At 36.6% G+C, this 142,685-nt stretch overlaps 12 protein-coding genes, 1 long non-coding RNA gene and 1 pseudogene across 23 annotated transcripts in view; 7 read left to right on the top strand and 7 right to left on the bottom strand.

The window, feature by feature from the left end:
- LOC126713404 (SNF1-related protein kinase catalytic subunit alpha KIN10-like) overlaps positions 1–1,908 on the bottom strand; it is a 3,130-nt gene extending 1,222 nt beyond the window's left edge. The window contains exons 1-3 of the mRNA XM_050413159.1: positions 1,835–1,908; positions 439–604; positions 1–58 (exon numbers count right to left, since the gene is read on the bottom strand). The exon at positions 1–58 is cut by the window's left edge and continues 127 nt beyond it. Coding sequence (XP_050269116.1) covers positions 1–58; positions 439–601 — 221 coding nt within the window. The 5' untranslated portion in view covers positions 602–604; positions 1,835–1,908. The remainder of the gene's footprint in view (positions 59–438; positions 605–1,834) is intronic.
- A 15,811-nt stretch (positions 1,909–17,719) lies between these two features.
- LOC126714592 (uncharacterized) lies at positions 17,720–21,538 on the bottom strand. 2 transcript variants are annotated; one of them, XR_007651635.1, is made up of 5 exons: positions 20,750–21,538; positions 19,376–19,473; positions 18,441–18,502; positions 17,805–18,270; positions 17,720–17,747 (listed from the first exon to the last, which is right to left on the bottom strand). XR_007651635.1 is itself a non-coding variant. In XM_050414806.1 (4 exons), the coding sequence occupies exons 1-4, from the start codon at positions 21,519–21,521 to the stop codon at positions 18,147–18,149; spliced, it is 1,056 nt and encodes a 351-aa protein (XP_050270763.1). In that variant the 5' UTR covers positions 21,522–21,538; the 3' UTR covers positions 17,720–18,146. The 2 variants fall into 2 exon arrangements, 1 of the variants encoding a protein (XP_050270763.1); XM_050414806.1 differs by having other exon boundaries at positions 17,720–18,270.
- An 8,320-nt stretch (positions 21,539–29,858) lies between these two features.
- On the bottom strand, positions 29,859–32,357 carry LOC126713414 (uncharacterized). Its single transcript, XR_007651342.1, has 3 exons — positions 32,231–32,357; positions 30,464–30,584; positions 29,859–29,992 (listed from the first exon to the last, which is right to left on the bottom strand). It is a non-coding gene; the product is annotated as an uncharacterized LOC126713414 (long non-coding RNA).
- Positions 32,358–33,634: 1,277 nt separating this feature from the next.
- LOC126714603 (uncharacterized) lies at positions 33,635–35,746 on the top strand. Of its 5 annotated transcripts, none has more exons than XR_007651641.1 (5): positions 33,652–33,732; positions 34,144–34,213; positions 34,341–34,776; positions 35,102–35,141; positions 35,295–35,746. XR_007651641.1 is itself a non-coding variant. In XM_050414821.1 (3 exons), the coding sequence occupies exons 1-3, from the start codon at positions 34,149–34,151 to the stop codon at positions 34,677–34,679; spliced, it is 309 nt and encodes a 102-aa protein (XP_050270778.1). In that variant the 5' UTR covers positions 33,640–34,148; the 3' UTR covers positions 34,680–34,777. The 5 variants fall into 5 exon arrangements, 1 of the variants encoding a protein (XP_050270778.1); XR_007651644.1 differs by having other exon boundaries at positions 33,667–33,683; XR_007651639.1 differs by lacking the exon at positions 34,144–34,213 and having other exon boundaries at positions 33,635–33,732.
- A 3,692-nt stretch (positions 35,747–39,438) lies between these two features.
- Positions 39,439–42,346, bottom strand: LOC126714621 (mitochondrial intermembrane space import and assembly protein 40 homolog). 2 transcript variants are annotated; one of them, XM_050414847.1, is made up of 4 exons: positions 42,024–42,346; positions 40,988–41,018; positions 40,784–40,913; positions 39,439–40,053 (listed from the first exon to the last, which is right to left on the bottom strand). In XM_050414847.1, the coding sequence occupies exons 1-4, from the start codon at positions 42,160–42,162 to the stop codon at positions 39,883–39,885; spliced, it is 471 nt and encodes a 156-aa protein (XP_050270804.1). In that variant the 5' UTR covers positions 42,163–42,346; the 3' UTR covers positions 39,439–39,882. The 2 variants fall into 2 exon arrangements, with proteins under 2 accessions (XP_050270804.1, XP_050270814.1); XM_050414857.1 differs by having other exon boundaries at positions 40,784–40,909; positions 40,987–41,018; positions 42,024–42,341.
- Positions 42,347–43,389: 1,043 nt separating this feature from the next.
- On the bottom strand, positions 43,390–46,997 carry LOC126714635 (uncharacterized). Its single transcript, XM_050414868.1, has 4 exons — positions 46,736–46,997; positions 46,593–46,646; positions 44,947–45,069; positions 43,390–43,741 (listed from the first exon to the last, which is right to left on the bottom strand). The coding sequence occupies exons 1-4, from the start codon at positions 46,814–46,816 to the stop codon at positions 43,610–43,612; spliced, it is 390 nt and encodes a 129-aa protein (XP_050270825.1). The 5' UTR covers positions 46,817–46,997; the 3' UTR covers positions 43,390–43,609.
- Positions 46,998–48,514: 1,517 nt separating this feature from the next.
- On the top strand, positions 48,515–56,624 carry LOC126714677 (phytochrome-associated serine/threonine-protein phosphatase). Its single transcript, XM_050414940.1, has 10 exons — positions 48,515–48,802; positions 50,011–50,157; positions 50,263–50,330; positions 51,321–51,378; positions 52,771–52,881; positions 53,036–53,086; positions 53,775–53,918; positions 53,997–54,092; positions 54,211–54,282; positions 56,062–56,624. Exons 1-10 carry the CDS (start codon positions 48,722–48,724, stop codon positions 56,143–56,145), a joined length of 912 nt encoding a protein of 303 aa, XP_050270897.1. The 5' UTR covers positions 48,515–48,721; the 3' UTR covers positions 56,146–56,624.
- Positions 56,625–58,478: 1,854 nt separating this feature from the next.
- On the top strand, positions 58,479–67,828 carry LOC126714650 (uncharacterized). 3 transcript variants are annotated; one of them, XM_050414897.1, is made up of 10 exons: positions 58,479–58,836; positions 58,930–59,417; positions 59,701–60,047; positions 60,265–60,556; positions 61,998–62,156; positions 62,880–63,245; positions 63,702–63,767; positions 63,914–63,962; positions 64,385–64,508; positions 67,380–67,828. In XM_050414897.1, the coding sequence occupies exons 1-10, from the start codon at positions 58,650–58,652 to the stop codon at positions 67,402–67,404; spliced, it is 2,103 nt and encodes a 700-aa protein (XP_050270854.1). In that variant the 5' UTR covers positions 58,479–58,649; the 3' UTR covers positions 67,405–67,828. The 3 variants fall into 3 exon arrangements, with proteins under 3 accessions (XP_050270854.1, XP_050270847.1, XP_050270859.1); XM_050414890.1 differs by lacking the exon at positions 67,380–67,828 and adding an exon at positions 65,994–66,415; XM_050414902.1 differs by lacking the exon at positions 67,380–67,828 and adding an exon at positions 65,994–66,415 and having other exon boundaries at positions 58,479–58,831.
- Positions 67,829–81,072: 13,244 nt separating this feature from the next.
- On the top strand, positions 81,073–90,937 carry LOC126714643 (uncharacterized). The gene is made up of 10 exons (XM_050414877.1): positions 81,073–82,119; positions 82,203–82,397; positions 82,553–82,899; positions 85,797–86,088; positions 87,505–87,663; positions 88,335–88,700; positions 89,262–89,327; positions 89,503–89,551; positions 90,119–90,242; positions 90,636–90,937. The coding sequence occupies exons 1-10, from the start codon at positions 81,496–81,498 to the stop codon at positions 90,724–90,726; spliced, it is 2,313 nt and encodes a 770-aa protein (XP_050270834.1). The 5' UTR covers positions 81,073–81,495; the 3' UTR covers positions 90,727–90,937.
- A 234-nt stretch (positions 90,938–91,171) lies between these two features.
- On the bottom strand, positions 91,172–101,332 carry LOC126714666 (uncharacterized). 3 transcript variants are annotated; one of them, XM_050414917.1, is made up of 12 exons: positions 101,086–101,328; positions 100,265–100,537; positions 100,104–100,178; positions 99,574–99,632; positions 99,361–99,496; positions 98,426–98,522; positions 98,228–98,294; positions 97,217–97,315; positions 95,895–95,984; positions 94,578–94,732; positions 91,977–92,081; positions 91,172–91,624 (listed from the first exon to the last, which is right to left on the bottom strand). In XM_050414917.1, exons 2-12 carry the CDS (start codon positions 100,506–100,508, stop codon positions 91,483–91,485), a joined length of 1,269 nt encoding a protein of 422 aa, XP_050270874.1. In that variant the 5' UTR covers positions 100,509–100,537; positions 101,086–101,328; the 3' UTR covers positions 91,172–91,482. The 3 variants fall into 3 exon arrangements, 2 of the variants coding, with proteins under 2 accessions (XP_050270874.1, XP_050270883.1); XM_050414926.1 differs by having other exon boundaries at positions 91,482–91,624; positions 91,973–92,081; positions 101,086–101,331; XR_007651660.1 differs by lacking the exons at positions 91,172–91,624; positions 91,977–92,081 and adding an exon at positions 93,370–93,472 and having other exon boundaries at positions 93,565–94,732; positions 101,086–101,332.
- LOC126714687 (uncharacterized) lies at positions 92,225–92,987 on the top strand. Its single transcript, XM_050414952.1, has one exon. The coding sequence runs from the start codon at positions 92,283–92,285 to the stop codon at positions 92,976–92,978; it is 696 nt and encodes a 231-aa protein (XP_050270909.1). The 5' UTR covers positions 92,225–92,282; the 3' UTR covers positions 92,979–92,987.
- An 8,252-nt stretch (positions 101,333–109,584) lies between the features above and the next one.
- On the top strand, positions 109,585–111,192 carry LOC126714696 (uncharacterized). The gene has a single exon (XM_050414964.1). It carries the CDS (start codon positions 109,724–109,726, stop codon positions 110,993–110,995), a length of 1,272 nt encoding a protein of 423 aa, XP_050270921.1. The 5' UTR covers positions 109,585–109,723; the 3' UTR covers positions 110,996–111,192.
- A 4,565-nt stretch (positions 111,193–115,757) lies between these two features.
- Positions 115,758–116,159, bottom strand: LOC126692300 (uncharacterized). Its single transcript, XM_050387863.1, has one exon. It carries the CDS (start codon positions 116,157–116,159, stop codon positions 115,758–115,760), a length of 402 nt encoding a protein of 133 aa, XP_050243820.1.
- A 14,692-nt stretch (positions 116,160–130,851) lies between these two features.
- On the top strand, positions 130,852–132,636 carry LOC126692308 (uncharacterized; annotated as a pseudogene).
- The last annotated feature ends 10,049 nt before the right edge of the window (positions 132,637–142,685 follow it).

Here is a 142,685-nt window from a genome sequence, read left to right on the forward strand (position 1 = left end):
TAAAGTCTAATTATATGAGGATGGCTCAACAATCTCAATATTTCGATTTCTCTATACACTACACCAATTTAAAGGAAACAAAAATGAATAAAAATTTTAAGGTAAAAAGAAAAGAATAAGCAAACATTTTATATCTATAGGCAAGATTAAAGTAACCATAAGCATTGAGAAACAAAGTTAGAAAACCTTTAATTAATTAGTTCCCTTGGAATAAGGATAAAATGTTTGCTTTTTAAATTTCAGAAATACTCTCTAAATCCATTAATTTTCTTATCAGTTGAAATCATCAAGGACAAGCATTGTAAATATGATTGTGATTCAATACAATATTCCAGATTATAAACTAAGTTATTTGAAATAATAAATGATCTGGCCCAATTGTAAATTCATTCAAATAGATCACATAATCATGCAAGAATCCAAACAAGTAATACAAACCTCTTTCTTCCATTTTCTTTATCTTCATCGTCTCATGGACAAGGATCTTTACAGCAACCTCACATGTAGTATGGATATCTGTTGCAATTCTCACCTTACTAAAGGCACCACTGCCAATTATTTTTCCAAGCTTATATTTTTCTCCAATAATTGAGCCCTCCATTTCCTATATAATAAGCACGGGTAAAAAGTAAGACAACATAGAAAATTTAGAAAAATTTACCCACACACAAGATATGAAGTTTTAGGATTAGGACCATTGTTAGTCTAAATTAGTCTAAAGTAATTTATGAGAAGTTTTCGTTTCACTTAGTTTATTGTTACAAACTTACAATCAAGATAGTAATATACACACATCAAAAAAAAAAAAAAAAGATAGTAATATACAAACAATTTGAGGATTTTAATAATAGAGACATTTTATGTTGGCTAAGATAGAATCCAACAAACTCGATGAGAAAGTAGAAAAGTGATAACTACTTAATTATATAATTTATAGGGAGAAAAATTTGTATAGTTGGCTATATGTAAATGGTTTGTGCATAATTATAACATGGATGCTAAAACTATATGCTTACATCACTTAATGTATGTTAAAATAATAAAAATCACCCAAAAAGAAAAACTTTCTCGGTGGAAAATTCACAGCAAGACAAATAAATATATTAGAGGGCCACAAATTGTATATAGTTTCGAGCACATTCCACTTAAAAGTTAAAACATATTTATATTCTTAATTATACCTAACCGGTTAATGAGATTAACAAAACTACATACAAATATAAGTAATAGAAATCACCAAAAAAGAAAAACCTTCTTGGACAGAAAGAGAATAAAATCAATCTACAAATCAGAATTTCAGATACAACCTACTATAATTTTCCACGTAACCAGCTAATTAACAAAAACTTTCCACGTAACCAGCTAATTAACAAAAACTAATTTCAAACCTTGTAGGTAATAATATATATATCATATATGTGTATATATATATATATATATTGTTTAAAATTAATATGAAGACAAATAAATAGAGGGTCGTTCAAACTTATCTGAAAATCACAATTTCAGATACAACCAACCATAAAACTGCACTCACAACTCAAAATAACTAACTAAACTGCATTCAAACATCAATTCTAAGGTAAAGTAAAAACAATAAAATCATCGAAAAAATAAAAGTTTTATTGGTGGAAAATTCAATGAATTCATAGAGGGTGAATCAAAATCAAACAGACCTATAGACCAATTATCTTAAAACACAACGTGAAACAACAGCAGATTATTGAGCTAAGAATCCAATAATAAAAGAGAGAAAGCAAAAAATTATAGAGCTAAGAATCCAATAATAAAAGAGAGAAAGCGAAAAAGGTCTAAGGATTCTGAGAATAGTTACCTGCAATCTCTCTTAGCCTAGTCTTGCTTGCTCGCTCTCTCTCTCTCTCTCTCTGTGACAATGAAATTTTTTTTTTTTTTTTTTTGAGTGTGTATGAATGTGGCACTCTCTGCAGTTTATATAGAGATGGATACGTAAGTGAGGGTAAATTAGGAATTGTGATTAACAAATCGACTATGATTCGAATTAGGATTTCCTATTCCTACTTTCAATTGGATTTTGGCCGATAGTCGGCACAAAAGACTATAGTGATGAGAAAAATATTGATCACCGGCAATGCTGATCTACGTTTGGTTGGTCCCCCTCAATATAAGCCATGGGGACTATTTAATTTTTTCCATAGGTTTACATTTTACACACATCCAGTGTTCTGATATTGTCACGTACGTACGCTTGAAAATAACAGGAGGCCCTAACATCAAAGTCTCTTGGCTTTGGGAGGTGTCAAAAAGCTCTGGAATCTTGAATCCCCCACTCACTAATCCCTATTCCCTAATGGTCATCATCAAATAAAAATTAAAAAGGAAATGGATAAAGACAAGTTTGATTTCCTCTTAGAGTTTGAAAAACCCTTAGGTGTCACAATTTTTATATCACAATGGTAGTAAAACTATATGAAAACACAATGAATTTGTGCATGCAAATCAATAAACTATTGATACGTGTATTTTCATTTTTTTGAACATGTGCTTTATAGCTTATAATTAAATATTTATTATTTTATAACACGTACCTCAAAGGATTCGCTAACAATACCTATTTTTTGTATCACAAGACTATTTGATAAAAATCTCAGAACACAACATTTATCACATCTAAACTTAGCATATTGTAATTGGTGCATATATATATATATATATATAATAAAAGTGATGTTAATAATAAAAAACAAAATATAACTTTCATGCTACTTAATTAAGTCTGGTTAATGTACTTGCTGATTTCCCATGTATCTCATCATCTTACAAGCAGCTCCATAGTACAATTGCAAGCCAGTGACACACGAGCAGAGATCACCAAATTCTATTGTTTCTCACAAATGACGCTATTAAGAGTATCTCTAGCAGTCTTTTCAAATTTTCATATTGTTTGGAGAGTAAACAGTTCCATCTTTTAGCTATCTACTTTTTCAAGTATACTTTCTAACAAACTCTCTAATTTTTTTTTTTTTTTTATCTACCTCATTTAAATATTATTTATTCATTTTTTTTAATCTTTGTTTGTTTGTTTTTTCAATCTTCCTTAATTCATTTCTAATGGCTATATTTTTCAAATACCCAATAACCATATTTTTTAAATCTCCAATGATAATTGTGGGGGAGGATTTGTTCCAAGCCTCAAAAACTGCTCACATCGCTTGCAAAGAACAAAACCGTGCAGGTCCTTCGGCCCCAAAGCAGACGGGCTTGGTACAAATCCTCCCCCACAAAAAGGCGTTTTTGAGGGCAGTGCCCATCAAAGATATTGTCTGCTTTGGGTGGCAATTTTTGAGACTTGCTCCGACCGCACGGGTATGTTACCCCGAAGGGCACACCTCTACCACTACAACATGTGTTGTAGTGGTATACTCTTGCCTTCAGCTAAGGCTTATAAGGCATGAGTTTGGCGCATCTTTCTTCGATGTGAGAGCAAGTCTTAAAAACTACTCACGTCGCTTGAAAAGAACAAAGCTGTACAAGTCCTTCAGCCCCAAAGCGAACAAACTACTTGCGGGCTTGGAACAAATCCTCCCCCACAGTAATATTTTAAAATTTCTCCTAATAATATTTATTTAACAAATTTGTGAAGCACTTATAGTAACGATATAGTGAATTGTAGGTCATCAAGTTTTAATTAGAAATACTACATTCACATTATTTTTCACAATATTTTGATATTAAATCCTATGTGATAAGTTGTTATTGGTTCTAATTTGAACTCACCATTAAAATTATTTGTTTACTCACTAATAATAGGCAATAACAACCTTATTTATTATGAAAATATTATAATACCATTTCTCAATTTTAATTTTTAATTTATTTTTCCACTCCTCTATTTTTTTCATCCATACTATTAATACGCTTTCTCCTTTTCTTTTCTTTTTTCTTTTTTCTTTTTCTTTTTTTTTTTTCATCTCATTTTTTTCTCCTTCACACACAAATTCCCATTCCCCTTTCCCCAATCCCCACACCTCTTCATCTTTCTTTTCTTTTTTTTTCTTTTTTTTTCTACCTCATCTCCTCCAAGACTCCACATTGTCCACTCCTATTTGTTTTTATATTTCTACCTTCATCTCTCGCACTAAGAAAGGGGGAGAAAGACCGCTACACACTCAAGAGAGAAGGCCGGTGGAGATTGGTGTTCACCATGCAGCACCACCTCATCTGCCTCCCCACCACCAGACAGTTAGATCAGCTTGTCTCTTTTTTTCTTATTTTCTTATTTTGATTCAACTTTGTTGTTATAATAAGAACTTGATTTTGTTTTTTGTTTGGATTATGTGAGACGTTTAAGCCTTTGAGAGGGAAGCAAAGAGACTAAAATAAAGAGATGAGAGGAGAGAGAAAGAATTATTTTTTATTCCGTTGTTTATTTTTTTTAAGGAGAAAAATTCATTTGGAGTTGCTACAGTGCTCTCCAGGTCCAAAGAGCTATTGTAGCAACTCTAAAAAGAAAAAGAAAAAAAATCAGAGACTAAAGAGCATCTTCAGCAGTCAGTAACTTCTCCAAATTTTTATACTATTTAAAGAGTAAACAGTTACATTTACCTTTTACCTACCTACTTTTCCAAAAACACCTTCCAATAGACTCTTTATCATTTCTCTATCTCATTAAAGTATTATTTTTTTCATTCTTTCTTTAATCTTTTTTTATTATTTTTTTAATATTTCTTTATTCTTCCTCTATTCATTCCCATTCATTAACTATATTTTTCAAATTTCTTACACAACATGTTAAGACCAATCTTTTTTTTTTTTCTTATTATTCATTAACTTAATTAATTTATTTTAAAAAAATTACCATAGTTATTGTGGGGGTAAAATCTGTCAGTCGACGTTGGGCCCTAGTACATATACTAAGCCCAACCACGACAAGAAGAAAAGGCATGGGCAAAGGATACCCCGGCCCAACCATGGTGGGCCGGGCCTGCTTAGGGGCGTCCGAGGAGGAGTACCTCCTCGGACTCGCCAAGTGTTTGTCCGATTCACACCCTATACATGGCGAAAAGTCATCTAATATGATGGAACAGTGCATGACGTTCAGGGAGGGGGGCAACCACGATTGCCACATTAAATGCCAAGGAGCTACTTTTCCAGCCGCATTAATGTGGAAAGGACAGGAGCACAGAATTATCTTGGCCAGTGCAACTCACAGAAAAGATGGAGGATGTCCTATGGGACAGGCACTCAAGTGGAGGCCCAGATGATTAACAAGTGTAGGGTCGTGATCTTAGGAAGGATGCTATATAAGAGAAGGAGATCCCCATGGCCAGGGGATCGCAAGCGGGAAGAAGAAAAAGATAGAAAAAGAGAAAGGAGTTAGAGACAAAAAGCAGAAGATACAGCCCCAGGGACTGTTATTCCAAAAGCTTGGAGGAATATCCTTACGTCCAACTGGTTGCATGGCTTGTTCATAACTACGTTTCCTCTGTCAAAGACCTAGTTCTGTAACCTACTCTCTACAAATTCATTGTTGAGGGACTTTTGGGCCAGAACCACCCGCCTGTTGGGCCTGAGCCCCAAAAACCGCCCCCCACAATTGGCGCCGTCTGTGGGGAGAACTTGTGTCTCGACAAGTGAAACAGTAAGGGATGGAAGGATCAGGTCCGTGCCAAACCGGACGTGCAGAATCTCAACGACAGGACAACTTTGTAAACCTTGAACGAGCGAAGGGCCAAGATAATCAACGAGAGGGCAGTGTGAACACCTCTCACACGAGTAGAAGTCGCTCGAGAGGGAAAGATCACGCGTCCCACCAGCACAACGAGCGGAAGGCTCTACAGCAAGAGATTGATGATTTGAAGAAGAAGCTGCGACGAGCCCAACAAAAACATCCTTCGCCCATTTCGGATACTAGCAGTGGTGAGGATGATGAATACAGACGAAGGACGAGAACCCCTCCGAGCGAGACGTTCTCCTATGAGGAAGAGCGGCCTCACAAACGCGGTCGCAAAAGCCCACCTTACCAGGGCTTGGTCAATGACGCCATGAGCAAGGCCCTGGATCGAATCTCCCAGTCGCCATTTACCCGTAGAATAGAGAGGGCGGTGCTTCCTCGGCGATTTAATCAGCCAACGTTTACCCTATACAATGGTCGAACTGACCCAGTGGAGCACGTGAGCCAATTCAACCAAAGGATGGCCGTCCACTCCAGGGATGAGGCGTTAATGTGTAAGGTGTTTCCATCCAGTCTGGGACCCCTGGCCATGAGATGGTTTGATGCCCTCCCACCAAATTCCATAGACTCCTTTAAACAGTTGACGCAGGCTTTTGGTTCCCGCTTCATCACCAGCACTAGAGTCCCTCGGCCCCTCGATTCCCTCTTATCCTTATCCATGCGAGAAGGAGAAACGCTGAAGGCCTACTCGGACAGATATTGGGAGATGTACAACGAGGTAGAAGGAAATCATGATGACGTCGCCATCAGTACCTTTAAAAGGGGCCTGCCGACAGAGCATGGATTGAGAAAGTCTCTCACTGGGAAACCAGTCACCAACGTGCGACAACTCATGGACAGGATAGACAAGTATAAAAGGGTCGAAGAGGACCAGCAGACTGGGAAGGGAAAGGCGAAGTTTGTCCCTTAGGAGAGAAGGGACTTCAGGTCGGACCGCTTCAGTAGCAGTAATAAGCCGAGAAGAGATTATACGGAACAATCGGGATCTGCAGGGGCTCAGGTAGTCCACGCTGTGTTCCGAGAGCCATTGCACGAGATCCTAGAAAAGATAAAGCACGAACCCTTCTTTCAATGGCCGAATAGGATGGCAGGCGACCCCTCAAAACGCAATCAGAATCTGTATTGTGCGTATCACCAAGAGCCTAGTCACGTCACTGACGAATGTAGGAACCTGAAAAATTATTTGGATCGACTTGTCCGAGAAGGAAAGCTAAGGCATCTGTTACACCGCTCTGAGCAGTCAAATGTCGATACCAGGCAAAGCGCCTTGAGGCCACCCATAGGCACGATAAATGTCATTCTTGCCGCACCTAGGAGAACCGGTTCCGGCCCGTTCAGAGTAATGTCAGTGGGTAGGTTCCCGACAGAGCCAGGCGAAAGGGAATCCAAGAGAGCCAGAGGGAGGGCCCTGCCATTAATTGGGTTCACGGAGGAGGACAAGGAGGGAACTATTCAACCCCATAAGGATGCCCTAGTCGTGACGCTCAGAATAGGAGGTTATGACGTGAAGAGGGTGTTAGTTGATCAGGGTAGCGCCGTGGAGGTGATGTACCCAGACTTGTATAAGGGGCTGAATTTGAAGCAGGAAGACCTGTCGCCATACGATTCACCCCTGCTTAGCTTTGAGGGAAAAATCGTCATCCCGAAAGGCATGATTAGGTTGCCTGTGCAAACAGACACAGAAGTAGTGGAAGTGGACTTCATCGTGGTGGACGCATACTCACCCTACACAACTATTGTGGCACGGCCATGGCTTCATGCACTAGGGGCTGTGTCGTCTACCCTGCACCAGAAAGTGAAATATCCGTCAGAGGGCCGCATCAAAGAGGTTGTAGGGGACCAAGGAATGGCCAGGCAATGCATGGTATCGGCAATTGCTCGACAATTAAGCAGCGGACCCTCCACTTCAGCCGGGAATAGCTTATAGCAATCAAGGACCCCGGTCCTAGCTACGGGTAATGAAGGACCGGCCATGGAGGTGAGCTGTGAAGAGCTGGAGAAAGTGCTCGTCGGATCAGACCCCGAGAGATTTTTCCAGATTGGCTCGGAATTACCAGCACAAGAGAAGTCGGCGCTAATTAATTTTCTACGGCGAAATGAGGACGTGTTCGTCTGGGATCCTTACGAAGCCCCTGGGGTTGACTCAGACCTAATACGCCATCACCTTAACGTTAATCCGGCTATTACCCCAAAGAAGCAGCCTCCTCGGCGCCTGTCAAAGGAGCATGCGGACGCTGTGAGAGAGGAAGTCGCAAAATTGAAGAGAGCTGGGGCTATCAAGGAAGTATTCTACCCGGAATGGTTGGCGAACATAGTCGTGGTGAAGAAGAAGAGTGGGAAATGGCGAGTCTGTGTGGACTTCACGGACTTAAACAAGGCCTGCCCGAAGGATCCTTTCCCGATGCCGCGGATAGACCGACTGGTGGACGCAACTGTCGGGCATCCTCGAATGAGTTTTTTGGACGCTTTCCAGGGCTACCATCAGATATCCTTGGCCACCGAAGACCAGGAAAAAACTGCTTTTGTCACCCCAATTGGCAACTATCATTACAAGGTAATGCCATTTGGCCTGAAGAATGCCGGGTCAACCTATCAAAGGATGATGACTAGGATGTTTGAGCAACAGATGGGAAAAACTGTCGAGGTGTATATAGACGATATGGTAGTAAAGAGTAAATTGGTGACCGACCACATCAGGGACCTCGACGAAGTGTTTCAAATCCTGAGAAGGTACAAGCTGCGACTGAACGCATCCAAGTGCTCATTTGGAGTGGGATCGGGGAAATTCCTTGGCTACATGGTAACCCACCGGGGAATCGAGGTCAACCCTGACCAAATAAGGGCCATTCATAGTATGCAGCCTCCTCGGAATCCCAAAGATGTCCAGAAGCTTACCGGCATGATAGCAGCTTTAAACCGTTTCATCTCCCGCTCAGCGGACAGATGCAGGCCTTTTTTTCCTCCTATTGCACAAGTGGAAGGGTTTCGAGTGGACTGAAGAGTGTGATTTAGCATTCCAACAGCTCAAGGAATACCTCGCCTGACCACCGATCATGTCCAGTCCCGAGGCCGATGAGGTGTTGTATGCATACATCGCAGTCGCTGATCATGCGGTGAGCCTAGTACTAATCCGAGAGGACAACGGCACGCAGCGGCCCGTGTATTACGTAAGCAAGTCGTTACAGGAGGCGGAGACCCGATACCTCCCACTCGAAAAGGCAATATTGGCCGTCGTGCAAGCTACAAAGAAGCTCCCCCACTATTTTCAGGCACATACAGTGGTTGTGCTAACCCAACTTCCATTGAAGTCAATCCTCCGTAGCGCCGACTACACGGGGAGAATAGCCAAATAGGGAACCATCTTGAGCGCCTTCGACATTAGATACATGCCTCGCACCGCCATAAAAGGCCAAGTCCTCGCCGATCTGGTAGCTGAATTTGCGGAGCCTACCTTGGAAGGGGTGGAAGTGTCGGGATCACCGAGTGACGATAGGAGATTGGTCAGCACGATTTCTCTGCAAGAACACGATAAGTGGAGAGCATACATCGATGGTGCAGCAAACCAAAAGGGCTCCGGAGTGGGGCTCGTTCTAATCTCTCCCGAAGGTATAATCTTGGAAAAGTCGTTGAGACTGGGATTCCCAGCAACGAATAACGAAGCCGAGTATGAGGCACTGCTGGAGGGGATGTCCATGATCCGGAGGTTGGGTGGGAAATGCGCGAGCATATTCTCGGATTCGAGACTCATAGTGGGGCAAGTAAGCGGGGAATTGGAGGCGAAAGATGAAAGAATGCAACGGTACCTTGCCCGAGCTAATCGCCTACAAGCCCACTTCGACGACTTCCGTTTAACGCACATACCCAGAAGCGGGAATACCCACGCCGATTCTCTGGCAATACTGGCCACCTCCTCGGCTCAGCCCCTTCCGCGGGTTATTTTGGTCGAGGACCTCTGCCGCCCCACGGAAGAGGAGGCTAACGGTATTCGGGTACACAACGTCGGTGAGGGACCAAGCTGGATGGACCCTCTTATCCGGTTCTTGAAGTACGACTCCTTACCGGACGACAAAGTCGAGGCTGACAAAATCAGGAGGAGAGCTCCTCAATTCTAGTTGTCCGAGGACTCCAAGCTTTACAGACGTTCATTTTCAGGGCCATACTTGCTGTGTGTGCACCCAGGGGCTACTGAACTCATTCTGGAGGAGTTGCACGAGGGGATTTGCGGAAGCCATACGGGGGGCCGGTCCCTCTCCCACAGGGCTATGACGCTGGGTTACTGGTGGCCGAGCATGCATAAGGAGGCTCTGGAATATGTGAAGAAGTGTGACCAATGCCAAAGGTTTGCTCCAAATATACATCAGCCGGGTGGGGTACTTAACCCATTGACCAGCCCTTGGCCATTCGCACAATGGGGTCTAGACATATTAGGTCCGTTCCCCAAAGCTGCCGGGAACAAGAAGTTTCTTCTCGTCGGCACCGATTACTTCACGAAATGGGTCGAGGCTGAAGCGCTGGCAAACATTAGGGATGTTGATGTCAAGAAGTTTATCTGGAAAAATATCGTCCCCCGGTTCGGTACCCCACACACCCTAATCTCGGACAATGGCCTCCAATTTGATAGCAAAGCCTTTAGGGAATATTGCAGTGAACTGGGGATTGTCAACAGGTACTCTACACCAGCCTACCCGCAGAGTAACGGACAAGCAGAGGCCATCAACAAAACCATAGTGAATGGATTGAAGAGGAGGTTGGACGACACGAAAGGGAGGTGGGTTGAAGAACTCGCCCATGTCTTGTGGACGTACCGCACCACGCCCCGCCGATCCACGGGAGAAACCCCCTTTTCGTTGACCTACGGGGCCGAGGCCGTCATCCCATTAGAGATAAACTTTCCCTCCCAGAGGACTGCTACATTCGACCCCATTGCTAACAACGGGCTTCTAGAAAAAAGCCTGGACCTCCTCGAAGAGAGAAGGGAATGCGCGATGGTGCATCTAGCTCAGTATCAACAAAAGCTCAAGCAGGGCTATGACTCCAAGGTGAAGTCGAGACCCTTGACGCCCGGGGACCTAGTGCTGAGGAAAGTCCTGGGCAACGCGAGGAACCCTGCATGGGGAAAGCTTGGACCAAACTGGGAGGGCCCATACCGATCACATCAGTGGCTGGCATTGGAGCGTACTTTTTGGAAGACTTGGACGAACATGTAGTGCCACGTCCGTGGAATGTAAATAACCTGAAAATGTACTTTTATTAATGAAAAACACTATACTTGATACCGTTTTACTGTACAATTATCTGCAATAAGTGTTAAACAGAACCCAAGTCCTGCATGGCTCCTCGGACCACAAACTTGGGGGAAATTAACCACGCAACGATTCTCATAAGTGTTAAACAGAACCCAAGTCCTGCATGGCTCCTCGGACCACAGACTTGGGGGAAATTAACCACGCACCGATTCTCATAAGTGTTAAACAGAACCCAAGTCCTGCATGGCTCCTCGGACCACAGACTTGGGGGAAATTAACCACGCAGCGATTCTCATTAAGTGTTAAACAGAACCCAAGTCCTGAATGGCTCCTCGGACCACAGACTTGGGGGAAATTAACCATACAACGATTCTCATTACGTGTTAAACAGAACCCAAATTCTGCATGGCTCCTCGGACCACAGACTTGGGGGAAATTAACCATTGTGCGATTCTCAATAAGCGTTAAAGGGAGCCCAAGTCCTGCGCGGATTCTTAGCCACAGACTTGGAAGAAGTCAGCATTGTAATCGTTTTTGCCCGATTATAAAGTATCGACTATTCTAACGTATTCAGTCATTATTGCTTGACTTTCAGCAGTAAAATGGCAAAACCAATATCCATTCATGATGAAAACAAAATAGAATAAAGCAGCGATATATGAAATGAAATAACTTTTGTCATATAATGTTCAAAGTAACTCAGTTCAGAAACATTAGCAAGGATCAAACAAAACGAGGTACAAAAAGCAAAACAGACGAATTCCTATACTACGTCCCTAAGGGCCCTGAGTCGGGGCAGGCTGATCATCCGCTGCTGGGTTCTCTGGGGCGATCTCCTGAGCCTGGGCAAGGATCTCGCTGATGCGAAGACTGTCCTCGGGTGACTGGCCCTGCGTAGCTTGCTCCGTGCCCCCAGTCTCGAGGACGGAGGAATCTGCTGGAAGAGGCTCAGTGGAGGCGACCTCGCCAGGAATCTCACGTATTTCCGCAGGAAAAAAGATGTTCTCAGCTTTCCTGAGATCAGAATCTGCGGGGACGGCTGCCCGATCCATGGCCACTCCCTAGGTCGAGGTGACGTATTCCCTGCAGATGGTGGCGACTTCCTCGGCCAGTCTCTCCTCAGTATCGTGAACTCCACGTTCATACGAAGCCGCCACAGCCTTCTCGGCAACCTCCCTAGACAAGCGAGCTTCCTCCTTGGTCCTTGCAAGCTCAGCTTTAAGCTCTGAAACCGCCTGTTGCTCCGCTGCTAGTCTCTCCTCAGAGTGACGGAGCTGCTTGCGCAGCTCGTCAGCTTGCTTTTCAGCATTTTTCAGGCCAGCCTCTGCACTCGCATTGGCCTTCTTCACCTCCTTTAGCTCATTACCCTGACGATCAAAATCTCGTTTGAGATCGCCAGCGGCTCTCTCAGCTGCAAAACGGGACTGAGCCTCCTTATGCATATCCTCACGGGCCTTCTTGGCCCACTCCTCAGCAATATAAATTTGTTGAGTGACCTGCACTCGGACGGAAATGAAGACGATATCAAAACAAGACGATAAGAGGGTACTCAGCACAAAGACAAGATAGAAGATTCCATTTACCACGGCCATATCCCTCTTCAGTGACATGAAAAGTTATGGCTGACGAATCTTCCTGAGACCCTCCATGTCACGGGGCAAGAGAAGAGGCTGCTGCAGCGCCTCGGCCAAGAACGAAGCCTGCTCTCGCTGGGATTCCCATAGGGTCGCATCCCAGAGGACTGGAGCGCCGTCTAACTCAATCCGAGGAGACCACGTTCGTGGTACCCTCATAATGGCCGCATCATCTCGACTCTCTGTGGACCTGGTCCTTTTCTCTCGGGGCTCTTTCGTTTCCTTGCCCTTCTTTTTAGGCCCGGCCTTCTCGCGGGCAACTTCTCCCTCCTCCGTCTCCTCTACAGGCCTTTTTCGCCTTAAGTTAGGCATAGGCTGCAGCGCCGTATCCGATGAGGGAGGGGGAGGAGGAACGGGAGCTTTGGGGGCGGTCTGTCCTTTCGAGACTTCTTTGGAGGTTTGCCCCTTGGACCTGTTAGATAGAAGACCCCTAAGGCCAGTCCTCGGCTGGAGATCCATTCCTTCTTCTTCTTCTGTGTCTTCGCTGATATCAGGTCGTGCGATGACCAAACCAGTACCAGGAGCCGCTGAGGCGCGGTCTAAATCAGCGTCAGAGTCGGAGAGCTCTACTACCCTGACCGAAGCCTCCGCTTCCTCGGTAAATTGAAACTGGTCTATCTGATCCTCTAAGGATGAATGTGAAGAGCCAGCCTCCTCCTCTGGGATAACTACTGGGGGAAAGGCACGTTGAGGAGGTAACTGAATAGGAGGCAAGTCTGTGGCAACGAGAAACCCTGGTATGGAAACGTCAATGCGTGCCAACCTCGGACTGCCAGCCCTTATAGCTTGTCCAGCTTCCACCTGGGCTCGAGTGAGTGGAGTGAAGTCCAAAATCAAAGGAGCCGACCGTAGTTGTCCGTCCTCGCTAACGAAGATCTCGGACCTTAGGAGATAATTTAGGGCTGGGATATTGACAAAGCTCAGCCGAGGGGATGTTCGCTCCTTGTCTGTGAAGGCCATTAAAAGGTTTATGTTAGTCCGAGGAGACATACAACCAAGCCAACAAGTTTAAAATAAAAGAAGAAAGAGGGGGAGGAGCTTGAAACTAAAGTCCTCCCCACGGAATCTAGTTCTACGACACCCCACCTGGCGTTCCCGCCCTAGTCGGACAGTGAGGGCCGTTATACCATGGTCCGGAGACGATCAAATGGTCGTCCTTCAAGCCTTTGCTGGACTTTGGAAGGCAGGATATCAACCTCACTTCGTCAGTCCTGGACTTTAGATAGTATGAGTCGCCGAGCCTACGGCATTCATATAGATGAACCACATCGTGCCAAGAGAGGCCGAGGTTCATCTGATCGTTCAGGGTTTCGACACACCCCAGGATCCGGAATAGATTAGCGGTGCATTGATGGGGGGCCAATCTATGACCACGTAGGTAATCCCTAGTTATTCTCCCCATTGGAATAGTCATTCCTCCTTCCACGAAGGCTATCATTGGAATTGCGACTTCCCCTGTTCTCCGCTTGAACAAAATTTCTTCCAGATGACAGTACTCTAAACCTACCTCCGGTGGGATACGATACTTCGCCCTGAAGCCCGCCATACCGGCCGGAGAATCTACCATTTTCTGAAGCCTACCCATCCCCTCTAATCCTAAAAACAACTTGAAGGCAGTATGATTAATGAAGAATAACGGAAAAGAAGCGCGCACTTACGAGTAAGAAGCTCGAAGGAGTCTTCAAGAGAATGGCAGCGGAAGCGAGAACGGACTGAATGAGAAAGCTCTGAGACGTTCTGAATATTGGAATGCTTGTTAAAGTTGAGGGGCAAACGCCTTCAAAACCTATTATACTCGGAAGAAACTGAACAGACGCACTTACGTCTAAGGCGAGTGAAACGCTGTCCACCGTAGATCCGGCCTTCAACCGTTGGATTGAACGAGTGTAAAACCTCGAAAGCTGCGGTTACTTTCCCCTGGGTCATTAAATGCCCTCAACATTAATGAGGCACGTGAAGGTGTGCTTCCCCCCCCCTACACGTGTGAAGCAGTGATTCACCACGAACTGTCTAGTGAGTATCAAAATCCCGCCTTTTCTCCTCGGATCCAGAAAAAAGGCAGGAATTTTGAGGGGCTATTATGGGGGTAAAATCTGTCAGTCGACGTTGGGCCCTAGTACATATACTAAGCCCAACCACGACAAGAAGAAAAGGCATGGGCAAAGGAGGAGTACCTCCTCGGACTCGCCAAGTGTTTATCCGATTCACACCCTATACATGGCGAAAAGTCATCTAATATGATGGAACAGTGCATGACGTTCAGGGAGGGGGGCAACCACGATTGCCGCATTAAATGCCAAGGAGCTACTTTTCCAGCCGCATTAATGTAGAAAGGACAGGAGCACAGAATTATCTTGGCCAGTGCAACTCACAGAAAAGATGGAGGATGTCCTATGGAACAGGCACTCAAGTGGAGGCCCAGATGATTAACAAGTGTAGGGTCGTGATCTTAGGAAGGATGCTATATAAGAGAAGGAGATCCCCATGGCCAGGGGATCGCAAGCGGGAAGAAGAAAAAGATAGAAAAAGAGAAAGGAGTTAGAGACAAAAAGCAGAAGATACAGCCCCAGGGACTGTTATTCCAAAAGCTTGGAGGAATATCCTTACGTCCAACTGGTTGCATGGCTTGTTCATAACTACGTTTCCTCTGTCAAAGACCTAGTTCTGTAACCTACTCTCTACAAATTCATTGTTGAGGGACTTTTGGGTCAGAACCACCCGCCTGTTGGGCCTGAGCCCCAAAAACCGCCCCCCACAGTTATCATTAAAAAAAGTCCACTACACACCACATGTTTAGACCAATACTTTTTTTTTCTTTTTATTATTCATTACCACACGTTTAGATCAATTTTTTTTTTCTTATTATTCCTTAAATTATAGTTAATTTCCTTAGAAAAAACTTAACATACTTATTATCATTAAAAAAAAAAAAAAAAAAAAAAAAGAGTCCACCACACCGGCTCACACCACACTTATTATCATTTGCCTAATTTTTTATCTTTTAATCTATATATATATATATATATGTGGGGACGAGGATCCCAAATCAAATTTAAATAGACAATCAAGGTTATTTCCAAGGATGCACCTCAAACCTTAGGGACAAGCACTATGAGGCACATAAAGTTAAAATATCAAAAAGGAAATGAAGCAAACTTGGCACGGAATATAAGAAGGATGAAGAAAGAAGGTTATAAAAGCCATCCCTTCCGCATTAAATACGAGACAACCACTCCTTTGGCCACATTAATGAGGAAATGATCATGAATAGTAGTAGCACAGCTAAGATTATAGGGTAAAGATTGCTAGTATGTTCTGGATGGTAGCAGAGTTCTGGGAGGGCAATCTCAGCCCTCCAAGTGTAAGATCCAGATAAATTGTAGCTGGATATAAAAGTAAGAGGAAGATCCAAATGCAAAGAGAGGAAGAAAAAAAGAAAGAAAAGAATCTATCCATTTGTAAACCCAACCTCAGACTAGACCCAAGGACCAACACTTGTATTTTTTCTTAACCAGCTCTTAAACTATGAATTAATAGAAGAGGCACCCTTTCTTATTCAATTCCATGATATAAACATTCTGAGTTCACGCACAGGAAATCATAATAAGATTTGACTTCCCATCTCTAAACAAATTTATTGTGATTGCAAGCAGTAAAATCTTCATTTATTTCCATTTGTCGACTAACTGTTTTTTCGCCGTTACAATTGGCGCCGTTTGTACTGTTACACTTGCCTCCTCCTTCTTTATTTATTTTTTTTTTTAACTTGCTTATATAATAATAATAATAATAACACAATAAATTGCCATAATATTTTCACAATTGTTAAGATGTTAATTCCTTAAATGTCAAAATAAAATAATAAAATATCATACTGGAACTAACCACAACTAAAAATAAAGATATTGTGAAAGAAAAAAATGTTACATCCACAACATTTTCATAACAAATATTAAGTAGTAAATTATTATTCTAATTTAAACTTACTAATGAAATTATTTTTTTACTCACCAATAACAACCCATAACAATTTACTTATGATTTGTAATGAAAATGTTGTAGATATAGCATTTCTCTCGTGAAAATATTAAGACATCTTGTTGCCGTCATAATATATTCACAACTGCTAAAGTGTCAATTATTTACAAGTTAAAGTAAAATATAACAAAATTATAAAAATATTATGAAAATGTTGTGCCATTCTTTGTGTTTCTAGAAATTTTTTTTTATTAGTCAATTTTTGTTAAACCAAAATTTACTATTTCATATATATATACAGTTTTCTTTAGTTGAATTTTTGTATTTTTTTTCCTTTATGCAAAATTTTAAGTAAAAACACAGTTTTGTGCACGCACACAAAAAAAAAAAAAAAAAAAAAAAACAAAACAAAACAAAACAAACAAAACAAAAACTTAAACTTGGGATTAATGTTTTATTGTTATGCATTTAATAATACAGTCTTGTTCCTGTTTTTGCCTATACTAATACAAACATTCCTACTGATATTTTTCAACGAATTACAAATGAAGCATATGGGGCCGCTTGCAAGAGGTTCAATCGACTAATGGACTTGAGGTAAATGCAAGCCCACTTCACTCCTTAGTAGTAGTAAGAACGGACCGAGCTCTAACACCATGCATGGTTCTCATGGACTCACTAATAATAGTTTGCAATTCTTTCTTATTTCTGTGCATCCTCAAGACTCAAAGTTCGGATTAAGTGGGATGATGATTTGGATTGAGATATTCTAACCAGGACCCAACCCAATAAATAAAGGGCATGTCTCAAAATTTCAACACATTATTAATATACATACACTACTTGCACACACCATCAAGAAAGCTGATCAACCGATCAATACCACAAAGCTCTAATTGATCAAATCAAAGGATTTTAATATCTTTTGCCAAGTCAATGAAGAAAGAGATGAGTTAATGAGACTTGTAGGTGACGCGAGCCCATCTGAAAAAGTAGTACTCTAACCTCCAACTCCAAGCAAAGGATTTTAAATCAAAAACCAGCCAAAAGCTGTTGGTTTTAATCACTTATATTATACCTCCAAGCATCTTGTCATTTGAACAAAGAATATCTGTCACAAGAATCACAATAACAAAAGCCAGTCCTAATGAATAAAAATAATAAATTGCAATTCACCTTTATCTTTTGAAGCCAAAATATTCGGCATGTCAATGGAACCTCACTGAATTTCACCTTTATCTTTTGAAGCCAAAATATTCGGCATGTCAATGGAACCTCACTGAATTTCAGGTACTGAAAATTCCCAACCAAAATTGAAATCATACACACTCCTTAAAAGTGACCTATGATAGAATCTGAACTGATGCACTCATCAAAATTTTCAAGTTTACAGGACTTGTTAAAAACATAGCTCAAACCCATAACCAAGTTTCAATAACGCCATCCCAGTAAGTGAAAAAGCCCCCACAACCTTTCTTAAAAGCATTCTGCGCTAAATAGTAAGTGAATTTGCACATGTGGATCAAGGAGCAGAAGGTGATTCCTCACTAGAATCTTTGAATTTGCACATGTGAATCAAGGAGCAGAAGGTGATTCCTCACTAGAATCTTCTGAATCTGAACCATCAACCATCTTCTCAAGCGAATCCATATCCCCAGCTTCAGAGAGAGTGTGTATCCTAAGTTTGTCTGCATCATCACTGAGGGAGGAAAAAACAAAAAATGAGTGAGCACCACAAACAATGATTTTGAAGTATCACAGAAAGAAAACAGCAGAGTTAAATGTGTCAAAATGACAATTTATAGCACTTTTAACTCCTTTGTTTCTTTATGAGAACCAAAAAGCCCAAAATTAAGGATCGAGGCATACTCTGTAACTCCAAAAATTTCTTTGACAACCAAGGAGCTATCTCTTGAACAGAACTCCGGCAGCTGGCCCAGAAAGTCAAACAAAAGTATGATCAATTTCAATGCATTAAAATCCAGAGCAAGCCACAAATTAAGTTCAAAGTAATCAAGTCAGTTTGAAACTACTTTTTTGACCAAAATTTTAATTAACCAGAACAATCATATGCAAGTTAAGTGCACAACAATATACTGGGAATTCTTACATGCAAATTGGTTTGAACGACCCATCCCCTTTCACCCCCAAAAGAACATAAGCTAAAAGTCAGAATTTAGAAATTCATATTAAAGATATTGAGATCTGTTGCTGATTTTAACGTTCTTCCAGCAAAGGATGGACTTAGCCGGCACAATCATATGCAAGTTAAGTGCACAACAATATACTGGGAATTCTTACATGAATGTCAGATATGTACTATGCTTCATTAGGAATAAAAATTCAGGATCATGGAGCCCAGTGCCAAATCTGACATATACGTGTCTTCCTCATTCAGAAATCAAAAACCATTTCTATTCAAGAATGTTTTGAGGGGCCCGATAATACAGTAAAGCTGGTTATCCATACTTTTAAAGCCATAAACCTTAACATCTACTTATCTACTCAACCATTTGAAGGTATAAACCTTTACTTGATATGCTTGGGTCAGGCAGGCTTAACTCTTGCAAACTTGTTTAAAACTTCAAAGAGGAACAAGGGCCAAAAGAATTCCAAGAAAAACTTTCGGTTTCCCCTTTCTTGAGGCAGTTTTTCAACCAGTCACAGAATTAACTTACATTGAAAAATTAACATAAATGGGTAAAAAAGTGTTCTATACTAACAAGAGTTGGATATATGCATTAATAACAGCAAGCAATGTAGTGGTGTTAAAAAGTCAATGCAACAACTGTTAAGCCACTTACCTCAGACAGATAGAAAACCTTTCCAAAAAGGGCCTGAACAGCTAGTTTTCTTTTGAAACCCTTTTCAGAATAACCTGACATTTCCATGACAACTGGGCCTGAAAATCATAGACAAGCCATAAGTATCCAATAGCATAGCATCAATTGTGAGGTATTTCTCTAACTAAATTCTCATTTTCCAAATGTTCCTTCAAAAGGTTAAGTTGGCAAATTCAATTATATCAAGTGCACAAGGGGATGAGAAAGACGGCAATGTAGACATCCCATCACTAGTAAAGGGTGAGAGAAGAGAAGAAGAAATCAAGAATAAAATGGAAGAGAAAAGAGCATAAGCTTTCATTACAACAAAGGTCTCCTCCCCTTGGTTTGCTTCCAAGTAGCTAGTTTTGTAAAGCATGCCTTGTATTAGGTTGTGAATAGCTTTAACTAGAATAACAAATCCTAGATTTCAGGGCCTAGAGAGAAAAAGAGTCCCAATCAAAACACAATACAGGGTCTACTACCTATGATGCTGCCTACTAGCAATAAAGTTACAAGGAGCCAATGTGCTCTAACTAAAAAAAAAAAAAAAAAATGGCACTTCTTCCTCTCAATAGTGTGGGTGAAGGTAAGGCCATAGGTTCAAGACTCATTGTGTGCATGTGTAAGTTAATAATATAAAAAATAATGTTACAGTGTGACCTTAACAATCCTTATGCCCCAAAGGAAGAGGTTCACGGTTGATCAATTGACCATAATTTGCATAAATAACTACAGCAGTTTCCTACAAAATTAGTGATTAATATGCGTACGCACATTTGTGTACATGTAAAAGTTAGCACATATACAGAAGGGAAACTAACTAGATTAAGGAACTGAAAACAGAAGAAGTCAAAATTAGTCCAAATAAGAGAACAAGCAAGTATTGCAGCTAGATTATATGCAAAGGGAGGAAAAACCAGTGTGAAACTCTATATAGAAAAGGTATGGTTTTTTCCTTAAAGATGTTATAATGGCAATCATATGGTAGTAAATTGCAGTTTCAGATGTCTCAAGAATAAAAAAGCATTACTTGTTGCAAGCCATAATCACAAGAAGGTCTTTTCGTTTGGGAGGAAAAAGTAGGCAGGAATTTCAAGGCGCATGAGGAGAAGTTAATTTTGCCTGTGGTGGTTCAATAAGTCGAGATTGTTTGAATGTGGGATTAATGTATAACAAAAAAACTTGAGGACAAGAGTATGACAGAGAAGAATACATTCCAAACAAATTGTAGTGTCATTGCCTGCCTAGTGATCAAATAGAAAAACTTTTGAGACTCTCATTACTCATTACTACAACTACAAGCAGCAAGTATGAAATAAGAGTCTTGAATCTAGAAAATGAAAATGTAGGTACCCTTATCGCGCACAATCCGAGCAGAAATGTCATTTAAAATGGAAGCAACCTGGGAATCATCCAACATAGAAGCTTTGCGGAGGTGAATCAAATGAGCAACCAAGTCAGGGTTGAAGGGTTTCTCATTCAAAGCATAGCGAATGTACTTTCGCAATATTTCCTGCATCCCAAAACCTGTCTTTTTCTCGAGTGCCTTGAGGGCATCAGGCGTTAAAGAGTGCAGTTGTTGATCTATGGATTTGCAGAGGAAAGCGTTTTTATTGACCAATTTCCTGCGCTTTTCTCTGGGAGAAGACAACTTTTTGACAGTCTTAACGAAGGCGATGACGAAGGTGAGACCCGCATAGGCTAAAGGGAGAGCGAGAATCCAAGGCAAAGAGCTGGTGCCAACTCGGGGACCGGGAATGGCCTGAGTCACGGACCCAGTGAACTCAACCACATCCAAGGCCTTCTCTTGAAGCCAAGGCAACTCCTCTTCCACTTCCTCTTCCTCTTCCACTTCTACTTGTTTCTTCTTCTTCTTGTCGCTGTCTTGGGACTGGATAGCATTGGAATCTTTCTTCGCCGCAGCAAAGGAAATTGACAAACGACGATAACGACTTGGATTAGCAAATGGAATTGGAAAAGGCAGTGTTGAAAACTTAGGGCGGGGAAGCAATTGAGAAGAACAACTACAAGTAGAAGCAGTAGCAGTAGCCAAAGCCATAATCAATTTCTGATTTCTAAAGAGAGGGCTTCCTTTTCCTTCGACTCGATTCGATTCGATTCTCATATAAAATGTGCTTCCCCTTCCATTTTTGGGCGGACTTTTTTTTTCTTTTCCTTTCTTTTCTTTTCTTTTCTTTTTTTTTTTTTTTTTTAATTTCCCTACTACAATTACTTTATTTTAGGATAAAATTTGGAAAATAATAATCAACTTGATTTTCTAATGCATTTCTTTTTCTTTTTTTTCTCCCGAACTTTTTCAATTCTAATCTCTGAATCCCATGCACACCAACACGTTTCAATTAAGAATGAATACAATTACATATTATACATATTAAGTTTTTGTATTTAAGCTTAATAGTTTTTTTTTATTGAATTTTTATCTATTATTGAAAATTAATATTATTCGATAAAGAATGTAAATGGTTCATTCTTTAATATTTCTTATTTTATTTCATGAACAAAAGAAGATTTACCAACCTATTTATATACTTGTTTCTCAAAAACAAAAACAATTTACATTTAATGTAATTAATTTATTCAGTATGTACATTTTACAAATAGGTAAAATTTTGAAAATGATCAACCAGTTTTCATCGAAATTTATACTTCATCTAATAATAAATTTTGACATTCCTTCAGAGTTTTTCAAAATAAATAAATAGAGAGATATGAGTTCAATTGACTATTAGAGCAATTGAACCAATCTTTGTAAAATTTGCTATCTATTTTAGTATAAGAACCCAATTTTTCTATTTTACACTATCGTTTTTCAAAAACACCAACCACATCAAATTATCTATTATACACACTATTTTTATTTAAATAATCATTTTATTCTTTTTTTTAATTATTATTTAACTCTCTCTAAAGATAACTTGCACTTCTCACTTCTCTCTTATCCCAGACCAAACCACACCAATCCTCTCACCCCTCACCTCTCTCTCCTCCAAAACCTCTCTCTCAACCGTCATTGCTGCTCTTTGCTGTCGCTGCTTCTTCTTCTTCTACCCAAAAAACTAACTCAAATCCACATCATCATCATCTTCTTCTTCTTCTATAAACTACCCAACAAAATAACTTAAATCATACCCAACTCAAAACCACAAATCCAACAAATCCAAACACAAGTTACAAAGAAGACAACAGCATCTCAAACTTGACACAATCACACTATCACCAGCATCACAACACTGCCAACAACCAAAGCAATCCCCGTTGTAGCAACCCACTACTGGCACCTCCAATCCCTTCCCACTTGGTGTCACGCCACCATGGTCTTCATTTGATTTCATCTAGGTTTTGATTAATTTTAGGTTTTGATTTCATCTGGTTTTTGCTTGGTTCTATAATGACTTATTGTTAATTTAAGTTTTGGAGTTTTTGTATTTGGGTGATACATTGACTGGTGGTTAAGGCTAGGCCAGGCGGTGGTTTTATTCTTGGGTTGGGGCAGCAATTTTGTACGAAGAGAAGAAGAAGAAGACAAAGGGGAAGAGGAAGACGAAGGGGAAGAGAAAATTGAGGAAGAATGTGAGTAGAATGGGTCAGTAACGAAGTGAGAGAAAAAAAATTAAAAAATCATTTACAAATGAACTGTGATTGTGGATATATGTGCAATTACCGTAACAAGATGATATGTTTACACATCTTTATACCCACTGATGTGGATGCTCTTTGGGCCAAAATGTGTATATATGACCACTTTTTCTATTTTAGACTCTTTGATGTGAGTGCTCGTATGAGTTCTAAAATTTCCATACATCACACTATTGGTCCATTATTAGTCCATAGGATTTCCAAGATATCTTATAGTGTGATGTCACAATTTGATTGATTGTATGATATGTGTGGGTGTGTGATGAGTCCCACATCTAGTATTTACTGGTTGAACTAGGCTTTATTAACAACTGCAATGAACCTCAATTGTGATTAGTCCTTTTAAGGTATAGCGCAGATGTGGCTAGCGCTTTTCCTTGGATCGTTACATATGGTATCAGAGCCGGCCCGGTAATCTCATGTGAGCTCAGAGACACTACCCCACAAAGTAGGCCCTAACGAGGACATTAGGGATTTAAGTGGGGGAGATTGTGATGCCCCAATTTGATTGATTGTGTGATGTGTGTGGGTGTGTGATGTGTCCGACATCGAGTATTTACTGGGTTGAACTAGGCTTTATTAATAACTGTAAGGAACCTTAATTGTGACTAGTCCTTTTGAGATATAGCGCAGATGTGGCTAGCGCTTTTCCTTAGGTCGTTACACATAGACAAGGAGTAGAATGGTTTGTCCAAAAGTTTGAACAACACATTTTTGAAATGACAAAGTTAATTTGGCTGCAAACTTGATTATAACTTAAGACTATAACTATTACTAAAAAAATTAACATTGATATGTATTTTGAAAATCTAATAGTTGGATTGCAAGTTATTTATGTTTGTAACACACATATCAAATTTTGTGCTAAGTAGATGTTATTTATTATTTGATCTATAAATTTATTTTTATGCATAATTTCATACTATAACAACTTAAAATTTAAATATTTTATTGATTTTTAATCTTTTTAAAATTTTGCAAGAATGGAGAATATAAGAAGAATATGTAATCCAATGATGGATTTTATAAAATTCATATCCAATAAAAAGATATTAAGTAAAGTTATAGTTTTAGGCTATAAGCAAGTTTATTGTCAAATTTTATATTTTTCAAAAAGTCAAGGAAGCCATGGCCCTCTCCCCTTTCCTTTCGCCTATGCATACACATATGATAGGCCAAAAATGTATTGATCCCTTTAGTAAATTAATCAATTAATTAGCCAAGTTAATTAATTAGATTCAATTACATGCAATAAGTGTGGTAGCACACGAGTGTTCACCTGATACAACTCAGCAGTAAGAGTACCAAGGCGAGCATCCATGCGCTCAAGTTGCGCCATGATCGCCTCAAGCGTCACACCACCTGTGGAGGAGGAGAGAGTGAAGGGGCGAATGATCCTCGTGATAGTAGAAGGAAAGATAAGTTTGTCACAGGTTGCCATATCCTTATAGACATCTATAAGGGAGAATATGAAATGAGAGGGAAAGTCTATAGAAAGATCCTTAATGAGGGACAACAAAAAGCGAGCACGAGGCTCAGTAATAAAATTATAGTGAGACAAGGGATATAGAACAAATGTCATCACCATATTCAGGAACCTCAAACCTTTTGCAAAGCTCGAGCATGAAGTGTTTTGACGCTCACCCCACGAAGAAGGTGTCTCACAGAAGAGAGACAGAAGTTCGTCATTGGACATAGTCCTTAGACGTGGATATCCGGAGTAATCAGGATGCAATTCTTTTGGAACATGTAGCACTTCATAGATAAGCTTTGGAGTAACTACCAAACGAGTACCTCTAACAAAAGTTACAAACTGAGGTACTAAAGAATCAAAACCGTGCATATTGGAGTAGAACTCCTGTATGATCACGAAGGGACAACTCACGGGTATCTCACATAGAGATTCCCAACCCCGCCTATGTATGACAGTTGGAAAAGTAGTATTGGAGAAGTACGATAAGATAACGTGGCATTCCGAATGAATGCCACGTTTGGACAAGTTCTTTGAGAAGTCCTTACGGGGCCTTATCATCACGAAACTTGACATGAAGAGGAGTAGAATCAGAAGATGATGCCCCGAAACAAAATGGGTTCCGAGACTGAATAGATTTGCGGTTGGGTGACATTGAGCAGACTATCTGGGGGAGAGAGAGAGAGAGAGAGAGAGAGAGAGAGAGAGAGAGAGAGAAAACAGAAAAGCACCAATCAATAGATAGTACCAGAAAGGAAAGAAAAAAAAAGTATGTATGCATGAACATGTGACATGCAAAAAAATAATTGCATCATGGGTTCAACCTAATTCAAACCTATTAGCACGCAATTTTCAACATATAAATACACATCTAAATGCATGAAACATTGTGAAAATGCAAATGGAATGCAATGCATGATCATATAATATCATTTAAGCAAAACCTATCCCAAAAATTTCACAAAAGACTAAACAATTTTCAAAAACCCCAAAAATTTAAAGAAAACCCAAAAACCTATGTCTAAATCGTGAAATGCATGAAGCATGAAGAAAAGCAATGATCAAACCGAAATCCAAGTGAGGAAGGTGAAAGGAGTGAAAGAAAAGTGTTTGGGTCGAGAGAAAAGGAGAGAAATGAAATCTGATATTGTGCTGAAGCTATTTAAACAAAATGTAGCTCAATGGATTGAGGATCTGTCCAGCTCTAAATCTCAATAGATAAAATCTGTCGAGGTGTTGTTGAGAATCTATAGATGACAAAAAGGCCTCGATGGATCGAACAACTATCGAGAAGCTATCAGCGAGACAAAAACTTTCTTGATGGATCGAAAATCTGTCAAGAAGCTATCGAGAGTTCATCATCAACAGATTTTAAAGCCATAGATTTGGATTTGCTAGTTTTGGGTAAGTCAAATTCATAGGATTGAAGATATCCTACAAGTTCATCTATAGGAATAGAGTCCACACCTTTACTTTCAGTTATGGCAGTCACTTTGGGTCTAAAATCCTCAGTTATTGATTTAAGAATTTTCATAACAATTTTAGGTTGATCATAAACTTCACCCAAGTTAAAAGCATAATTAACAATATCATTCAACTTAGCATAGAATTCATCAAAAGACTCATCATCACACATTCTGATGCTTTCAAATCTAGAGGTCAACTGCTGCAATTTATTGATTTTTACAGCCTTAGTGCCTTCATGCACCATTTGTAAGATGTTCCATGATGTGTGAGCAATCTCCACATTAGAGATTCTCTTGAATTCTTCCATAGAAACAACATTGAATATTACATTCATAGCTTTATAGTTAAAGCTTACTGCTTCTTTTTGGACAGTTGTCCATTCACCAATAGCAGTGGTTGGTCTTTCCCAACAGTTTTCAATAGAGAGTCATACTCTCTCATCAATAGATTTCAAAAAGGTTTTCATCATAACCTTCAAATAAGCATAGTTATTCCCATCAAAGTGAGGAGGAATCACTAGGGAGTGACCGTGTTCCATGACAGTAGGGGTCAATAATCAACTCTAAGTATAAAAACCTAAATATAAGAGCTAACCCGCTCTAATACCACTTGTTTGTTTGTTTAAACCCCTTAAAACAGATTGTTTAACCTAACATATTAGCCAAGTGATTACTTAGGTTAATTATTCAGATTTAGGTTAAACAATAATAAATCATATTATGCAAAGTAACAGAAAGTAAATAACACCACGACCTGATGACCTAGGAAAACTAATGAAACGAACTGTTTTAATGTAAAAACCTGGGGAAAATTTGACCTAACAATCCTCAAGGTAAAGTAAATCCACTATAAGAGAATCGAAGTTTTTACAATCAAATTTAACCCTAAATCTCTTGCTACCTCAAGTAGTAACTTACTGACACAACCTTGTGCAAGCTCCGAATTCATGAACTCCTTCTCTTCTTGGAATTACTACAACACAAGCACCCACGCTTATGACTTTGAGATTCCACTTAAAGGTTTTAGATCACCTTCACTTCTTGATCTTTGTAGCAGCAACTAGGTTCTACCAATACTTGATTGTAAATCTTGCTCCGGTAAACACTTGTGTAGTTAGAAGGTACAACACCTCTCAAATCTCACAAGGAGTAGCACACAAGTCTTCTAAAAGTCTTCAAAACGTAACTAGGGTTTCCCTTTTATATGTGGACAAGTTGGATTGAAACCTTAAACATTTTTGCGGGCACGAACCTTGTTTTAAACTTCTGCAAAATCTGATTTTTACGATTCTTGATCGGTCAAATCTAATTTTCAATCTATCGAGATTGACAGATTTTGACTCTTCTTTCTGCAGTTAGCTCGAACTTGAACCTTGAAACACACACATTTGAACAATGCCTAACACGTAGACTAGACATGTTTTGTTCTCAGTTTGTCAACACATACAAAATAGAATTCAAATTTTTAGAACCTAACAATATAGTCTCATCAAATAATTTAAACGTAAAGATCGATGCCCATTTATAATTCAAGCCCATCATGATTTGAAAAAATTTTATTTTCTCGTGAAAAACTTGTTTGAACTTGTATTTAAAATGAGCCATGATATTTAGAAGTCCACATCTTTTTTTGGATTTTTTTTTTGAGGAAAAAAAAAAGAGGTGACCAAGTTTTATCTCAACACATCAAAGTCTTTTATTTGTACCATTACTAAGCCATCTTGAATATTCACTCTCTCCCCTCATGAGGGCCTTGCCCCTAGTTTCGAAAATTTGATCCATTTTTACCTTTCATTCTCAAATAGGCCTTGCCCCTAGTTCAAAGATTTTTGTCAATTGGTTCTAAAATATTTCATCTTTTAATCCTTACTGGGCTCTTGGTGAGCCTACCCATGTCTTTGGGTTTTAGGATTTCAAAATATTCCAAAAACATGGATGGGTCCAACATCTTTTCAATAATGTCTATGACATACTCATGATCTTGGGTCTCTTAGTTTTGAAAGAGATTTTTGAATTTTGATTCAAAATCCAGGATATGTTATGACTTTATGGCCCAATGCCTTCCTCCAAAGTCTACGGTATACTCATGATCTTAGGCTTTCTTGATTTGATTTTTTTTTGAATGGGCTCAAAACTTAGGGTATTTATATGTTTAAATTAGGATTTTCAAACTCATTTAGAGGGTTTAGTGTTTGGTGTTATGTTTATGATTATATGGTTATAAATTTGCTTTTATTTGTGATAGTGTTTTATAATGCTCAATTTAGTAAAAAATAATAGTAATTAAAAAAAAATTGTCCAACCCAACCCACTTGGGTTAGACCCTTATAATGAATTGAGTTGGTTTAAATTTTTTTAAATTTACCCTAGTGGGTTAGGTTGAAAAAATCCCTCAACCCCGCCTATGCTTGATAGGGATTTGTACCAATAGTATCAATGTCTGACTTTTGGTTTGGGCTAAAGCAATTAATATCAGATTTCACTTACAGTTGGAATTAGAATGATTTAATTATATACACAAGGTTTCTGGCCCTGCATTCCAGTTAGATTTCATCTACAAAGCCTAAGTGATACTAATTGAATTATAAAGCTCTTAATCTGTTAAGGTCTAATTAAGTATGTAAATGAGTTTATCAAAAAAAAAAAAAAGTATTGATATCTTAACATGATGATAGTAAAATGTATCCGTATATTTCAAATTCTAATTAATTTGGATTCTTTTTTCTTTGGAAACATGCATTCCAATGAACCTCATGCCTTTTTAATGAATACATGCACGAGTATTGAACATCACTCCAATTTTCTTCCTTACCTTATAAGCATAATTACTTGTCTCTTGCATAAGCTTAAGAAGGAAAGATTGGTGTGCAATTGAAAAATAATCCATTCAAAGTTGTGAGCTTTAGCTAATTTAGGAAGGTGATATTACAATATCTTTGCAAATAAGGAGAACTAGTCGCTAACCCGTGCAATGCACAGGAAAGCTATTAATAACTTAATATGAAAAAAAAAATTATATATATATATATATATAAATTATATACCAAACCAATAAAATCTATCATTTACAAAGTAATAAAATCTATCACATACAATGAGAAATCATGAGATCATATTTAGAAAATATATAACTAATATAAGTACACTCCAATACAATTAATTACACGAATATAGTTAATTCCATACTCATTCAATCAAATATCTTCATAAATTACATTAATCGTTCTTGATGTCCAAGATGTATCTAAATTCTAACATTGCCAGTAAACAAAGATGCTAGACCTCAATGGGATTAAAAAGGCAACATAATACCAATTTACACAATTTCTGAAATCATTATTTCCACTATTGAGAGAGAGAGAGAGAGAGAGAGAGAGGTGACTGTTGTGTTGCATCTCTTAAGAAGAATCTACCCTGTACATTTTTTTTATATGTAATCGACAAATAACAAAATAGATGTACCACATTTAGAGTATGCACATTTCTGAGATTAAAAGTAAAGGAAAATAAGAAAATGAACCCACCTAAAGTTTTTTGCTCTCCCTCTCGATATTGACTTTTCCAACATCTTCCAAAATCAAATTTATGTACTCCTCCCTGTAAGGCATAAAAATTAATATTTGACCAAATTTACATGTATTTTAAAAACAGGTACATGGAAACAAAACACAATTAGTGAAAACAGAAAATGCTCTAAACCACAAACTATATTTTTGAAACCGGTTTGAATTTCAAATGAGTAATTACAAAAGCATCAGTATGTAGCTTTTCAATTTTACCTTCATGACTCTTTTACAATTTTTTGATATATATATAACCAAACTTAGTCATTGATAACATATCATTGATATACGGTTTACTTAATACTCTTCTTAATAGGAATTGTTAGTCATGTCATCTAGCTAAAACTTCCATTTAAATTATCATCTCCAATCACCCTTTGAAATCTCATGGTTGCCTTTGCTTCTTGCCTAGTAGGACAGCACAAATTTATTATCCCACCTGCATCCATATTAAGACACACAGTAAACAAAAGCAAACATACAAAACACATAATCTTTCATGTAGTTGTTTAATTTCTCTAAACAAATGCCAAGTTAATGTTAATGTCTCAAATTCAATTAGTAAACACTATGATACACACCTATTCCAAACTTAAACACGCAACCAATTCTACCAATACATGTAACCTTGCATAACTCAAGTTTGTGTCCATAACTCTCAACTTTCTTGGCCCTAAAACCCATCCCAACAATTTGCATTAAACAATCACCACCCAGAAAAATTATCTATTATTATTAGCAAAATTTTCCCATAATTTCTATCTAAAAAATGCTTCCACCATTACCATGTATTTCCAAATAAGTTCTCACGCAACTTGTAGGCTTATTAATCAGTAATTAGCTATCTGCATATATCATAGAAGACTTTCAACCTAGCAACAATGATAACACAAATCGTAAGAAATCCTACCTAATTATGCTGCTATTTGAGGGAGTACAAATAAACATAGATCTTGTGTGACTTCCATGGAGAACTTCTCTGCTACAGTGCTAGCATTCTTCAAAATGGGCTTCCAAATTCTTAGATGTGTCTGTAACATGAACATTACTCTAAATAGGTGAGTAAACAAAGCATCATAAACAATAAACTATACGCAAAGTACATACGATATAGAAAACTAACCATGGCATCGAGATTGACCTCAATCCTAAATTCAAATCTGCCACAAACATCACTACCAGTTATTTTTCACAACAAAAGTTTCAAATTGAAAGCTTTAAAGGTCCAATGGAAGAACAAATTTTTTCAATTTTTTTATTTATTATAAAAAAGAAGAATGCAGTGCCAATTTAACAGGATATATCACTACTTGTAATTTGGAAAGCAAAAAATAACAAATTATAGTCTAACTCATTTATCCTAAAATTTTCAAACACATGCTAACAAATAGATATTGATATAAAATATTCACCTTGTAACAAAACTTAATAAGTCTCAAGCACACATCTTTAATAGCTTTAAATGAATTTGTCATAATTGTATTTAAGCTATGGCTCAAGCAATAAGAGGCAGCAAATATGATTCCATAAAAAACTATTCTCTTCTTGTCTAATAATGTTTAGGAGGGCTGTCACCTTGAATTCAACTAAATTCTCTCAATTTCATCAGTCACAGCACAAACCATGTTGGCATGAAAAGAAACAAAAAACAATCCAAACAACAATAGAGGACTTTCACAGAACTGACATAAATTTTTTACCAAGCATAAATCAACTGCACTCAAATTTCATAGAGTACGAAATGTAAATATTTTGTACTCTAAATGACACAATGGATTCTGCACAGTGACCTTTCCTAATCATATCAAAATATGCCCCAAGGATCCAAAAGCCAAGACATTATTTAAATTTAAAACTTTCACACTTGACCATAACACTGCTTGCCTTATAAATCAATTTGCTTTATTCAAATGAAAATCCCAAGTTAACATAAAGCACAATCTTGTAGTTGTTTGATTTTAAAAACATTTATTCTATTGCAATGATCATTATAACTTATTCAACATATTTTAACACCTTTAAATTTAAAGCAACAAAATTAAACAACAATTAATTTGCATTTGTCAAATGACTACACTACAACATTCAAGCTTCAACTACAGAACGGTGATCAAGGATAAACCATCTAAATCTAAGAAACAAAGCAAAAACCATTAAAAAAAAAAAACACTAAAACACATAGGTCTGCCACCATACCCTAACCCAAATTCCTTTATCAACACAAAATCCTCCCATCTAAGCATGCTCACCATCAAAGAGTCCCACACATTTGAGGGAGACTATCAAACCAACACCCAGAAACCCTTTCAATTATATTTCCACCTTTTTTGCTTCTAGGTGTTGTAGATGTCTTCTATCATGCTCTGCTTTTCTCATTATTCAACCTTAATTAAAACCAATAACCAAAATAACTAAATTAAAAAAATTAACCCAAAATAACAAAACCTAAATAACATTTAACACAAATTTTTGTTGTTAACATCTTTTGTCAATAGGTCTCCCTGGCGGCCAATAATAGAAATTAATAAAACCCACTACGGGCTCCAAACCCATCAATCTAAGCTAATCATTCAAAACAAACACTCCCAAATGAAACCCTAAATCATATTTAACAACCAAAAACGAAACCCTAAATCATATTTAACATCCCAAATTATAGAACAAAATAAAAACTTACTGGTAATGTTTGCGGAGAGAATCTGGTCAGATGGTAAAGTCTCAAAATCAAAAACTTTCTGCCACTAAACGAGTGGGTGGCTAGCGCCTGCGGACTATAGTTTAGGGGTTTGAAGGTAGAGAAGGGACAAAGATTGGAGGCAGGGGAATGTGTGTGTAGAGAGAGGCATAGAGGAAATTGTGCGTTTGAAGATGGAGATGGGACTGTGTGAAGAAGAAGAGAGGGAGTTTGATGAGTTTGCGTTACTGTGTTTGTGTTTAAGGGGGAGAGAGTTTTTTTTTTTCATTGGGTTTTGGTTTTGGGGAGAATGAAATTTTTGGTTTTAGCCTCTTTTTACGCTTTGAGCTTTGTTTTTTAAGGGCTGAAAATTTTGGGTTTTTTTTTTTTTTCCTTTTTGATAATGCCGGTTTTTTTTTTTAGTCTTAAAAAGTTTTTTTTTTTTTTTTTAATATTGTGCTGACGAAATTTTTGGTTTTAGCCTCTTTTTACGTTTTGAGCTTTGTTTTTTAAGGGCTGAAATTTTTGGGTGTTTTTTTTTTTTCCTTTTTGATAATGCCGGTTTGAAAATTTTGGGTGTTTTTTTTTTTGTTTTTTCCTTTTTGATAATGCCGGTTTGAAATTTTTGGGTGTTTTTTTTTTCCTTTTTGATAATGCCGGTTTGAAATTTTTGGGTGTTTTTTTTTCCTTTTTGATAATGCCGGTTTTTTTTTTAGTCTTAAAAAGTTTTTTTTTTTTTTCCTTTTTGATAATGCTGATTTGAAATTTTTGGGTGTTTTTTTTTTTCCTTTTTGATAATGCCGGTTTGAAATTTTTGGGTGTTTTTTTTTTCCTTTTTGATAATGCCGGTTTTTTTTTTAGTCTTTGTGGGAACTTCAAAGACTTCGGTTTTATATATATATATATATATAGATTAATAGGAACAAAGAACAATATAGTTATAGTTGTTGGGCTGGAATTTTTGAGCATATCATGTCTTGATTATTTTACAACTTAGATGTTGCGAAGCATATGAAAGCATACCTTCAGGCATATATAAATTTAAGTGCAGCACCTATATTAAACATTGCACCTAGTGAGTTCTAGAAAAGGAGTTAAACTAGAAAGTGAAAATCATGGAATACCCTTCTTTTTTTGAAAATTTTCATCTTCATGATGAATGCTCAACTTATTAGAAATATTTTTGGTTATAAGGAGTTTTGTATCAAAGCTGAGCCTACAGCCTACAACAAGTGGGTTGATTGGGTTTTGCCCAATTCGGCTTGCACCAACCCATGACCACTGTCCGTGTTGGACTCCGGCCTCTCTGAGAGAGTTAATTCCGAAAGGACTGGTAATTAACTTAATAGAATGGGCTAATAGACAATTTTACTTTAGAAGCCCAGTTGTATACTATAAATATAAGTTCAGGTTCTCCTATCTCATTGTCAGTGCTTTTAGAAACCCTTAGCCGCTGGTAATCAATCTTTGTCTAGACGCTGCTCCCTCATTTCCTTCGCCTCCTGGTACAATTAAAAAAGACTTAGGGTTTTGTTTGATTATTTGTTTGTTTTATAATTGGCACTAGAGACCTATGATGATATTTAGTATTAAATCAAGGGAAAGGACGATTAGGGTTTTATATTTTGTTGGCTTTGTTTGATCTGTTAGACATTTTGTGTATTTTCGGTTGCTAGGCGTTAATTTGTTTAATATCCTCTGCAACTTGACAAAATTATTCGATTAATTTTAATTGTAACCACGTTTGTCTTCTGTATGTTTACTCAGATTTTCAATCGGATTTGTATAAATCTTTGTTGTATTAGGTTTTGTTGAAGCTTTCAAAGTTAGATGACTTTTGTAATTAATAGCACATTATTTTTTATTTTATTTTTTCTGTTATGATTAACGAACGACACAATGGAGTTTGGTCACAGAACCAATGGAATTGGACGCAGAACCAATAGAGTTGGTCCCAGAACCGGTAGAGGCCGTTTCGAAGTCCATGTAATTGCTAATACTTTGTTCTTAATAATTAAATGCAAATAAACATGAATGATTTTTTTTATTATATATTATTCTTTATTTAGATATTTCGACTTATTATATATGTTTATTTGTTTGTTGTTTCAAGATGCGAGTTGAGCATCCAAGAATCATCATCTGAAGAAGAAGATTCTGATGAATCATCAGAAGGATTATGGTCTGATGAATCATCAGAAGAATTATCGACTGATGAATCAGATAATAAAATACATCCTCCTTTACGGAAAAAGAAAAAGAAAAAGAAAGGTGATGAGTGACAGAAGAAGAAGTTTGAGCCAACTGAATTTTAACTATTTCATTCATCCCTTTTAATTATTTATTATAATAATATGTTTTTGTAGGGTCTCCAGTCCAGCTTAATCTCTTTTATCCTGACTGGATCACCAGTTACACTCTGAAGAAAAAACTTATAATTAGAAGTAGCTAGTGGTCTTGATCTTAAAAAGGTCGATGATGAATTTGGCCAACTGAAGCTGCCACCAAAGTTTGATACTCACTGTATTCTTCAGTTTACCTATTGCCCGGTACACATCGCTTCTTTTTTCAAATTGATATTACCTCTTCTTCTATATTAATATTACGTATGAAAAAAGTTCTGGCTTGTATATAACCCCTTCCCCTCTCTCTCCCTTTCTCCCCTTCCTGGTTTTGATTCACTTTGAGGCATTCATTAATTTATTGACTTCTTTGTTTCCATTTAATAATAATGGTCCTCAAATACATTTGTGTGATATTCCCTACTGTCATGTCATGTTTGAATACATTTGCTTTGCACTGCACAATTCTTTTTAAGATTGCACCGCCATTATATAATAATGAAGTCTGACCCCTTTTTTTTTTTCTGCCCAGGGAAAAAGCTTTACCTTCAATTGGGTTAGACAATGTTTTGGTATGGCCTCTAAGATCAACTTCCAACTTAGCTCATTATTTGGTTGTCCCTCTTTGAATATTTGTTTTCTCCATTGTATTTTTGGGTATATAATATAATCTCACTAACTAACGCTTCTTGACTTCAATTTAATGTGTGTTGGATTAATTGTAGGTGAAGAAGAAGATGATGATGATGATAAGCCTATTATTGTCAGAGATGTTTCTGACCGTTTTGCTCTAAAAATGCATATTCTTAGCAAGGATCTCACTCACTCTGTCCCCCTCAATGTCCCCCCCAATTGGGGAATGCAATCTGATGGGAGTAGACGATTATGAGTGGAATGAAAGCTTTGTTGAGTTTCACAGAGGCTAAACCCAGGCTCATTTCTCAAGTGGTTGAATTTTCAAGTTGACTAGTTTGAGTGGTACGGTCTGTGTCTTGATTCAGCACCATTCATCCAGGTCTTAATAAATTTGGACTTAGGGCTCCATGGAAACATATTATATTCCATTAAATTAGTTGTGTTTGATTGTGTGTTCTTATGAGCATAAATTCATGATAAAATAGATATGGCTAAGAATGCCAATTTTGCAAATAAGATGAAGGGTATACTATTTCAGCTACTTTTTAGTTTTATATACCGTACTTTTTGCAAAAAGTTTTCAGTTTCAATTAAATAAGCTGTTCTCAAACGAACACTAGATAATTTCCAAAGTCAAATAGGGAATAGCTTCATCATCTTTAACCTTATCGCCCCCATTGGAAAATGCAATATTCTTTAATCTTATTAACTTTAATTTTAGATTGAGATGAATGCAAAATTTCCAAGTTGCAGCCTTTGGGGAAAACAGAGGAAATAGAAAAGCTGATAATATTCAATGCAAACTTGCAACCTTCTGCCTATTTAGTTTTGTAAGTGTAAAAATTTCTTTTAAAAAAAATTCCAAAATGAGTCTCCTTTATTCTAGTAAGCATGGACTGATGGACACAGATATAGGTATAGATATTGGGACACAGATAATGGTATGACACTATGATACAAGCGACTTTTAAAAAATTATAACATGATATGGCATGTACGACACCAAGTACAACACAAGTATGGCACTCCAAACGAAATATCTATGGCCAGAAAATTGAAGGAAAAAAAGGGGAAAAGAAATAAAGAGCAAATGTTTGTCCACATTAAATCATCATAGCAACTTAGAGCATTTGCAGCAGTGTAGCTATAATGCTATAATGCTAAAATTTAGCTCCACAAACACAAAAACTTTGCTGCAGCAGTTGAGCTAAATCTAAAAAATTTAGCTCAATTGCTACAGTGCACATCTATAAATAGATGTGCACTGTTCATAACATCTAAAAGAAAAAAATATTATTTTATTAAATTTCTCTATCCTCTTCTATTAAAAAAATATTTTTTTCCTTTTTCTTTCTTTTCTCTTCTTTTATTGTAGTGAGATGGATTATTTTATTGTAGTAGTTATATTATTTTATTGTGATGTTTATATTATTTTATTGTGTTGAAAACTAAAATAGATTTACTGCTATAACATGTGTGTAGGTAAAATAGATAAAGTAACTTTTGGTGGAGCTAAAAAACTAAATTTTTAGCTCCATTGTTGTGGATGCTCTAACTTTGTTTGAAGATCAAATGAGATAGGCAATCAAAAAAAAAAAAAAAAAGTAAAAAAGTGTAGCAAGGTCGACTGTACAATTTAATTTGAAACATTATCATCTAGTACTAGGTTCACGATTCAACTTTCACCAAATGTTAATAAAGAGAGGGTGGATCATTCATAAATTAACTTCCTGTATACATTTCATCTAACAAGACAAAAAGATGTGTATGTGCCTTACTTAGATACTTAGCCATGGAGCCCCCAACGGCCAAATCATTATAAATCTAATTGTGACTTTAGACAATCCACATGAAAAGCTATTTGCTAGGAATTTGAGTTTGCTAGACTCAATTTTTACTTGGAATTCAAGAATCGAGTTGGACAAACTCAAGTTCCAAAAAGGGCTAGATAACAAAATAACTTCGAGCAGAGATTTTTAAGTTTTTTTTTTTTTTTTTTTTTTTTTTTTTGGCAAAAACTGAATATTTGGCCAAAAAAAAAAAAGCCCAAAGATCCCGTATCAAAACTCAAAAGAAAAAAAATAAAATAATAATTACAAGTGATCCCAAAAGTTTGATAAAATTGTGTGGCCAATAGTCATTGGACTTTGGTAGTGGACTAGATTTCTTGCAAAGAGAACAAGATCGAATAACAACAGTGCATAATCTACAATATCAAGATTACACATACTAATTAAAGTTTTTTTTTTGATTGAATCACACCCTAATTATCTCAAACAGTTGTGTTGTATTGAGATCTGTCCAACTTACTTGGAAGGGATAAACATTAAACACTTGTAAAGATTAACTTTTTAATTTTAATTTTACATTTTGGATGATAAGCCTTAAGATTGTATATTAACCCTTGATATAGTTTAGCAAAAATTAAAGAATCCCATGATTTGATGATGCTGATAGTTTTTGGATTTTTTTAGGTACCATCAATTACTTTTGAAAGAATACCTCCTCACCCATCCAAGAGAGGGGAAAAAATTGTGGAGGTGGCTCTTGCAACAAAACATCAGAGTTCACTTACAGTTGGAATTAGAAGGATTTAATTATATACACAAGGTTTCTAGCCCTGCATTCCAGTTAGATTTCATCTACAAAGCCTAAGTGATACTAATTGAATTACAAAGCTCTTAATCGGTCGAGGTCTAATTAAGTATGTAAATGAGTTTATCAAAAAAAAAAAGGTACGGAAATGGGTTCAAGTTATTTTAACCGATAAATTTGTTTGAATAACCTATGGGTGACTAAATCCCACCTACATAAAATAGAAATCAATTGATATCTTAACATGTTGGTAGTAAAATGTATTCGTATATTTCAAATTCTAATTAATTTGGATTCTTTTTTCTTTGGATACATGCATTCCAATGAACCTCATGCCTTTTTAATGAATACATGCACGAGTATTGAACATCACTCCAATTTTCTTTCTTACCTTATAAGCATAATTACTTGTCTCTTGCGTAAGCTTAAGAAGGAAAAATTGGTGTGCAATTGAAAAATAATCCATTCAAAGTTGTGAGCTTTAGCTAATTTAGGAAGTTGATATTACAATATCTTTGCAAATAAGGAGAATTAATTGGAACAAAGAACAATATAGTTATAGTTGTTGGGCTGGAATTTTTGAGCATATCATGTCTTGATTATTTTACAAATTAGATGTTGCGAAGCATATGAAAACATACCTTCAGGCCTATATAAATTTAAGTGCAGCACCTATATTAAACATTGCACCTAGTGAGTTCTAGAAAAGGAGTTAAACTAGAAAGTGAAAATCGTGGAATACCCTTCTTTTTTTGAAAATTTTCATCTTCATGATGAATGCTCAACTTATTAGAAATATTTTTGGTTATAAGGAGTTTTGTATCAAAGCTGATCAAAATCCTAAAAGAAGGTCTTTGTTTATGTTAGAGTATCAAGAGAGCTTTTTCTAACTTGGATCTTCCCTCAGCAACAGGTAACCAATCATGTTTTTATTGTTAGTTGTTATTAAAAATAATTTTGAGTTCTTCTAGTAAAAATGTTAGTTCTTTTGCTTTAAATTTGGTTTAATGTTGTTTCTTTCACTACTGAATATTGTGTTTTCTTGAATGTGGCAGGAAGATTATGAGTGGAATGAAAGCTTGCCAAGAAATATCTCATCGCAATTTTTGTACATTCTGTGGTAGATCATTATTGTAGTTGATATTCTCTCGCACTAGTTGGACAATTCCTTCAAATGCCAAGTTGCTGCGCAACCCTATATTAGAGTCCAATGATTTTATTTAGCATTTTAAGGTTTTTATTTTATTTTGCTATGGCAGCCATGACTTTTTTTTTTTTTTTTTTTTTTTGTGAATTTAAATTCTTATTTGAGTAGGATTTATGTATGAGCTTAGTTTGGGACATCAAAATTTTAAAGTCTAAATGGAGGAAGCTCTTAAATAGTAGTATCGATAATGTCTTTTCTTCTCCCTTCCGCCTCCCAAAATGTGATTTTCTTTTCTTCTTTATTTTTCACAAGATTCTAACATTTTGAAAAGGACATTTCAATTTTAGTAGGGTTCAATCCAAAGACTCCTTTATAATTTAATTTTTATATAAGCAGTAAAGAATCAAAATTTAGCAAATGAAAAGTTTTGTGGGACTAAATTGTGATAGATCATAAAACATAAAACCAAACCACAAGAGGATAGGTTGCAATTGAAAGTAATATGTCGAATCTTCTAATTTATTTTCAAGGGTAAAGAACGATAAAAATAAAAACTTATTATATTGTGAACAATTTAAACCTAAGGCATGTCACGCTAAAGAAATATAGTTAAGTTTTGATATTACAAATCAGAGTTCACATACCCTGGTCATTTCTCATCATACCATCATTTTTGTCATTTAATCCAGTACAAATGCATAATAGTACTGCATTTATCCCCAGCCATATCTTCCTCATCATCTGGTCCTTATGGGTATGCTTCAGTGGATCTCCATTGAGAAAAATTCACATTCTATGTGAAATCACAAATATACGGAACAATGTCGGGCATCTTTTTATCCATGTCAGTATAAATCATTGTTTTGCTTTGTAACAACAAAAGTTACTTTTATTCACAAAGAGTATTCAATCATTTCTGATTCCTAAGCAAAAGCTCAGGTTTTGGACTTCTTCTTGGCCCATAGAGGAGGCCTGATTTTGTACTCTTCCGTTGGCTTTTCCTCTTTCTTGACTTCATCCTCTTCTAGAATGTCCTTGGAGAAGGCATCGGGGTAAGCTTTAATACATTTCTGCAAAGCCACGAATGGGTGCACACAGTCTGAGCCCTTCAAAGAAGAAAAACGTAACAGGTTAGCCGCCTTCAAAAGTTAAGAGATTCTTTTAAAAATAATAAAAAGTTGATAGAATGCTATCAAATTCAGTCTGATCCTACAAACACCATGCTCTGGTGATGGAAGACTCGATGGTCCCTAACTTCCCAAGCATCCAGTTTAAAAATTTCCTGGCCATCAACCTTGTAAAGGCAGATTGACAGCATCAAGTTATGTAAATAAGCAGAAATGCCAACAAACTACAAATATATGAGCCCTCAAATCCAACAATGTGCCATTTGGTAGCTGGGAAGATGAGAGATATGAAAATTCAATCAACATCTTAATTAGTATTTAAAAAATTAAGAAAACACTCCTAAATCCTAATGTGTTCTCCTGTCTCCACAGTAGCCAAATGATCATTGAAGTAACCAAAAAGAAACAGGCTCTAAAGATGTATAATTTACTGCCAGCTTTTAAGAACTGCAGTATTTCCTACCTAAAAGAACATAGTATGTTCTATTTTGACAGCTTCAATTTTGATGCAATACATTTTTTCAGGTGTTGTTTTCCTTCCCCCATACCTAACTTTTGCTTATCACATTTAAAGTGCCATACTAAGTTTTATGTCATAAAGTATAGGGAGTAAAAATATGGAAAAGGTATACAGGAATAATTATTTGCATGTAAGAGATCCAACATCAGCACAAAGTAGAGACAATCAAATGTGTTAGGTCAAAACTACCTTTTCCTCAGCCGTACTCTTGAGGAAGCAAAGGAATGCCTCTGAAAATTGAAATCCACATTGACCATTTCGTAAGTCAGCTATGCAAGGGCATTCTAAAGCTTTCTGAGCCTTTGCCTCGAGAGACTGAAAAATGGAAATTTCAATTGAATTATTCACTTTTGAAATGGAGGAGTAAGTTTAAATCTTTAAAATGAACCAACCTCATTCTCATCATTGCCATATGCAGCAGCTTCTGTAAATGCAAAACAAGACAGGATTGTCAGAAATTGCACCAATTTCTAAATATAATTATCCAACAAGGTATACAGGAATGAGGACACCAGCATTTCAAAAACATATGTAGTATGTGGTACAAATTCTTTTGGATTTTTTTTTCTTTTAGGGGGGTTGGGGGGGAGTTTATATTCGTTTATTAAAATTAATGTGACTTAATTATATTCTGGGACTCGGCATAGCCAAAAAATTGTGTGCTTTGGTCTTTTAAATAAGATACCACCAAAAGTTGTAACATAATGCAAACCTTGGCTTTCTGAAACAAAATAAGTGTCTTGAAAATATAAATTAAAGTTAAAGTTTGTTCGTCTTGGTTTACTGTTTTCTTATTCTCTTCTACATTCATAAATGCCTCTTGTTATTTTTTTTGTTTTCTAGTCTGAATTTTGAAGAGCCCCAATTTAAGTCTTTCATGCTACATGTCAAATGAGAAGGTGGGATTGTAAGTGTTATACATATATCAGTAGAAAATCGGGTTGGCTGATCCTTTTCTGCACTTGTTTAGAAGAAAGAAGCACCAACTTGACATGATTTCATACAGACACTGACACTACACAGGTACAGGCTACAGCTACTTCATTTTGGTAACAAATAAAAGAAGAAAATATGAACAATAGAATAAATCAATGGCATCCCAAAATCCTAATTAACTTTTTGGGGGGTTGGTTTAATGATAACGAGTCTTACAGTTGATTATTTATAGGGTATGCTGATATCTAAATTAAAACACACGTAACATTGTATACCATAAAAATAAAAGCAACTAATGACAACCCTTGTTCACCTCTACAACATTTAAAACTACTGCTATAAAAGATCTACAAGCAATTCCTTAAAAAAAAAAATGACGAAAACAATTAAAAGAAAGGCATGAAAATGAAACCCATAATTGGATTCCCGTGAAATATGAAATGAGAAATAAGGCAGAGGCAGAGGGGTGTTGGGGAAATAGAATAAGAGGTACCAGCAATAAGGGAGTCCAAGTTTATGGAGGAAGTAGCGGCAGCAGCGTGAGAATCCGATTGTGGTGTTACTGCAGGGGATAACTGCTCTCCTTCGCTATCTACTGCTGCCGCCGCCGCCTCGCTCTGCACTTGACCCATCCTATTCCTGCCTTTGTCGCACAAAACCGAAAATATGAAATTTAGTTATTCAGGCGGCAGGCTGCTTCACCTTAATTTCCAAGAAATTTCATGACGGCGCACGCGCAAGTTCAAGTTCCCACACACACCATTAAACAATTGAAAGAGCCATTGGGCCATCATGTTTAGCTGCCCAACTAAATATTACTTTTTCTGTTTCTTTTCCTTTTTCCCCCTTAATATTATTTATTATAAGCTCTTGGGGAGGAGAAGTGAATGAGACCTAATTCTTTTTTTTTTTTTTTTTTTTTTTTGGATAAACAAACACACGGGAGAGGAAAATGAGTTCTAACATAAAAACACACCACAATTTCACTCAAAAGTCATAGTAACTTTTAAGGAAGAGTGAAATAAATTATACTATACACAAAATACTGCCTTAAATAATGTAGAACAATTACTTTTTTTTTTTTTTTTCTTTTTTTAGACCTAATTTTGTTTGTTGTTTGTTTTTGTATGTTTTTAAGAAAATTAGTCATTTAAAAAAAAAATTTCTATAGAACTATCTTATTTTCTTATATTTGGTAGTAACCTTAAATGAATTAAAAAAACAATCTCTTAACTACCCTTATTTAGCTTAAAAGATAGAGTTATTTTCCAAAATAATTTGGTAGAAAACAATTTCTAAAAATAAGTCATACTTTTTCGGTTGACTAGAGATAATTTTCTTTTGACTCATTTTGACTGATGCTATCATTATACAAAGTTTTCTACCAAACAAACATAACCTAATTTTATTTTTAGGTAACTACTACACTCTACACTTATCTCATCCTACAGGACCTACACATTAATAAACTATTGGTGTTAGTTACAATATACGCTCTAAAGCATCTAACCAATCTATATCTTGATTTTAAGGCATCTAACCACACTATAAGCTTTATCTCACCCCTCCTTCGACTCAATTTTTGCATGTTAAATAAATAAATCAATCAAGGAAGAAAAGTTTACAACTGTAACTGACCTGATTTTTTTTGACAACAGTTAATACTAATAGCCAGCATGAATCGAATACAATCTGGAACTCCAATAAATTGCCCAGCAAGAAGAAAAATAAATAAATAAATTCTCCCTCTTTTCATATCCACAACCATCTTCCAACAGCAAGCAATTGTTATTGTCAAATGCAGAGCTTAATGGGGGGTTTTCATTCACTCTACACACTGAATAAGTTAACTGCCGATATTTTGGAAGTTAAAATCATTCAATCAACATCATAAAACCAAAAAATGGCTTCCAAAGTTTAACCAAACATTAATTGGCAACCAAGCATGATGTGTAACAACATACTAATTCTTTGCAATACTACTCTTTCCGAATGAACTATAACTTACAGACTAACAATACAAATTCCTGTCCTGTACAAACTCCAAATCATAAGTGAAAAGCAATGACATATCCTCAGTCAAACGTTATCTGGCCAAAACTCCCTATAAAAAGCCCGCTCAAATTCCTTTTCTTGCAATTGTTTTTCCAACTCTTGCATCTTCCTTATCCTTTTTGAAAGTGTCTTGCATTTCTTGGAAGGCAAATGATCCTGGATTCACAATGATACAAGGATTGTTAGACAGAAGATTTGAGAAAATATGATAGTTTGAGACAATCAGAATAAACACGTATTGAGTGAGGTCAAGAAGTTGGAGTCTGTACAGTTCACTAGTTGATGAATCCAATGAGGCCTTACAATAACCTAACATTCATTCTTGGGCAAACACCACATGTGGTCCTTACAATTTACCAAATTTTCTAATTCCATCCCTATATTTTCATAAGGAACAGTTTGGTCCTTAAATAATGCAAAATGATCCAATTTGATCCATATGCTGATCGAGACATTTATTTATTATCTGATTGGACAAATTTACAATAAATAAAATAAATGGAAAGTCTTTTTTATAAGTAGTAAAAATTTATTAATAAAATAGATTACTTCATAACATTTTTTTTATGTGTCAATAGTTGGAGGTGGGGGATTTGAATCCTGGATGTCTTCGTTGGAAACACTAGGTGGTGCCAGTAGATCTACCAGGCTCTTGGCAATGATGAGCACTCCATAACTTAAAACAATTACAAAAATAAATACAAAATAAAAGTCTTGGTGGCCTAAAAATTATATCTGAGCAGCTCAAGTGAAGTTAAAGTGCCATGTGGCCACCATGATGGCTCACTGTTGCCATGATGCATTGACTTTATCAAAAACAGCTAAAAACAAAGAAAATATATTTTAAGTATATTAAACCCTTTTTTTTTCTTTTTATATCACTGTATTTCCCCACATTTTCTCATTAGCCAAAAAAGGAATATAGACAATATTTCAGCAAATTCAAGTTCAAAAAGTGAAAAATTACAAATTTTAAGGAAGAAATTGGATCATTTTACATAATTTAAGGACCAAATTGCTACTTTTGAAACTCTAGGAATGAAATTTAAAAATTGAGAAATGTGAGAAAACCAAATGTAGTGTTTTCTGCCTTCCATTCTTTGTAAAATCTCTCCTCTACGTAAATCTTCATTATTGATTCAACTAGCAACTGTATCAGCACCATGGCAAATTATACCATGAAAAATCTGCTTTTTCAATAAGTTATTTTTTATTTTGCTACCATTACTCTCCCATGGTTGACAAATAAATCCAACCCCCCCCCCCCCCACCTCCCAAAAAAAGAAAAGAAAAAGATGATGATGAAAAGGAAGAAGAAGGAAAGAAATAGAATTTTAGATTATTCAAATAAAGCAACTCACCTGATCATTTTTCTCATTAGATGCAGCAGTGACATGAGGCTTCTTGGCAGTCTTCTTTACTTTATCTGCTCCAAGGCCTCGTTTATTATTCTTCAAATATGCTTGTACAGGCTCCAACCTACCCTGTTTATACGATAAAACAAAATAATTAGATTTTGCGTCCATATAACTTGCCATTATGGTAAACAGGCTCGGCACTGAAACATTAAAAAGAAAGTGCACACCAGCTAAACAAAAGGGTGTTGAAAGAGAAATAAACAAAATGACAGTTCCAGAGTTTACATATTACTGTGTTCCACATGGCTTTGGGATCACCAACCCAATATATGAAGTAATTTACCCCACCAGCAATTTAAAATATAGTTGACCAGCACTGAATGTGTAGCTATTATATAAGCAAAGTCATACTTGTTATCATTTCATAGCAGCCAAAAATCATAGGGAACCTTCAACATGTCTAAGCCGAGCAACTAACATGTCAACAAGAATACAATATAAGGTTTCTCTTCATGACCTATGGAAAGAACTCCCTGGTGATCCCTAGCTTGCAGCGTGTCTGGTCATTAACACCTTGTGCAACTGTCATCAGTGTTAAATAACCTTTTAACACCAGTAGTAAATAATAAATACTAAAAAAACATTATAACCCACTCAGCCACTCCCACAAGCATATCAAGTATTTCTTGACTGGAATCGGGAAACTACAGGTTAATTTTTTTTTTCTTCATTTGTGAGTTACATGCACACCCAGAAGTATTGAAACCACAACCTACCTTATAAATTAGTCAATTCTTTTCTGATTGACTTTAGACCTACTACGGACTGGGTTTTTAGTTCCAAAAACAAGTGCAATGTTTGCTGTATCTTGTATTCAACCTAAGTCCTCCAACAAAGCAACCTTGTAGAGTCTGCAATCAAACATTTACTTCTCAGCTTTAAAACCCAATGATCCCTTGCTTAAAAACCATAATGCAACCTACCTTATATTAGCTTTCCAGTCCACAAAACCAGATATTCCAATTTTACTATTATCCGTAATTCCTCACCAGCTTGAAGTTTGCCTCTTTCTTGCTTATTTTAAACCCCGAACCAACCCCTACATTTGCACCATAATTAAACCTTAAACCAACTGATTTTCTTGATATCTCCTGCGGCAAAACCCTAACACATGCAACCCCAGTTCCCTACAACTAAACTGCAGCCATGCTGTTGCTTCTAGCAAACTAAAATCTGCTAAAATTCAATGAAATCAATTTGGTCTTACTTAAATCACAAAGAGAGCTGAGTGTTTTGGGTTTGGGGCCTCTTTCATGGTCCAGTATAAAGTTTACAAATCTAAATGTGTATACAGTGCAATAAACCAAATTGGTATGGGTTGGATTAGCAATTTAGCATCTAAAAACATCGATCTAGTTGACTTGCATATTAAAAAACCAAAGCAAGTAAGTATCATCCAATATTATTAATAAACATATTGAAATCCTAGTTTGTGGCAAAAGATTTCAAGAACTGCCAAGAGAAACAATTATATATTATAGTCATTAGATTATTAAAATAAAATTAAAAAAAAAAAATAAGGAAGGAAGGAATGTGCAAAAAAACAAGTAAATAAAAGATTGGGAATTTGATAGGAAAAGAAAAGGAACCTGCTGGGAAACACCAAGACCGGTACCTTCTTTCCAACCGTGCTTCTTCAAAAGCTGAAAGAAAAAAGAAAATCCAGATTTAAAAAAATAAATAAAAAGAAGTAATTAACAGGGAAAGGGACGATAATGAGAGAGGGACGAACCTGAAAACCAATGTTGGAGGAATCTATGGCTACGGCTGAACAATTATTTGAAGAAGAGGAAGACGACACCTCGTCTCCCATGGCTATGGCTTCCTCTTTTCAGTAATCTATCAGTATCAGTATACGAGGAAATCAAATCACCGACGTTGTGGCTTCCTTTTTTTTTTCTTTTTCTTTAATCTCTCTCTCGTTTTCTCCGGAACCCAATCCAATTCTGTTTCTGGCTGTTTGGGAACGGAGACCCAACTAATTTATTAATTAAAACGTTCTCCTATATATTTATGCTTTATTATTTACTGGACTCTGAGCACGCGCTCGCGCCTGTTCAGAGGCTGCTTTTTTTTTTTTTAATATAATTTGAATATTACTATATTTTTCAATCATAAAATATTTAGGGGTGTGATGAGTATTATGTATTTATGAATGAAATATTATTTTCATCACACCCCTAGGTATTTTATGATTGGAAAATGTAATAATTTCAAATTATAATATATTCAAATTATTAATCCCTACCAAAAAATAGAAAAACCTCTAAGCATGCGCATACTCAAAGGCTAATATATATATATATATATATGTGTGTGTGTGTTAATAGGATAAGTGACCCACTGCTCTTGAGAAAATATGACAAAATATAACATACCCTCGCCAAGTCATTCTCTTGTTATGCGAAAATCCCCAAATAGTAATGACAATAATTAATAGTGTAAAACAAATAGATTTCTAAAAGGTTTGTAGCAAAAAAAAAAAAATTAAAATAATTGGATCAAAACACTCACCACCATTGTAGTCTAGTGGCCATTAATCTAATGAGGAGGAAATATGGATGGCCAAATTTCTGTCAAAAGTGAAGATCCATCTTCTTTTTCTTTTTCTTTTTTTTTTAGAAGAAAACTGAAGACCTAAAAAACAAGATCCATCTTGTTTTTTAGCCTGGGTGGGAGTTAGAGATAGAAACAGGTCTCTTGAAATTTGTAATTGCACTTGTTGGCTTATTTTGTAGGCATTTTAATTTCTTTTTTTTTTACTTGTTTTTCTATTTAAAAAAAAAAAAAACATATAATTGCTTTGAAGAAGTGGGTTAGTGGGAGAGTAATCCTATTTTGTAGAAAATGTTTTAGGTGAGAGTTAGAGATATATTTTTACATTGTTACACCAAAAGCTTTGGATTTTTTTTTACCCTTCTTGTCCAATAGGTTGATCTGTTAATGTTATTAATTAACAAAAATGTTTAAATTGTTATGGTTAATGAAGTTTAAGGTTTAATTAGACAAGATTTTTTTTTTCTTTTGGTGAAAAAAAAAAGGTTTAATTGGTTACAAAGGAGAAATTATAAGATCCACATGGTGGACAAGTGATGTGATTCACCATTCCACTAAAAAACTTCTACTTGTTTAAAATTGTTAGTTAATTTTTTTTTAAATAGAAATTAATTACTAACTCAACAATTTTAAACAAGTGGAAATTTTTAGTGAAATGGTGGACGAGTGACGTGGTCCATCAGAGGACTCTATAATTTCTTGTTACAAAGGGGAAAACTTTTTTTTTTTTTTTTTAACTTACCAAACGGCAAACTTTACACAAATGTCCTAATATGTAAATCCATTTTTAAAAAATTATTATTAAAAAAACTCATATTTTTGTTTGTTTGTTTGTTTTTTTTTTTTTTTTTTTTTTGATTGGATGTTTGTTTGTTTTGAATTACTTGTAAAAAAAGAAAAAGCTATTTGTTTGGGAAGAAATAAAAAAGGGGAAAGCCCAAAATATAGGCAGATCTGTTTATAGTTGTAGGCCGTGGGCGTGCCTTTGAATTTTGGTTCTTTCATCTTTGGGCTCTTCTTCACGCTCCACTTCTCTTCTCGCTTTGCTCTGCTCAAACAAACCTAAACCCACCTCCCATCCCAAGAGAGATATTAGAGAGAAAGAGAGAGACAGAAGAAGACGAAGACGAAGAAGAAGAAGAAGAAGTGGAGATAATCGGAGATGGATTTGGACCAGTGGATCTCGAAGGTGAAAGACGGTCAGCATCTCCTCGAAGATGAGCTTCAACTCCTCTGCGAATACGTCTGTATTTCCTCCATTTTTCCCAATTCTAGGGTTTTATTTTATTGACTATTTATATCGATCTCTCTTTCCTTATACGTATATATATATTTTGTTTGTATTTTCGTATTATTAGGGTTTATTTATGTTCTCTGTTACTTCACTTTGGCCTAGGAATCTGTCCGTCTCACAAACTCGTATATGTAATATTGCAAGACCTTGTGTGAAGCATCCAACTTCGTTTGTTTATGGAATCTACTCAATCATTTGTAATTTGTAAACAGTAGGCAATATCGCCCATGCGCTATTCTGTCTTCTTTTTCTTTATTTTATATTCGTAAATTACATAGGCGGCACCCAGTGCATCTTGAAGCCACGACCTCACCCTCTTTCTAGGGATTCAAGTGAGAGTTCATTGGCATTCTAGAGCTCTATCTCAATGATAGGTAGCAGGTAGAATGTGAATCCAAGATTCTAACTATGACCCTCGAATGCTTGACATCCATCCTGCTAATTTACAAGATGTGGCTGCATCTTATGTTATAGATGTGAAAAATATGAAGTATATCTAAATCTTTGTGTTGTTTTTTTGGTTTTATAATGAAACTGTTGATTCCCACATTGTTGATTTCTTGAATGCTGTCTTGCGCAAGTTGACACATATTGGTCCAAAATAATGGTAGACTGACTCCATGGTAAAGAAGGTGGGTAGCAAAGAATTCCTCCTATTAAGCAAATCTGTTGCTTTCCCTACTATTATGTGCAAGAAGACATCCCTGTAAGCAAGCAGCTTGCTTCATTAGTGACAGTTTATGTTGATTTTTTTGTCAAGATCTTTGAATAGTATGAATTTGAATAGGATAGGGTGGTGGAAAAGAATATATGTAGTTCACTCTGATTTGTCTGTTTATGATTCATAGTTGACCCCAAAATTTGAGACTAATGCACAATTGTTGTTGCTTCTTTTGTGGAATTATATTCTACTTGAAATCTATCTAGTGAATGTCAAGCAACAAGATTCTTTCAATTGTGTATGTTTATTTGGCCATAAATATTCTATTTAATGACATTGTAGTTGTCAATGCTTTTTATAAAACGAAGTTGCCATCTTATTAATGAAGACATGCATTCTCTCACAAATGATTTTAGATGTTACCCTTTTTTTTCCTCCTTCTTGAAAGTGGTTTATAGTTGGTGTTTTCTTATTCGCTATTGTGTAATTATCACAGGTAAAAGAGATCCTTATTGAGGAGTCCAATGTGCAGCCCGTCAATAGCCCAGTCACTGTTTGTGGTGATATTCATGGCCAGTTTCATGATCTAATGAAACTTTTCCAGACAGGAGGTCATGTACCAGAAACAAATTATATATTTATGGTATGATTTACACCTTTTGTTAGAAAATGTTCTGACATGTTATTGCACCATCTGATATCATTTGCTAGTTTGATGGGGTGCTTAATGTTTCTGAATTCTTGGCAGGGGGATTTTGTTGATCGAGGTTACAATAGTCTTGAAGTTTTCACTATCCTTTTGCTTCTTAAAGCTAGGTATGTTTCTATAGGCATGCTTGAGTTTGTCAGTGACCTTATTTCCCCCCTATACACTGTGTTATATTATATGCAAACTATATTCTTTAGTCATATCACTTCCCTTAGTCTTGTTCTTTTGTACTTCATGAGGGCAGTTACCCTCTCTGTTGGCCCTCCCAACAAAACTAGAATATATGGTGTACAATTGATTTCAGTTTTGGCTGGTAGTAAATTGGCCAAATACTAAATCATATGCCAGTGAGAAGAAAAGGACTTTGAAGTTCTTGTTCTCCCCCCCGTCCCTTGAAGAAAGAAGTTTGAAGGAGTTAATTAACCAAAAAAGGTTACTATGAGTAGGATGTATGCATACATATGTGTATCTTCTTCTTTCAAATGAAATATTACAACTTTCAAATAATTACCCTTATTGAAGGCTAGTTTGTTAAGTGCATGTTTAGCACAATGATTTATGTTTAATGGATCAATGCACCTATCAATTGTTGTGCTGTTCAGGCTTAAGAGGGATAGGAAGTACTAAATTTGGTTTTTGATAAATTGTAGATTATTTTTTTGCCAATATGCAGGAAGATAGTAAGTACTCATGCAGAAATTTTAATGATGGTTGTTCTATATATATATATACACGCACATTTTACTCTTTAGGTGTTTATTTTTTGTATATCTTTAACTTTATTTGGTGTTGTGGAAAACTTCTCCTGACAAATTGTAGTATGGTTGGGCCTTAAGGATCAGCACTAAATTTGAGAGTGTTATTCTTTTGTTGGTTGCATTTATCTATGTAATGGTGACCTTTTTTGGTTGTGAAATCTCTCATTGATTTATGTCTGGGCTCCCTAAAGGTTCAAACCTGTTAATATTATGAATGGTGTGTGTGCATTTGCTTTTAATACCTTTCTATTTGACCTCATTTGTTATTAGATGTTTATCCATTTATAAAAAAGCTAATTTTGCTGTTGTTCTTTTTGGTGTGCTTCTGTTTGCTCATAGATACCCAGCAAATATTACCCTTTTGCGTGGAAACCATGAAAGCAGGCAACTAACCCAGGTGTGCTCTTCTGTCATATTTTAATTGTCAGTTGTGTCATTTGAGTTGCTGAAGTGAGTCAAAAGTCAATTATTTTTAGACTCTTCAGAGTGATCTGTATAGTTCTGTATTGAAATGGCATTTGTGCATTAGACAAAGATGCTCCTCTAAATTGGGGATAGAGGAAAACAATAAGGTGATTTTATTTTTGCTAACTTAGTCATGTATCCTAACATTTATTTTTATTCCTTCTTCTCTCAGTTTGATGTTATTTTGGGGGTTTGAGGAGTATCCCAGTGGTTCTAGCACCTCTTGTGGTGCCTGGGCACTGGGGTTTGAAGTTTGAACCCACCAGTCTCCTCCCCCTATTTACCTCTATAAATAAAAGTGATTTTGGAATACATTTGATTGGTTTTATGGTTTGTGGCAAGTAAATTTTTTATATTTTCCGTCATAGTAAAAGATTTTGGTGATTAGAGTTTTATAGGATTCTAAATTAAAAGCTATCTTTTTCTTGTTTTGGTTGGAATTCAGATGGCATACAAATTAAATAGATTGATGGTTTCTTTCCTTTTCTTGTATATTTCTTTTAGGGAAAATAATAAGATTGTAAAACTTGTCAGTGATACTTAGGGTATATTGCTGATATACTGATTTTGTACCCTTTGTATATTTCTTTCATATATTGATATAATTTTACATTGTGTACAAAAGACTGTAAAACTAAATGCAGAATCCCTCACCATCTCATTGATACCTTTATATTTATTATTGTTCTATGTGTGGTGTGAACCAATTTGATACATAAGAGATTAATACAATATGCAATTTTTACCTTTTCAGTTTTGTCGACAAGATTGGTTTGGTTTTCAGGGAAATGTTTTTGGTTGGTAATCAATATTGATATCTTGAATAGAAATTTCTAGTTTTGTTCTAAATATTGTAGTTTGTAATATATTCATAGTGGCAATTACTTAAAAAAAATCAGTGGCAATCACAACAGGAAATGTGAAATACATGTAGTTGAGAGATTCATTCACTAGCGGATATTTGGAATTAATAAAAAAATTAAGTGGTGAGTATTTGTTAATAAAATAATTGGATTCACCAAGTATTTTAAGTAGCAGATATTTGTTAATAAAACACTTGGATTCACTACTTATCAAATAAAATAAAGTACTTGTATTCAACAAAGTTTTTAAAATTTTGTTATGATTAAGTTTTGTAAAGCTTAAGCTATCAAAAGTTGCTATATTTAAAATGTTCTTGAATTCCCTTCTCAAGATCGCATTGTTGCAAGAAGGGCATCTTGCATTTGCCACAAGTCAGATTTTTGGTATGATATGCTTGTTAAAAAAGAAGAAAGGATTGTGGTTCTGATATATGTTGATGTGGAATTTCTGACTTTGCTAGGTATATGGTTTTTATGATGAGTGCCAGAGGAAGTATGGAAATGCTAATGCATGGCGGTATTGTACAGATGTTTTTGACTATCTAACGCTCTCAGCAATTATTGATGGAACTGTAAATCTCTCTCTTCTTTTTCTCTGTTTGTCTCTCTATCTATATTTAGGTTACATCTAATGTAATTGATATAAAATGTTAAATCACTTAACAACTTTTATAATTGCATCTCCACTTTTGGAATTTAATGTGTTTGTTTGCTTTTGTTGTCCAGGTGCTTTGTGTCCATGGTGGTCTTTCTCCTGACATTCGAACAATTGATCAGGTTTTTTCCTCTCTTTAGCTGTTGGTCATCTGAATTATATTAAAAAATATCAATATTTATATGCATTTTATGTCGCAAGTAATGCATGGGCTAATTTCTGCTATATAACGTTTTTATGTACTGAATGATTTCTGTGAAAATCAATCAAAGGTATCAATCTCATTTTCCTGAATAGTTTTACTAATAATCAGTCGAAGTAGTTGTGTTTTCTATATATTATTTAAACAAGTCACGTGGATGGTTTTATGAATCACCATGTAGTCGGATGGAGGAATTTTCTTTCAAACCAATTTCAAGGTTAACTTTTTCCTTTGGTGGAGGGGTTCAAGTGATAGTCTAGTGGTACTGCACCCTTTGTGGTGCTTGATGTTTGTGGTTCAAACCCCTCCTCCCCCCCTCCTCACTATTTACCTATATTAAAAAAAAAAAAAAAAAAAAAAAAAAAAAAAAAAAAAAAAAAAAAACCATTTTAAGGAAGTTCTGTTGCTCTGTTTCTCTATATACATATGAAATAAGTATGATCGCTAAAATTCTGCACCTGATGGTTTTTCTTTCTCCTTCTTTGGTGCATGCATGAAGATGGATAAAAATTCTGTTACTTTTGTGGTTCATATATTTGGATTGCTTAGGATGCAGGAATTGTGCAGTTGTATGGATTTAATATTATTCAAACTACTTCCTTTTGCAGATAAGGTTAATAGAACGAAATTGTGAAATTCCACATGAGGGGCCATTTTGTGATCTCATGTGGAGTGATCCTGAAGATATTGAAACATGGGCAGTCAGTCCACGTGGAGCAGGTTGGCTCTTTGGGTCCAGGGTCACTTCAGAGGTAATATGACATGCTCTCAAGACTCAACTTTAACAGGATAGTTTGCTCTCCAACTTAAGAATTTTTGCTCTTGTGCAGTTCAATCACATAAACAATCTGGATCTGGTTTGTCGAGCACACCAACTCGTACAAGAAGGCCTTAAGTACATGTTTCAAGATAAAGGCTTAGTAACTGTGAGACTCTACTTTTTATTTTAGTTTTTCTGCTTAATTATTTATAGGTTGATTGAGTCTTACCTATCAAAAAAAAAAAAAAAGGTTGATTGAGTAGATTGTTTCTGGAAATTTGCAGGTGTGGTCTGCACCAAATTACTGTTATCGTTGTGGGAATGTGGCTTCTATATTGAGCTTCAATGAGAATATGGTGAGATATTATGAACTTACTCTATTCCTTATGTTATGTGTTCATGATAAAGGTGAATGTTCAGATTCAGACTTGCATGATATATCTGATACTATGGTATATGGAATCCTTCTGTCATCATGTTAGGCATAGTTTATTATTTTCTTTAGCCCTGGGTGTGGGGTGGTGATGCAATAGGTGTTTGATTCAAATGTTACCATTACAAAGAGAGGAGGGGGAAAAAGACACTGCATCCATGATTGACCATTTTTCATGACTGAATTAAGGGGAGGGAGGACGGGAGAGAGAGGACACCATTTTTTTTGTGCGGCGTAGACACTGACTTTTACAAGATTGGAGAAGATACATAGGCAATATTATTGACTGCCCTTATTGTTGGTATTGATCTTTTGCCCCTTGTTGCTGCAGTTCCTAACATTGGCATCCATGGTTGCCTGTCTCCTTCCCCAGGATTGTCCAAAATAATCATGAACGAATTTAGTAGTTTTCTGAGAAAGAGAAGCCTCTTAACATTAGTCATTTTTTGAGAAGGGGCATTATGAACTCATTTATCAAAAAAAAAATTTGGGAGAGGGGGGGTGGGTTTTTTGGGGGTGGGGGGGTGGGGGGTGTGAAGAGAATGAGGTTATAGCAGCAGTACAGTTGGTAGAAGTGAAGATTTCAGGTTGGGGTAGGAGTGAAGGCAACGTCAAATTGGGGATTTTTTTACCTCTTAAGTTTTGTTGTTCTCTTGCAGTTTCTCTCTCTTTTTGTTTGATATTTGTGGACTTGATAGCCAGCCAAAATGATGGTTATTATTTTGATGGTTCATCATATTGGATCATGTATCGACTTAGTTTGCATCTTAGGTTCCATATATTTGTCTTCCTTTGGTTTCATTTACTCATGTATAGTATATTCATTCTGGACAATGTGTCTGTAAATACATTTTTTTTATGTGTATAAAATAAAATACTACCCTATTCCTTTTTCTTGTCTTTTTTAGAAAAAATTTAACTTTTTAGGGATATCATTTATTATATTCTCCTTTTTGAGGGCACTTTAGGAATGTTTATAAAAGTGTATCCATTGACTTTTCAAAAATGATTATATTTTGGATGTCCCAAAATGGAATAGAGGACCAAGAAATAGGGATGGAGAGAGTCAATCGTAGTTGCCAATAATATTCTTTTATGTTATTAGTTTTTTTTTAAAAGTCACTGTTTCGGACCAAATTTTATTTCACTGAAAAATATGGAAAAATGTTTCTTGGAAGACAACTATTGGTTATTAGCAAATGTTATTCTGTAATACTTTGTTGGTGGAGCGGATGGAGGTTGATGTTTGTCACTGCTGTTCTTGATTAGTAATTCTGATAATACATTTTAAGATTTTATGAACATTTTTATATTGACCATGCATGAAAATCTATTGCAATTTGACTAAGTACTCTCATCGTTAGGGTCATGACTTGGGCTCCTGCTTACATTTGCATGAGCTATTTCTTTTAGCTCTTGATCTTCTTGTATTTGTTTCATTGTTCAAAGTGTTCACCATCGTGAACATGATGTTCAATTTTTTTTAATAAAAGTCTTATTACCTATCAAAAAAAAAAAAAAAAAGGAAGAAAAAAAAATTATTTTTAAGGAATGGAATTTTTAGGGAATGACTAAAGCTGAATCTAGTGTTTGTCAGCTTGTGCCATTCTAAACAGGAATTTCCTAGATTTTAACTTATTGTGAGGAATCGTTATTATGTTAAACCATGTTGGTGGATGCTCATTTCTGCCATTTGAAACAGGAGAGAGAAGTCAAGTTTTTCACTGAAACAGAGGAGAACAACCAGATGAGAGGGCCAAGGACAGGAGTCCCATATTTCTTATGATCATGGAGAGTTATTTGCCTGCATTACGTGTAAACCAATTGAAGATTTGTGATTTGATGTTGAGACTTGAGAGTGCCATACTGAGGAAGCCCTGAATATGTTGATATTTGCATCTGGCCAAGTTGCTTTAATATTTGTGAGCTGTGTATTAGGTTGCTAATTGTAACTCCATCCATTATTTATCAGTTAATGTCCTCATTCCAGGAAGTTTCTGATCCAGCCTGCTCTTGGATGCTTGTGCTATTTATTAGGCTGTTATTGTGGTTTAGGTAATTTTAACTAGCATCTTATTTTTATGCCATGTATTTTAGCGCGCATTTGGACTTCCAGACTGGTTTTTGTGCATAACCTGTTTCCTAGATAAGTTGGTTCCAATGTGGGGCAGAAGTATCAGGAGAAAAACATGCAAGAGTGAAAGATGGTAAAGAAATTTATTACACCTGATGCATCTATGAAATGGGAATTGTCATCATATGTTATTTTGTTGTGGTTCTCTCTCTCTCTCTCTCTCAAATGAAATGACTCCCTTCCCTATAATATTTGGGTGAAGGGTGAGACTGATGTTTAGTTCAAGACTAGGCCCATGTGTACACTATATAACAGTTATGATTGGGATGGATGCCAAAGATCTAAAATCTAATTTCTTTCAGGTTTTATAATGTAACCCTTACTAAATTTGATCTAAAATATTTTTGAAACTTCAAATCTGTCCTAGGATCGGGAAAGATTAGAGAAACCTACTAAACTGCTTTCTTGCACTTCAAAGAAATAGTTGTTGTAATGAAATTTCAATGAAGATACGTGTTTTACATCATGACCTAACTGAATTGTAAAATTTGTTGGAAGGATCCGATCATGAATTTTATGGGCCTTGCGTAGTACAATGCTTAGAAAATTATAGTGTCCCTCGCCCCCAGGGGTACGTCTGGCATTTTTGGTTAAAGGCATTCCCCATATTCTTGTTTGGACAAAACTTATGTACAGTACTTTAGGCGCTATTTATTAGATTTCTTTCTTAAGATTTTGCCATATGACTACTTAATTTAAAAAATACACTTTCATTCATGAGAAAAAAGTCACGTGACAAAATTTTAAGAAAGAAACTTAAGGAACAACATTTAAATACTGTATTTAAGTCTTGTTCTTCTTGCTTTGTTTCTTATTATTACTATTATTCTCCTTGACCAGAACTGGAAGTACAGGTTTAGTTCCAAAATAAATAATAGGGATCTAGTACTGCAGTACGTTAATCCATGCATTAATTTTGCCAAATCTTAAATCTCTTCGCTTGCCCATAGAATATTAATAAAACTTAGGTCTTAGAAAAAGTTGAAAGATGAGTTATGAGATATATCATCTGTGATACCGAAGGTTGAATATATATATATATATATATATATATGTATATATATATATTTTTTTTTCTTTTTTCTTTTGGGTTGCATTGGTTAGAAATTCTACATAAATCATATATGGTACTTGGCTAGGCCTATGCCTAGGCCTAGGAACATGCTGTTAGTCAGGTTGGAATATAGACTGATGAAAGATAGGCTATTTGGGTAAAAACAATAATTTCCAAAGATTTCAATGGACCCTATTACTCTCTATTGTCCCCCAATCGAGGTGGGGGCAGTTAGAATGGGCATAAATGGGTTATCGACAAAGAGTCCAGCGCTAGGTTTTTGGTAGGTAAATAGATTGGAAGCTAATATACCAATATACAAGAGAGTTAATTGATGGAGGGAATCAATTTGTTAGAAGATCTTATGGGCATGTTTGGTAGAGTATCTTAGTAACATGTTTTCAGTTTTTAAACAACATTACACGCATTTATACATATTTTTTCATCCACACATATTTCAAAAAAATGCAAACTATATTACTTAAACTTCTCTATCAAACGGGCCCTATATATTTTGTTGCGATCAAAATAATAGCTACTAGCTGAAGATGTGATGCTATAAAGACATTTGAATCTAGTTTAATCTCAGTCTCATGGAGGTCCCTGTATCATCAGTTGATGATGTGCATCTTCAAAGTTGATTTTGTGCTCTTGAAATACCAACCAAACTATATGTGAAGTAAGTCTATGTTATTGTTAATTGATCACTCATTCTTGATTGCGAGTGCTCTCTCGAATATATGAGAAAGTCCACGATGGTTGCATTTTATTATTGCCAGTAAACAATGAATTTCCTTTCAATATAGTTTATACTTTATATTAGGAAAAAATAAATAAATAAAGAATTAGGCAAATAATTAGAAAGCCGGCACATTCATATTTAGATATGTTTTTTTTTTTTTTTTTGAGAAACATATTTAGATATGTTGGGTGTCCAATTATGGAAATACGGACCATGTCAACCGTGGACACTGTACTTTGTCTTGTTGTATGACTATGACTATGATGTCTGTAAGCTCCTGAGTGTTGAGCGCAAGGAGAGAGAGAGGAGAGCCACGTTCTGTTCTGTTCTTATCTGAGTTGGATCTCATCAGGGTGGAAGATGACGACGACGACGACGACGGGAAAGGGCAACCCTCCCATGGCGAAGAAAGTGAGTCAGTTGATGGAAATGTTCGGGGACGTGAGGGTCGACAACTACTATTGGCTACGCGATGACTCTCGCTCCAATCCTGAGGTTCTCTCCTACCTCAAACAAGAGAACCATTACACCCATTCCATCATGTCCGGTACTACTTCACTTTCCTTCATCCTACTAGTTAGTACTATTACTATTACTCTCTCTGCTAATATCAATTACTCATTCTCATTATATGCTATAGATACCAAAAAGTTTGAAGATGATCTGTATGCCGAAATAAGAGGGCGGATCAAAGAGGACGATGTGTCTGCGCCTGTACGCAGAGGAGCTTACTATTATTACCATAGGACTCTTGAGGGCAAGGAGTATGTTCAATACTGTAGGCGTGCTGTACCCAATCCGGACGCCCCACCTTCTGTGCACGACACCATGCCCATGCCCGATGCTCCTCACAACGAACAACATATTATCTTGGACGAGAATGTTAAGGCTCAATCTCACCTTTTTTATAGCATTGCTGCGTTTAAGGTTAGTCCCAATCACAAGTTGGTGGCTTATGCTGAGGATACTAAAGGAGATGAGATTTATACTATTTATGTCATTGATGCTCACACTGGAGCTCTTATGGATAAACCTCTTGTTGGTGTCACTGCCTCTCTTGAATGGGCTACTAATGGTGATGGGGCTTTTGTTTATATCACCATGGATCAAACTCTCCGCCCTCACAAGGTTCTACTTCTACTTCTTAATTTCTTCTATTACAAAATTATTGAATAGCATATGTTTTCCCAATAACGTATATATCTCTACTATATAAGAATATGATAAGTATCCACTGGGGGTGTTGTGTGTGACTTACCCATTATTCAAAAAAAAAGAAAAAGAAAAGAAAACCCCAAATTAACAATATGTCTTGAATTAGATAACTATAGCTCAGAATTTGGAATTCGCACACTCATTCTTGGTCTTTGTTCCTTTGTTATGGGTATTGGTCTGTTTCTATTGCTCACAGGCATGGTTACATAAATTGGAAGAGGAGCAATCAAGTGATACCTGTCTTTATCACGAAAAAGATGATACCTTTTCTCTTGATCTTCAAGCTTCTGAGAGCAAGAGGTTTTTGTTTGTTGCTTCTGAAAGTAAAAATACAAGCTTCAACTTTTATCTTGATGTTTCAAAGCCTGAAGATGGACTTCAAGTTCTCACACCTCGTGTAGACGGCATTGACACCTCAGTCAGCCATCGTGGGAATCATTTTTTTATCAAGAGGAGGACTAATGAGTTTTTTAATTCTGAAGTTATAGCTTGTCCTCTGGATAATACATCTGAAACTACACTTCTTCTTCCACACAGGGAAAGGTAATAATCCAATCGTAACATACCATGATGCAACAGCTTACACAGATGTTTGTGCAAATTTATCATTTTGTGAACTTATTTGTTGTGTATCACTGTATCCATTTTAGAAAATTTTGCATGGAATGTAATATATCTTTTGTAGCTACTGTTCCCTCAACACTCTTGGAGGGCATGAGGTGGTCTAAATAAAAGCTTATTAAATTTGAATTTTGTCCAGTGTAAAAATTCAGGATATACAACTCTTTAACGATCATATCGTTGTATATGAGCGCGAGAAGGGCCTACCAAAAGTAACTATTTATGGCCTTCCGGATGTTGAAGAACCGCTTAAGAGCCTTCAAGGTGGTCATACAGTTGAGTTTGTGGATCCTATATACTCAGTGGAACCATCAGAGTCGCAATTTACTTCCAGCATTTTACGACTTGACTATAGCTCAATGAAGACTCCTCACTCAGTGTATGATTATGATATGAAGACAGGCATTTCTGTCTTGAAGAAGATCAAAACAGTAAGTTTTATAACCAAATTATTGTGTTCTGCATTGACTTCTGATTTGCATGCTCAAAATAGTTGTTATATTTGTTTTTTCTGATCTTTTCTATGAGTATGATTTGTCTATGGATATGTGTGTGTGTGTGTGTGCATGTGCGTGCGGGCATTCATTTTCCTGTGTTGCAATTATAAATTAAGTTGGAACATACTAACATTGAATTGCAAATTTGAATACTTCTGTGTGTGTGTGATTTGACTTCATGATGTACATGCTTGCTCATTTTATTAATCCAAGAATCCTCAAATGCGTGGGATGGCAGAAAAAAACGTATATTAAATCAGTGAAATTATTCTTGAAAAAGCTTATTAAATGAGGATACACAGACTTTGCTGATGGGTTTTTTAAAGTAGTGTTTTAATATTTGTGGAAAGAGATCAAGAAAATGTGGAGTTAACCAAGGAAGCCAAGCTCACAATGCCAGTTACCAATACAATATTAATCAATACATTTCAATTTCCTATCTCTTTTAATAACAAATCCTGCTCTGTAATTTCCAAAAATGTCAAAATATACTTCCTGTTCAAAACTAGCTAAAACAATCACATGGATTTTCTGACTTTATGGGATTGAAGAATCTTGAAGACTGGGACATACACAATATATTTTTTTTGAAAAGTACACACACAATTCTGATTTGAGAGCGTTGAAGTCTGTGTATATTAACCCCCCCCCCCCCCCCCCCAAAACCCCCTGCCCTTATACATTTGAAGTTTAGATTGATCTAGACTGAAATTTGAGAGGGTTTGATTTTATTTTCCGTTGGTTGGGAAAATAGCTTGTATCACAAGTATGCAGAGTTCAAGTAATAAAAAAAAAGTAGTTGGATCAAATGGTTTGGGCTGTTTTTTTTTTTGGTAAGTAATAAATTTTAATTGAGAAAAATGGAAATTTTTATGCACACTGGGAGTGCACATAAAATACTCCTAAAAGGTACAAAATACCAACATTGGGTACAAAGACACAGTGAATCAATAAAATCTGAAACAGAATTTGAGTCATTAGTGCCTATGATGTGGGATCACTCAAACAATTCTCTTAAGAAACCAGGTTTCAATTCTAGAATAGTTGACCTCCTTGTCATTAAAGGTTTGGTTATTCCTCTCCTTCCATATTGTTCACATTAAACAAAGAGGGGCAATCTTCCACACAAAGAGCTTCTATAATTATGTAGAAAATATATGTAAGTAATGGATTGGATATCTATGCTGATTGAATTCTTTGCTTGTGAAATAAAGAAACAAAAGGGAAATTTGTGCACAGTATCTTCATTTATGCTTCATAGCTACTTTTCTGATGTTTAATTAATTCCTTTTCCTTAATGCCGTATATAAGTTTTTTAATTATGCTAAATTTTTTATGCCATTATTCATTTAATTTTCTTCTCTATCTTGTTCAGGTGTTGGGGGGTTTTGATGCATCAAATTATGTTACTGAAAGAAAATGGGCAAATGATCAAGATGGTACTCAGATTCCTATTTCAATTGTTTATCACAAGGATCTAGTGAAACTTGATGGGTCAGATCCATTGCTACTTGATGGCTATGGTTCTTATGAGGTAATAAAAGATTTCATCATTAAATTGTAAATATTGGCATTATCGGGGATTTATATGCTTTTGGTACCATAGTGATTATGGAAAAAAGGCTACTGATTCCTTTTATGTAATATTTTAACAAAATATGATTTTCAAAGATCAAAGTAGTTTTTTTTGCTACATAAAAAGGGTGAAATGGAGCTTCCAGCTGTGAGAACCCCACTTTGGATTTTTTTCTACCAATTGGGGCCCTCCCTTCACCACCCCCATTTGGGCATGATGAGAGTAGTTCCTTTTCCCATTGAAGAACCAATGCCTAAGATGTCTAGACAGTAAAGGGCCTGCAGGCTATAGCCTAACCTTAGTCCTACCCCTTGAAGGTTTGAATTTAGGACCTATCCCATTCCACGACTATAGCCACTGGGGAGTAGATCAAAGTTGTTTTTGAACATTGTGTGTGTGTGTGTGTGCATGCGTGTGTGTATAGGTCACTGCTTCCCAATCAGGGGAAATAATGCATCAGTCAGTTGATACTTTAAGAAGTTTGCATTATGTACTTGACCATTATTTTTTATAATTTTGTTTCATGCTGATATGTTTATCAATTGGACTGATCATTTTAGTTATGTGCATGCAAATTGGTCTGGATGCAATTTCCTTCCATTGGTTTCTCTTGTTTTCCAATTGCTCTCAATTGTTTCACATAAAATCTCTCAGTAATCCAGAACCACTTCTTCTGAACAGATATGCATAGATCCCTGTTTCAACGTATCATGCCTGTCTTTGTTAGATCGGGGTTTTGTTTATGCAATAGCTCATATCCGTGGAGGGGGTGAAATGGGGAGGCAGTGGTATGAGAATGGAAAGTTGTTTAAGAAAAAAAATACTTTAACTGATTTTATTGCTTGTGCTGAGTACTTAACAGAAAGCAAGTACAGCTCAAAGGAAAAATTGTGCATTTGTGGAGGAAGTGCTGGTGGATTGCTCATTGGAGCTGTCCTTAACATGAGGCCTGATTTGTTCAAGGCTGCTGTTGCTGAAGTACCTTTTGTAGATGTGTTGACTACAATGCTGGATCCCACTATCCCCCTTACTACTTCAGAGTGGGAGGTATATTTCTTTCTCTTGTGAGATTCTGAGTTTATTGCTATGTCAACCTTTGAAAATGTTTAGATTTTGGGTGATAGTGAATATTGTTTAGTTTTCTACTTTGTTTAATTCCTGCAAATATAAACACGGATACCATATGAATACATCCATGCATTTACCATTTGATGAGACTCTATACCAGTGGTTATGCCATACATGTGACAAATCTCTACTCTAGTTTTGTGGACCATGTTATATTGTTATACCACATTATGTGCTCTAGAGATACTGGAATGCTTTGAATAGACTGTTGTATTTGCCATTACAGTTTCTGTACATTGTTCATGGTCCTTCTGGTCTGCTTTCTCACCCTGTCTTTCTGATTTTAATTGACTTTGCGTGTAGGTCTATTTCTATATTATCCGTAAGTGTTGTGTAGACAATTTCGTTCTAATTGATTCCTATCTCTTTCTGCAGGAATGGGGAGACCCGCGGAAGGAAGAGTTCTACTTCTACATCAAGTCATATTCCCCTGTTGATAATGTGAGTACTATATAGTTGACCAGTATTCTCTGAACCGTGAAGCTAGACTGGTCATCATTTTTCTCCATTTAAACATGATGTCCAAATTCTGTATTATAGAAGATTTTAATCTTCTTTCTGATCTGACCTTTAATATATTTGTACAGGTTAAGGCACAAAATTATCCTAATATTCTTGTCACAGCTGGTTTAAATGGTAAGATTAAACGCTTCACTTTTTGTGTAGAATTTCAATTTTTTCGTTGTCAGTACACAGATTGCTATAAATTGGTTCTTATATATTTTATTTTTGGCAAATCATCATACGGCAAGTGCAAAATTTTCAAAATGATTAAGTTTTAATCCTTACTGACAAGTACCAAAAATGGTAAGACGTTCAAGATGCTCAGTCACCCAATACACTTTGTGACACTAACTTACTGGATACAATTTGGTCAAATTAATGTTCTTTTGGATGATTATCATAGGTGGGGTAGATTGTATAGTAGTTGCTGGTTGCCGATCCACCATTATGGCCCACATGCATAATGGACAATGAAGATGGATGTTATAATTTCATATATGATGCATATATTCCTTTTCCTAGCAATCAATCTGAATCCTGGTGCATTGTGACAGATCCACGTGTAATGTATTCGGAACCTGCTAAGTTTGTGGCAAAACTAAGGGATTTGAAGACGGATGATAACCTACTGTTGTTTAAATGTGAATTTGGTGCTGGGCATGATTCAAAGTCGGGAAGGTAACACTTCTTCTTGTTTTTTTTATTTATCTTAAAAAAAAGAGGAGGTTTTGGTAGCACTTCTTCTGGTTTTCACCTACTTCTATTCAACTTATATATAATTCAAAATTTTTATATAGCCTTATTACCATCTCCAAAACTCTCTCTCTCTCTCTCCACCTCTTTTCCCTCTTCGTTCATCTCTTACTCTCATTATGGTCCGTTTGGATTGAGGGGGAGTAAAGTAGAGTAGAGTATATTTAGCACAAAATTGACTTATTTTTAGCTAACACTACTCTACTCCTCTCCATTCCCCCTCATTCCCCCCTTCATCCAAACAGGTCATTAGTATCTTTGCCACCCCATTAGGATGGCAAAATGCCTGTATCTTGATCCGATCTGTCCTACCTTGAAGAGTGGTCAAAGCACCCACGATTGAGCCATTTTCCGTTCCATTTTCATTCCTATTTCATTTCCCTTCTGCTTTTCTAATATTTATATTTTCTCTCTCTCTCTCTCTTATTTATTTATTGAGATCTAAGTTTTGCTTATAGGCTGTTAGAATAGCGGTTAAGTGATTAAATTCATGATTTCCTATCAAAGTAGGTAGTTCTGAGTTCTAATTTATTTCCATTTTACCAACAATTTAAGAGTTAAAAAAGTCAAAATGTTAGGCCCCACTTATTATGGGAAGTTTGGACCCAATCGTGAAGGGGAGTGATGGAATAATGATTAAGTAATTAATTTCATTATTTCCTCTCAGCTTAAGTTTTTGAGAAAGGTGGTAGGTTAAAATTGGTAATAGAAGAAAAATATTTAGTTAGTTTTTTTTTTTTTTTTTTTTTTTGATAGGAAGAAAAATATTTAGTTAAACCAAGAAGAAATATAAAAACGTTTAATAATGCTACCTTAAGGTTGCTATCTTATGTTGAGGCAGGATTGTTGGTACTGTACTTTGTTAGGGTTATATTTCTTTAAGATCTGCTATTGCTTAGTAAAAACTGATAAACTGAACAATTAACCCAGCTTGCAAATTATTAAAAAAAAAAAAAAAAAATTCACAAAATTTTAATAGTTGTTTATTGATAGTGATAACATAGGATTATATTCCTTTAAATTTTTAATATCTGCGGATTGAAGTTATTTTCTCAAATTCTTTGAATGGTTCATTCCCAATTTTTTTCTAAGGTTCTTGTAATGATTTACAATGACAATGATGCTGATGGTGTTTGGATTGGTTATGCTAACGAGTTCTAGCTCAAATGATACCTCCTCCCCTTATAAGAGCAAGGTGGAGGATGAGGTTGTGGATTCAAACCCATTCATGCATGCCTATTTTGTTGTTTGAGGTTGTTAATTGTTATGCTAATGGGCCTGTGTGTCTGCACTTGCTAACTCCTTCACCTCTCGATGGATAATCTCTAGAGCCATTTTACATTTTTCCAAAATCCAAATGCCTTACTCTGTAATAACTTAATTGTTGTATTATTATTATTTTGGTTGCAGATTTGAGAAGCTTCAAGAAGAATCATTCAAGTATGCGTTTATAATGAAGGCTCTCAATATGATTCCTGAACTTGGATGTGGGCAGAAGTGATGAATTGCTGCGGAGATGGTGCCATGAAAAGAATCCACTTGTGAAACAGTGTTATCAACATCTTGAGTAATAGTTTTGTATATTGAGTGATTATTAGAATCTGAGCGGCTTAACCTTCTCGACGATAATTTGCTCTTCTAAATGCCATTTGTGATGAGTCCTCATGCCGCTTGTTTTTCAGTCAGCTGTTTCTCATTCATCCAAAAAAATACAATAAGGAAACATTGTGGGAACCATATGCAGTGCTCATAGATAGTATTGATCAAAAGATCTCAAATCAATAATGTCAAGACTTGGGCTTGTTAGTGACAGCTTATTTTTCGTTGTGTTAGTTTGCCTTTAAAAAAATAAGTTGGTAAGGACTAAAAGCTTTACTCTAGTGTTTGTAGGAAATTTCCTATATTGCAAGTTAGGGAAAAAACTTAGGTGCTCCGGGAGTAATGCTCCCTCCTCTCACATGATAGGTGGCCCCTTACAGTAAGGGAGGAATCCTGGTATTGCACGGTGTGCAATTCTATTAATCTAGACCGTCTATTTAATCTAACGATTATAAATTTGTAAGCTTCACTCTTCAGTTTGCCCAAATTTCAGAAAGAAACACTCTCTCTCTCTCTTACAGTCTTACCCTTGATGTTTCTCTGGCACACCCATGGCCAAATCTCCATCATTGCTGCTAGCCATCGAGTCCCACATCACCACCATCGGCAGTTCTTTCCAATATGACCCTCTCCTCTCTTAAGGTTCTCTCATCTCACTCTCTAGCTCTCTGCTCTTCCTTTCTTTGTTTTCTGGCCAAGCTTCTCCTTGCACCCACACTACTTGTGACCTTTATTGTTATATGTCCTTTTGATTCTTTCCAGTTAGTTTTTTTTTTTTTTTTTCCTCAATTTTAATATAAGAATCATTCAGACCCTAAGTTATCTTTGCAAATGGACGGCAAATTTTTATAGATTTCTAGCTACATATGGCATTATTGTCCCTTTTACTACCTAGAAATGCTTAGGTACTTTTAATTGCAATTTAAGCTTCAACTATTATCCATTCCTAAATCAATCATGTAGGGAAACAAATAAATTTAAAATCAGAATTTAAAATGCTTCATTGAAAATCAATCTGGGCTTGCACAGGGATGAGAAGTTGTTATTATTGTGGTTTGGGTTTGGCAATTGGCAGCAGCTCATTGTTTTGTTTTATTTTAATGTTGATTTTGAAAATGCACAGAAGATGTTTGTGAAAATATGTGTTAGAAAAATTGAAATGATGTTAAGCTATTTCTATCCATGCATGCTGTGCAGTCTTGAGGAAGATTTATCAAATTGAGAAATACATTAGGCTACTCTCCAAATTGGCTGATTTCCTTCACTTCCTACTTAAAGAAGAAAAGGAAGCTGATATTGGGGAACAAAGTGTAGAAGCTCTCCCAAGTTTATCCCGCCATCAAGGAGGTCCTTGGAATGACAAGTCAGAGAGGTGTTTCAAAGGATTTTGCGCCACTGAACTTGTCCTGTCCATGGTGTCGATCTTTTTTTTTTCTTTTCTTTCTTTCTTTCCTTCTTCTGTTGTTGCTATTGTATAATTGAATTGTTGATCAAGTTGTTGAATTTTTCATGTTGTAGCTGATTTTGTGTTCATGAGTATATGTGATGTATACAAACACAGTTATACAACTCATGGTACATACAATTTTGTTGTATTTTTTACTTGCCTATTTCTGTTTATCAAAAAATTCTTTTTCTAGGCTTTATATGTTCTAATCCTTGGTAAATTTAAGATAAATTACTTTGAAATTTATATTCAAGCTCCGACTAGCAATTAAGGAGGTTTGATTCTAACTCGGTCATTTGTGAAGTTTGAAAAGATAATTGTATTGTATTTGAAACCTTGATATTAGTTCTTGCAACATAAAATTGCTATTAGTGCTTTACTTCTTGGTCAGTTTACAACTTCAGTATATGCCCCGGAGAACTTGAAAACAAGGATTACATATCAAATTAAAAAAAAAAAAAAAAGAAAAAAAGAAAAAGAAAAAAGGATTACCTATCAAATATCAAGAGTCTTCCAAGAATGCTTGGTCTGTTTTACAATCAATTGATGCAAGAAAGAAGTAGACAAGAAAATAATTTAATTCAAAATAAACAAAATTTTATTAAAATGTACACTTCAATATATATATATATATATATATATGTGGGGCCCAAATAATTTATGGGCCCGGCCCGCTTGCTCATGGGGAGTCCACAGGCCCAAGCCGAAGAAGGCCATGGCCCAAGCTCAAAATAAGAAGCACAAAATGGCCCGGAGATACAGCCGAGGACAGCTTAGTCCTTGGCAGACCCAAAGTCTCATTGATGAAAGTGGTATACGAGCAAACTTTAAAGATCAGAAAATATCTCAGGGAAGTTGTCCTTAATACCCTTCACTGATAAGACTCTACACCTAACAGAACCTGATTCTTAGGCTTTATTAAACATCCCCAACAATCCCGGGATTAGACTGACGGGACAAATATCAGTCTCGTAAAAGTTGAACCTACACGTGGACGAAGGATAGCAAACATAGGCTAGTATAAAAGAGAAAGTAAGTAATCTGGATGGGGAGGGGGAATGGACAAGAAACGAAGGATTCCCATCCCACCTGAAGGAAAAAGACTCCATAGGTGAAAATCACTGAAAGATGTATGTATACCACAAAAAGTACAACCGGGTAACCGGAGAAAGACATTAGTGCTCCTCGGACATGATCCGAGGAGTCCAATCCCTCAAGTTATAAAGCTGTAGGGCTTGGATATCCAGGCTGAAACTTTTTCTTATCTGAGTTTCCCTAAAGTCCGATTTGGACCAACGCCCTGTGACCAAACGCTAGCCTTTCAAGCCCACTCTCTACAAATCTTATTGTGAGGGATCCTTCACGTGCGAGCCCAACGTCATTGTTGGGCCGTTTGAGAATCGTGTCCCTACAATTGGCGCCGTCTGTGGGAAGGGCTTGCGCGTTGGCACGGGTGGCGCATGAGTCAACTCTCTAGCAAGCAGAGATTCGCGAGTTTTTCCCATCTCCGGTGACCTGCAGTTGTCGCTCCGATATAAACTGGTGCCAGGGCTTACATCCTGTAGTGCCAACGACACGGGCAGCTCTAGGGGCTTCCGACCTCAAATCAGCTCTCCCAGTCATGGCCAAGGGGCTGACCTGCGAAAAAAGCAAATAAGTACCCAAAAAGTTTTGGATAGAACCAAGGCCTTGCATGGTCCTCGGACTCAAGCCTATGGGGAAACCAAGTACACAAAAGAAAAACCATAAATTTTGGACAGAACCAAGGCCTTGCATGGTCCTCGGACTCAAGCCTATGGGGAAACCAAGTACACAAAAGAAAAACCATAAGTTTTGGACAGAACCAAGGCCTTGCATGGTCCTCGGACTCAAGCCTATGGGGAAACCAAGTACACAAAAGAAAAACCATAATTTTTGGACAGAACCAAGGCCTTGCATGGTCCTCGGACTCAAGCCTATGGGGAAACCAAGTACACAAAAGAAAAACCATAAGTTTTGGACAGAACCAAGGCCTTGCATGGTCCTTGGACTCAAGCCTATGGGGAAACCAAGTACACAAAAGAAAAACCATAAGTTTTGGACAGAACCAAGGCCTTGCATGGTCCTCGGACTCAAGCCTATGGGGAAACCAAGTACACAAAAGAAAAACCATAATTTTTGGACAGAACCAAGGCCTTGCATGGTCCTCGGACTCATGCCTATGGGGAAACCAAGTACACAAAAGAAAAACCATAAGTTTTGGACAGAACCAAGGCCTTGCATGGTCCTTGGACTCAAGCCTATGGGGAAACCAAGTACACAAAAGAAAAACCATAAGTTTTGGACAGAACCAAGGCCTTGCATGGTCCTCGGACTCAAGCCTATGGGGAAACCAAGTACACAAAAGAAAAACCATAAGTTTTGGACAGAACCAAGGCCTTGCATGGTCCTCGGACTCAAGCCTATAGGGAAACCAAGTACACAAAAGAAAAACCATAAGTTTTGGACAAAACCAAGGCCTTGCATGGTCCTCGGACTCAAGCCTATGGGGAAACCAAGTACACAAAAGCACAATCGGAGTTCCCTACTTCCCAGTCGACTGCTCGGATGGATTATTTAGAGATTATCAGTCTTGGACGGTATTCACGCGCTTATCATAGAATATTCAACTGTTACCCCGGTTAGTTTCCTAAGTTTGATTTACTATGAATTATCTATATAATGCCTGGTAGTATTGGTAAATTAGAGTTAGTTAGATTATGTTTCAAGGTATCTTGCTCTAAATATTCTTGAAGAAACACACACATGGAGCACACCCATTCACAAAGTAGTGTTGCCAAAAGATCAGTACTCAAAACATGTAAATAAATTTCTATTTTTACTAAAACAAAGAAATAGTACAGCGTACAATGAAAAGCTGGAATCAGCTTATGTCAGAGCTCACTACATAATTGAGTAGGAAGATACAAGAAAAAATATATAAAATAAAGCCGAGGAGCAGTACAGACGAGAGGTTGGCTACTAAAGCTAACCACATAATCAAAAGAAAAGATACAAGAAAATAAAACAAAGCCGAGGAGGTGGCACAGAAGAGAGGTTGGCTACTGCTTCAAGACCTCGTTCTTCCTCAGTGCTTTTACATGCCCATAACTCAGGCAGCAAAAGAACCCAGCCTGGGACCCGCAACCTCGAAGAAAAAATGCAGAGAGAACCCAACTTGAGCCTGACACCGCTGAAGGAAAGGTGCAGGGAGCTGGAAGTTGAGGGGCTTTCTCTAAATATTTGCCTGCCACAAGGCAGAGGCGTTGATGGCGGAGAATCTTTCTTCTGACACACCAAAATTCTGGCATGAACAAAATCTGCTTCGGATTTTGACTAAAAGAGGGAGAGACACCCTTTCCCCTCGATCAAAATGGAATATTCTCTTGAACTTATGCTTCCTGTGCCCATACCTCACTATTTTGAGTCTCAGGAGGGCACGACGCTTCCGTGGCGGAGAGAGTTCCTTCTTCCCAACCCTCGCCTCAAACATGTTATGCTAAGGGAGGACAGCACTGAGTATAGGAGCTGTGATTTGGGAGGAAGCTGAAGGAGTTGTGTGTAGGGAAAGCAACTATCTCTCCCATTTATTTAAGGGAATAAGGTGGTGGCAGTTAATTCACGCAGCATCCCAAGGGACGCTACAGACAAAATGGTTCTGGCTCAACTTCCAACGTCAACTGCAACCACAAGATTAAAGAAGCCTCGTAAATGCGCACCTCGAACATTGGGACGTCAGAGAGTACCGCGTGGCCAAAGGCTGTGGAGATACCTCTTAATTCGTGGGCTTAGTGACTTCGCGGCCCAGGCCCGCTGTGCATGAGGGCCCAGGGACTGTGGCCCACGCCGAGAAATAGCCGTTGTCGAGAACAACCCCTGCTCGGCGCCTCGTGAAATACCTGAAGAAAGGGAGAATCTGAACTCAAAAAGTTTTGGACAGAACCTAGGACTTGCATGGTCCTCGGACTCAAGCCTATGGGGAAACCAAGTACTGAGAAAAACATAAGTTTTGGACAGAACCTAGGACTTGCATGGTCCTCGGACTCAAGCCTATGGGGAAACCAAGGACTGTGAAAAACATAAGTTTTGGATAGAACCTAGGACTTGCATGGTCCTCGGACTCAAGCCTATGGGGAAACCAAGGACTGAGAAAAACATAAGTTTTGGACAGAACCTAGGACTTGCATGGTCCTCGGACTCAAGCCTATGGGGAAACCAAGTACTGAGAAAAACATAAGTTTTGGACAGAACCTAGGACTTGCATGGTCCTCGGACTCAAGCCTATGGGGAAACCAACCACTCGGATGGGGAAGGTTCTCGGCTCAAATGCTGTAAAAGGTTAAGGCCAGTGTGTTAAGAAGATGGCGAAATGACCCAATGTTCATTAGCTTAAGGAAACTGTTCATTTGGCGGGTGACATGTCCTCGGATAGTTACTTCCTATACCGTATCGAGCACTTAGTCCTCATCTCGGCTAATTTTAAGGTGAGTTTCGTCCCTCACTGGTCGGCATTGCTATGTCGAATAATTTTATTAAAGTTATGATGACATCTTTTTATTAGCAAATATTTTAGCCTTAGTTGTCATTGATTTAAATGCTATATTATTGTGCCGAGCAGCGCTTGTAAACTTGTAAAAACATAAAAACAGAACATGCGAAGTAAAGTAACAGCAACTTTTATTAATATGAAAAATTATTACAACGTACAAAAAGGGGCTTAAATAAGCCTATACAAAAAGTGAATTGCCGAAGCAACAATAACCTCCGCAATACAGATAAGTAAACAGTCAGGTGTCTTTCAAACTTGTCTTCAAAGTCTCTCTAATCTCCGCCTCAGTATTACTCATATCGGGAGAAGAGCCTTCTTTAGAAAAAGATGAAGAAGAAGGAAGAAGAATTTGAAGGAGAAGGAAGAAGAGGATGGAGGAGATGAATGAGGAAGATGAAGGACAAGGAAGAAGAATTTGAAGGAGAAGGAAGAAGAAGATGGAGGAGATGAATAAAGAAGATGGAGGACATGAGTAGGAAGGAGGAGAAGAAGAGGGAAAATGTGAGAAGGAGGAAAGAGAGGCAAAAAGAGGCGCCAGTGAAAGAAGAGAGGAAGAAGCGGGGACGCTTAGTCCCTGCCCCAGTCCTGACTCCTAACACACTGACGCCATGTTAGATATGCTCATGAGAGAGCGGGTGGTGGTGATAATGGATGGCTTTGACTCGGTCACGTCGAAAGTGGGACGTGACGAATCCCTGTTTCGGATTTTGGCTAAAAGGAAGGGGAGACAAATCTTGAGTCTCCGCCATCCTTGCCCTGACCGAGCCATCTCGAGCTTTATTAGGACATGGTGTTTTTGGGAATGAAATGGTTTACTCATGGCTGACTACTATGGTGAACGTATTATCGGATAAGGTATAACCAGAGAGAAGAAGTGGACTCTGGGAGGAATCTGAGGGACTCAGGTATGAGAAAATCAGCCTTTGTCTTCTCTCTTTATATAGGGGACGAGGAAAAGGGTACATAATGCGTTCAGATCTCTAGGGAAATCTGCAAATAAGAGTACACCCGTTTCGTTCCCCCACGCCATCAATAACCGTTAGATCTAGGAAGTCTCGTAAAGGGAAAATATTAAAGACGCGCTTCGGATAACCAAACGGCATAAGGGCATCGTGCGCAAATTAAGGGGAACATCTCGTGGACCGGTACACTCCCTGGGCAGGTGAAGAGTCGCCAGCGTCAGTCAAAGGCTGAAATAAATGAGCCGCAATAAAGGCTCGGTACTACCAAAACCCACCTTTCCAACCAAGATGTTGGACAGTAGGGTTTTGAGGGGCTATTGTGGGGCCCAAATAATTTATGGGCCCGGCCCGCTTGCTCATGGGGAGTCCACAGGCCCAAGCCGAAGAAGGCCATGGCCCAAGCTCAAAATAAGAAGCACAAAATGGCCCGGAGATACAGCTGAGGACAGCTTAGTCCTCGGCAGACCCAAAGTCTCATTGATGAAAGTGGTATACGAGCAAACTTTAAAGATCAGAAAATATCTCAGGGAAGTTGTCCTTAATACCCTTCACTGATAAGACTCTACACCTAACAGAACCTGATTCTTAGGCTTTATTAAACATCCCCAACAATCCCGGGATTAGACTGACGGGACAAATATCAGTCTCGTAAAAGTTGACCATACACGTGGACGAAGGATAGCAAACATAGGCTAGTATAAAAGAGAAAGTAAGTAATCTGGATGGGGAGGGGGAATGGACAAGAAACGAAGGATTCCCATCCCACCTGAAGGAAAAAGACTCCATAGGTGAAAATCACTGAAAGATGTATGTATACCACAAAAAGTACAGCTGGGTAACCGGAGAAAGACATTAGTGCTCCTCGGACATGATCCGAGGAGTCCAATCCCTCAAGTTATAAAGCTGTAGGGCTTGGATATCCAGGCTGAAGCTTTTTCTTATCTGAGTTTCCCTAAAGTCCGGTTTGGACCAACGCCCTGTGACCAAACGCTAGCCTTTCAAGCCCACTCTCTACAAATCTTATTGTGAGGGATCCTTCACGTGTGAGGCCAACGTCATTGTTGGGCCGTTTGAGAATCGTGTCCCTACAATATATATATATATATATATATATATATATATATATATATATATAAAAGCAGAGACCTCACGCAGTAGTGCATGAGGTCTTACCATATGGCACTCTAATTTTGCATTTAGCCTTTTTTTTTTTTTACCTCTTTTCATTAAGTTTATTTTACTGTTACTTAAAAGTTTACGTTAACTTATTTTGACTGTTACCTCATTAATCTATCATTAATTACCTAAGCTTACACCACACATTCTCTCTTCTTCATGTCTTTTAACAAAGCCACTATTTTAGTATTAAAAACAAAAGCAATATATGTGTGTGTATATATATACACACACACACACATACTACGAACTAATAATAATAACTAATCAGATAAGACCCATGGGAGAAATAGAGAAACACAAAAATGTTGTGGATTGTTAAATGAAACACATTGTTTCACTATTATCAAAATAAAAGACCTAAGATTGACAAAACATTTGTAAATCTAAGGGGCCACCACCTCCTTCATATTAACCTCCCACCACCATCAAGCCACTAAAACCCCTACAAGTAGTTTTTTTTTTTTTTTTTTTTTTTTTTTTTTTTTTTTTTTTTTTTAAAAATTAGGGGCTTAAACATTGGTTGGATAATTTTTATTATAGGTATATAAGTAGAGAGAATAATTGGTGCACAATGTAAAACTATACTGTATAATGGTTTTAAATCATCCATAAGAAACATGCATATGTATTAATATTTCAAAATGTATATGTTTAATGCCAATAGAAAAGCCCAGTACAAGATCAATCTTATCTCAGACTAAGACTATCACTACTCCAACATCAACACAATTACATTTTTAATTCAACAAATATTAAATAAATAAAAAATCCTCAGTGCCTCACGGATTTACAAGTCATTAAACAATTTAAACTAAAACTAAATCAAACCTAAAGGCTAAAAGGAAATAAGAAACTCACTTACTCTCCCCAGCCATCGTCGTTTATCTCTGTTCAGCAACACTAATAATAACCACAACTGAACTCCACAAACTTTATGTTGTAAAACTTTATGTATTTTGGTGTTTTTTGATTGTTGTTGTTGTTGTCGTTAATATATATAAAATTTTCTTTTTATTAGATTGTGTAATTTATGTTTCTTGAGGAACACATTGGGAAAATTTTCTGGAGCCGCTAGTGCATAGTTGCACCCGAGAAATTGCAATTGAAGTAGGGAGAACTTAGACTTAGGAAAGGGTTTTGGCTCAGCATTAACAACTCGTTGCTTTCTAGGAGCTTCTTGTAGTATTTTTCAAGGACTCCGGGAGGAAATTCAAGATAATGCCTCCTAAGAATATATAGTACATGAACAACAAAATTTATTAGTTGTATTAGCAATAATCCTAATCATACCACTTTTTATTAGGGAATTATGAAGTTATTATGACAATATTGATGAAGCATGAACGCTGTCAAATTTTCACAACTTTTTTTTGGGGAAAATGCTAGATATATAATTTTTTTTTTTTTTTTTTTTTTTATAAACGGTTAATATGATGAATGGTTATTGATAAATAAATAAAAAATGATGCTATTAGCAGGCCCAACTGAGAATTAGTAAAAAGTTGATCACAATAACAATTTGTAAAAACATTACAAAATAGATATTATTGAATAATTATTGATAATTATATTGAATAGTTATTGATAATTATACATGTGAAACATCAATGTATAAAAGGCTTAGAGCACTCACATTAAATCTTACAAAAATTTTGATTTTTTAAACTGTTTTATTTTTGCACACATAATAATCATCGTCTACTCTTTTTCTTTATTCTCAAGATACATAAAGAAATAATAAAAAATTAAATGCAAAATAACAATGCTAATGTAAATTTACATAATTACCATAATAATTATGGATAAACTTTAAACAATTATACATAAACTAACGTGAGAGATTTTGGGCCTTAAGTAGGTTTATACACTTCTAAAAAAAGGGGGGGGGGGGGGTTCATACCCCCGCATAATCTAAGTCTATATCAAAACCATATAAACCAATCCAATGACACTATACGGAGTACTTAGTCCGAATCCCACTGGTAGTAGATACTAGATAGGAAAAACAACATAAGAGCTAAGAAGGTTAAATTTTGGTTAAGTCATTGGTCCGCACCTTATGTGTCAAACGTTATTCCTTCTTAGTGTTACCGTTTCCTTATCCATATATAAAAAGGACCCAAGTTTAGGGTTTCTATTATTCAGAGTTCAGACAATTAAACAAACAAAACAACAAATAATAAACAGAGAAAACAATTGGCAATGGAGCTCGAGCAGGTTTTGTGGTTGAGCAGTGGTGGTGGCGGCGGCGGTGGTGGTTTCTCTACTTCTCAGTTTCAGGGAGGCTATGCCTTTGATCACGAGCTTCAAATCTCAGAAGCCACTAATAACAGTGACATACAAATACAACAACCCTTGGATGAAAGATTTTGTTATTTGCTGATTGTTTCAATAACCATGTTTCCCAGCATAGTGCTTCCCAAAATGAAAATGACTTGAGTTTCGCAAGTCATTTTGAAATAATAGCTTATTGCAATGAAGATATCCTTGCAATAACTTGACATGAACTATTTTTAAATCTATTGCAATGACAAAAATATTAACATACAATAGCATATAAATTATTTTACAATCTATTGCAATGAAAAATATTGAGGTAGCATTGCAATAACCTGATATCAATTATTTTACAATCTATTGCAACAACAAATATTGAGATAGCATTGCAATAACCTGATATCAGGTATTTTACAATTTATTGCAACAACAAAAATTAGGATATCATTACAATAGCATAATATCAATTATTTTACAATCTATTGTAATGAAAAATATAAAATAATTATCTATTACAAAAAATATTCACATACCAATGATTAGACACCGTTTTAGGTTACTACAAATGGAAAAAGTAAGAGAAAAGGCTTTGATACTACAAATGGAAAAAGGAAAAAGAAAAAGAATAAGGGGAAGGGAAGCCGAAGGACTTTTTTTTTTGGGTGAGTGAGTGTTCTCCTAGGCTAGTTGTTAGAATCGGCTTAGGCCTTTTTTTTTTTTTGGCGCCTTGCGTGGCTTTCTTCATTCCTTCGCAATTTTCAAGTATATCATTTCTCACTTACACACTTATATTATGCTTTCTTTAGATTTGGATTATGAAGAATTCTCACAATTCCACCATGGCTTCAGGTCATCCTTCTCACCCTTATATGTGGGGCCCAACACAGGTATAGACCGGTATCAAGATAGTATAAGTTTCTATATGATTTGCAATAATTACTCTACTAGCTTTGTGCATTGAGGAACAAAGTTATAAAACATCAATCTAGAATGGTTTTTGTTACTGAAACCCTTGGATGAAAGATTTTGTCATTTGCTGATTGTTTTAATAACCATGTTCTCAGCATAGTGCTTCCCAAAATGAAAAATGACTTGAGTTTCGCAAGTCATTTTGAAATAATAGCTTATTGCAATGAAGATATCCTTGCAACAACTTGATATGAATTATTTTTAAATCTATTGCAATGGCAAAAATATTAACATACCATAGCATATAAATTATTTTACTATCTATTTCAATGAAAAATATTGAGATAACATTGCAATAACCTAATATCAATTATTTTACAATTTATTGTAATGAAAAATATAAAATAATTATCTATTACAAAAAATATTCACATACCAGTGATCAGACACCGTTTTAGGTTACTACAAATGGAAAAAGTAAGAGAAAAGGCTTCCATACTACGATTGGAAAAAGGAAAAGGAAAAAGGAAAGGAAAAAGAAAAAGAAAAAGAATAAGGGGAAGCGGAAGAAGCAGATTTACAGAGCGTTTATAAGAAACATTGAGAGAAAAGAAAAGAAAGAAATTTGAGCAGAGAGGACTGAGAGAGAGAGAGAGAGACGCAGCCAATCAGAGAAGATTGAGAGAGAGAAGACTAACAAAACCTCTAGTTCTTGGTACTAAGCTCCCTCTTTCTCGTCCTTTTATAAGTTTGGAAATCTTCATAATTTCTAGTCTTATATATTCTTTCAATTGGGTTGATTTTAATTCATGATAATTTTGAATCAAATAATGTTTACGATTAGATAAAGGATCATTCTATAGGTGCTGGAGATTATTGTTATCTTACAAGGATCAAGCTAATAAATTTGTGTGTGTGTCCAATTTCAGCCATGGTGGCTGAGACCGGTTGGACCGGGTTAAGCCTTTATTAGATGATTTCATACCATTTTATTTTTATTTATTTATTTAGGATGAGTAAAAATAAAATGTATGACATTTAAGGTTCCTCTTTCATTTCCCATTTCTTTTTTCGAATTCTACGACGATTGTTTTACAATGACAAAAATATTAATAACATACTATTGCATATAAATTATTTTACAATCTATTGCAATGAAAAATATTGAGATAGCATTGCAATAACTTGATATAAATTATTTTATAATCTATTGCAACAATAAATATTGAGATAGCATTGCAATAACCGGATTTCAATTATTTTACAATCTATTGCAACAACAAATATTAAGATATCATTGCAATAACATAATATCAATTATTTTGCAACTTATTGTAATGAAAAATATATAATAATTATTTATTACAAAAAATATTCACATACCATAGCAATAAAAAAAAAAAAAATATATATATATATATATATATATATATATAAAAGAAGCAAGTTAAAATTGGATTGATTATATATATATAGGATCCGTTTGGATACAACTTATTTTGCTGAAAACTGAAAACACTGTAACAAAATAATTTTTAAATGTGTGAATAGTACCGTGGGACCTATTTTTAATATATATTTTTTCTAAATAAAGTGGTTGTAGGTCCCATGAATAGTGCATAAACAGTAACTTTGTCTCCTACCTAGAAACATGTGCATCAAAAAATAAAAAATAAAAGAAGAGGAAAACGCTAGACGCAGACGCGCTGGTTTTTTCAGCCAAATCCAAACAGTCACATAATCTAATTGGATCTATAATCTTCAATTTTTGCATCAAATAATTCACTTGCCCCAAAAATTTTAAAAAATTAGATAGGACACATGGTGTAAAATTAAACTCCAATTAAAACTCAATTTAGAATTTAATTGAATTTAGACTCTTTGATTTTTTGCATATAATAATTCACTTGACACACAAATTTAAAAATTAGATGAAACACATGGTGCAAAATTAGACTCTAATTTAGAATTTGGATTTTCTCTCAGTTTTGGCTATTAATAATATATATTTAGATTTATTAATACAAATTATAATCAATAAATATTTTCTATTGAAGCCAAAAATTTAGTTGTCTCTCTCTCTCTCTCTCTCTCTCTCTCTCCTTTATTTTAGATATACACATGAGTTTACTCTTTCTTTCTTTTTTTGTTTATTAAGTTTTTGATGATTTATTTATATTAGACCCTTCATCTTTTGCACTTCATTAACTCACCTAGAACAAAAATTAAAAAAAAAAAACTTAAATTGGACATGTTAGGCAAAATTAGACAAAAATTGGAATCTAATTTAAAACCTAATTGGATTATCTCTCAGCTTTAGCTATTAATATGTGTGTGTGTGTTCTTTTCTTTTTTTGAGGAACTTATGGCATGTATTTTAGCATGTATGCTTTTGGACTTTAGGGTTTGTTTGGTTGAGATGATAGAAAAGTGAGAAGATGGAAAATAGAGAGTAGATGGAAAAGTGAGAGGATAAAAAATATTTTATTTTTCCTTATTTGTGTTTGATTGGGAGGGTGAAAAGGTGGAGGGATTGAAAATATTTTTTTGTTTAGTTGAGAAGAAAGCAATCACACTAAGTTTATTAAAACAAAAATCATACAAAAAAGGAAAGGAAAAAAAAAAGATTAATAGAAGACACAAAGTTGTTTTTTCTATACTACTATTTTAGGGGCTTCCCTTATTTGCGATCCTTATTTTTTGTTCAAAAAATGTCCATACTCCTCTATGTTTAAGTAGAAACAAAACAAAAAGATAATTTGGTAAACATACAATTCTAACTCCCACTAAAAAATAGAGTCACTCTCTTGTTGATTTTTAAATTACTTTATTCACTTATAAATTAGATTTTCAAAATAAAAATTATTTATAAAAAATAAAAACATAGGCTTTTTTTTTTTTGTTATAAAATAGGACTACAAAACCTAAAAAGAGCCTCATCACATATGCAAGGTGCATGCAATGAGACTATTAGATAAATTCTTAGTTTCCACAATTTCAATGTGGGGGGTGGGTGGGAATTATGAACTCATAAAAGAGAGATTTAATTCACGCATGCAATGATGCGAGTAGATAAATTATTAGTTTTCAAACTTCCAATGCGGGGTTGGGTGGGAATTATGAATTCATCAAAAAGAGATTTAAGACACTGATTGATAAAAGTGAGTGACTACTGACTATATACATTGGCCTTAGAAAAAAAGAGGAGTAAGGGAAATTCCAAAATGTTTACTAATCAATCGTTGATTCCACGTAAATTTGATTGGATTAGCATCATATTCAACATTTGAATGCTATGGGCAAAGGAGGAAGGATAGGAAAAGTAAATCCAACGGGAGCCCGAATATATATTATACATGTTTTAAAATGTGTTTTGTGTTATTGTTTACGGTAAAGACAGAATTCCCTCTATCAGAATGAGAATGCTTTTTTTTTTTTTTTTCAATTAAAAAAAGAAAAAAGAAAGCAGAAAATGGAGAAAGATGAGAGCCTATAATAACTAAAATAAATAAGCGACTTTTCTTGCCTTCTTTATCTTATCCGGGATTTATTTATCTTCTTCCTACGTGAAGCACAGAGAAGCACAGAAAAGCACAAAAGCACAGAAGCTTCCTCCGACAACAACACAAATGGTTTTGGTTTTGGAGTTGAGCTATAAGCTTAGCTAGCACAAAATAACTCCCAACTCCCAACGAAGTTGCCGTGTTTCTTTGTCTTTGTGTTTGTCCGTTTATATATTTTATTTTGCTTTAGTACTAAAATAGAATACTACTAGTAGCAATTTTTTTACTGTTTTAATAGTTTAGAATCGAATCCATCCAATTCCAACCAATCCAATCTGAAACCTTCCCGCGCAAACAACAAGGAAGGAATAAAAATATAATATTTTTTTAATTAAAAAAAAAAAGAAAAAGAAAAAAAAAAGGGGTTTAGCGTAATAGTAGGGAAGGGAGTATAAATAGTGAGTGAGTGATGCTGATGAGGAGGATGCATTTTGTTGTAAATCATAATCATAATCATCATCAGCGCAGTGTAAAGAGTGTCGTTTACGCACTGCTTCTCTCTCTTTCCCTTTCTTCTAATAATTCTAAGAACGCCGCCGTCGTCCGATCAACGGCCACCATGACCACACAGGCCCAGCCTCAGCCTCAGCCTCAGCCTCCTGTGGCAAAGAAGGTGCCTCACAAGATGGAATTGTTCGGTGACGTGAGGGTGGACAACTACTATTGGCTCCGCGACGATTCTCGCTCCAATCCTGACATGCTCTCTTACCTCCAACAAGAGAACGCCTTTACCGATTCCCTCATGTCCGATTCCAAAAAGTTTGAAGATGAGCTGTATGCGGAGATCAGAGGGAGGATCAAAGAGGACGATGTGTCTGCCCCTGTGCGCAGAGGAGCTTACTATTACTACCAGAGGACTCTTGAGGGCAAGGAGTATGTTCAACACTGTAGGCGCCCTGTACCCAATCCCAACGCCCCACCTTCTGTGCACGACACCATGCCCACGGATCCCAATGCTGAAAAAGAGCATATTATCTTGGACGAGAATGTTAAGGCTCAATCTTATGATTATTATAGCATTGCTGCTTTCAAGGTCCACTCTCTCTCTCTCTGACTATTATCCCAATTAATTTGCTTCTCAAATTACAAAGCTTTTTACACTACACTACACTACAGGTTAGTCCCAATAACAAATTGGTGGCGTATGCCGAGGACACTAAAGGAGATGAGATCTACACTGTTTATGTCATTGATGCTGAAACTGGGGCTACTATGGATAACCCTCTTGTGGGTGTCACTGCCTATCTTGAATGGGCTAGTGATGCCTCTTTAGTTTACATCACCATGGATGACATTCTCCGCCCTCACAAGGTAGCTTCTTCTCTTTCCTTCTTCTTCTTCTTCTATCGCTAAATTTATCCTCATCCATACCCAAATTAGTTCCCACACATTTCATTCTAAATTACATAACACAATAAATGGGCTTGTTAGTTGTTATGTTAATGCTCTGTTGTTATTGCCCACAGGCATGGTTACATAAATTGGGAACACAGCAATCTAGCGATACCTGTCTTTACTACGAAAAAGATGATACCTTTTCTCTTGATCTTCAAGCTTCTGAAAGCAAGAAGTTTTTGTTTGTTGCTTCTGAAAGTAAAAATACTAGGTTTAACTTTTATCTTGATGTTTCAAACCCTGAAGATGGACTTAAAGTTCTCACACCTCGTGTAGATGGCATTGACACCTCAGTCAGCCATCGTGGGAATCATTTTTTTATCCAGAGGAGGAGTGATGAGTTTTTCAACTCTGAACTCATAGCTTGTCCTCTGGATAATACTAATGCAACTACGCTTCTTCTTCCACACAGACAAAGGTACTTATCAATTCCTACAAGTTTTACATTGTTAACACATTCATATAGTTTCTTGTGTTCTATGTTATATATGAAACAAATAAAGTAACTGTATTATATACCTACAGAGTGTAGATCTGAATGTGATAAAAAAAAATTGTATAGAATCAGACCCCCTTCTGCTTTAATTTCAGTTGTTTGCTTCTTGACATTTGGATCATCCTGTCATGGACCATCAGATCAAAATTAGTTCTTTTCAGAATTCAATACAATTCATGCTGGAAAGTTACTGTGAATTCTTATATTCAAAAGTGGCAAGAATTCAAATACCTGAAATGCTTCTTCTTTCTTCTAAATTGTCTCATATTTTCTGCTAACATGAAAGTCTGTAATATCTTTTGCAATAGTACACTTTTGCTGATGCTACATGTTAAATTTGTTCTCCTGTCCTTGAAGCTATAGAACTTTCCTCTCTCCCAACTTTACACAATGTGCGCATGTTAATCATAGAAAATCTAGGCATGCTTGATCTTATAAGCTTATCTTTTTTTACTGGGTAACAAATTTAAGAATCTAGATTAATATGTTCATGCTTCGTGGTGTTCAATGTTCTAAAGGTCAATTTCCTTGTTTTGACTTATAAATGCAAGAAAAAGGATTGTCATAGATTCAATGAAAACAAAATTCTACATCAAATCCATACCTAACATAGCCAGTAATAACTAGTCCTTTACAAAACATATACACATGGATACTAATCAAATGACAATAGTTGGCTACAGAATAAGGCATCCCTCCACTGAAAAGTGGAAACCCTCTTCTCCTATAGATTGAACCCTTGATGTCTCCGCAGAAAAAATGATAGTAAATTAGTTATACTTGAAGGATATAAGTATATCTGTAGATGTGAAGGACATACCTAAAGTCACTTGGATGTATATCCGGAAATGTGAAGGACATACCTGAAGGACTACTAGAACTTTGAACTTATTGTTCTGTTGCTCCATTATGCCGATTAGATATACTAGAGGGAAACCTGGGATGACTACTAGAATTTTAAACTTTTTTTTTTGGGATAAATCTACTAGAACTTTGAATTTATCATTCTACTGCTCAATTATGCTGATTAGATGTACTAGAAGGAAAGAGGTCCAAAACTCAGCAGATACTTATAAGCAGATACCTCTACTATATGGGAAGGAATGTACTTATATGGAAAAAGAAAAATATGAAGGTTGTGAAGGATAGGACAAAGACTAAGAAAGAGAAGGCAACACATTTGGGAAAGGAAAGTGGTCCAAAGCTCAGAAATGCTTTCCAAGTATGGGGAAGGAGAGAAAGGGGAGGGGGGAAGGGGGGGCCTGGGTTCGGATAAGAGTGTGGTGGTTTTTATTTTTATTTTTTTCCTTATGCTAGGCACATGAGGTGGTGGGGGATGGTTCTCGTATTCTTTTTTGGCATGATAAGTGGACTGGTGATGTTCCTCTTAAAATTCTTTATCCACAATTATTTTTGTGTTCAGCCAATAAGGAGGCTTGCATTTCTGATGTGTTAAGCACCTTAGTGGGTGATAATGACAGAGTGTGAAGTTTAAAATTTTAAATTTTAATGATTGGGAGTTAGCGGATTCCTACTCCATATTTCATTTCATCCAAACCCAAATTCCTAGGGTTGGAGGGTGTGACAGGCTTTGGTGTGACAGGCTTTGTTGGGATCTTAATAGAAGTGAGAAGTTTGATACTTGGTCTTTTTATCATAAGATTCAAAATACAGCTCCTTCCACTTTCCCTTGAAAGGGCATTTGGAAAGTTAAAGTTCCTAAAAGGGTGGCTTTTTTTATGTGGACTGCAGCTCATGGTCAAATTCTAACCTTGGATGACCTTATGCTTCGTGATCGCCCTTTGGTGAATTGTTGTTGTATGTGCTGTTATAATGCGAAATCTGTGGATAACCTGCTACTTTTTTGTCCGATAGCTCATTCTTTGTGGATGTATATGCTTCGGTTGTTTGGGATCGATTGGGTCATGCCAGGTTCAGTTATGGACCTATTATTTTGTTGGTATCATTGGCTTGGGAAGCATAGTTCTGATATTTGGAATCTGGTTCCAGGCTGTTTAATGTGGATTATTTGGATTGAACGGAATTGGCGGTCTTTTGAGGATGAGAGGATTGTGGTTCAGTTATTAGAGCTTTGCCAATGGACCCTCTTTGATTGGTTTCGGTGTTGGGGTTTCTCGGATTGTTCTACCCTTATGGATTTTCTTTCATCTTTTAGACTAGATTAGGGGCTACTTATGTCTTTTTTGTTCCTTTTTTCTTTTGTTCACTACCGTGAACTCTTTGCTGTTTTTCTTGCTTTTCTTTTATTAATAATATTTTCTTCTTACTTATAAAAAAAAAATGAGGTTCTGTACCTTGGTTCAATATCTCCAGCTTATGCTGGGAACATGTTAACTTCATATATAATTTGTCACATAATGGATGTCTTTGTCAGTCGGTTTATCCATATTAAGGGATCTCACTCTCTGTCACTCCCTAAAAAAAGGGGGGATAAAAAAAAACGCATACATAATGTGTGTTCTAGAGGGAACAGAACATTGCCTTGTCCCGGTAGTTAGGTAAATGGTCTCTAAGCAAACATATTTGTCCAACTGTTAGCAATTTGCACTTTCTCTAACCACTTATCCTTGTATGTCTATGTCTATGTCTATGTCAATTTATATGTATAGCAAAGGAATAACAACTTACAAGGATGCGTGTGTAATTTTGTCATATTGTGAACTTATTTGTTGCATATCCATTCTAGAAAATTTTGCATGTAGTGTGCTATTATCTTTTGTAGCTACTGTTCCCTCAATATTCTTGGAGGGCATGAGGTTCCATGGTCAAAAAACTTATGACATTTGAATTTTGTCCAGTGTAAAAATTCAGGACATACAACTCTTTAACGATCATCTCGTTGTATATGAGCGTGAAAATGGTCTACCAAAAGTAACTATTTATGGCCTTCCAGATGTTGGAGAACCTCTTAAGAGCCTTCAAGGTGGTCATCTTGTTGCGTTTATTGATCCCATATACTCAGTGGATCCATCAGAGTCACAGTTTAATTCCAGCATTTTACGATTTTATTATAGCTCAATGAAGACTCCTCCCTCTGTATATGATTATGATATGATGACAGGCGTTTCTGTCTTGAAGAAGATTGAAACAGTAAGCTATATGAACAGATCCTTTTCAAATTATTGTGTTCTGAATCGTCATCTGATTTACATGCTTATAACAATAGATATAGTTAATTTTTGGGTGGGGCTCTAGTATACTACATGTGTACTAGGGCTTTGTTCTTTATAAAATTTTTGTTCCTAATATAAAATAATGATATTGTTTTCTTTTCCGATCTTTTCTATGATTTCTGTTAATGGAATTGTGTGCATGGTCGCAGAGAGGCACTCATTTTCCTGTGATTTAAAATTAGTGTGCTTGCTGCTTCTATTAAGCTGGAACTTATCAAGATCTTGACATAAATTTGAATTAGTCCTTTAGGTGTGTACACATGATTTGACCTCATAATTTACATGCCTGCTTCATTTTATCAGCGCTTAAATTTTTCCTTAATGTTTGCTTGAACATTAACTAAAGCCAAGAATCCTAAGATGTGGGGGGTGGCAGAAAACCATACATTGAATCAGTGAGGTTATTCTTGGAAAAATATTACCAAAAAGAGGATACATAAACTTTGTCGATTGCTTTTTATAGATTTGTGGAAAAAAAAGATCATACAAGCACATATTTCAAAATTTTTGTGATGATTTGATCAAATTAAATTTCACATATTTGAGATGATTAGATGTATCTCTCTCAAATTCTTGTTGCAATATGAATAAAAAAAAAAGTTTCAACAACGTTCTCCCCCCCACCCCCCTTCTCTTACAATAACCTCTCCTGCTCTATTATTTCCAAAAATGTTAAGAATACTTCATTTTCAAAACTTGCTAAAACTATTGTATGAATTTTTTTGACCGTAAGGGTGTGAAAATTCTTGATGACCAAGAGAAACATAATTCTAATTGATTTTATTAATGAAGTATATACTCAATCTTATTGGTATCATCTCCTGGGACTTGTGGTTTATTTGAAAGTCATAGAGACCTCCTTTTGCTTAGGATTTGCAATTTTGCATCACTCTTCCCCATCCTCCCTGAGTTCTTTATTGCTTTTATTCATACCTTTGAAGTTTAGATTGATCTAGACTGAAATTTGAGAGGGTTGACTTCATCTTACATTTGTTGAAAAGTGTTTGTATCACAAGTATGCATTTGCATGGTTCATGTTATCAAAAATGTATTTAACCAAATAGTTCAGGCTTATGTATCTAAATTTTTGTAATTCTTTTTTAATATTAAAGGACTGAATATGAATGAAGACTGTTGCCATCAATATCTCAGTGGTAGATATATTTACATGCTAGACTGACATACATGTACTGATTGAATGCTTTTTAGTTTTTTCTGTTGCAATAACACAAAAATAGGTTAATTTCTTGTGTAATATCTTAGATTATGTCTCATATATTGCAGCTACTATTGTACATCATAATTCAGTAATTTTCTCCTCTCTCTTGCCCAGGTGTTGGGGGGTTTTGATGCCTTGAATTATTTTATTGAAAGAAAATGGGCGAATGCTCCAGATGGTACTCAGATTCCAATATCAATTGTTTATCGCAAGGATCTTGTGAAACTCGATGGGTCAGATCCATTACTACTTTATGGCTATGGCTCTTATGAGGTAATGAATTATTTCATAGATTAAACTAAGGATACTGGAACAAACAGGGATTTATATGTTTTTAATACCATAATGATAATGGAAAAAGTGGCATCTGTTTTTTTTTTATTTAATATTTTAACAAAATATGATTTTCAACGATCAAAGTTGTCGTAGAATGCTGTTTTGATGCATTATGTTTATGTATTATCCACTTGGAATATCCATTCTACAGGAAAAACTTTGTGATCTGGTGTACTATTCCTAGTTCTCTTGCCCTTTTAATTGTAATGTTCTGCAACTTGTTGAAGTTTAAGTCACTTGTTTTATCTATTCCTTTCTTCTGGGGTCTCCTGACTCTCATCAGAAGCTTCAACGTCCTAATTAGAGGCTACAATCCTGGATTCTGTTCTACATTTCTGGTCTAACAGGTCACTGTTCTCCAATCATGGGAAATAGTACAGCAGTCAATCAATGCATTGCTAAAAGTCTATTTTATGTAATCAAGCACTTTTTTTTTTTCCTTTTGTTATACGAACATATTATTCATCAATTGGCTGTTCATTTTGGTTATGTTCTTGTGTGCTGTGTTCACCCATTTATCTATTCTGTTTCTTTCTTCTTTTTTTCACTTGTACTCAATGAATTCATTCAGACTCACTCTATAATTCAAAATTTCTTGTTCTAAACAGACATGCATAGACCCCAGTTTCAAGTCATCAAGGCTGTCTTTGTTAGATCGGGGTTTTATTTATGTAATAGCTCACATCCGTGGAGGTGGTGAAATGGGAAGGCAGTGGTATGAGAATGGGAAGTTGTTGAAGAAAAAAAATACTTTCACTGATTTTATTGCTTGTGCTGAGTACTTAATAGAAAACAAGTACTGTTCAAAGGAAAAATTGTGCATTAATGGAAGAAGTGCGGGAGGATTGCTTATTGGTGCTGTTCTTAATATGAGACCTGATTTGTTCAAGGCTGCTGTGGCTGGAGTACCTTTTGTAGATGTTTTGACTACAATGTTGGATCCAACCATCCCTCTTACCACTTCAGAGTGGGAGGTGTGTTTCTTTTTCTCATGAGATTCTGATGTTATTGCTATCTCAACCTTTGAAAATGTTTAAATTTTGGGTTGTCAAACACAGAAAGTGACTAGTGACTTTGTTCTTCTAGAAAACTTTTGTAATGCAGGGTGCAGGCGAATATGAACATGGAGATGATGTGCATAAAAGCATAAGTACATCCATGCATTTACCATTTGATAAGACTCTGTACTAGCAGCTATGCCTTACATGTGATGAATCTCTTGTTTTGAGGACCATGTTTTATCATTATACCAGGCTATATCTCTAAGATAGGATTCACCCAAATTTGAGGACTTTCATTTTCATATGTGCTATAGAGATACTGGAATGCTTTGATTAGAATTTTTGTATTTGCGAGTGGTTCTTTACGTTGTTCATGGTTCTACTGATATACTTATCTCACATTCTCCTCCTGTCTCTGAGATTTTAAGATTGCAATTGACTCTTAGTAGGTGCTGCAAGTAGATCTGGTTATATTTTATTGATAGTGCTGGTGCAGACAATCTGCCTGTAGCTGATTACTTTCTCTTAATGCAGGAATGGGGTGACCCTCGGAAGGAGGAGTTCTACTTCTACATGAAGTCATATTCCCCTGTTGATAATGTGAGAATTATACAACTCTATGTGTTTCCTTTACATGTAGTTGACCAGTTTTCTCTGAACTGTGAAGCTAGATTAGTCATCATTTTCACCATTTAAACATGATTTCAGAGTTGTGTATTATTGTAGATTATCATCATTCTTCATTCTGATCTGACCTTTAACAATATTTACGCAGGTTAAGGCACAAAATTATCCTGACATTCTTGTAACAGCTGGTTTAAATGGTAAGCATAAATGCTTAACACTTTTTATGAGTGTTAGAAGCCCTACTATTGTAAGTAAAAAAAAAAGTACATTTATATCCGAAACGAATAACCATTATTCTTTTGATTGGTAATTTACACACTTTAGTGAGTCTTGAACCCTAGGCCTCACCTATGATCTCTCACCCAGTAGGTTAGTAGTTTTGGCATGAAAACTATATCTAGGTTCTTATCTTTTTATTTTTGGCAAATCACCATCATAGCATGCACTAACTTCAAATAGATGAAGTTCTAATCCATGCTACAAAGTGTCAAAAACTAGTCAGATGTTCAAGATGTTGGGTCACGCGAGCTGGTTAAATACCCATACAAGGGAGCCCACTAAGCTTTCTGACATGCTTTCTTGGTACAATATTATCAAATTAATGTTTGTTTGGATGATCATTATATGTGATACATTGGATAGTTGTTAGTCTGCCAAATTGACCCTTATGCATGGTTATCTGACAGCAGAGAAACATGTTATAATTTTCTATATGATGCATATATTCCTTCTCATTCAATCTGAACCCTTGTGCATTGTGACAGATCCACGTGTTATGTATTCTGAACCTGCTAAGTTTGTGGCGAAACTGAGGGATCTGAAGACTGATGATAACCTACTGTTGTTTAAATGTGAACTTGGTGCTGGGCATTTTTCGAAGTCAGGAAGGTAACAATTTTTCTGGTTATTGTATCTATAACCATTCACAATCTTTCTTGCAACTACATAACAATTATAATGATGCTGATGGTGTTTGAATAAGTGATAAGCATGTTAGTAGCTATTATATAAGAGAATTTGGTGCATACATGTTTCGCTGTTGTTTGAGGGTGTTATGCTAATGGGCCTGTGGTTCAATTCTATTTGATAAAGTACCACTTATTCCAAAAGTTTAAGCTAATAGGACATAGTGAATTTAATCACCTAACTGTTATTCTTACAAACTCAATACGTGGGGCTCAAGACGGTTCGAACTCAAAATGACCGTCTTTGATCGAAAGTGGTTGCATGTCTTCTCTCTAATAACTTAAATTTATTGTATTATTATTTTGATGGATGCAGATTTGAGAAGCTCCAAGAAGATGCATTCACGTATGCCTTTATAATGAAGTCTCTAAATATGATTCCTAGCCATGGATCTGAGCAAAATTGATCACTTGCAAAATGGTGTCGGCAACATCTTTACTAGTTTATGTGTGTTAATTCTAAATGTGATCTAAAATGTTGATTTGTTAGTGTTGATTGCTGCAATTTACAACTTTACACGTAGTATGGAAAAACAAATGTATCATTATTTGATACCAGTTACAAATTCTGGTGGTTTTTATCTATATTAGGGACTATTATTTGGTGTTGCCCATAAATGTCATTTACAAGACCAAATTATGTGGAATGTCTCAATAATTGATTTCATCACCAAGTAGAACGTTATAACACTGGTACATCCAAATACTGCACATGTTCTCGTTCGTAAAACTCAACAGTTGCACTTGACAAGAAGTAATTGTGGGAGCATTTCAAGTGTTAATATTGATAGAAGATCTCAATTCAAAGATGTGAGACCTATCAAGGCTTAGATTTATCAGAACCTCAGTTCATTGAAAGATAAGATAGAAATATTGTCGAATGTATTATATTTTGTTAATCCTGAGTTCATTTCAAACTCTATGCAAGATAAAGCAAGTTCGCTTATTATGCTCATATGACATGAAGTAGAGTCACGGTAAAAAATGATGATAAATGTTAAGAAGCAAATCTTGCCATATCTTAAGAGGAATCTGGATTATAGAGGGGGGAAAAAGATTACTAGACATTGAAAATATATACTGATTAAACTTGGACTAATCTATCAGTTACGGATGGTGTCCTTCTCCCTTCAATGAATGATTGGTACGTTCTCTAGCTACATTTAAATTGCGTCTAGCCTAGATGGAAACATACTTTCACTCTGTAAAATGTCATTCCACGAAGGGTCCACTGAAGGAAGACTATATTCATCAGGTTTTAGGGACAAAGCAAAATCTGGCAATGCTGGAGCTGTCTGCTCAATCCTGCAATCAAGGATACCCAATTAAACATATTCTTGTTTTCTACCATATTTAAGAACAAAAAAACCAATTATTTTAGCTCAACATTGATACAAGGTTCCTATAAATATAAAAAACATTGATACAAGGTGCAAGAAAACAAAAAATTGGCCATAAAATCCAAAGCCATTTTCAGATACCGGTTAATATGACTGCCAGCCCATGTTACAAAGTTTCCAACATACTGATACTTTAGACAAAATGAACTGCAGCTAGTTAGCTATTCCTTTGACATAACAACCATCTGGGGCTATATATGAAACATAATAAACCAGTATAGTATTAGTATTAGTATAGAGTCTATAGACTAACTTACGATTCATGATTGAGTGTGTCCCGTTTCATTTGCACCTTACTTGCAATGTCTTTTGCAATCTTCTCGGACAGGTACTTGCTGCTAGTCCTCCAAACAGGAGGATTTCTGGACCCAAAACAAAAAAAAAAAAAAAAAAAAAAAAGGTGTACGTAAGTGATACAGTGGACTCAGCAATAATATATAATAATAAAGAAGATAAAATTAGCGGACTTTTTATTTATTAAAAGATACAAAACAAAACAATGAGAAACACGGCACAACAGAACAAACCGCCCCCTCCATCTTCCAGCTCCTACCGAAAACATAATGGTGATGGAGAGGCACATTCAAATCTTCCTAAACAGGCTCTCCTTTGTCTCAATCACCATAGCCACCTTGACCCTTCTCCTCCTCTTCCTCCAAACCCCACAAACCTGTGTCCCTCCAAACTCACCTCCCAAACCCCACCTCAAATTCCCAAAGTCCTCCTGTGATTCCTCCCCACGCGAGCTTCTACCCATTGACAAGAAAAATCGGCGCCTCTGGTCCTCCAACTCCTGGCAATCCAAAGTCTCCTCCTTTTCCCACTTCTTCACCTCAATCCGCCATCTGGGTTTTCTTCACAACCACTCCAAAGTCCTCTGTGTCTCCGCTGGGGCTGGCCACGAGGTCATGGCACTATCGAAGCTTGGAACTTTGGACGTTACTGGGGTTGAATTGGTCGACTCGCCACCTTTAGTGAGCCGCGCCGATCCGCATAACTTGCCTTTCTTTGACAATATCTTCGATTTGGTGTATACTGGGCATTTGGAGGAGGCTTTGTTTCCGGCCAGATTTGTGTCTGAGATGGAGAGAACGGCGAGGGGTAAAGGGGTCTGTGTTGTCGTTGTGGAGGAGTGTGGGGATGACGATGTGAGACAGATTGTGGGTTTGTTTCAGAATTCCAGTCTTGTTAGCGTGGCCAATGTTAGTTTGGTTGGATTGAGAATGACAAGGATTATAATGAGAACTAGGATGTCTTAATTGATTTAATTCTTTGTTTCATTCAAATGTTTATTTGATTTGTTAATGTTGCTGTTGGATATATATGTGTTGTGTGTGATGATGTGGGGTTGCTGAATTACTCATTATCTTAGCATTAAAGTCCAATTGAATTTTAGTGGCTTAAGAAAATGAGAGGAGATCTAATGAGAAGGTGAATCTTATGGAAGCTAAATGAATCTGACTGCATATAGAAATGCTGTGAGAACTATGAGATTCAATGAATGAAAATCCTTTGTTTACATTTTACTTCTACTCTTATCATTGTGCTTCATAATTCAGGCCTGCATCTCTAATGTATTGGATATGTTTCTTTGGCTACTACACTTAAGCTTTTGGAGTCTGTTTTCCTTCCAAACTCTGTATTAGGGATCAAGTTTTGTTCATTCCAACCTCCAGTGGCGGCAATATGATTCTAGTCAAGCTCTTTGCCATATCTTGCAATTCCTCCAATGGTTCTTTAGAGTTCTTTAGATCTGAAATGTTACCGATTACTTGATTTAACAATATGGCAATTCTAATAACCACATACAACAGAATTAGCAAGATTCTTTAATGATTCCTGCACCTATTATGATGTGATTTTGAGGTCAAGTGTTTGCTGAGTTGGGTGTCCATATGAAATATTTGAGCTTCTTATGTTTCATCTGCACTTCTTTTTTTCCTGCAGTTTGCAAAATTTTACCAATAGGAAGGTGTTCCAAAAGGCTTTGTTTGTCTGTGATTGATGCCCAAGAAACGCTGTTGTGATCTTGTGATTCTAAATAAGCTCCTGGGAAATAATGCTTGCCCCTTTGAGAATGAAAAAACCCGCCTGGAAATGATACGTGCTTATGGTGCTTCAGCTTTTGAGGTTCAAACATGTTCTTCATAAAGATCAGGTCATAATTTGCCCTTAGAGAACACTGAAGTGCCCTTAAAAAAAAAATTTGAAGCACCTCCACTGGTATAATTTGAGAACCTTAGAGCAAAGAGCTTGTCATAGACCAACCAAAATCTATGTGATGACAGAATGATGTATGGATGAAGGCAAAAGGTCAAACTCAACCATATTAGTTGAAGAGAATACTTTTGGTGATTTTCTGATATCTGTGCAAGATCTTCAAAGTTGATTCTGGAACTAGGATTGCTTTGAGAGTTTTCTGCTAGAAATTCTTTTAAGTTCATGAGCATGATATTCCATATTTGATTACTAGATTTGCTTTCTAGACATGATAGATTCATGGAGTGGTTATCTATCAATTTTAAGGTGTTTAGAGATCATGAGTTTCTGATTTTTTGTTGTTGAGTCAATAACAGTTCTTGTCTTCTTCAGAAACCCATTGAAGCCTGTTATATCATTTGGTATGTTTTGTACGTGCAAATTCATCTGATTTCTTTAAGTTGATCATCAGTATTTGCCTTTATCAGAAAGGAAAGGCTAAGCTAATGCTGCCATTTCCTTTCAAGGTAATGTGCCTCATTTTGTTAGATGAAATAACTGCTTTATATCCTGAACATGTACACCTTTTGACTATGTGAGATGCATGCATTTACACTTACATGGTATGTGTCAGTGAGAGAGAGAGATCAGTCAACTACCGTGATAAAGGAGGTGTGATATTGAAGGATTCACAGGCTTTCTTACTCTCCTTGAGAAACTGATCTGCTGCTTGCAGAGCTGCTACTGCCATCATATGAAATCTTTCTGTTTTCCCCTCGTCAAGGATCAAACCATGATAATAGTATGCAGCAGCCTGAAAGATAAATAAATAAAGACTTGGATGCATCATGTTTTTTCATGTAATAGCCAAGTATGCACACTGGAATTCTGTACTCTAGTAATACGAAGTAGCTTCCTGATATAGCAATTATGAAACAGAAAGCTGTAATCTTCTCTCTCCTCTTCTTTTACAATAAAAACACTGGTTTCTGAATCGAGGATCTATATCACTGAAAACATGTCAAACAACTAGGTTTTGGATATGTCAAAAAAAAAAAAAAAAAAAACTATTAGTTATATCATCAAAGCATTGATCTCATTAGAATGCCCGTGCTATTTTCATTTTACTTGTGGAGAGGAACAAATTAGACAAGGCATGAGTGAGTAGCTTAGCCTTACATTACATTAAATTTGCAGCAGTAAACACTAGTCATGGGTCATATTATCAACTCCTTCCTTCTTTAATAGAATATACAGCGTTGATCATTAGACTACACAACATGGTAGATGTGTATTATGCAGCCTTCATTGTCTTTGTTTATCAATTTCTTTTCTAACAGTCATAGTGACACAGGACAACCAGAACAAAACTGAAATAACGGAAAAATAAAAGATATGTCCTAGGAGTTAGCACCTAGGCATTGCTTGGAGTCAGCACCAAGCAGGGAAACCATTAGGAGTTAGTATCTAGGGTGGACCTGGAGTCAACACCAGACCAAAAGAGACTAAACGACCATTGTTTTCATTCATCAAAATATCAACTATCTCCTCAAGGAGTACAATAGGTTGCTTATAAAGGATTGCTAAACCCTAGTTCTAAGTTCTAATTGGCTAGGAAACCCTAATTGCCTTATTACAAAAATAACCTTACTTCTAAATTAAAATACTAAAAGCCCAATAAACTAATAGGACCTAAAATATAAAAATACAATTGGCTTGCAAACATAAATAATATTAAATAATAATTTTCTTGCATCTCCCGCATCACATAGTTCCAATGTTCATTTATGCAGCTTAATTAGTGATTTTAGGAGTTTCCGCACAGAATAGTAAGGAAAACACAACTTCTTACCATTGATGAGTGAAAACCAAAAAAGCCTAAGATGCCATGAAGTAATAGTTTCAAATGCAGAGATGTGATATAAAAAGAAAAAGAAATATACCTTGGCCTTAATTATCAGAAAAAAGAAATATACCTTGGCCTCATTATGTTTCCACTTAACAAAAAGCTTATGCTTTTCCCCCCATCGATTTGCCAGTGGAAGGTTTACTATGTTTTCTTGTGCCTGCAGAGAGTAGCATAGTAAAACAGAAACATATACAAGTAAATATACGACTCAGTTTCCCAATCACAAATAAACTTATAAACATAAATATGAACTACTGATGAGACATCAGCCTGCCTTGTGTTGCTCAGAAATGGCCAAGCCTTTTTCAAGAGGCTTTCACCCTAAAAACTGAACTAGGCCCCATTCCCTCTATGTCCATTCTATCTTAATATTGCCGCATGAATGCACTTAGTAAGACCAGGGATGCCCTCAATGATTCCTTCCTCTCCCTTTAAGGCCAGAACTAGCACTAGTAGATGATGATATCCAACTCAAAAACCCAAAGACAAACAAGCTTACCTTATTACTAGTTAAAGGGGAAAGGGGGTAAAACCAAATCTAAGAAGCTGGCAACTGCGAGACCAGGAGAATAGTGAAGATATGCAAACTTATAAAAAAAACCAAAGAAATAAAGCAGAGGGCATTGAAATGGGAAATTTCACCATTTCATATAAGTAGAAGTTAGATATGTTGGAAACCTTGAGACTAAGACATTAAAGCGCACCTACAAAGATTTGTCAATGAAGTCAACTTATTTTAGTCTTCCCATTTTCCAGATCTAATGCAAAATATATGTGACCCACATTTTGTTGTACTCATACACAATTCAAATTTTGATGATCAGGGTAACCCTTAGGCCTTTTTCTTAGCTTTATCTCAAAATAAGTCAAATTTGGTAGCCTAAAGATAAGCCTGGATACATAATCTGCAAGCCTTTTTTGTAGCTGATGTATTGCTTTTGCTCCATGTGACTAGAGTACTAGACATATATGTGGCATGAGTAGATAACTATAACAGGTGGGATGTTGTATCATGCAGAAATGAAGCTTTCATTTAGAAACTATTAGGCACATTGAGAGCAAAAAGAAAAACAGGGAAGAATACTTCAAAGGCCAGCAAAGAATTTACCATCCACAATGTGATGGAGAGATTAGGAAAAGGAAAAGAAAGCAATATTATATTTCGATTAGAAGTAGTATTAGGCACAGTTAGAAGGGAAAATTTTGTTTTCCTAGGTCCCAACTCCCAAATATGATACCTCAATTTTCTTTTTCTGCAAAACCGGTCTACCTCTAACTTATTGAATGGATCATTCATGAAGGACAATGTAGAACATAATGAACCAATAAGATGTTATTTTGAATGTGTACAATAATGCTTCATTTATAGTGAAGGATTCAGATTTCTACCTGATGCCAGTATTTTACCATCTCACATGCAAGTCTCCGTTTCACTGCCATTGTGGCTTGTATACTATCAATAGCCATTCCAAGTTGAATTTCAACTACCTGTATCATTAGAAAAGAAATTAGGCAAAAGGGAAAACCGATTTGAGATGAAGATTTTGTTTTGGGTCCATATGCAATTCTCATTCTCTTTGCTGTCTGCTTTTCAATAGCCATATGCTTCCAGGTTGATCTATCCTTCACTCCCTATACACTTCAATTGGTCCTACTCAATTTCATTTTAATCATTGCACTGCCAATAATCAGCCTAACTTTTAGAATCATTAACTGGTTGGTAGTTTTATCTATAGAAATTTATTGCTTAGTTCAGCTTCATGCCTACTTTAACAGCTGGGCTAGTGCTATTCTGTATTGCACCCTGTCACTTGTGTCCTTAAAATTAGAAAGGAAAATATTGCAATATTGCATAAAATATGGAAGAATGAATGGTGCTCTTGGTGTAATGACACTGACAGTATTTCTTCCAGGCAGAGGAAAGAAAGGCCAGGGAACGGTTGCAAATTACAACTATGAAGAAGCTCATGTTTCTTGCATGTGCAATCTATTTTTGTCTTATGATACAATAATTACAAATCTACCATATACAATATAAAAGTGAAAAATATTTCATATTACCATTTCACTGGTCTGAAGCTAAACTCGAAATAACAAAAGCAAGACTCTGGAGCCTGATAAAATCCTCACTCAAACAGAATACTTGAACGCGTATTCAATCGTGAACTACAGAATACTTAATCCATGTATTGGAGACACAAGCAAGGAAAATATAAAAAGGATTCAGTAATATGGATTCAACAAATGATGGCATAACTTCAAAAGTATACAGGTTACAACAAATGCCAATATTCTGATATTCCATGGCCTAAATAATAAATACGGAATGCATATATAATAGAATGCGTAGTTTCTCTATTTTATAGAGGCAAAGGTGGAGTGCCAACCATATAGCTTTACCTGGCCTAGAGCTTGCAAGCAAAGGGCTTCTAGCACTTCTTCTGCCAGGTCTAATGGTAGATCTTTCCTACAGTAATTAATATTTTCAGGAGTCAATTTGACCTTCCAAAGCATGAAGTTTGTTGTAAGAATAACCTGAAAACTCAAATTCATCTGAAAACTATAGATGGTTGTTTTTAAAGAAGAATTTCAGCAAACCTGTCTTCAGGTGGGAACTGAGGGAGAGCATGTTTGACAGCAAAATCTAAATATCCAGCTGCCTTCAAAAGCAAATCAATAGATTTTCGACTGCACTCTAATAGAGAACTCAAACATGATATCTATTAGTGACATCAATGAAGAAGGTTTCATATGGAAGTGCAAAGTAAACAAAGGTTAAAAAGAAAAATGAAATAACAGCTTATAGACTCCATTTCCACAATCATGGACACAAACAGTCATGGCAAGAATAATACTATGTGATTTATTCAACATAATGAAAAGAGATTACCATACATGTCCTGGCAGGATGTACTTAATAGTTTTATCAGCGGATTGGTACATATTAGTGTTGGATACTAGTAGTATCATACTACTTAAATTAAGGGCATATAGGTAGAACATCTATAGTGATGTTAAAGTCTAAATCCAAAAAAATGTGACTTCTAATGTTACAAGTATTGAATTTAATCAATGTTCAGGCTATGCAAGCTTCTCACTGTCACTCACTGACAGATATTTCCCTGAAACCTTGCATGTTCATGCATTTCAAATAGAGAGACAGTTGGGCACATTGATGCAGATGCAAGTTTTCCCTTACTAACTTGTAAAGGTCCTTTTACTTTTCATGATCTAGAGAGAATACAGGGATAGTGCCTATAAATGTCCAATCTTTACCAAATAGCTAATGATCAACAAACCATGAATATATAATTGTTTTTTATAGGAAAAACCACAAATATAGAGAAATCTGGCAGTAAGGAAACTGGTTACAGAATATGGAGGAAAAGTAGAAACTACAGTATAGAGAGCATGTTAAAATTAGTCCTTCAGTTTAAATTGTATATCATATACTTTCTGAGTTCTCTCTATCAAGAATAAGGAATAATTCAAGAGAAATCAAGAAAAGTGCAGCAGTCAGCATTTAATCACACCTTCAGATACTTTAGACTGATAACCATCAGTGGATGCTTTAGAAAGGAGCAAGAAGTTGGCCTGTGATAATGTTAGCATGGCCATCAAGTGCAAAACTGAAAGTACCTCATACCAAGAATTAGACATGGTTGTTTCCTGCAAAGGCAATGATCTGGATCAGAAATGTTTTGAAGGGCTTAAGAAAGGATTTAAATACAGTTTAAGTGTTTCACCTCTGCATCATCCTCCTGATTTACCCAACTGAATTGCAACTTATGCTGTAGCTTGTTACCTGCATTATGATATAAAAGTCCATAAGAAATTATATTAAACCAGAATAAACTTAAAGAAAGGAGGCTGCATCCAAACCATGTACTAAAACTTTATTTAATCACTGAAGGAGGTGGGAAAACATTCTTGGTCCTTGAAATCTTACTTAATTTCACTGAACTGATTCATCTAGTTGGCTTAGCTGAACAACCTAACATTAATAGTAGTAAAAAATGACATGTTAATTAAGGAATTACCAAAGAGTATGACTTCGGATAGAATAAAATAGTGAAAAAGAATATATGTGGCTGATCCTAACTCCAACATCTTGGTACTAAGGCTTGGTTGTTGCTGTTGGGTTGAGGCTTGAGGCACTAAACTTCTGATGTATTTCAGTGCAAACAAAGCATTATTGGAATTTTTTGGAGCAGTGTATTATCCAATATTCATACCATTTCCTGCCCTTAATGCAAATTCTTTGTTATTAACATACCATTGTAAACTAGTCCCAACTGCACTGGCAGGTAATCTTCAAGAGCCTGCTGAAGATCAGCTAATGTTGAACCTCCTGCATAGCAAGCCAATCTATGAGAGTAATTAGTCAGTCTAAACCAAAACTGGGAAATCCAGAGAAATGTTTATAACTCAGCAGACCATGTTGTGTGGCTGTTCTTCTTGATTTTGCAGATCTAGGTGCTTCTTGCCCTGCCATGACAACAATACGTGTTCTCAGAGCAGATAAACGTTCAACCAAATTCTTGGATAACCCATCATCAAGTGGCAGCACAAAGTCAACTGGTTTAGGAATCCTTAGTCCAGGAACAAACACCATAATCTCCCCAACATTTTTTGGGTTTTTTCCACCAGAGTCATTTGGTGTTGATACAAGGCACCCCATATATACTCAATTTTTGCTTCTTCCAAGTCCTGAACAAGATCAAATGAGTTGCTATCTGGATTAAGGTTAACTTGATAAGAAAAACATCCTAAAAAACTTATCAATCAACACAGAAATTTTTTTCTTTTCCACTGAGAGATGCAAGTGTGAGAGAAACTTCTGAACATATAAAGAATTATGAGACTCCCATCCTAGAGAACCCAATGGTAAAGTTGGTAGCAGATGATTGATACTTGATATTCTCAACCATAAAATTCTAAGCACGACAGACCAACACACGTAAAATTGAAAATTAATATTCAAGAAAATGGGCCATAAACAAAGAGTAGATAAAATGCAAACCCCCAGAATAGTGGGCAATTCATAAGAATCTGATTCAGGAGCTTCCAAGAACATTCAGAAATATGGAATTCAAATGCATATCAACCAAAATAACTAATGGAGCTTCTTACAAATTCATAATTTACAGTTTCTACCGTCATTGAAAACTTAAAACCACAACTTTTGTTTTTCTCTATATACACAATTTTCACTTTATTGTATCAATTAAAAAAACAGTAAGTCATTGATAGCTCACCTTGACTCCTAATCAGAAAGTTGGTGAATATTAGTATACCACTAACTCTGTCCGAATCTATGCATAAATACTTCACATTACAAACAAGAGAAAGCGGAAAAGGTGTAGTGAAACAGATCAAAAACAAAAGCTGTTAAATGAGGTTGGTCTATATATATGAATATTAAATTCAGTTTGTTTAGGCCAAAAGCATGATTTCTTTGCTTTGTGGCAAACTTTGGTGACATGGGTATTACATGTTATGTGACTTTTCATTTTTCCATAAATCGAACCATCTCTAAAGACACAAACAGCTCATACGTCACAACACAGAAAACGGCTATTTTTAATTCTATAACGTAACTAAAAAGGTAGAGCTAGGAGCCCAAAAAAAGCAACTTCAACACAAGTACATGGTACATAGACACAGACAGACACAGCTCACATGTCACATGTATGATATCATGCGTTATAAACTAACCAATTTCCAGATTGAAATGATTCTTCATTGCCCCGTTTGGTTATCAGGAAAGTGATGGCAAAAAGAACCAACATTCTTTTCGTTATTTAAACGTTTGCATTGTTCTTTCTCCTTTCTTTCTAGTATTTATTTATTTTTATTAGAAAATTTTCCAATTTGAGCAATGGTCTCGTGTAAACTATATATGATTTCATATCACTTAAGCAATTTATGTTGGGACAGTGTAGCATATAGACACCTGCAGTAATGGGTTGTCTAATCATGAAGATAGAAAGTTATATATATATATATATATATAACAGATATACTTTACAAAGATTCATCAAAAAGATATACTTTACAAAGATAACTTTCGTAAAATTTTCTCGTTGCATTTTATGAATGAGTACAAGCTGCTCTTATATGGTGATTTTTAAACACATCTACAGCATCATTTAGATGATGCAGTTGGTCACACGAGCCGTTAATTTATTTATTATTTAATTAATAATAGCACACAGCAATATCAGTTGACTTTCGATCTTATTTCATTTTAACAAATAGTAATGTAAGGGATAACTTTTTCACGACATTTTTAATTTATTAAATTAATAAATTGTGATTAGAATAACATCACTTTCATTAGAATTTATCTTCAACGTCATTTTTATTATACACAGAGCAATGTTAAAAAATATTGTCTCCACTTATTGATTAACTAAATGCGTTGAGAAACACAATTTTGTCACATGATGAATAAAACATTTCCCCATCACCATAATGTTATCTCAACTCTCAACGCCCAGGCAGACACAGGTAGGTGTTAGACTCTATAAATCTCTTTCATAAATCATACATCCATAAACTAAACTGTGACAACTGACAAAAGATTAGCTCATCCATTTCAGTTAACTTTTCCTGCAGCATATTGTTTTGGCTGCCTTTTTTTGCCGAACAGCATGATTTTGGGAAATATTTAAGAAAAAAAAAAGTATTGGGTTAAACTTATTTAGTTATGTGATATATCTTTTGGAACTTGAATTTGTCAAGCCCAAGTTTCTTGTGAAACTCAAGTTTACCAAACTCAAGTATTATGACATTTGGTAAACTCGAGTTTCACTTGGAACTTGAGTTTAACAAAATCGAGTTCTAAAAATGTGCTACATAATTAAATAAGTTTAATCAGGTCCTAAAATGATGCTATTTAGTAAAGTTTTCCTTGTTTTGGGCCTTTTGGCCCTTTTGGTTTTGCGTGAGCCCGTGACAAGTAATTCTTGGTGATTAAAATAGTGAGTTTTACTGTAAAAATAAATAAATAAATAAATAAGTAAACCATGTAAACAAATTACCATTAAAAAGAAAGGCCACCAAAACGGAAACTGCTAAAATACTGTATTTTGTGCTTAACTAATCACTGTAGTCTGTAAGTCATCAGGATTATATTCTAGAACATATGTTACATTTTAATTTAACTTATCTCACTCATGAATTAGTATTGCAATATTTGAGCTAAGACCTATCCTAATTTTGTCCATTTCTTTACTATATACGTCAAGCAAGATAAGAAAAATCATTATGACTTTTAGAAGGAGCTTCTTTTTGGTCATTTTATAATCAATACATAGCTACATAAGCAAGCATCAATTTGCCCACTAGAGCTATATTCTTCTATTAATATATATATATATATATATGATCAATATTTAGTAGAAGTTGTTACTAATTGGTAATCACTTCCCATCCAAATATATATATATATATATATATATATATTAATGACTTGGCTTCTTGCTATTCATAGGCAGTGAACAATCAATGGGGTACTTTTTATTTTTTTAAGAACTTAGAGCTAACCTCGGTTGGATGTTATTACTTGGGTACTTGGCGTTTATTATAATATCTTCCTAAGAAGAATGGATCCATTTTGCACCATTTTTATAAAAATCAGGACAGAGCAGTTTGTGAGTCTCTTTCACCAATTAGGGCCTCTTTTTATATAAACAAGTTGGCTGGCATTGTACCTTGAAGGTCAGATATTACTAATATGATCAAATAGAAATTCAATGAAATTTATTTTGTTTTTTTCAGGAATGCGTTCCCTCGTTCTATTGCAAACAAAATTTGTTTTATCACCAGCTTGCCAGTTGTTGATACCCATTTTCGCGACACATTTTCTACAAGCCCGATTCAACCAAGCCTAACTACCTTGTGGGCTCAATTCATGTATTATATTTTATTTTATTATTCTAAGCATGGCCCAAGCCCATGCGACATATTTGGAAAAATTGAGGAAGTGTGGTTTGGAGGGTATGGGTTGGTTCCTTTCGAACCTTTTGCATGAGCCCAGCCCATGCGTGCTACCAAGTAGGCAAGGGACATTGGTAGCACCTCAGGCTCATGGAGAAGGTCTTGTATCCAAAATTTTCATCCCAAAACAGCTTTTATGCTCTGGGTGACTGTAGCCTAACTTTTCTAATTTACCTTTTTTTTTGCCTAAAACACATAGCTGACCCTAAGTGGCTGGCCTGGTCTGTTGCAACAACCAAATGCAGACTCCAAGGGCTTGCCATGTCTAGGAAACATCAACCCATGAATTTAGGTCACTCCATTTCCCAAATTATGTAAAAAGCAAGCCAACTCTTTTACCCAATTAAAGCAAATCTGACCATAACCTCTTTGATTGAGACCTTGGGGTTCAAAGCCTCTTCTATTGACCAAAAACCAGTCACTTAAAGCACCCCAAACTTAGTATAAAAGGTGAGAATCAGATTCAAAAGGAACTAGCCACGTTCTACCTATGACCTAAAACTTCAGAGTAAAAACTCATTCAACTAGTCAATAATCTCACAATTCTAAACCTTAGGGGTGGAAATATGGGTATAAGGGAACCTTCCCTCTCTTCCTCACGACCTTCCTCAATTTCCTCTTCTGTGTGACTGTGGGTCGAAATTTCAGACCTGTTGAAACACGTTTTCCCCATAGAGCTGAAACTTGAGAGCCAAAACCCATTGAACCAGGAAACATTCTCACAATTCCGAAGTTTGGGGGTGAAATATGGGTACAGGGGAACCTTCCCTCTCTTCCTCATGACCTCCCTCAATTTCTTCTTCTGTGTGACTGTGGGTCGAAATTTCAGACCTATTATGTTTTTATGCTTTTTTTGAACTTTTATTGTTAGCATTTTGATTCTCTCTTGTCAAAGCACCATTAGCCTTTGTTTTTTTATACATTGTGAATCTTTTGCTTGATTCTCCATGAACAAACACTTCTAAAGAACTCAAGGGGAGATTTGGGCCATTTTCGCATTTTTGGCTTTTGTCTCAAAACGTCCCCGACACCAGTCATATCTTCTTGTTTATTGAATAAAAATTTTCAGTAATCATGTGATTAACCTAGTCACAGTAATATTTCTCCTAATTGCAGAGATTCAATTAGAGAAACAGTCCTTATAATAAGTAGATTAAAATCATTAAACCAGTTGTACTCTAGGTGAAACTTTGTTTTTATCAAAATTTGAATTAGTTTAAATTACTTTTTTATTTTTAAAATTCTATTAAAGTTTGACCAAAAAAAAAATTCATGTTTCATTTAAAATTTTTTTAATTATCTATCATATTTTTAAATTTTGGCAAAATGGAAAATTCAATCTTAAATGAATTTCATTATGTGGTTGACCCTAACTAATCTGTTAATGATTCATAACCAACCCCAACAAATTTGGGCTAAGGTTTGGTTGTTATGTATTCTTTTCCAATATCCTATTTTTATATATAATTATACTATTTGTTAATTCTTAATTTCACATGTCATTTTTTTTTTATACTTCTACTAATGATATTTTCATTCTTGAATCAACTCATTCTTTCTCATTGGTTCATTAATCGCTCTTCTTTGAACATGCAAAAACCATCTGAAACGATTACCTCTATCTTTAAGTGAATTTCCTCATTTTGATTCCTATCGTTCCGTGTATTTTCATTTATTCACCTTAATATTGTTATTTTCAACTACACTTATGTAATTTTTTTTTTTTTTTTTGGAGAGAGTTTCAACTTATAGTATCCACTTCTAATGATAACTCTTTATCATCAAACCAAGACACCAATTGATTTTTGGTGTAGGCAGAGATTGAATCTCAGATTTCTTATTCAACCATCAGAGATTTTACCAGTTGAGCTAACTGGAACTCACCACTTATGTAATTAATATGTTACTTCTTAACAACCTAACATTCAATAACATAGAGCAAAATTGGTCTTATAACAACCTTAAAAAATTTCCCTTTAACTTAATAGGTATTCTATAATTACACAAAACTCTAAATACACTTCTCAACTCTATCCATCTCGCTCTTACCCTATGATTCACATCCTCTTCAATCTCTCCATATTTATGAATTATTGATCCAAGATTTCTAAAGTTCTTTTTACCATCTCTTATACCATTAAGTGTTACAATTTCTTCACCTTTGGTTCTACTTTTACTACTTATATTCCATATTCTATGCTTTAATCCTACTTAATCAAAGTCTTTAGATTGCGGCTTATAATTTGACATATAGGGCCCGCTTGGCTAGGCGTTTTGGGAGATTAAAAGAGCGTTTTTAATACTCAAAACTTTGTTTTGCAAATACAACTCCTCGTAACTTTTTTTTACAAACGCTCATTTTAAACACAAAACACAATTTTCCAACAGCTTATACAAATGCACCCTTACTCCACTTCTAGTTTCATTCAATAGAACAATATCATCTTAAAAAAAAAAAAAAAAAAAAAAAAAAAAGGTATACATAAAGTGATTTCCTCTTAAATTTATTTAATGAGCTTATCATATATCAATAGTGCAAAGAGATGTGTACTTAATGACTATCCTTATTACAAACAGATAGTAATATGAAACTTATTTGAGATGTCTCGACTCATGCTCATACTAGTTACAGCTTAATATAATTTAAACAATTTTTTCTTTTTTCTTTTCTCAAAGCTTACAATATAACTTTTAGAGACCCTATCATATGCTTTCTTAATGCCAACAAAAATCATATCAAGTTTGTAAGGGAACAATTTGGTGACCCAGTCCTTGTTGTTCAAGTCTTAGTCCAAAAAGTCCAACACAATGAATTCTTGTAGAGTATGGGCTAAAGAACACGGTTTCAATAAGTTTAAACGGTTTGTTGCATGGGTTAAGGGAATACACGAACAAGAACAAATGCCACTGTGTCAAAAAGTCCCCAGAAATGATAGGGCTAAAAACTTGATTAATGGATACGTATTAGTGCAATAGGATTCCTCTTAATGCTACAGTATTCTCCTTTTTTTTATTGTCCCCCTTTCTTGGGGGACTTCTACATCTTATATAGGCCCTTTCCACTCATTTGGGCTTTACACTTGTTGATCATCCAAACCCTCACTTGAGCATCTGTCCCATCAGACACCTCTCTCAGTTTTTTGTGAGTTGCGATAGCCAAGGTAGCATTGTCCAGGGGTCTTTTCCACATTAATGCGGCCAGGAGAGTAGTTGTAATGCATTTAATGTGGTGGTGGCAGCCTTTGCTGAGATATTTCGGGTTTGCTTCCTTTTCACGTATTTAAAAGATGGGCTGTAGTGGCTTGAATGTACCTTTGCTTCGGATTTTCAGTATCCGAGGAGAAATTACTCCTCGGACATGTTTTCTTTGCTCCAGTGGATTTGAATAAGGATTGTTTGAGTCACGCTGGCTTCTCGGATGGGCTGCGTCCTTGGACGGGCCTAGGGCCCAGCCTGTTATTTTGGACCGGTCCCCACAAAGTTCTTTACATGCTTTTTTATATATTTTTTTTCATTAGTCAAGGAAATAGCTTCTATAACATATTCTCCTAACATAAAACCAAATTAAATCCCTTATATTGTTGTTTCATATGACTTAATCTATGTTTGATCACATTTTCCCTAAATGCCATCATGTGACTCATACCTTTAATTTCACGGTAATTTGTATAGTTTGAATATCTCCCTAACTCACTAAGAATTTTGTTTACATTTGAAATATTATTGAAAATATTTATCAATTAGGATACACCCACATTAACCAAACACTTTCAAATTCTTCAAACAATCCTCTTTAATGCGTCATTTAGTTTGATTATCCTAATTCTTTGAAAAATTCTATGGTTTCTATTCTAAATTAGATTACACAATTTGTTCCAATCTTTTGCATCGCTTGTAAGATAAATTTAAAGTTGCAGAATAAAATAAACATATCTCTAGCCACAGTTATTTAAGTGATTGGAGAAAAAGAATACTCACTATATTATAGTGTATATAAAAGGGTCTTATAGTCTATGGCCTTTACCTCACATATTTCCTTTTCATGAAAACAAGCTATATATATAGACTAGACTACAGACCCTTTCAAATTAAGATTTGTTCCATAACTCTCCTTCCATCAAGGAGTTTAAAACTTGTAACTTCAAGGTGTTTATTAATCAAAAGGGTTATACCAATTAAGAGTTACTTAGAAATTGTTATTAACCATAACATTTTTCACAAATAAAATCCTTAAAACATGAGTTTTTATTTATCACTTAAATGGGGGCCATATAAAATTCTCCTTAAGGAGATATAATCCTACATTGCTTCCATTAGACAAAAAAGCTAAATAAACTTTTTCATCTTTCCTTAATATGTTCTTCTTGAACTACAGTTTTTAATCTTAATCTTTAATGCACTAGACACTATTCAAATCACTTATTTACATCTCCTTTATCTTAGCAAGTTTATAAATATTCCTTTTCTCCATCCATCAAGAAGGTATTTGGTACCAAATGATATTATGTCGCGGTATGAAAATCCAATAAGTATAAGGAAGGTCAACAAAAAATAACTACCTTACTAACAAATGAAAAAAGTGTTAGTGGATTGTTATTTTTGTACACGTGTCTCATTTATTAGATTTTGATATGGATAACATAGTATCATTTTATACAAAATACTTTTTCCTATTAATCAGCCCCATTATTAATCTGACTAGTATGTAACTCATGCTTACGCACAAGAATGATGAATTATAGTGGTGCTATTGACTTAAGCTTTTAGCTTGGGTTATTAAACATAAAGGACATTAGTTAGACCAGGATATTTGGAGATATTAAAATGATTTTTCCTTGCCATTTTCATGGTATTGACTATGTCAAGTTTCTCATTACACTACTATTACGTATATAATTTTGAAAATAAGTACTGAATATTACATATACAATATCGATTCACAATCTTTGTCTATGAAATTCTACTAAATACAATACAAAATAAAAGAATAAATTGTTCAAAATGTCTAAGCTCAATTTTTATTATATAGTATATGATATATATATATATATATATAGAGAGAGAGAGAGAGAGAGAGAGAGAGATTTGTTATTAAGTATTATAATATGCTATTCTAAAAAAAAAAAAGTATTATAATATCCTGAGGTATTAAGCAATCTTAATTAACACACGTGGTGTACGATAGCAGTAGATACATGCACCCTTGCATAAGATTATTATTATTAGTATTATTACTTAGGGGAATCACATTTTTACCTGCTAAAATCAACCTGCCAAGTCAGATTTTTGTTGTTTCTCAACAAAAAAAAAAAAAAAAAAAAGTCAGATTTTTGCTTTAATAGACTCTTATTTTTAGGATCTCACAACAATACTTTAAATATTTTCACAATATTTTTACAATAAATCATAAATAATTAGTTATTATTAGTTCTAATTTGAACTTATCCTCGAGATAACTTTTCTAACCCTTTCAATGACATCCTGTAATATACTGTCAAATAAAATTTATTTTAAGAAAAATGATATGTCTAAAATTTCTTTATAATATTTTTACAATAAATTCTAAGTAGCAAATTATTATTGGTTATTATTATTGGGACAAAAAAAGTTAATCTTAGTATTAAGTTCAAATTTGAACCAGTAACAATTAACCATGTACGATCATAACACCCCTATTTAAAGATATTGCGAAAATATTACAGCCGTATTTCTCAAAATCTTATCGCATCCCCGAGAGAAAAGGTCTATCACGCCTCTTTTGTTTTTTCCTATCAATCACCCACTTTTTTAGCTTTTTCTTATTGTAAATACTAAATACTAAATAGTCATCTTCTTCAGCTCCAACCCATCGTTTCAGAATCTTTCTTTGTCTAGTCACACAAACAGCCAACCATGCCAGCTTCCTCTTCACCCCCAATAGACTACCTCCAAAACCTCCTAGACTCAGCCCGCCCTTTCCTCCGTGGCGAGCTCGAATCCATTGACCAGAATTTACCTTCACTAGTCGCCGTCTTGCGCTCTGTTGGAGCCGGTGAGTGCTGGCACAAGCATGGCAGCTTCCTTGATCATCTCGTTGATCTATACAAGATTCTCAAGATTTGGAAAGCACCAAACTCCGTCTGCCTCTGTGGCCTCTTCCATTCTGCTTACTCCAATTCCTATGTCAACCTCGCCATATTTGATCCTTCAACAGGTCGTGATGTGGTTCGTGGCCATGTTGGTGATGAGGCCGAGAGGTTAATCCACTTGTTCTGTATTGTCCCAAGACAGCCTCTTATTCATGATGATCTTTTATTCCGTTACTCTGATTCTGAACTCGTCGAACACCTTAAGCTTTCGGAGATATCGTTGAGTAATGCAATGCACAAGGGTTTGTTCGATGAAGAAGAGCCTTGGAGGAAGAAGCTTCAGGCTCTTCTTCCCGCTGATGGGATTACTGTGAAGCACATCAAGACCGGCCAAGATGTTCCAGTTTCTAGAAGGGTGGTCGCGGTTTTCCTTTTGATGACCATGGGGGATTTCAGTGACCAACTTTTTGGCTTTCAAGATGCTCTCTTTGAAAACTCTAACGGTCGCTTTGAGTTCTCAGGGAACAATTATACAGCTTTGTGGCCTGGTGATGGCAAGCCAGGTCTATGGTTGAATTCTATATCGAGGATGGGGGCTATATACAATCTGATAGTGAGAGAGGAAGAGATTTTTAAGGAAGAGAGGAAAAGGGTCGGTGCTGGAGGGGTACAAACTGATAGAGATGATGATCTTGAGCTTGTGGTGCCACCTGTTTTTGAAAACTGTAAAAGGGTTTTAGATGCAGGGGAGCAAATAGCTGCAAGGGACTTGTATTGGGAAGCTGTTTGTGATATGTCTAAGAGAGGGTTGGAGAGGGCTGAGGAGTTGCTTGTGAGGAGTATTGAGAAGAATCCTTTTGTGGGAGAGCCACATGTGCTGTTGGGTCAGGTTTACTTGAACAAAGGGATGTTTGAAGAGGCTGAGAGAGAGGCTGAAAGAGGGTTGACTCTTATGTTGGAGTGGGGGAGTCCATGGGATAAGAGGATGTCCTGGGAAGGATGGATTGCTTGGGTTAGAGTTTTGTTGACGAAAGCTAAGGAAAAGTCATGGCCACAGACTACTTGGGGCATCCTCAACTTGGGTCTTGTGAGGTAAAAATAAAAATGATGTTTTTACTTCGTCATTGTAATCTCTTCTCAAACATGGATTTGCCACTCAATAAATAAATAAATAAATAAACTGGAGCATAGCCTTGCTCTTTTTTTTTTTTTTTTGCTAAACAATGGAGCATAGCCTTGCTCGTTTGTGCCTGTTTGACGAAATAAAATAGTACTATACTGTTATTATGTTAAGATTTTGCTACTTCATTTTAGTTATTTTCCTTGTTTAATTTTAAGGCTTATCTTCTTGAATTGATCTGAAATTTTACTTGGGAGTTGAGGGCCTTTTATCTCCACGACACCACCCCCGACCGACCCAACAAAAATAATTAAAAACAACTCAGCTCACAGCACAGTGGAAACTTTAAGCAGTATTTGAGACCGATATTGATACCACAATTTTTTTAAGTTGATGCTTTTCGAACGATCTCGTTTTTTTTTTTTTTTTTTTGGGTGGAAAACGGGAGGTCTTATTTAAATTATATAATATTCATACATCACCAACATCTAAGCCTGGGGCACATAGTCTAGTCACGCCCACGCCAAATCCCTTACATAGTTAACATATACAAAACTAGGACAGGTACTATAGGCAGTCAAAAGGTTCCGTTGGTGAGTTCCCCGCTTTGCCAGAGCATCCGCACATTCATTTGCTTCACAGTAAATGTGCTGCATACGCACTTCCCAGTCCTACTCTAAAACCTTCCTGCAATCACAAATTAAAGGCATCATATTAGTAGGGAAACTCGTATTGGGATTTGTTAACCAATTTATTACCACTTTTGAGTCAAGTTCTAGGTAAATAAATTTAAATCCCAGACTCCAAGCCATGGCCAATCCCTGCCTGACCGCAGATAATTCAACCATATTATTTGTTGCTAGTCCCATGTGGAGAGAAAATCCTGATATCCATTGTCCCAAATGATTCCGCAAAATTCCCCCTGCTCCTGCTATACCTGGATTACCTAGGGCACTTCCATCAGTATTAATTTTTATAAAGGGGTTGGGGGGCATATGCCAGCGTATATTTCGGGGGATTTTGACTTGGGTCTGCCTGACAGTGCTAGCTAGGTAGTGAAATTCCATAGCCGCTTGTATGGAGGAGTAGATAATACTATGTTGGGATCGAGATTGATCCCTGAAAATCCGTCCATTACGAGCTAACCAAATATTCCAACAAGTGAAGGGGAAATATACATGCCAAGGAATTTGATGGGGCAGGATAACAACAGTCGTCGTTGCATTGTACCGTAACCAGCCTTGCAACGACATTCGGAAGAAGTTTAGGGGCAAGATTCCTGGGGATTGTTGCCAGATCTCTTTCGCCCAAGGGCAGTCGTGTAAAATACGGATGGTCGTTTTCGGGGTATGGCACCGGGGACAATGAGTATCCACATGTGGACGCCCAAAAGCTAGGAATTGTTCAGCGGGCAACCGGTTGTGCATAGCCTTCCATAAGCAAATTTGAATCTTTTGAGGGCAGGTTAAAGCCCAAATCCAGTTCCATAGAGGTTTATTCCACGGTGCATGGTGTTGGTGAAAAAGAAATTTTGAGGCGGATTTTATAGAACAGGTACCATTGTTGTGGGGCCATAGGAAAGTATCTGTCAGTTGAGCATATTGTGGCACAGGAATACCCTGAATGAGGTTTTGAAGTTAGGTGGGAAAAGGGATATTGAGAGCCTCAAAAGACCATGTCTTGTTGGTCCACAGCGAATGGACCCAACAGTCTTCATCATGAGGGAGGAGGGGCCCCTTGATATAGCTACAAAGAGAGTCGTGAGGGAGCCCAGGGTCCTTCCATAGGCGAATAGTTTGGCCATCTCTTACTATCCAACTCATGCCTTGTTGAGGCAACTTTGCTCCTAGTGAGAAAGCAGTCCAAATATGCGACCCTCTTGAATTACGCAGGCTAGTAAACAGAGTTGACTGTGGAAAATATTTAGCTTTGAGCACCTAGGCCCATAGCCAAGGCTATCAAAATCGGGATTCTATGTAGGATCGTGGGAGGTAGGTAGGATCGTAGATCGTAGGATCGGATCGCGGATCGTAAGATCCTACCTATTTTCAAATTTTAAGCAAAAAACCTATTAATAGTAATTTTTTATGTTATATAATCACTTAAAATATGAATCCATCCATTAAAAAAAAAATTGCATCATAAAATGTAATTTGCACACACTACATCATTCTTATGTCATTCTAACGAAACAAAATATATTTAACTTTTGACAGAATGTATCTAAAAAGTTTAATACATGTTTAATTAGCAACTAAGTATCAAAATATTATCTACACATATGGAAAATGTTTTCCAAATTCTAAGTTCCAAATCCAAAATAAGTTAGGCTAGTTAGCATATAAAAACTAGCTAACTACAAATTTACAATATGTAATCCAAAAGAGAATTCTCAATCTAAGGTAAACTAGCTAATTACAAATATGAAATCTAAAAGAGAATTCTCATTCTAAGGTTCTTTTAATCTAATCACTGTCATTGTAATATCCAATTTCATCATCTAAATATTTTAGGTTTTGTTTTTGAAAATGTTAAACTTAAGTACTATAGGTTTTTTCTGAGATTTTATGTTGACATAGGGGTAAATTTGGGACTTCAATTCATTATTGGGCTTCTGATAACCCGTTGGGCTTGTGGGTTTAGGTGAATTATCTTACCCAAATGAATCCCACTTAAAAAAAAAAAAAAAAAAAAAAAAAAAAAATCAAGCCAAATGGTAGGATCGGTAGAATCGGTAGGATCCCTACGATCCTACGATCCTACGATCCTATGCGATCTTACACGATCCTACATACGATCCTACCATTTTTGCGATCCTACTACGATTTTAAACTTTTTGGTGAGGTAGGATCGTAAAATCGTGCGATTTTACGATCCGGATCGCGATTTTGACAACCATGCCCATAGCATAGTGGGATTGGTATATAGGCACCAGGCCTGATTCATGAGAATTGCATGGTTTCTATGCAGGGTGGATGGGATACCCAAACCTCCTGCCTCCTTGGGTAGCGTGACAATCTCCCATTTGACTGTGTGGCAGCCTCTATGGTGTTTAGTATCCCCCCAAAGGAAGTTACAACTCATTTTGTCTATTTGGTGACTAATTTTTTGAGGAAGGAGCGTGGTTTGCATGACGTAGATCGAGATGGTAGTCACAGAAGCTTTGACGAGGGTGGCCCTGCCAGCCATCGATAGATATTTGGCTTGCCAGCCTTCAATTCGCGATAGGATATTATCTACTAAGTATTGGTAAGATTGTGTCGTGCGGCGGGAGATGAATATAGGTGTGCCTAGGTAGGTACCAATGCGGTCCATGGTGGGAATCCCAAATATTCCAGCCACTTGCTCTTTTATACGCCTAGGGGTACTAGGGGAAAACCATAATCGATTTGGTAACACTCATGAGCTGGCCAGATGAATCACAAAATTTGTGTAGAATTTGGCATAAATTTTTGCAGTCCCTAGTCATGGCTTTTGTGAAGAGAAAGATATCATCGGCAAAAAATAAATGCGAGAGGCGTACCCTAGCCCTAAAATTTATAGGGTGAATGCGTTTACCATGGACAACCTCTTCCAATTGGAGAGACAACCGTTCCATACAAAGGATAAACAAATATGGAGACAGAAGGTCGCCTTGTCTTACTCCCCGACTTGGCGCCACTTCCTGGAGAGGAGTCTCGTTCCACAAAATATGGAACCGAGTTGAGGAGATCATATTCATTATAAGAGTAATGAGGGTTGGTGGCATGTGAAAGAATTCTAGGGTGTCCTGAATAAAAGGCCATTCTAACTGATCATAGGCTTTTTCAAGGTCCAATTTAAGAGCCACATATCCAGCTCGACCTCGCCTAAATTTTAACGTTCGAATCACTTCCTGGACGAGGATAATATTATCACTTGTTCGGCAACCTGGCACAAACCCAGCTTGGCAGGGGTTAATAACCTCTGCAATATAAGGTTTGAGTCGTTGCACAATGATTCGAGAAAGTAGTTTATATAGGGTATTGCAAAGGCTAATTGGACGGAACTGGATGATCAGTTCAGGATGAGCCACTTTTGGAATAAGCACCAGGTTTATGAGGCCCCAGTTTGGAGGTATGGTAAGCTGTTCAAAAATTTCCTAAAGAACTTGAATTATACTCCGGCCCAAACTAGACCAATTTTGTTGAAAGAAAAGCACATGATAGCTATCTGGCCCAAGCGCCTTTAAAGGAGGGAGCTCCCTAAGGTTCCTAAGGATTTCTGCAGGAGAGGGAATACAGGCTAACGAGTGGGCATGAGTAAGAAAATGACTACATTGACTACCCTACCTCGTAGTCCTAGGTGTAGGGCGCATATGAGGAGACGTAGCCTGAAACAATTTTTTAAAAGCATTATTAATATGTTGGGTTAGGGGCTCTCTAGTCAGCCATAATCTCGTGTCATCTTTTAAAGTAGTCACCCTTAAATGGCTCCGTCTTTTGATGGTTTTTAGGTGAAAGTACTTTGTATTAGCATCACCATAGTTTAGCCACAAGATTCAAGATTTGAGTTACCAGTATAAATATTCTTGATGGAGAATAGTGTTATATTCCTAAGCCAATTGTTGCTTAAGAGAGTATAAAAAAGCTGAGGGTTTTCTAGTTAAGGCCAGTTGGAGGCCCCGAATCCTAGCTAAAATACGATTTTTGCACTGGAATAAATTGCCAAAATGGTTAGTGTTCCAGGTGCGAATGTTATTGGTTAAGAAATTAAGGCATCAGGGGAACCTAGACAAGGGGGAGGAAGCAGAAGGGAGTGTTTCGGAAGTTTTCCAGCTATCCTTCATAAAGGAAGAGAAGGTGGGATCAGTAAGCCGCATTTGCTCAAACCTAAAAGGCTTGGAGGATTTTGGCGCTAAGGAGTCAGTGATAAGCATAATGGGACAGTGGTCGAATTTAACCCTAGGGAGGTGGTGAATTTCAGTAGCAGGGAAGAGCAGTTTCCAGTCAGCATTGCCCAACCCTTTATCCAACCGTTCCTTAATATTATTTTGCCATATCGGGCTTTTTGTAGTCCATGTAAAACGAGGACCGTGAAAGCCAAAATCCATGAGACCACACCTATCCATGCAATTTCTAAAAACGGTTATACGATATCCATTGACAGGTAAGCCTCCCATTTTTTCATCATTCGAAAGCATATCATTAAAATCACCCAAGAGAACCCACGGTTAAGAAACAACTGTAGCTAGATTTTGCAAATATTCCCAAAAAATTTACGCTTAGTAAAATTAGGCGAGGCATATACAACAGTGAGTAAAAAAGTTAGAGAGGGAGAGGATACCTTCACCAAAGCATGGATGCTATATTCGCTATGAGTGATAATTTCGATTTGGAGGGAAGGGCTTTCATTCCATAGCAGCCAGATGCCTCCAGAGAAGCTAGTAGGATCCACTCTGCAAGAATGAGTGTACAGAAGCGTGTTAATCACAGCTTGAGCCCTTGTTTCGGCAATGCGGGGCTCGATAATGATCAGAATATTAGGGCAATGCCTACGATGGAATTCATAGGCATGGTTTTGAAAAGTCTCACTACCTGCTCCTTGACAGTTCCAAGCAATCATCTTCATTGATGGAGTATTAGGATTGAGGTAGTCATTTGGGGCTCCCCCTATCATTGAGGTCCTCACTGCAGATGGAGTAAGGCACTAATGCCTTGCTGTGGTGGTCTGGATGCGATACATTGGTGCCACTTCGCCGAGCCTGGCCCAATGCATACCGCACACGACAAATGGAAGGCTTTGGTTTGAGAACATGATTATGTACAAGCTGGGTTCGTCCTCCCTTATTGCTATGTTTATTTCGCCGAGATCCAGGAAGCGGAAAATGGCTACAGGCAGTGGGTCTAGAGAGTCCATACTGGGTGAGCTCGCTTGATTGCTCCGCTGTCGTGCTGGTGGAGCTTGGGAATGGCTTGCCGGGGCTTGATGTAGGTCCGTCGACCAGCGCACTCGAACATGAGTCCGTGGAATATGGTACGGAGTAGGCTGGGGTGTTGGTTCGAGCAGCATGGGCAGACTTGGTGTCTGTGTTTCTTGATTCCATACTAGTGCAGTCTGTGGGTGAACCGGTATCCGGACATATGTCACCGTCTCGTCATTGGAACGGCCTAGAGAGAGGCTGCTCCATATCTGGTCGAGGTTGGCCATCTCCTGGGCTTGGTCGTGGGGGAAAGATGAAGGTGTGTTCATGTTGGGAGTGGCAGGGAGATGTGGGAGATTGTGGTGAGTGGGGGTGAGATGCAGGTCGAAGTCTGTCTGTGTGGGAGTCGTGGAGCTTTGGTCCGATAAGGGAGGCATTGTGCAAGAGTTGTTCTGGCTGTGTGGGTGCGGACTGGTTAGCAGCGTTGGTCTTCTTCACAGAATGCATGGTTTGATAGGATGGTGCATTCTGTGCAGTGCGGGGACAGGTGTTTATGCAAGCTGGTTGCATGCAATCCGTGTCCACCTCACGTGGCTGAAGTAAAAGCTGGGATTTACCCTTTGATGCCACCTCATCGCGGTGAAATCCAGCTGGCTGCGTCAACCCATCAAGTGGCTGTCACTTCGCCGAACCAACATAGAGATTGTGCAGCACATGGACCTGAGGTGAAATGGGTGGGACACGTGGTTTTACTAGGGTGTGCGCATCACGTTGGTGCTGCATACCACGTGGAGAAGTCTCAGGAGGTGGCCTTCGAGCTTTAACGCGCCAGGTTTGTACTGTTTTCTAGGGAGTTGGCTCATAGGTCGGTGATGATGTTCCCTGGTCAGCACGTGGGTCAGGTTCAAGAGGGGTCATGGTTGGAGTTTCAACAAGGCCCTCGGAGTAGTGAGCTTCGCGGTGGCCAATTCACCCACACCGGTAGCAAAGCAAGGGAAGGTTTTCGTAGACTATGTCTTGCCAAAAGAAGCCAATTTTAACTCGTTTCGGTAGCGGGTTAGTCATGTTTATTTGGACACACAGCCAAGCATATCTCCCTCGAATGGCGGCACTAGTTATAGCATCCACCTTTAGAAGTTTTCCTAGTTTATGGCCCACGTGTTTGAGAAACTCGGTATGATAGTATTCTATAGGCAATTGTTCCAAATGGATCCAAACTGCCATAGTTGAAATTTTGGCTATGTGCGGGTGGAAATCCGCTTCCCATGCCTACACGTGTAGGTATTGGTCGCCTACAAACCATGGTCCATCCATGAGCGCATGGTGGTAGTCCTTTGTCTTGTCAAAACGCATAATAAAAAAGTCATATCCAATATCAATGAAGTGAGTCATACCTGAGGGTCACCAAATACCCGCTAACCTGGTTTGGAATGCCCGGTATCCGAGAGGTCTTCCCATGAGTTGAAGGATGATGCTCGTTTGTCACGGCCCAGCAAGTTTACGCTTCAGTTCTGGAGTCATCCGTATTTCCCAGTCCTCTATGTTCAAATCGTCGTTATCGTTGTGGTGGAGTTCAGCATTGTGTAGGCAGTCTTCTTCAACGGTACCATGCATGGGCGTTCCAATGTCATCAATATCATCTTCTTCTCCTAAGTCGCAGCTCAAGTCTAGCATGCAGATGTCCCGAGTCACCTCAGCATATGTTTTCTTTTTTCGGGAAGTATTTCTCAGAAAGTTGCTTTCAGGGTCATCAGCGTCGTGATGCAGTTCTGGAATGGTCATGTTTTTTAATTCTGAAAACTAAAAAGAGGAACAATCTTGTTGTCAGTCGTCACCACATGCTCAAAAAATAAAAACTTCATGTGGAGACCATCAACTAAAATTAAGAGACAGCAAAGTTGTAAAAATTGTATTCAAAATTATTTTGGTTTGGTTAGGTCAAAGATTTTTTTTTTTTTTTTTATAACTTCAAAGAAATTTATTGGTTAATGTAGCACATATATATATATAACCAAATTTTTTATAATTATGTTTAGTTGTTGTTACTTTGGTTCAACATGCATATCACTGATTCAAACACTAGCAGCATCATTTTAGGTGTTATATAATTGCAAGACGAGACCCCCAAGGCGGATATTGAACCAAAGTATAAACATAATTTTGTTGTTTTTTTTTTTTTTGGTTAAAATAATTATGTTGTTTGAACTTTGAACCAAAGTGTTCCCTATTTTACAATAGGCCAAACTGACTTTGATATCAAAATATTTCACCTTCTGACCCATACAAAAGCAGGCTGATAATTGTAGCAATAATGCATAAAGGAATTCATATGGACCACTAAAAAAAATTTGTGTTCAACCTGTGGCTCTAGTCTAGTCAATTTGTTGCAAAGAATTTCACATGGCCTAAATCAAGGATGTGCGGCCCATTATTTTATCAATGCCCACACAAATAAAAATTTTCAATTTTTCTAGTTTAGAATGCAAAAGTGTAATTTAGTAACAACATATTAGAAAACAATGAATATGAGCAAAAGTTGTACTAATTTGTTCCAACCTTGTCAAAATCATAGCATTATTATTGGCAGTGTTAAAAAGTTATAATATTATTTTTAACTCTACCAACTACAAAATTGATGCTCTATTGGTAGAGTCAAAGCCAAAAATTATGGCTTTTACCGTGCATAGCCAAAGATATGACTGTACGCTCAAAGGTAAAAAAATGTTTTATTATTATTATTTATCTCTCTTTCTTCTTCCACTTTTTCTTTTTATTTCTTTCTCCGATTTATCTCTCTCTCTGTTTTTTCTTTCTTTCTTCATTTCTCTAGTTCATCCCTTTGCAAATGCAGAAGCTAAAAAGTGACTTTTTGTAGTGTCAAAAAGCTAAAAGTTTACCTGCTCTTAGATGAGTATCAGCTAATGTAGAAAGTACCTCAAATACTCCATCCCAAGTTCAAGAACTGCAAAGAAAAAGCATAAACAGATGAAGAATATGATGTTCATTGTCTATATTATGTATACATATTCATTCAAAATTGATCATAACTCAGGTGTGGATGTTTCGGTCTTAATAAAAATTATGTTGGACAGACATCCATCATTTTTTTTTAACCTTTCTTTAAAGAAAATAAAAAATAAATAATTCTTTCTTGATAACCAATATTAATGTAAAAGAACAAACACCTCTCTCTGACCACATTCAATAGAAGGAAATGAAATCAATCAATGACCAACAATTTCCTTATGCACCAAAGAAAACAGGTAAAAAATGTCATGTTGTCATAATTCTGATAAAACTCTCTTTGCATATTAATTAATTGAATAGAAGGACCGAGATACAACAGCAAATGGAAACAAAAGGTTGAAGTGATGAAAAAGCTAAGTGATCAAATGACTATAAGCATCATTAGTAGGCCATCAAAGATAACCACTCAACACATTCAATAACGACCATCAAAGGTCTTAAACTCTTATTAAGACAAAGAACATTACAATTAAGGTAATAATCACCCTGATTTATGTACAATAGCTACCCAAGTCACTTATAAAAGGGACAATCTATCTCAGTAGCTAAGGTACGTCAAAAACCACTACAAAACACTATCTATATACGAAAGATATGGGCTGATACAAACTTAAGCATTGGAGGCTCCCCCACCGGGCACAATTCGGTGGTCTCTTCGATTAACTTTGTCTATCTTGCAAGTCCTACAAGATCGTCTAAAACTCCGGATTGGACAAGTGATCCAATTGACAATTTTGGCATAATCAATTTGGCACCGTCTGTGGGAAAAGAGTAGCCAGTAAGCTCTTCCTGCAACAAAGGGTTACTCTTTTCAATTTGGAGTAATGGACGCTAAAGTGGGTGTTAAATGGATGCAGTCCATGGGCTAACCCACTAATCCATCCATTGAGTATAATCATTCAAGTACGTTTGACGGCTTGATTCTCCCTATACTAATATTTCTATTTGGTAGAATTATGTTTTACCTAAGATCTTAAAGTCTTACCTCTTAGGTGACTCCAAATAAGGCATAAACAATTTTCGGAAACAATTACGTTAGTTATCAGATCGTGTATTTACAATTCGGTATTGCATAACTTAATTTTAGGCAAGTATTCTAGAAAATTTGCTTAAAATGGAATAGTCTCAATTAAGCAAAGCACCTATTAAAAATGTCAACTATGGAGATAATGGATACATGCATAACAATTTACCATAATCGTCACTAGACCAAAAATAGTGAATAATTTCACAAGAATAGTGTAAATCTCATACTAGTTTCAAATAGTCACTTATCCAAAAACACACTACAAATAGTAAAAGAAAGAGGAATAAAAAATTTGTGGCAAAAAATTAGCAAAATATTATGATCTTGAATCCAATTTATGGCCATTAGAAAGCATTTTACTACCTTTCCTAATATAATAGACTGTTTATATCTTCAATTGATACTAATAACATCCTAGTTGATGTTCATACATTATGACTTTTTATATCACTATTTTTCTTTCCTAATACTCCGTAAATCTTAACTTTCGGCATTTGAGAAAAGTGAAATTGAAATTTATTATCTTAATAGAATTATAGTATGTCATAATTCTGAGCATTGAAGAAGTAGATTCATATCTCATTGCCTTTTCAAGTTTGAGAACTCCAATTTCAGACCAGAAATTATTCATACATCTTTTTAGAAATTTGATTTATATCTCAATAAATCTCTTCAACAAAGAAAGGAAATAAATGTATTTTTCTACATTTAGTTCCATAATGAAAATTATGGATCTCATTAATGTTCCTTAGACGGTATTCACGTTAAGTTCATCATTTGAGGTCAATTGTTCAGAAGCTCCTGTAAAGGTCCAAAACACACATATTGCATCCTACGGTCGATGTTTCGTGGACTTTTATTTCCACAAAGAAAACTAGTTCAACAACAAACCACTGATAAAGCTGTGTAATTTACACTTAGTAGAAAATATGTGGGTTGCAAAGAAATTATTACTCAATAGAGAAAGAAGAAGCAAAGCATAGCAAGTATGTCCATTACACTCTCTTGTCATGTTTCAATATCTACTAGTTACACAACATAGTAAGGCCACTGTTATGTCCATATATTACACTCTCTTTATAAATGCTTAATACTATCAATATTTTTGAAACAATGACGAATAAAATCAACTGCCAAAAAGCCCAATTTTGAATGAATTAAAGGGATCAGTTACTAGCAAATTTTATGACCTTGATATCCTAATTATGGCTTTCTATATCGCTACTTTTCTTTCCTAATGCATCTTGATAAGATTGGAAATAAGGAAGTCAAATATTATTGCGCAAGATAATATATCATAACTTTCGGCATTTAAGAAAAATGAAGCTGAAACTTTTTATTACCTTACCAAAATTATGATCTTAAATATAGGCATTAAAAAAGGAAAAAATACCTTAATTGCTACAGCCTACACACTTCGAAAAAGATCAATGGCTAAGAAGTCACATCAATCTCTTTGAAATCTTTGTCATTTAAGCCAAATATGTCATATATTATGGCCTTAATATCCTAATTGTGGCAATTAAAAGGGTTTTATTACATTTTCAACTATAACTAAAACAATCCATTTGTGTCCTTTTATGTGTCAAATTAATGCTACACTAAAGAAGGAATATAAATGGTACACAGCACAAGGATAATATCTTGGTTGATAACTTGTTGCAAAGCTAGATCATAGGGCCATCCCCCAAATTTAAATTTGTATTTATTAATAACAACAGTAAAAAGTGAAAGTATAGAAATAGAAAAAGTATGTGCTCTATAGTTATGAATGAGTTATTAGTTCATCGACTGACTAATGACACATTGCTTTTCAAAAAAAAAAAATCCAAAAAGATTTAAAAGTAAGCTTAAGAAATAAAATGCATGAATGGCCTATTAGGCCTTGCATACAAAATAATTTTCAAAGTGAATGCAAGGTGGGACTAGGGTTGAAAGACCCAAAGAATTACAAACTTCAGTCCTTATAGAAGCACTGCAATAGTTAAGCAAAAAAAATTTTCAAAATATTATGAAATTTTGTACCTTGAAATGGTCCACAATAGAACGAACAAAATCTACTATTCAAACTTTTCCATGTATAAATATGCTCTGACTTTGAGAATGGAGAATTTAAAGGCGAAAAACACATTTTGGTCCCTACATTTTCAGTCGATTTCCGTTTTAGTCCCTAAGTTTTTTTTTTACCGCTTTTAGTCCCTCTCCTGAAAAACGGTTCCATTTTAGTCCCTACTGTTACATCATAAACGGATATTGCTGATGTGGCAAACGGCATGCACTGTTGGCCTGACGTGGTCATTAAAATAATAATAAAAAATGCCACGTCAGCATTTAAATTAAAAAAATTAATTTATTAATTTTAACTAAATAAAAAAAATTAAAAACAGAATTAAAAACTAAAAATCATATGAACTAAGATCTAAGTGTGTCTTGAACAAGAACACCAAGAACACAAACTCAAATTCAAGAACACAAACCCAGAAATTAAAAAAAAAAAAAAAAAAAAAAAAAAACCATCAAAGCATGATAATGTGATCTGTGCTAAAAGAACAAACATAGCCTTGAATTTCCTCACAAATTAAGTTCTGTACATTTAAGTAGAATTAAAAGCATCTGATCTGAAATGTTAATACAAAAGATTTTGTTCAACTATCGAGATAATAAGAAAAAACGCATCCAGTTGATAAAAACAAAGTTTTTTTCAAATCTCTTAAATATTTTCAAACCTGACCAAATCAGAGCAGTGGAGAATGGTATGGAATGTCAGAAAACTGTTGTCCCTCTCTTCCTCTTCGTTCTCTCATCTCTGAAACAGAGCAAGCAAGACCCAGACCCAGAACAATTCATTTCTCCATCTCTGATACACTAGCACTAAACTAAGAAAAACACAGCAAACCCAGACCCAAACCCAAAAAACACAGCAACTCAGACCCAGAAAACACAACCAAAACCCACTAACACCGGCAACCCAAACCCACGAATCAAGCACCTATACCGCCACAACCAATACCCACAATCGAGCACCTTACAAATCAAAAATTCAGCAACCCAAAAGACAAAAATAGAAACCAAATAGAAACCCACAGCAACCCATGACAAAAATAGAAACCCAGCACCACGGCAAAACAAGCACCACAACCATGACCCACGGCCAGACCGACGGCGACACCCATGATCCCACGAATCGAAGCACAGATCGGAGCACGATCGCACAAATCGAAGCACAACTGGAGTACAGATCTCCATGCTAATGACCCACACCGATCTCCACACTGATATCACCTCAACTCTAATGCCCAAGCTGATGCCCTCGCTGGTCAAAAAGTTTCAAGGTTGGGTTCGGTCTCAGGCATGGGAGAAAGGAAGGGATGGGGCTGAGTGAGCTGAGAGTTTTTTCCGTTGTTGTGTCCTATTGAGGGCTTTTTTATTTTTAATAACAAACCCAGAGCTGCGTTTTATAAAACGCATAAAACATCAAAGCATGATAATTTTTATTTTTTTTTAATTTCTGGGTTTGTGTTCTTGGATTTGAGTTTGTGTTCTTGGTGTTCTTGTTCAAGACACACTTAGATCTTAGTTCATATGATTTTTAGTTTTTAATTCTGTTTTTAATTTTTTTTATTTAGTTAAAATTAATAAATTAATTTTTTTAATTTAAATGCTGACGTGGCATTTTTTATTATTATTTTAATGACCACGTCAGGCCAACAGTGCATGCCGTTTGCCACATCAGCAATATCCGTTTATGATGTAACGGTAAGAACTAAAATGGAACCGTTTTTCAGGAGAGGGACTAAAAGCGGTAAAAAAAAAACTTAGGGACTAAAACGGGAATCGACTGAAAATGTAGGGACCAAAATGTGTTTTTCGCCGAATTTAAATGGTTCGATCTATACACAACCATACCTTTGAGCATTCAAAGGGAAAAATGTGGAACTCTCACTGTGTCACAATTCATATGTATGATTCAAAAGAAGTAGCTATACAAGTACAATGTTTTTATTTTATGCTCGCACTAGTGACATCACCAGAGTAAATATTTACTTACATATATGATATATGAGTAGAGCTTACTGTCTATAAATACTAAATAATATCAAATTATTTCCACGTGACTCCATTAGATGGAAATTAGTTAAGGACCATGTGAACACTCCTTAAGGTAGTCGGCCAAATGTATATTTTGACCCAAATGACATGTACTCTATATTAAGCTCATCATTTGAAAACAATCGAAATTATTAATTTGTTAGTATTTTTTGGAGCAAAATGAGCCCAGTAAAGCTTGACAAAAAGGATTAACAAAAATCTCGATATAAAAACAATCATACAACAAAAAAAAGATCATGGCATAGGCACCACAACCATTAAGAATGTCGCAGAAGTTTTCTTGCCAGGTCAGGTCTCTACTTCTCTCATTTATATTATAGCATTACTTGCTTAGAAAAGAGCAAAATCTAAAATTATTTCAAACCACACTATGGGGGAAAGATATTAGATATCTCACCCTCCTTTTAGCGCCATATTTAAGGGTTAGTTATGCGACACTTATTATTGCCCCACCATAATTGCTATTGTTTAAATAATTTCTATGTTAAAGGCGAAAAGTTGGGCAATCATATGCTATGTGGTTAAACATTTGTTGACAAATTTCATAGTCAATCAATGAAGGAAACATTTTTCATAAAAAGAAAGCAAATGAGATGATAGATTTTTATCTATGGTTAAGTGGATATATTTTACCATGTAAATCGAATTGGTATGCTATTCCTACAAAAAGGACTCGGCAACCAATGTGCACGTCATTCAAGCTGGAATACCAGAATTTATTCCCTTATTTGTGTGTATTAATGTACTTCCATGAATTATATGCAGTCATCTCATGAACTTCTCTTATCATTTCATAAGGTTGCCATCCTTGTAAGTATATGTTATGCTATATAATTGACGAAGGTAAAATAAGACGCAAGTTTCTCGTAAATGGCTTATATGTCATTTACTAGTAGCCACCTCGGCTTAAGGTGTTAATATATACCTATTAATTATCAACAAATTTTCTTTTGGAAGAAATTTAGAAACATCTAATTGATTATGGAATTTCATATCTTGAAAATATCACACCTAAGATGATGGTATTTTCCAAATTTATTTATCCAAAATTGAATTGCTATCACCCTGCACTATGAAATAATTTATCCAGTTAATTATTTCTTTCATTCTACTCATTTATTTTGAAGGGTAGCAGTGCCTTTTTGGGACCACTCTATAAGTTTATACATAATGTTCTATCATGAACATACTGCCTCATCTCTATCCATACATATTCATAGGCATTGGTCTATAAATTTCTAAATTTTGTTCTAATGAATTAGACATGAAATTTTATGAAGGTTTCATTTGGGACTAAGATTAAGCCCAAAGGAACAAAAATACAGGTACAAACCATGACAGTCCATTCTTTTGGTCATCATCCAACAACAAGAATTGCACTTTCATGTTTGAACAGGGGCAATAATGTGGTCTAGTCACCTACAAAATAATGAAGTAAAAAAGACCTAAGCCTCAAACATGAAATAGCACATTAACCTACAAAAGAATGAAGCAAAAAAGATCTAAGCCTCAAACATGAAATAGCATGTTAAGCTTAACAAAAGAGATCTTAAAACTTGTCAGGAAAACTACAACAATGAAAAGATCGAGGTATGTACGCAATAGTATCGTGATTTAAGGTCTCTTGTCAAAGTAACTCATTTATTTCTTTCTTTTTAATTAGCCATGCCAAATATTATCTTATTAGAATTAAGTGTATATCAAGCTTGCATGATTATTACAAGTATGCATATATGGAACATGTTGAAAATATTGAAATAAAATTGTTACAATTATCACAACCAATATGACTATATTATTAGTAGCATATGTTTCATTGTCATGAATCTGAAAAGTTCTATAAAGTCTCCTAGACTTAAAATGTTAAATGATTGTGTTTACAGTATAGACATGAGTTTAAGTCTCAATAAATTTCCGCTATCTCTGCTAACTTACCAAAATCTTGTTAAATTGCTTTAAAAATTATATACGGTGCAAGCACCTAACAAAGATCATTTTAAAGAAGTATATAGTCAAATAACTTCAATTTTAATATATCATAGAATACTTCTCTATGATTCATATATAATGCTCTTCATCAAAAGATATCTATTATAGTAACACATGCAATTTACCTATTTGGATATTATTATTTCTAACAAAATGCAACAAGTATTATTGAGGCCGATGATAAAATTCCCTAATCTAAGGGATGTAAATCACATGACCAAGGCTAGTGATAAGATTCCCTAATCTAAGGGGTATAAATCACATGACAAGGCTAGTGATAAAATTCCCTAATCTAAGGAATGTAAATCACCCAAAAATGGCTAAGTGATAAAATTCCTTAAATGGATGTAAATCACCTAAAAATGGCTAAGTGATAAAATTTAGAGATGGCAATTTTGCCCCGCTCCACTTAACCCGCCCCTCCCCACTTTGTCTTACGCAGGTTTTCCCCGCCCCGCAAAGGTGGTAAGGCAGGGATGGGGCAAAATTTTAGCCCCCACACCATGGGGCGGGGCGAGGATGGGTTTAGACTTTTTAGACCCGCCCCTCCCCGTCCCGACCCCGCCCAGTGTTGTTAAGAGTTATAATTGTAAATTTTTTATACCCTAAAACCCTACTATTTAACAAACATATCAATATTAGCTTATTTTATTCTACTTAATGTGGTTCTCTGCCTTTATTTTGTTATGTGTTATATTATGAGATTTTTTTTGTGATTATTTCGTTAAACGCTTGGATATATTATTCAATTTTTTTCTAAAAATTGATTTGATTTGATGGGATAAATTTAGTTGTTATTTCAAGTAAATTTTTATTAATGAAATAGGTTTCATTAAAAAAATTGTACGAGTTGTAGGGCAAATTAACAAAAAGTAGAGTTTTATTGAGTGAGACAGGGCTTCGCGGGGCCCCAAGGGGTAGGGATGAGGTTAGAAAGTTTCCCCTGTCATACGAGGCAGGGCGGGGATGGGACAAGACAAAACCATGCGGGGCAAAGACGAAGACCCCATCCTTCGACCCCGGCCCCCATTGCCATCCCTAATAAAATTCCTTAAATGGATGTAAATCACTGACGAAACCAAGTGATAAAATTCCTTAAATGGATGTAAATCACCTGAAAGACATGCTAAGTGGTACAACCACTAAAAGGATATGGATCACTTCGACGAGGCTAAGGGAGGTAGACCATATGGCAAAGGTCAAACATAAAACAAAAGGTTCACGTAGCAATTAATGGAAGACGATCATCATAGCCTAAGCAACTTCGTCAGCCTCCTTTTCTTTATGGGCTCAAAGTCCAGGTTCTCCAAGTCAACCTTTGGACCACGCTTCATCGAGTACTTCCTCAACAGTTCAAAGCCTTTGTAGTACTAGCTGAACAAAACAGTATTGTATTCTTTAGTGAGCTGGAACGCTTAAACGGCCTTGGCAGCCACAGTCTTGATCTTCTGATTGGCCGACTAGAGCTGCTCATCCTTCTGCACCGTCAACAACTTCTCGATCAGAGTTTTAACTTTCTCTTTCCACAAAATGCAATCACTTGATGAACAACAACAGAAAACATCAAGTCTTCCCTAAAGCCTCATCGTCAAAATAACAAATAACACGACCAAGGTAATATAAACACTTTAGCATTAAAATTTAATTGATAGAATAAAATTGTGCAATCAACGGATGATAAAAAATTCTTCACACAAGAATATAAATCTTGGAAGAATAACATCATCCAAATATCAAAATTCTTCAATTTACAAAAGAATGATGAAAGGATCCAAAGAGGACACTAAAACCTCACACATGTCATCCAATGAAATCTGCTCACTTTCAAGCTATGATCCCTCAAACATGCAAAAAGATCTTCAAAAGGCAGATACTAAGAGGTCATCATAGAAATACTAACATTCTTGAAGAAGAAAGTAGTTGAAGATAAAGAAGCCTAAATCAAGAATATTCCCTAAGCCTAACCAGCATAAAGCAAAATCAGACTTGGGAATGGGGGGAAACTGATGCGTCCAAAAAAATCATTAAGGTCGTCCATTAATATGGATGACCTTGCATCATTAGTAGGCCATCAAAGATAACCACTCAACACATTCAATAACGACAATCAAAGGTCCTAAACTCTCATCAAGACAAAGAACGTTACAATCAATGTAATGATCACTCTAATTTATGTACAATAGCTACCTAAGTCACCTATAAAATGGACAATCTATCTCACTAGCTAAGATACGTCAAAAACCACTACAAAAACACTATCTATATACGAAATATATGGGTTGATACTAACTTCAGCATCGGAGGCTCCCCCACCAGACACAATCCGATGGTCTCTTTGATTAACTATCTCTATCTTGCAGGTCCTACAAGATCGTCTAAAGTTTCGAATTGGACAAATGATCCAACTGACAATTTTGGCATCATCACTACCTACCTATTATTTAAATCAAAATTTTCTTTATGGACCAGATGAATAATAATTTGCCATTAATAATGATTTGTTGATTGCCTCCACACCACAACTATTGAATTTTCTAAAAGTTATGTTTTAAAACAATCCTGTTGTCACCACATCAACATGTTGCTCAAAAATAGCTTCATGTTTCAATCGATCTCATGCCTCAAATATATCAATCTTCCCTTTTATAATATGTTCAACATGTGATTGTAAGACTTGGATACTGTCAAAAGAATTGTTCATATATTTGATTATGACATAATTATTAGTGTCAAGCATACTTCAACTCTTCCTCAGGTACAGGTAGTGTCACACTGCCACCTAAATTTTGCAAGAGATAAAAATCATATTGGAAGCCATTTTGGTTTAAGGAAAAAAAAAATCAATAAATATCAGTATACCATTTCAGGATTATCATTGGTTTTATTTTATATGTATTTTATGCGTGTGCAGTTTTGTAAACATGAAATCAAAAGCTTTATAATTATAAATATTATTTTTTCTTATTATATTATTTTACTTATAAAAAAAGTACTCATTATTAGTGTTAAACTAGTACACTTTCTGTTTCTAAATAAATAATAATAATAATATACTTTCTAACCCACAGAAAAGTGGGCTGATAATTGTGACTAGTAGTCATTGTCTAGATAATAGATAGTGGACTTCAAATGGGCCTTAAAAGAACACTACATATGCTGCACATATATCTGAGAGAGTCTAGCTAATAGTTGCAACTTGCAAGGCACTTCAAATAATGGGCCCATTAGTTTGCCGTAAGCAAAGCACTTCAAACTATGTCAACCATGGCAGAGGCAGGGGGGTCATGGCCCTGGGCTTAGGCTACTTAAAATGTAAGCAAATTTTGACAAATCTGCTATTTAATTATATCTCGTTGCAAATCTTAAAAAAAAAAAAAAAAATTATATCTCCTTAATTTTTATACCCTCCCAAAAAAATTATAAGTCCTCCAGCAGTTGAGTGTACCTCAAAGAGAACATGCTAGCTTTGATCGATAGGGGAGATGACAGTGTGGTAGGCATTGTTGAGCTTGATGTGACAAGGAAAAACTAATAGCTAAGAAAATGTTTAAATATAGGTGAATTTTGGAAGATTATTAAGTAAAACTTAATTACAATTTATTAAATGCAGAAGATGAAGATTAAATTTTTAATTAAATTTAAATACATAGCAGTATTGAATTTAATAATTTATAGAAAAGATAACATTATTCACGCTTTATTCATCAATTCAAACTTGTGTTTGCACCTTCGCATCAAATCATCACACTCGTCTGACCTGTAGGGACGTAAGAGCCATAAGGAGATTGACTAATGACAATGACAAGCAAACAATATTATGGGCCAAATAGGCGTTTGGTCCACGGCGCCTCCTCCACTCATTTGGTAGATAGACTTCCCTATATGGCTTGATTGCCGACATTTTAACAAAACAACGCATCTTTAAAGCACATCTATCAAAAAGTAAAAAAAAAACATATCTTTCTAGCTGCTTCTTCTTCAGACTTCTTACTCATAATTTATAGCTGCTTCTTCTTCTTCTTCTTCAACCCATTTCAGAACCTTTTCAAGGAAACAAATTAAACCAAACCAACCATGCCATCTTCTCTATCTTCTCCAGAAACTCAAACAACCCCTTACCTCCAAACACTGTAGACTCTGCCCGTCCCTTCCTCCGTGGCGAGCTTGAAGCTATAGACAAGAACTTACCTTCGCTTATTGCTGTCTTGCGCTCCGTTGGAGCAGGCTAGTGTTTCCACAAGCACGGTAGCTTTCTTCAACACCTTGTGGAAGTATATCGCATTCTCAAGATTTGGAAAGCACCAGATTCCGTGTGCCTCTGCGGCCTCTTCCACTCTGCTTACTCCAATTCTTACGTCAACCTCGCCATATTTGATCCTTCAACAGGCCGCGACGTGGTTTGCAGCCATGTTGGTGACGCTGCAGAGAGACTAATCCACTTGTTTTGTGTAGTGCCAGGACAAACTCTCATTCATGATGATCTTTTATTCCAATACTCTGATTTAGAACTTGTTGAGCACCTCAAGCAGTCAGAGGTATCGCTGAGAAATGCCAAGGAGATGGGGATTTTCAATGAAGAAGAAGATTGGAGAAAGAAACTGCGGGCTCTACTTCCTGCTAATGGGCTTACTACGAAGAATATAAAGACCGGAGAAGATGTTGTAGTTTCTAGAAACGTGATTGCAGTTTTCCTTTTGATGTCAATGGCAGATTTCAGTGACCAATATTTCAGTTATCAGGATGCTTTATTAGATAACTATGATGGACGCCTCATGTTTTCTGGGAACAACCATGCAATTTTGTGGCCTGGTGATGGCAAGCCTGGACTATGGATGAATTCTATTTCAAAGATGGGAGCCATATACAGCTTGATAATGAGAGAGGAAGAGATTTTGAAGGAAGCTCAAGAAAGGGCTTGTGGGCTTGTGGTGTTGTGGTTGAAACAGATAGGGATGAAGAAGACATTTAGCTTGTGGTACCACCTGTTTTTGAAAACTGTATAAGGGTTTTAGATGCAGGGGAGCAAGTAATTGCAAGGGACTTATACTGGGAAGCTGTTTGTGATATGTCTAAGAGAGGGTTGGAGAGGGCTGAGGAGTTACTTTTGAGTAGTATTGAGAAGAACCCTTTTGTGGGGGAGCCACATGTGGTGTTGGGTCAGGTTTATTTGAACAAAGGGAGGTTTGAAGAGGCTGAGAGAGGGCTCACCCTTATGTAGTTATGTTAGAGTGGGGGAGTCCATGGGATAAGAGGATGACTTGGGAAGGATGGGTTTCTTGGGCTAGAGTTTTGTTGATGAAGGCAAAGGAGAAGTCATGGCCACAGACTTCTTGGGGCATCCTCAACTTGGGTCTTACGAAATAAATTGCTATTTATATTTGACTTGCCAGTCAAATTAAATGTACGGCACAGCCTTGACTCGAGTAAGCAAGTTCCTAGCCATCAACCAAAGTTGACAATTTTGTGAGGGTTGGAAGCGGAGTAATATATATAATTAAATAGCAAATGAAAAATTAATGTTGGCTCACCCTTGTATCTTGTAAGTCTTTCTGTTGAATAAAATTGGCAAATATTTGGGGTCAAGGAGTTGTGGTTCACTGGTTTGTATGTTGTCTATTGGCTTAGAAAAAAGAGCCTCATCATGCTATGATGACTTAGGGCATTCGCAGCTGGCATGGTATATGCCATTTCTTGCCAAGATTTACTATTTTATTACCAAAAAAAGTCAACAATTGGTCTGTTAAAGCTAAAAAAATTTGCAACCATCGCAAATACTGTAGCAATATTCTAAATCCAAAAATTATTATTTTATTCTACCTACAAAAATCTCTCTCTCTATTGTCTCAATTTCTCTCTCTCTTCAGAATATATTATTTTATTATGTAGATATATTATTTTAATGTGTAATATGGTAAAATAAAAGTTGAGATATTGAGTGTATAGTAAAATGATATTATATAATTGATAAAATAGTTTTTTGAAATGATAAAATAAAATATGATAGAATTATCGGATGGAAACGCTCTTATAATGAGTGGTTAACTAATAACGTTAAGAGTGTCAAATATGTAATGTAAGACCGGTCTATGTTTTTCAATTGAATCTTTTCAGAGTAATATGCAGGGGATAGTTGTTATGTGAAATTGAAAACCTTTAGTTAAAAATCATGCATATGCTTAGGAATTAATTAGAATAAAGTTTATTCTTCAAGTTCTTGAACTTTTTTTTATCCAATGACATGGGCTACAAAAACAACATACAAGCGTAGCCCTTCCTCACCCTTAAAGCATCCCCAGCCGGCTTTGCATATGCTAAATGTAAGATACATTTGGCATACAGGCCCAAAAAATCTCAGCAACGGGAAGGCCAAAATTTTTTTGGCATATAGCTACAGTACTATCTCAAATGTAAGATGGTACTGTAACTAAATGATATAAAAAAAATAATTTTTTAATGCTCTCTCCACGTTTTACCCGACAATTTCTCTCTCCTCTCTCATTTTTTCTCTTTCTTTTCTCTCTCTTCCTTCTCTCTTTCTCATCCCCTATCTCTCTCACCATTGTCAAGCTTCTCTCAGTTGAGTCTGTGCCAGAGCGGAGCTCACGTTGAATCTCCAAGCCAGATCGGAGCTCACGCCGAATCGGATTTCTAAATCGGCGTGGTGGCAAGGCTGGTGGCGCAACTGAGATGGGCGTGGTGGCTAGAGGTTAGCGCGATGGAGATCGGTGTGGAAACCGATGTGGAGATCGACATAGAGACCGACGTTTGGTGGGTTTGGTGATGTTGACATGGTGGCCGGTTTCTGGGTTTGGTGGCCGGCGTTTGGTTGGTTGGGTTGCTATGGGTTTGCTAGGTTTGTAGTGGGTACTTGGTGGGTTTTATTTTGTTTTTTTTATTTTGGGTTTTTGGTTCCGGTGGGATTTTGTTGGGCCGAGGGTAGTGGTGGCGTGGTGGTGATTGTTTGTTTAGTTGTGGCCGGTGGTAGAGGTTGAGGGAGAAAGAGAAGAAAAGGAAGAGAAAAAAATTAGTAAAAAAAAGAATAAAAAATAATATTTAAATAAAATGAGAAAAAATAGAGTTTTGGGATGTTGGTGTATTGTAAAATGGTATGATATAATTGATAAAATAGCTTTTTGGGATGGTAAAATAAGATGAGATAGCAAAACCAGCTGCAGATGCTCCTATATACCATCATTTATACGGCCTAAATTGGCTTCTTTCTAACTCATAGAATTGATTTACCACTGAGTTTATATAATCTAGAAAATTATATTTTCTAGCAGTATGTTTAAATTATCAAATCTAAATCTCATCTTAGTTTTTATCTTAAAAAAAAAAAAAATGATGCTAGGGATATCACCAATTTTTTTAATATAATCTTTACAGATTGATGTATTTGCTCTTTATTACATTGTGTTTAGTAACGTGTTGATCTGGGTCCACTGATAACCGAGTTCCTAGTTTTGCCTATTATTATGATGAAAGTGATTCCAATGATAAGGGGATAGTGGTGGTAGTTAAGACAACAAACAACGATTGATGTTATTTAAGATGTTTATAATTTTATATTGCTGGTTTTATAGAGGCTATGGTGACCAATTGTAGCCAAGACAATAAGCCGAACAGTAGCAAAATTGCAATTGTTGTGAGTGAGGTTTAATGGCAATGAAATGAATGACATGGTTGGTGAGGGTATACCTAACTTAGGTGACTTCTTCGCCCCATACAATGATTCAACTAGAGCTATTTTTGGATTAAAGATTTAAAACTAAAGGAATTTGATAAATAATTTCAGAATATAAATTCTTAATGTGGGGTCCAATAATCAACGGGTCAGGCCCGTTTGCTGATGAAGGGTCCAAAGGCCCAAGATCAAAAGGTCATGGCTAGAGTTTAAGAATAAAGTGGCCCAATTGGCCTGGAGACGTAGCCGAGGACAGTGCAGTCCTCGGCTAACCCAAGAAAAAGGGGCAGAAAGGTAAATGGACGTGCTCGCAGGGGAAATCTAAAATATCTAGGAGAGGCTTCCTTTGCCGCCTTCCCCATGCATATCTCTGCGCCTGACAGAGCCTTATCCATGAACTTTATCAACCACTCTCAACGACTTAAGTCTGAGACTGATGGGACACTTATCAGTCTTGAAAGGGTCGACCCTACACGTGGACGAAGGAAATTGAACGCATGCGAGTATAAAAGAAAGAGTATGTAACCTAAAAGAGGGGCTCCGGGAGTCCCAGAAAAGAAAGAAGAAAGGACTTCAGAGGCAAACACACTGGAGCCATGCATAAATATCTTAACAAAACCACAGCCGGGTAAATACAACTTAGCCTTTCGATCCCACTCTCTACAAATGATATTGTATGGGCCCATTTACGTGCGAACCCAACTCAACTGGGGTTCAACGCAAATCGTGTGCTTACAATTGGCGCTGTCTGTGGGAAAGGCTTATGTGTTAGCTCGAGCGGTGGCGAGGTTGAGCTTCTATCGAACAAGGGACTATGAGGATGCATGTCTTACCGGCGACACCTGGTTGCTATTCCAACATAGGCACCCGCTAAGGACTACGTTCCACGATGTCGACGACATGGGCAAGCCTAGGGGCTTCAAACATCAGGCCGACTTCCTCCACCTTATTCGAGGAGCTAAACCTTCGGAATAATAAGCGAGAAGAGAATCATACAAGTTTTGGACAGAACCAAGGCCTTGCATGGTCCTCGGACCCAAGCCTCTGGGGAAACCAACTACTTAGAAGAAAAACTACAAGTTTTGGACAGAACCAAGGCCTTGCATGGTCCTCGGACCCAAGCCTCTGGGGAAACCAACTACTTAAGAGAATCATACGAGTTTTGGACAGAACCAAGGTCTTGCATGGTCCTCGGACCCAAGCCTCTGGGGAAACCAACTACTTAGGAGAATCATACGAGTTTTGGACAGAACCAAGGCCTTGCATGGTCCTCGGACCCAAGCCTCTGGGGAAACCAACTACTTAAAAGAATCATACAAGTTTTGGACAGAACCAAGGCCTTGCATGGTCCTCGGACCCAAGCCTCTGGGGAAACCAACTACTTAAAAAGAATCATACAAGTTTTGGACAGAACCAAGGCCTTGCATGGTCCTCGGACCCAAGCCTCTGGGGAAACCAACTACTTAAGAGAATCATATAAGTTTTGGACAGAACCAAGGCCTTGCATGGTCCTCGGACCCAAGCCTCTGGGGAAACCAACTACTTAAAAAGAATCATACAAGTTTTGGACAGAACCAAGGCCTTGCATGGTCCTCGGACCCAAGCCTCTGGGGAAACCAACTACTTAAAAGAATCATACAAGTTTTGGACAGAACCAAGGCCTTGCATAGTCCTCGGACCCAAGCCTCTGGGGAAACCCACTACTTAAGAGAATCATACAAGTTTTGGACAGAACCAAGGCCTTGCATGGTCCTCGGACCCAAGCCTCTGGGGAAACCAACTACTTAAAAGAATCATACAAGTTTTGGACAAAACCAAGGCCTTGCATGGTCCTCGGACCCAAGCCTCTGGGGAAACCAACTACTTAAGAGAATCATACGAGTTTTGGACAGAACCAAGGCCTTGCATGGTCCTCGGACCCAAGCCTCTGGGGAAACCAACTACTTAAAAGAATCATACCAGTTTTGGACAGAACCAAGGCCTTGCATGGTCCTCGGACCCAAGCCTCTGGGGAAACCAACTACTTAAGAGAATCATACGAGTTTTGGACAGAACCAAGGCCTTACATGGTCCTCGGACCCAAGCCTCTGGGGAAACCAACTACTTAAAAAGAATCATACAAGTTTTGGACAGAACCAAGGCCTTGCATGGTCCTCGGACCCAAGCCTCTGGGGAAACCAACTACTTAGAAGAAAAACTACAAGTTTTGGACAGAACCAAGGCCTTGCATGGTCCTCGGACCCAAGCCTCTGGGGAAACCAACTACTTAGGAGAATCATACGAGTTTTGGACAGAACCAAGGCCTTGCATGGTCCTCGGACCCAAGCCTCTGGGGAAACCAACTACTTAGGAGAATCATACGAGTTTTGGACAGAACCAAGGCCTTGCATGGTCCTCGGACCCAAGCCTCTGGGGAAACCAACTACTTAAGAGAATCATACGAGTTTTGGACAGAACCAAGGCCTTGCATGGTCCTCGGACCCAAGCCTCTGGGGAAACCAACTACTTAAAAGAATCATACAAGTTTTGGACAGAACCAAGGCCTTGCATGGTCCTCGGACCCAAGCCTCTGGGGAAACCAACTACTTAAGAGAATCATACGAGTTTTGGACAGAACCAAGGCCTTGCATGGTCCTCGGACCCAAGCCTCTGGGGAAACCAACTACTTAAAAAGAATCATACAAGTTTTGGACAGAACCAAGGCCTTGCATGGTCCTCGGACCCAAGCCTCTGGGAAAACCAACTACTTAAAAAGAATCATACAAGTTTTGGACAGAACCAAGGCTTTGCATGGTCCTCGGACCCAAGCCTCTGGGGAAACCAACTACTTAGAAGAAAAACTACAAGTTTTGGACAGAACCAAGGCCTTGCATGGTCCTCGGACCCAAGCCTCTGGGGAAACCAACTACTTAGGAGAATCATACGAGTTTTGGACAGAACCAAGGCCTTGCATGGTCCTCGGACCCAAGCCTCTGGGGAAACCAACTACTTAGGAGAATCATACGAGTTTTGGACAGAACCAAGGCCTTGCATGGTCCTCGGACCCAAGCCTCTGGGGAAACCAACTACTTAGGAGAATCATACGAGTTTTGGACAGAACCAAGGCCTTGCATGGTCCTCGGACCCAAGCCTCTGGGGAAACCAACTACTTAAAAGAATCATACAAGTTTTGGACAGAACCAAGGCCTTGCATGGTCCTCGGACCCAAGCCTCTGGGGAAACCAACTACTTAAAAAGAATCATACAAGTTTTGGACAGAACCAAGGCCTTGCATGGTCCTCGGACCCAAGCCTCTGGAGAAACCAACTACTTAAGAGAATCATATAAGTTTTGGACAGAACCAAGGCCTTGCATGGTCCTCGGACCCAAGCCTCTGGGGAAACCAACTACTTAAGAGAATCATATAAGTTTTGGACAGAACCAAGGCCTTGCATGGTCCTCGGACCAAAGCCTCTGGGGAAACCGACTGCTTAAAAGGAAAAGTTGTGACTCTCTAGTTTGCCTCTGAATCCTCAACACTAAAGGGACTAGTATGGAATGGATTAACGTGTTTCCAAAAGCATAACTGAAGTCATGCGATGCTCGGTCGCGCCCTTGGATGAATTATTCAAAGTTCGTCGCCCACAGACAATACTCCCGCGCTTATTACAGAACGTTCAACCGTCATCTCGGTTAGTTTCCTAAGTTTAACTTACTATGAGTTATTATTATGTCTGATAGTGTCCATAGATTAGAATTAGTTGGACCGTGTTTCGAGAATTCTTGCTCTAAATACTGCCGAGGAGAAACGCACACATGGAGCACACCAATTCACAAAGTAGTTTTATCAAAGGAACAGCATTCAAAATAAGTAAAGAAATCGTCATTTCTTACTAAAGCATAGAGATAGTACAGTGTACAATGAAAAGCCGGAATCAGCCTACGTCGAAGCCTACTACATAAGCAAGAAAAAGAAAAATACAAGAAAGCTGGAGAAAGCCGAGGAGGTATGTCGGAGGAGAGGTTGGCTACAGCTCCGAGACCTTATTCTTCCCCCGCACCCTTACCTGCCCATAACTCAGGCAGCCAAAGAGACCCAACTTGGACCTGGCACCGTTGAAGAAAAGGTGTAGGGAGTTGGAGGTGATGGGGCTTTCTCTAAATATACGCCTACCGCAAAGCAGAGGCGCTGATGGGGAAAAATCCTTCTTCTGCCGCACCAAAACTCTGGCATGGACAGAACCTGCTTCGAATTTTGACTAAAAGAGGGGAAGATTCCTTTCCCTCTCGGTGGAGATGGAGTACTCCCCTGAACTTGTGCTTCCTGTGCCCATACCTTACTGTTATAAGCCTTATGAAGACACGGCGCTTCTGCGGCGGAGGAAGTTCTTTCTTCCCAACCCTCGCTTTCAACATGTTATTCCAAGAAAGGAGGACTCCGGATATGGAAGGCGTAATGTAAGAGAAAACCAAAATGAGGGGTGTATATATAGAGCAACCTTTTCTCCCTCCTATTTATTTGAAAAGACAAGATGATGGCAGTCAACTCACGCGGCGTCCCAAGAAGCACTACAGAGAAAGTGGTCTTGGCTCAACTTCCAACGTCAACTGCAACTAAGGGACTCAAGGGGCCTCGTAAAGGCGCGCCTCGATCCTTGGGGCGTCAGGGAAGTACCGCATGACCAGAGGCTGCAGAAATATCTCTTAATCTACGGGTCCATTGAATTCGCGGCCCAGGCCCGCTTTGCATGGAGGCCCAGGGACACCCTGTTCGGCACCTCGGGAAATGCCTAATAAAAGGGGAAACCAAGCACTAATGCAGACATTGGTCTTGGACAGAACCTAAGGCTTGCATGGTCCTCGGACTCAAGTTAAAAGGGAAAACCAAGTACTGATGCATACGTTGGTCTTGGACAGAACCTAAGGCTTGCATGGTCCTCGGACTCAAGCTAAAAGGGAAAACCAAGTACCGACAAAAACATAAGTCTCGGACTCAAGCTAAAAGGGAAAACCAAGTACCGACAAAAACATAAGTCTCGGACTCAAGCCTAAGGGAAGAATCAAGTACATAAGATAAAACGTATAAGTCCTGAACAAAGCCCAGGTTTTGCAAAGTCCTCGGACTCAGGCTTCTTAGGAAATCAGCTGCCCTAATGAAGGAATTTTTTCGGCTTAAATAATGGAAAGGGTTAAGGCTCGTGCATCGTGGAGATGGCAGAACAACCTAATGATCGTCAACCTAAGGAGGCCATTCATCCGATGGGTAACATGTCCTCGGATAAATACTTCTCACACCTAATCGAGCATTTGACACCCATCACTGCTAATTTTAAGATAAGTCTCATTCCTTACTGGTCGGACTGTTATATTGAATAATAATTTTGTTAAAGTTATCGTGGTATCTTTTTATCAACGATTACTTTGGCCTTAGTTATTATTGATTCAAATGCTATACTATTATGCCGAGCAGCGCTTTCACATTTGTAAGAATATATAAATAAGACATACGAAATAGAGTAACAGTAACTTTTATTGATATGAAAAATTATTATTACAACGTACAAGGAAGGGCTTACACAAGCCTATACAAAAAATGAACTACTAAAACAGTAACAACATCCGTAATACAAATAAGTAAACCATCAGGTGTCTTCTGAACTCGCCTTCAAAGTCTCTCTGAAATCTATGCCTCAGTACTGTTCATGTCAGGAGAAGATCCTTATACAAAAATAATGAAGGAGAAGGAAGAAGAATTAGAAGACATGGAAGCACTTCAACAAGCTCTTGTTGCTGAAGAAAGCAGGGGAAAAAGAAGATGGAGGACATGAGCGGGAAGGAGGAGAAGAAGAGGGAAGCAATGAAAAGAAAGTAAAAGGAGCAAAAGAGGGAAAATGGGAGCCTTATTAGGTATGCTCATGGGAGAGCAGATGGAGATGACAAGGGAGGTTTTCGACTCAGTCACACCAGGAATGGGGTGTGACGAGTTCCTGCTTCGGATTTTGGCTAAAAGAATGGGGAGGCAAATCTTGAGCCTCCGCCACCCTCGCCCCGACCGAGCCATCTCGAGTTTTACCAGGGCATGGCGTTTCTGGAAAAAGAAGGATTCATTCATGGCCGACTACTATGGTGGATGTATTATTGGATTAGGAGTAACCGGACGGAAGAAGTGAACTATAAGAAGGGCCTAAGGGATTCAGATATGAAAGAATCACCTCTGGTTTTCTCCCTTTATATAAGGGAACAAGACATGGGTATGTAACACGTTCTGATCCCCAAGGAAATCTGCGAATAAATGCACATCTGTTTCGTTCCCCCACGTTATCAATAACCGTAAGATTGGGGAAGCCTCGTGAAAGGAAGAAATTAAAGGCGTGCTACGGATAACCAAACGGTATAAGCGCATCACGCGTAAACCGGGGGAAACATCTTGCAGACCGACGCGTTCCTCGAGGAGGTGAAGAGTCGCCAACATTGATCGAGGGCCGAATTAAATGAGTAGTAATAAAGGCTCGGAGTTACCAAAACCCTCCTCTCCAACCCAGAGGCCGGACAGCAGGGTTTTGAGGGGCTATTGTGGGGTCCAATAATCAACGGGTCAGGCCCGTTTGCTGATGAAGGGTCCAAAGGCCCAAGATCAAAAGGTCATGGCTAGAGTTTAAGAATAAAGTGGCCCAATTGGCCTGGAGACGTAGCCGAGGACAGTGCAGTCCTCGGCTAACCCAAGAAAAAGGGGCAGAAAGGTAAATGGACGTGCTCGCAGGGGAAATCTAAAATATCTAGGAGAGGCTTCCTTTGCCGCCTTCCCCATGCATATCTCTGCGCCTGACAGAGCCTTATCCATGAACTTTATCAACCACTCTCAACGACTTAAGTCTGAGACTGATGGGACACTTATCAGTCTTGAAAGGGTCGACCCTACACGTGGACGAAGGAAATTGAACGCATGCGAGTATAAAAGAAAGAGTATGTAACCTAAAAGAGGGGCTCCGGGAGTCCCAGAAAAGAAAGAAGAAAGGACTTCAGAGACAAACACACTGGAGCCATGCATAAATATCTTAACAAAACCACAGCCGGGTAAATACAACTTAGCCTTTCGATCCCACTCTCTACAAATGATATTGTATGGGCCCATTTACGTGCGAACCCAACTCAACTGGGGTTCAACGCAAATCGTGTGCTTACACTTAACATAAATTTTAAAGACATTAGACAATAGACATATGATAGATTTAAATTTTAAGAATTTGTTCTAACAAAAGCACTTGTATTATGAATTTGAAATACCATTTCATAATTAATAAATTTAATCATTTCAAATTCAGATATAAGTATGGTTTAAAAACCATTCATGATTTTCATCCATAAAAAATAAAAATAAAAATCTTCACACTTATTCAAACAAATTAAATCAAAAATGAATATCTTCTTTTTCCCTTGAATAGTTTATATAAATAAATGATTTGTTAGAATAATAATTAAATTAATTATTTTTGTAACTGCTTAAACTTTTGGGATAAATAGTAGTATATCTTGGTATTAAAATACGTGGTTCTAAGTTTGAATATGCTCTATCTCTCACTTAAAAAAATTAAAAATGTCACATATTAAACTCCACTTATCAAGTTGAGGAGTTTGGACCAAAAAATGAGATGGAGTTTTAGAATATTTGTTAAATAACTAAATTCAGCCCCACGTTATTGAGGATGAGTTTGGGCCAACTCATGAGGGAGAGTGTACTTAAAATATTTGTTAAATTATTAAATTTTCTACTTTCTAAGGTGGAGTGTGGACCTACATGTGAGGAAGAGTATGATAATATTGGTTAAATGATTAATTTTGCATTTTGAAACAATTGATAATTTATCATAAATTCTAGTCTTCCTCATCAACTCAATAAAATAGATTTTTTAATAAAAAATTATCAATGTCATTACTCCTAAATTTCTCCTTGAAAGTTCAATTTCACGTT

The sequence above is a fragment of the Quercus robur genome, chromosome 1 (assembly GCF_932294415.1).
Source record: "Quercus robur chromosome 1, dhQueRobu3.1, whole genome shotgun sequence".
NCBI classification, from domain to species: Eukaryota; Viridiplantae; Streptophyta; class Magnoliopsida; order Fagales; family Fagaceae; genus Quercus; species Quercus robur.

Excerpts from the sequence above, each read along its gene's own strand:
- LOC126714592 (XM_050414806.1), bottom strand. The coding sequence starts at position 21,521 with ATGAGAATCGAATCGAATCGAGTCGAAGGAAAAGGAAGCCCTCTCTTT. Across the intron at positions 18,503-19,375 it reads AGGTTTTCTATCTGTCTGAG|CTGCCGGAGTTCTGTTCAAG; the intron begins GTAAGTGGCTTA and ends TTTCTGGGCCAG. Across the intron at positions 18,271-18,440 it reads GAAATTTTTGGAGTTACAGA|TGATGATGCAGACAAACTTA; the intron begins GTATGCCTCGAT and ends TTCCTCCCTCAG.
- LOC126714603 (XM_050414821.1), top strand. The coding sequence starts at position 34,149 with ATGGAATTGGACGCAGAACCAATAGAGTTGGTCCCAGAACCGGTAGAG. Across the intron at positions 34,214-34,340 it reads GAGGCCGTTTCGAAGTCCAT|ATGCGAGTTGAGCATCCAAG; the intron begins GTAATTGCTAAT and ends TGTTGTTTCAAG. Across the intron at positions 34,499-34,593 it reads AAAGAAAAAGAAAAAGAAAG|GGTCTCCAGTCCAGCTTAAT; the intron begins GTGATGAGTGAC and ends ATGTTTTTGTAG.
- LOC126714621 (XM_050414847.1), bottom strand. The coding sequence starts at position 42,162 with ATGGGTCAAGTGCAGAGCGAGGCGGCGGCGGCAGCAGTAGATAGCGAA. Across the intron at positions 41,019-42,023 it reads CTTGGACTCCCTTATTGCTG|AAGCTGCTGCATATGGCAAT; the intron begins GTACCTCTTATT and ends TTGCATTTACAG. Across the intron at positions 40,914-40,987 it reads TATGGCAATGATGAGAATGA|TCAGTCTCTCGAGGCAAAGG; the intron begins GGTTGGTTCATT and ends AATTTCCATTTT.
- LOC126714635 (XM_050414868.1), bottom strand. The coding sequence starts at position 46,816 with ATGGGAGACGAGGTGTCGTCTTCCTCTTCTTCAAATAATTGTTCAGCC. Across the intron at positions 46,647-46,735 it reads CCTCCAACATTGGTTTTCAG|CTTTTGAAGAAGCACGGTTG; the intron begins GTTCGTCCCTCT and ends TTTTTCTTTCAG. Across the intron at positions 43,742-44,946 it reads CTAATGAGAAAAATGATCAG|GATCATTTGCCTTCCAAGAA; the intron begins GTGAGTTGCTTT and ends TTGTGAATCCAG.
- LOC126714677 (XM_050414940.1), top strand. The coding sequence starts at position 48,722 with ATGGATTTGGACCAGTGGATCTCGAAGGTGAAAGACGGTCAGCATCTC. Across the intron at positions 50,158-50,262 it reads AAACAAATTATATATTTATG|GGGGATTTTGTTGATCGAGG; the intron begins GTATGATTTACA and ends AATTCTTGGCAG. Across the intron at positions 54,093-54,210 it reads AAGATAAAGGCTTAGTAACT|GTGTGGTCTGCACCAAATTA; the intron begins GTGAGACTCTAC and ends GGAAATTTGCAG.
- LOC126714650 (XM_050414890.1), top strand. The coding sequence starts at position 58,650 with ATGACGACGACGACGACGACGGGAAAGGGCAACCCTCCCATGGCGAAG. Across the intron at positions 62,157-62,879 it reads ATGGCTATGGTTCTTATGAG|ATATGCATAGATCCCTGTTT; the intron begins GTAATAAAAGAT and ends TCTTCTGAACAG. Across the intron at positions 63,768-63,913 it reads CATATTCCCCTGTTGATAAT|GTTAAGGCACAAAATTATCC; the intron begins GTGAGTACTATA and ends ATATTTGTACAG.
- LOC126714643 (XM_050414877.1), top strand. The coding sequence starts at position 81,496 with ATGCTGATGAGGAGGATGCATTTTGTTGTAAATCATAATCATAATCAT. Across the intron at positions 82,120-82,202 it reads ATAGCATTGCTGCTTTCAAG|GTTAGTCCCAATAACAAATT; the intron begins GTCCACTCTCTC and ends ACTACACTACAG. Across the intron at positions 90,243-90,635 it reads CATTTTTCGAAGTCAGGAAG|ATTTGAGAAGCTCCAAGAAG; the intron begins GTAACAATTTTT and ends TGATGGATGCAG.
- LOC126714687 (XM_050414952.1), top strand. The coding sequence starts at position 92,283 with ATGGTGATGGAGAGGCACATTCAAATCTTCCTAAACAGGCTCTCCTTT.
- LOC126714666 (XM_050414917.1), bottom strand. The coding sequence starts at position 100,508 with ATGGGGTGCCTTGTATCAACACCAAATGACTCTGGTGGAAAAAACCCA. Across the intron at positions 100,179-100,264 it reads AAGAACAGCCACACAACATG|GAGGTTCAACATTAGCTGAT; the intron begins GTCTGCTGAGTT and ends CTTGCTATGCAG. Across the intron at positions 98,523-99,360 it reads TCAGTCTAAAGTATCTGAAG|AGTGCAGTCGAAAATCTATT; the intron begins GTGTGATTAAAT and ends GTTCTCTATTAG.
- LOC126714696 (XM_050414964.1), top strand. The coding sequence starts at position 109,724 with ATGCCAGCTTCCTCTTCACCCCCAATAGACTACCTCCAAAACCTCCTA.
- LOC126692300 (XM_050387863.1), bottom strand. The coding sequence starts at position 116,159 with ATGGGAGGCTTACCTGTCAATGGATATCGTATAACCGTTTTTAGAAAT.